Source organism: Chamaea fasciata, unplaced genomic scaffold (assembly GCF_029207755.1).
Source record: "Chamaea fasciata isolate MVZ Bird 193981 ecotype frontalis unplaced genomic scaffold, bChaFas1.0.hap1 SCAF_32, whole genome shotgun sequence".
Classification (NCBI taxonomy): domain Eukaryota; kingdom Metazoa; phylum Chordata; class Aves; order Passeriformes; family Sylviidae; genus Chamaea; species Chamaea fasciata.
In genome coordinates, this window is record NW_027094117.1 from 503,691 (window position 1) to 625,586 (window position 121,896).

A 121,896-nucleotide genomic window follows, 5' to 3' on the forward strand; every position below is an offset into this window, starting at 1 on the left:
CAAGGGTAAGTGCAAGGCAGTTACTTCTACACGAGCAGGGCCCAGGTATTTTGCTGGTGCAGGATCAAGTGAGAAGTCAGGAGAGCTGCAGACACCTTCAGGCACTGGGGGATGATGCTGCTGTCTCTCAGTCCTGATCAGAATTGACAACTGTGGTCAGATGGCACCTCCAAAGGCCCCTGAGGCTGGCAGTGTCCTGCCTGCAGCAAGGAGCAGGACATGGAAGATCTTCTGTCCATGCAATTGGATTGCCTAAGAGAGCAACTCACCATCTGCTGACTGTCAGAGAAGAGTTCTCAACAAGATTGCTTTCAAATCTTTTACTTGCAAAACTATTCACCGCTCAGGATTATCAAGAGAATGGCTTCCAAACAGAAAGCAGAGATGAACTAAGAAGGGCTCTTTTCAGCACAAGTAGTAGACCCCACACATCCAGTAACAGACACAGAGCTGCTGCACTCAAGGGGAAAATGCATGATGCCCTGATGCAGGGCTCTTGTGGATCCTGCAGCTCTTAGGCAGGAAACGCAAAAGGATGAAATACATTCTTTTCTAGTTCTTTAGACAGCCGGCCCCCAGCCCAGGTTTTGAACTACAGGAATTCATCACGGACATTTGGGGTTTGCTCCAGCACTTTTCCTTCATGTTTGGCCTCAGTTTTCCCTTGCACACCTTGCATGGCAGAGGGCTGGTTGCTGCCGCGCCCTTCTTTCAAGGCTTGACGCGCCCAGGTGTTTTCTGAATGCTACAGTTAGAAAAGATCTCCTGTCTGCCTGACTTTCACTCCCAGGGTCTAAAGCACTGCTTCTTTCCTCTCTGCTGTTTTGTCTGCAGGGCTTTCGGAGCCGTTTGTAAAGGACTCGACAGGGCCACTGGACAAGAGGTGAGTGTCTGCTGACAGAGAGAGAGGGAGAGCAATGAGAAGATGGATGTCCAGAGCAAAGCTCTCTCCTAAAGCCTGCAGTTGTCTTTGGCTCTGGTGTGGCTGCCAGCCTGTGACAGGGATCATCTGAGCATGGGATGTGTGTGTTTGCTTTGTTGTGCAAGCCCAAGCAGAGCAGCTGCGTTTGAAATCATGAGCAAATGCCATAGAATTGCTAAAGGGTTCCCAGCTCTTTTGCTCTGTTTGCACAGAACCAGAATTACCTCCTGCTTGCAAAATGTGTTTGAATAATAATGAACATCATCATCATCATTCTAAGAGTGGTGGTAAACTAGGGCCATTTGAGAAGAGTGTAGGTGCAGAGAAGGTTGTTAGAGCTTTGAAGCTGAGGGACCATTTCTGCAGAGCTCACAAGGCCAAATGTCTCTGGCCACGTGTCCTGTAAGCAGCCCCCAGCCAGCAGAGCAATGGGCTGTGGGAATGGCACTTGCTGAGCTCTGGTGTCCCATCCCAAGGCAGTTTGGCACAGCCTGGCTGCGTCGCTCCAAAAAGACTCGCTCCGTGTTTGCTGTGGCCTCCTGCCACAGACTCCTCCAGTTGAAGGTCTGCAATGTCCCTTCAGGTGGCCATAAAGAAAATGAGTCTCCGAGGGCAGAAGAGGGAACGAGCTGTGAATGAGCTCCTGCTCCTGAAGGACAAGAAGAACCCCAACATTATCAACTCTTTGGACAGGTGAGTGCTTCAGCTCTCATCCCGTGCACGAGCCCTGCGTTAATCTTTCCTGGCATCCGCAGTCCGTAGCCTGTTTTGAGAAGCCTGACCCGGCCATATCTTGCCAAAACAGCAGCCTGGCAGTTCACTCCCTCCATGTTCCTTTGTTGCACCACTTTGGTTTTCTCTTCAAGCGGACCCTATTTTCTGTGTCTTACAACAAGTGCTGATAATCCATGGCAGAAATTATTTCCCTCGGCGGCTTCTTCCCAAATCTTTTCCATTGCTTCAGTTACCAGGAAGAGCAGGTTCTTGTTTCCAGAAAGGCCTCATCTGCCCATTTTTCAATGGCCCTGCCTGTTGCTGAAGAGACTTTCTGCAAGGTTTTCCAAAGAGTTGACCACTTTTATCCCAAGTGCTGCACGGCCTCCCTCCCTGGATAGCTCCGGAAGTTGTGTTGCCTTGTTGTGGAGTGAATGGTGGAAGTGATGAGTTCAGATGCTGAAGCAGCTGGGGGCAAGTGTTGTGGTTTCACATTGATCTGGGCTGTCGCTAAAAGTGCATCTTTCACTTGCTTGCCATCTAAGGCCTCTCCTTTTTCACAGGTGTCTCCTGTGAAAATCAGATGGGATTCTGTCCTCATTGACAAGTGACCTGGAAAGAAAACCCCACTGGAGGCTTTGCCATGGGGGAATTGAGCACTGCACATTCATCTCTGTGCCATTGTTTTCCTTTTCCAGCTTCCTTGTTGATGGAGATCTCTGGCTGGTGATGGAATACATGGATGGAGGAACTTTGCAGGATGTGGTCAGACAGACACGCATGGCTGAAGGAGACATGGCAGCTGTCAGTCGGGAGGTGAGGGATCCTGCTTGTGCCTCCCATGGCTTGGACACGATGCTCCTTCCAGAAGGGCTGGAGAAGAGGAGCGGCTCCACGCTCAGGGCTTTGTTTCTGTCTTGTTTTTATGAGCTGGAGAGGAAAGAGCCACTGAAATGAATGGCCTGCCAGCATCACTGCACTTCTGTTCTTGTCCCCTTTCCTGCTGTTGGGTTACTCTGTCTTTTTTGGGTTTGATTTGCTCTTCTCAGCTTTGCCTTGGAACCATTTGCCTGGAGCTTGTGTGCACTGCACTCCTGGCCTGTCACAGCAAAGTTTCTGCTGGCAGAATTCTAAACTCTCCTTTCTTGGCTGATATATTCCAGCCATTGATTTTTACCCCGGTGTTTCTTTTTCTCTCTCAGTGTCTGCAGGGCCTGGATTTCCTCCATTCCAACCAGGTGATCCACAGGGATCTGAAGAGCTCCAACATCCTTCTGGGAATGGACGGCTCTGTCAAGCTGGGTGAGTGTTCCTGGCCAGGCACGGCGCTCCCGGGCTGCGGGTGTGGGGCTGCTTGCCAGTGGCGGCCAGAGCCCCACAAGTGCTGCTGGTGGCACTGCCACAAGCGCTCCTGCTGCCCCTGCAGAGAGCTCAGGGGAGGAGCAGGAGTGTCAGGAGTGGCTTTGCTCTGGCTATGGCCCTTGCAGAGGGGCAGGAGTTGGAATGGAAATCTTCAAGGGAATCAGTAAAAGCCACTGCATGAAAGCTGAGGGTTTCTTGAAGGGTCCAGTTCCATCTTTCCTTGCCTCCAGCCGTGAGGACTTTTGCAGCTGTATTCACGACTGCATTCTCACACTGAGAGTGGGGAATCTTTGGGGTTGGTTTCCTCATTCCAGCTGCCTTTGACAGGGTTTGTTTCTGTCCTCAGCTGATTTTGGCCTCTGCGCTCAGCTCAGCCCTGAGCAGGACCAGCCCAGCTCCATGGTGGGCACTGCTCACTGGATGGCCCCAGAAGTTGTCACCAGTTCTCCTTACGGCCCCAAGGTGGACATCTGGTCCTTGGGCATTGTGACCATCGAGATGGTGGAAGGAGAACCTCCTTACTTCAAGGAAACGGCGGCCATGGTAAGAGGCAGATTCTCCAGTGTTTGCAGAGGCCTGTGAGCACAGCGTGACCCTGCCCTGGCAGGAGCAGCTGAAGGTTTCTGGACATGGGGAAGGGAATTCCCAGAGGACTCGAGCCTGAACACAGACCAATATTCTGCAGTCTCTGGCAACAATGTGCTTTGGGCTTTAAGGTGTTCAGCTCTTCTATCTGTGAGGATGACCTGAAAACGTCAAGCCAGTATCAGCTCCAATGTTATCTTGCAAAAAAACCCCAAACGCACCCCAAAAGCCACCCCCAAACACAAGAAATCTATGAAGGAGTTTGTAAAACAGGTTTGGCGAGATTAAGTCCCTCCCGGCTCTTCTCACTGGGAAAGTTGTCTAACACCTCAAGATGATTATTTAACATGCCCAAAGTCTAACACGTTTCTTTCCTAGCCCAAGCTCCTTTCTCCATGTCACCAAGCCTGAGCTTTCAGCAACACAAACCTGTTTCTTGTCTGGCAGTTTCTGGGATGGGGCATCACAAATGAATTTCCTTGAGTGTCAGTGTCCCTGCAGAGATGCGTTTGATGTAAGAATCCTTTGAAATAACAGTCAGACCACAGTGACTCTTGCAAATGGCCTGGAACGCTGGTGTCGGTATTTGGAGAAGCAAAATCTGCTCTTTCTGATGGAAGTGCCTACTAAGAAAGCCAATGAGATTGGCTCTCCAGGCCAGATCATTTGGATGTTGCAATGGCTGTGGCTGCATCAGGCTTTGGGTTTTTTGGTTGGTAAAGAAAAATGAGCTGTGAGCAGCATCTCTGCCAGGGAGGAAAGTGCCCCTGGAGCTGGGGCTGAGAAGCTGGGGTCGACGTGAGCACTGTGGGTGTGACGGAAGCTGGCAGAGCGCTGTGTTTGCTTTTCCTGCAGGCTCGCACTCTGATCCGGCAGAACGGGACCCCGCGGCTGCAGGAGCCCCGGTGCCTGTCGGCTCTGCTGCGGGACTTCCTCGAGTGCAGCCTGGAGTGGGACGAGGAGCGGCGCTGGTCTGCCCAGGAGCTGCTGCAGGTGAATGCCAAGCGGCTGCAGGGGAAAGAGCAGCGGCAGGGAGGGGTTTTCTTCTGGGGCCCTCTCCCGTAATCTCCAGGCTGGCTGCTTTGCACGCGCAAAGCAAGCAGAATCCTCGCCCGGTTTGGGTTGGCAGGCTCCTTTCCAGGTCCTCTGCACCTGGTGCCCTCAATGGGCGCAGACATCTTCAAGCAGATCAGGTGCCCCAGAGCCCTGCCTGAGCTGAGCTTGGCTCTTTCCAGGGAGGAGGCACCTCCCACATCTCTGGGCACCTTCTGTCAGTGTGTTCCCCACTCTCCTGGTAAAAAACCAAAATTCTCCCTTACAGCTAATCTGAGCCTGCTTCCCTCCCTGCAGTTCAAATCCATTCCCCTTTGTCCTGTTGCAACAGAGACTGGGAGGAACTTGACTTTGGAAAGTAACGCTTCACTTCTTTCTTTTTTATCCTTTGGCCAGCACCCATTTTTAGCATCAGCCAAGCCTCTCTCCAGCCTGACCCCTCTGATCACTGCAGCAAAGCAACTGAAAGAGCAGCGGAGGACATGAAGCGCTTTCTCTTCTACTTGGGACAACTACTTAGTTCTGTTAGTTAGCACTGCCAGTTAGTTCTGGTAGTTAGGACAGCCTGTTTGTTCTGGTTGTTGTGACACCCTGTTTGTTACGGCAGCTTTTGGAATAAAAACTCCCTTCAACCTCAACTCCCTTGACATGTGCCATCCTTCTCCCCCTGTGACTCAGCTGCGCGGAGCAATGCGAGGCCACAGTGGGCCCAGCCTTGCCCAGAGCTGAGCCCCAGCAGAGGCCTGGCAGAGGCCAGAGCAGCCTCGGCATCTGCAGAGTCAGCCTGGAAGGACTTGCTTGGAGCCTTCTGGGCTGCACTCGACTCTGGGTTACAAACTGTGTGTGGCGGAAAATGCCACTGGTTCTGCAAGAGGGCAGAAGGGGCCTGGGGAAGGCCAGAAGGGCCATGGGGAAGGCTCCATGCTAGGGAAAAACCTGCCCTGTGTTGGAGAAAGACCATGCCTTTATCCTCTCGGACAGAGGCAAGAAAATTGAATCCTAAACCAAGGCAAAGAGAGGCAGGGGAGCAGCCCCGGCCCTTCCGTTCCTGCCAACCAAAGCGTCCCTCGGCTGCTTCTGAGCCCCTGGGCGCTGGTGGCCCGTGGCTGTTGGTTTTTGTCAGGCTGGCTGCCACCAGCCCAGGACAGGGTGGGCACTGGAGGCTTCAGGTGGGGAGATGGGATCCTGGGATGCATTTGATGGCACCTGCCAGCGCAAGCAGGGGAATGGGCTCAGCCGAGGCAGCGGCAGGAAGGAGACCGCGGGCAGCCGCTCCCGCAGCGTGTCACGATCCGCTCCCAGAGGCGGGGTTCAGGATGGTTCGTTTTAGGGATCTCAGACTACAAAAGACACAGCGGGGGACAAACTCAGTTTACTCAATCACAAATGCACTTTGATTTCGTGCCAACAAATGCCATAGTGGGGAGAGAAAAGAGAATAGCAAGAAAGACAGAAAAGAGGGCAAGGGGATTATAGCTACCAGCATGGAGGGTGGAGTCTTCGAGGCTTTTGAAGATACCTATAGACGTGAGTTTCTCCAGTGGGGAGATCTCAAAAGTGAGCGGGGGTCTCTAGGGTTTTTATAGTCCTCTCCGAAGCGACAGGCAGTTGGCCAAACAGGTGGGGGAAATCATTGCAGTGTGTTCATTTAGAGAACTCAGAACAAGTCGGTCGTCAGCAGGTACGGTGTCGACCAGTACGAGTCAGCAGGCGCGGTCACTTCACCATGACTTGCCCATTGTTTCTGCTCAGGTTCTGATGTTCCCATGTGGGTGCTGGGTTTTTCCATCAAACACACCTGCAGGCAGCACTTGGCCAACATCCCAGCTCAGCCAGGCCACAACTCCCGTCTTGAGATTTTCAAGTCCCTTCGAGGGGTTTCAGTCTCTGTCCTTGACCATGGTGGTGAGGCAGATGAAGGATCTTCAGACCGTCTCTTACAGTCTGGAAGCTCCAATCTGGTAAGACACTGCAGGGGGGTCAGGAAGGGGCATCCACCCAGCACCGCTCCGGGAATCCTGTGCCACTGACACTGATCCCACTTTGTTTCCCAAGGGAAGAGGGACAGGAATGGATACAACATGGCAGCCAGTGAGTGCCAGTGGCAGATCCAGCTCTGGATCCCCTCTGTGTGGATCCCAGGATGGATGCTGGGATTAATCCTGGTGTGTGATCTGTGCTGGAATCTGATGGATCTTCTCTTTCTGCAGGAAAAGATGTGGGAACCAAGGGCCTGACCTTAGGTACGGAAGGGGATCAGCGTGGGATTCCAGAGGGAGATTGGGGCAGGATGGACGGACTTGGATCAGGGGGGGATTCCAATCAGAGCAAGGGTCCAGAGCAGGATCAGATGAAATTGTGGAGTGGGATCGGGGCTGGATGCTGGAGGGGGATCAGTTGGGATGGATGAGGCAGGATTGGTGCAGGTTGGATGGAGCAGGATCAGTGGGCATGGATAGATGAGGCAGGTTTGGTGCAGGATGAATGGGGCAGGATTGGTGTGGAATGGATGGAGCAGGATCAGGCTTGGATTCTGGAGTGGGAACAGGTGGCATGGGTGGAGCAGGACTGGGACAGGGTGGATGAAGCAGGATCAGGTGGGATTTGGGAGCAGCTCCCGCTCTCCATGGGCTCCACAGCCCAGGTCCATTGTTGAAGAATGGTTAGCAGAGCAAGGCCACGGATCATTAGAGGCCTTATGGCCCGATACCAAGTGCTGGCAGCCTACGTGCTGCTAAGACAAGCTGTCCTTGGGACAGCAGTAAGCACGGTTACAGGCCAAAGATAAAAGAACTTGTGGTTAATAGAGCGTAGCAGTAAGCACGTATCCAAAGTTTTCAGCATGCCAAGGGGAAGAACCTTCTCACGCTTGATATAGCCAATCAAGTATAGATGAGTAGTGGATGCTAACCAATTATAATTTGACAAGTATGCTGAACGCTTCGGGCAAAAGTATAATAACGGATGTTATGAGCAATAAAGTTGAACAATGCTTTACCAATCATAATGATTGATTGCATTCTTCCCTCGCCGAAATCCTCCACAGTCCATCTTGTGCACCTGGGACAAGATAACACCACGACCCACTCTCATCCCTGCAGGAATCACCGCCTGTGCAGTCCTGCGCAAGGAGCTGCATCCAGCCCCTTTCCTCTTCCCAGGGAAAGCCAAGAGCTCCCGCAAGATCTCATCCCGCTGCTCCCACCCACCCGACCCCGCCACCTCTCTTCCCCATGGATCAACTTCCCATTTTCCCCTGTTTCAAGCCAAGAATTAGTTTTTAGAACTAGAACAAAGATGCCAGATGGAAGGAGCCTTGCTGGTTTCACTCAGAAGCATCAGTGACCAAAGGACACGTTTCCTTTGGTTTTCTCCCATCCTTGTTCCTCCTCAGTGTTCAGGCTGGGCTATCAGGCGTCCTTAGGGCTGCATTTTCACAGTTCCTCTTGCATCCTTTGGGCAATAGCCTGTGCCCTGGGAGGGTTCTTTCTGCTCCTTGGTGACACAGGAGAACCTTCCAGGCGGTTTTTGCATGAGCTGCTGCTGTGATGTCACAGGAGCATTGCCACGTCCCCGTGGTGTTGCTCTTGCTGTGGGACACAGAGGCCGCAGTGTCCAGAGCGACTCTGGGCGCCTGCTCCTTGCAGGAGGATTCTCCTGTCCGAGGCATTCCCAGTGGTCAGCCCACACCCTGACGGCTGTCCTTCTGTGCTTGCAGGGCTACAGTCTGCAGACGTGTGCAGCGCAGCCAAAATGTTCCAGAATTTGGTTGCTGCAGTTTGCAGCCTGTACTCTGTGGCTTATTCGGTGTATTTCTTGACCCACTTGGCACGTAAGTCAAGCTTTTCCCTCGGTGCAGCATCTGTGGCTTTGAGCTTGCTGTGTGCTTTCTGTTCTTCCTCTGGAGCTGGGTTGACTTTGTAACCAAATTGCCATGAAGACACCATTGGTTTGGGAGAGCGGCTGCCAGCAGCTGCAGCTGAAAAAAGGGGGTGTCTGCAGCCAGCAGGGTGGGCACAGCATTTGCAGGGGAGAGTTGCTGGGGGAGTTCCATACTCTCAAGGGGAGAGTGTGTGGCAGCCGAGCCTGGAACTCCCTCCGTTTGCTGGTCGGGCCCAGAACTGACACAGCCCAGTATTTCGTGCTGTTCTCTTGCTTGCTGTGTGAAGGGACTGTGGCTCCTGGAGGGATGCTGTGAAAGCAAAATGCTCTCTTGGGGTTGCTTTGCTCTGTGGCATTTCCCACCACAGGCATTTCTTTTCCTGACAGCATCTGGTTCATGTTCCTTCTCCCATTGCAGGGCACCTGACAGGTGGATCTCGAGCAGCTCCTCCTTTGGTGAGTTCAAAGGGAACCTTTGGTGTTTGGAATTGTGCAGCAAGTTGTGAGCTGAGCGTGTGGCAGCCGAGTGCAAGCCTGGGAGGCTGAAGGAAAGTTCCTGTCAGTGTCTTTGCAGCAGCAGCAGCAGCAGCAGCAAAGGCATCCCCGGCAGTTTTCTCCTTTTCTGTTGAAATGCTTTTGAAGAGCTGCAGGTGTGGTTTTGCAGGCAGAAGATTGCTTGCTGGCTTTAGCCATGGTGGAGTATCAAATTCCCAACAATAAGTGGCAATGTCGACTTTAGCCCATTGTTTGTTTGTTTGAACAGCTGGGAACCCTATTTCTGCTTAGTGCAGCTGGATGTGTAGCTGAGGATAAATAAGGTGATAACTGAGATGGAACTTCCCATCCCTCACACTACCGTCTGTCCACAGGGCACAAAAGCAGCATCAGCACCTCCTCCAGCTCCCTCTGCCTCCAAAGAGGAGGCCAAAGAGGAGGAAGGCAGCGGTGAACTTCCCACTCTTCAGGGAGATAATGGTGAACTTCCCTCTGTGCCGGGAGACGACAGTGAACTTCCCGCTCTTCTGGGAGATGAGGGTGAACATCCCGCCGATTGGGAATACAACGGCGAGGCTCCCGTCGTGTGGGACAAGGACAGTGGACATCTCCCAGTGTGGGACGAGGATGGTGGACGTCACTCGGCACAGGGCGAGAATGGCCAAGCTGCCATGGCGTGGGACGAGGATGACGGACATCTCCCGGTGTGGGATGAGGACGGAGGACATCCTGTGGCTTGGGAAGAGGAGGGTGAATGTCTCCCAGCATGGGAAGTGGAGGGTGAACGTCCCATGGCTTGGAAAGACGATGGCCAACCTGCAGCGTTTTGGGAAGAGGACGGAGAACCTGCAGCGTTTTGGGAAGAGGACGGAGAACCTCCCTCTGCTGCGGGATCCTGGGCTGAAGGTTCTGGCAGCAGCACAGCCCTGCAGGCAGAGGAAAGAGGGGAGCAGTGCCTGATGCAGCTGAGTACGTCTGCTCTGTTCCTGTGTGCCAGAGCAGGTGCTGTGTGTGTGTCTCAGCATCAGCTGCAGCCGGTGTTGCTCTGCAGCTGAATGTCCCAGAGTGACTGATTGTCCTTCCCCAGCTGAGAACAAGGGCCCCCAGGGAGTGGGGCTGCATTCTGGCTCTGCTGCAAGGTGGGGTCTCTGTCTGGGAGAGAGTGTCTTCCATGTGGTTTCTTTCAGGAAACAGCGTGAGCGTGGGGGAGCCTGCGGAGAAATACCTGGAACTGGAGCAGATTGGCCAAGGGTAAGTGCAAGGCAGTTACTTCTACACGAGCAGGGCCCAGGTATTTTGCTGGTGCAGGATCAAGTGAGAAGTCAGGAGAGCTGCAGACACCTTCAGGCACTGGGGGATGATGCTGCTGTCTCTCAGTCCTGATCAGAATTGACAACTGTGGTCAGATGGCACCTCCAAAGGCCCCTGAGGCTGGCAGTGTCCTGCCTGCAGCAAGGAGCAGGACATGGAAGATCTTCTGTCCATGCAATTGGATTGCCTAAGAGAGCAACTCACCATCTGCTGACTGTCAGACAAGAGTTCTCAACAAGATTGCTTTCAAATCTTTTACTTGCAAAACTATTCACCGCTCAGGATTATCAAGAGAATGGCTTCCAAACAGAAAGCAGAGATGAACTAAGAAGGGCTCTTTTCAGCACAAGTAGTAGACCCCACACATCCAGTAACAGACACAGAGCTGCTGCACTCAAGGGGAAAATGCATGATGCCCTGATGCAGGGCTCTTGTGGATCCTGCAGCTCTTAGGCAGGAAACGCAAAAGGATGAAATACATTCTTTTCTAGTTCTTTAGACAGCCGGCCCCCAGCCCAGGTTTTGAACTAAAGGAATTCATCACGGACATTTGGGGTTTGCTCCAGCACTTTTCCTTCATGTTTGGCCTCAGTTTTCCCTTGCACACCTTGCATGGCAGAGGGCTGGTTGCTGCCGCGCCCTTCTTTCAAGGCTTGACGCGCCCAGGTGTTTTCTGAATGCTACAGTTAGAAAAGATCTCCTGTCTGCCTGACTTTCACTCCCAGGGTCTAAAGCACTGCTTCTTTCCTCTCTGCTGTTTTGTCTGCAGGGCTTTCGGAGCCGTTTGTAAAGGACTCGACAGGGCCACTGGACGAGAGGTGAGTGTCTGCTGACAGAGAGAGAGGGAGAGCAATGAGAAGATGGATGTCCAGAGCAAAGCTCTCTCCTAAAGCCTGCAGTTGTCTTTGGCTCTGCTGTGGGTGCCAGCCTGTGACAGGGATCATCTGAGCATGGGATGTGTGTGTTTGCTTTGTTGTGCAAGCCCAAGCAGAGCAGCTGCGTTTGAAATCATGAGCAAATGCCATAGAATTGCTAAAGGGTTCCCAGCTCTTTTGCTCTGTTTGCACAGAACCAGAATTACCTCCTGCTTGCAAAATGTGTTTGAATAATAATGAACATCATCATCATCATTCTAAGAGTGGTGGTAAACTAGGGCCATTTGAGAAGAGTGTAGGTGCAGAGAAGGTTGTTAGAGCTTTGAAGCTGAGGGACCATTTCTGCAGAGCTCACAAGGCCAAATGTCTCTGGCCACGTGTCCTGTAAGCAGCCCCCAGCCAGCAGAGCAATGGGCTGTGGGAATGGCACTTGCTGAGCTCTGGTGTCCCATCCCAAGGCAGTTTGGCACAGCCTGGCTGCGGCGCTCCAAAAAGACTCGCTCCGTGTTTGCTGTGGCCTCCTGCCACAGACTCCTCCAGTTGAAGGTCTGCAATGTCCCTTCAGGTGGCCATAAAGAAAATGAGTCTCCAAGGGCAGAAGAGGGAACGAGCTGTGAATGAGCTCCTGCTCCTGAAGGACAAGAAGAACCCCAACATTATCAACTCTTTGGACAGGTGAGTGCTTCAGCTCTCATCCCGTGCACGAGCCCTGAGTTAATCTTTCCTGGCATCTGCAGTCCGTAGCCTGTTTTAAGAAGCCTGACCCGGCCATATCTTGCCAAAACAGCAGCCTGGCAGTTCACTCCCTCCATGTTCCTTTGTTGCACCACTTTGGTTTTCTCTTCAAGCGGACCCTATTTTCTGTGTCTTACAACAAGTGCTGATAATCCATGGCAGAAATTATTTCCCTTGGTGTCTTCTTCCCAAATCTTTTCCATTGCTTCAGTTACCAGGAAGAGCAGGTTCTTGTTTCCAGAAAGGCCTCATCTGCCCATTTTTCAATGGCCCTGCCTGTTGCTGAAGAGACTTTCTGCAAGGTTTTCCAAAGAGTTGACCACTTTTATCCCAAGTGCTGCACGACCTCCCTCCCTGGACAGCTCTAGAAATTGTGTTGCCTTGTTGTGGAGTGAATGGTGGAAGTGATGAGTTCAGATGCTGAAGCAGCTGGGGGCAAGTGGTGTGGTTTCACATTGATCTGGGCTGTTGCTAAAAGTGCATCTTTCACTTGCTTGCCATCTAAGGCCTCTCCTTTTTCACAGGTGTCTCCTGTGAAAATCAGATGGGATTCTGTCCTCATTGACAAGTGACCTGGAAAGGAAACCCCACTGGAGGCTTTGCCATGGGGGAATTGAGCACTGCACATTCATCTCTGTGCCATTGTTTTCCTTTTCCAGCTTCCTTGTTGATGGAGATCTCTGGCTGGTGATGGAATACATGGATGGAGGAACTTTGCAGGATGTGGTCAGACAGACACGCATGGCTGAAGGAGACATGGCAGCTGTCAGTCGGGAGGTGAGGGATCCTGCTTGTGCCTCCCATGGCTTGGACACGATGCTCCTTCCAGAAGGGCAGGAGAAGAGGAGCGGCTCCACGCTCAGGGCTTTGTTTCTGTCTTGTTTTTATGAGCTGGAGAGGAAAGAGCCACTGAAATGAATGGCCTGCCAGCATCACTGCACTTCTGTTCTTGTCCCCTTTCCTGCTGTTGGGGTACTCTGTTTTTTTGGGTTTGATTTGCTCTTCTCAGCTTTGCCTTGGAACCATTTGCCTGGAGCTTGTGTGCACTGCACTCCTGGCCTGTCACAGCAAAGTTTCTGCTGGCAGAATTCTAAACTCTCCTTTCTTGGCTGATATATTCCAGCCATTGATTTTTACCCTGGTGTTTCTTTTTCTCTCTCAGTGTCTTCAGGGCCTGGATTTCCTCCATTCCAACCAGGTGATCCACAGGGATCTGAAGAGCTCCAACATCCTTCTGGGAATGGACGGCTCTGTCAAGCTGGGTGAGTGTTCCTGGCCAGGCACGGCGCTCCCGGGCTGCGGGTGTGGGGCTGCTTGCCAGTGGCGGCCAGAGCCCCACAAGTGCTGCTGGTGGCACTGCCACAAGCGCTCCTGCTGCCCCTGCAGAGAGCTCAGGGGAGGAGCAGGAGTGTCAGGAGTGGCTTTGCTCTGGCTATGGCCCTTGCAGAGGGGCAGGAGTTGGAATGGAAATCTTCAAGGGAATCAGTAAAAGCCACTGCATGAAAGCTGAGGGTTTCTTGAAGGGTCCAGTTCCATCTTTCCTTGCCTCCAGCATGAGGACTTTTGCAGCTGTATTCACGACTGCATTCTCACACTGAGAGTGGGGAATCTTTGGGGTTGGTTTCCTCATTCCAGCTGCCTTTGACAGGGTTTGTTTCTGTCCTCAGCTGATTTTGGCCTCTGCGCTCAGCTCAGCCCTGAGCAGGACCAGCCCAGCTCCATGGTGGGCACTGCTCACTGGATGGCCCCAGAAGTTGTCACCAGTTCTCCTTACAGCCCCAAGGTGGACATCTGGTCCTTGGGCATTGTGACCATCGAGATGGTGGAAGGAGAACCTCCTTACTTCAAGGAAACGGCGGCCATGGTAAGAGGCAGATTCTCCAGTGTTTGCAGAGGCCTGTGAGCACAGCGTGGCCCTGCCCTGGCAGGAGCAGCTGAAGGTTTCTGGACATGGGGAAGGGAATTCCCAGAGGACTCGAGCCTGAACACAGACCAATATTCTGCAGTCTCTGGCAACAATGTGCTTTGGGCTTTAAGGTGTTCAGCTCTTCTATCTGTGAGGATGACCTGAAAACGTGAAGCCAGTATCAGCTCCAATGTTATCTTGCAAAAAAACCCCAAACGCACCCCAAAAGCCACCCCCAAACACAAGAAATCTATGAAGGAGTTTGTAAAACAGGTTTGGCGAGATTAAGTCCCTCCCGGCTCTTCTCACTGGGAAAGTTGTCTAACACGTCAAGATGATTATTTAACATGCCCAAAGTCTAACACGTTTCTTTCCTAGCCCAAGCTCCTTTCTCCATGTCATCAAGCCTGAGCTTTCAGCAACACAAACCTGTTTCTTGTCTGGCAGTTTCTGGGATGGGGCATCACAAATGAATTTCCTTGAGTGTCAGTGGCCCTGCAGAGATGCGTTTGATGTAAGAATCCTTTGAAATAACAGTCAGACCACAGTGACTCTTGCAAATGGCCTGGAACGCTGGTGTCGGTATTTGGAGAAGCAAAATCTGCTCTTTCTGATGGAAGTGCCTACTAAGAAAGCCAATGAGATTGGCTCTCCAGGCCAGATCATTTGGATGTTGCAATGGCTGTGGCTGCATCAGGCTTTGGGTTTTTTGGTTGGTAAAGAAAAATGAGCAGCATCTCTGCCAGGGAGGAAAGTGCCTCTGGAGCTGGGGCTGGGAAGCTGGGGTCGACGTGAGCACTGTGGGTGTGACGGAAGCTGGTAGAGCGCTGTGTTTGCTTTTCCTGCAGGCTCGCACTCTGATCCGGCAGAACGGGACCCCGCGGCTGCAGGAGCCCCGGCGCCTGTCGGCTCTGCTGCGGGACTTCCTCGAGTGCAGCCTGGAGTGGGACGAGGAGCGGCGCTGGTCTGCCCAGGAGCTGCTGCAGGTGAATGCCAAGCGGCTGCAGGGGAAACAGCAGCGGCAGGGAGGGGTTTTCTTCTGGGGCCCTCTCCCGTAATCTCTAGGCTGGCTGCTTTGCACGCACAAAGCAAGCAGAATCCTCGCCCGGTTTGGGTTGGCAGGCTCCTTTCCAGGTCCTCTGCACCTGGTGCCCTCAATGGGCGCAGACATCTTCAAGCAGATCAGGTGCCCCAGAGCCCTGCCTGAGCTGAGCTTGGCTCTTTCCAGGGAGGAGGCACCTCCCACATCTCTGGGCACCTTCTGTCAGTGTGTTCCCCACTCTCCTGGTAAAAAAACAAAATTCTCCCTTACATCTAATCTGAGCCTGCTTCCCTCCCTGCAGTTCAAATCCATTCCCCTTTGTCCTGTTGCAACAGAGCCTGGGAGGAACTTGACTTTGGAAAGTAACGCTTCACTTCTTTCTTTTTTATCCTTTGGCCAGCACCCATTTTTAGCATCAGCCAAGCCTCTCTCCAGCCTGACCCCTCTGATCACTGCAGCAAAGCAACTGAAAGAGCAGCGGAGGACATGAAGCGCTTTCTCTTCTACTTGGGACAACTACTCAGTTCTGGTAGTTAGCACTGCCAGTTAGTTCTGGTAGTTAGGACAGCCTGTTTGTTCTGGTTGTTGTGAGACCCTGTTTGTTACGGCAGCTTTTGGAATAAAAACTCCCTTCAACCTCAACTCCCTTGACATGTGCCATCCTTCTCCCCCTGTGACTCAGCTGCGCGGAGCAATGCGAGGCCACAGTGGGCCCAGCCTTGCCCAGAGCTGAGCCCCAGCAGAGGCCCGGCAGAGGCCAGAGCAGCCTCGGCATCTGCAGAGTCAGCCTGGAAGGACTTGCTTGGAGCCTTCTCGGATGCACTCGACTCTGGGTTACAAACTGCGTGTGGCGGAAAATGCCACTGGTTCTGCAAGAGGGCAGAAGGGGCCTGGGGAAGGCCAGAAGGGCCATGGGGAAGGCTCCATGCTAGAGAAAAAACCTGCCCTGTCTTGGAGAAAAACCATGCCTTTATCCCCTCGGACAGAGGCAAGAAAATTGAATCCTAAACCAAGGCAAAGAGAGGCAGGGGAGCAGCCCCGGCCCTTCCGCTCCTGCCAACCAAAGCGTCCCTCGCCTGCTTCTGAGCCCCTGGACGCTGGTGGCCCGTGGCTGTTGGTTTTTGTCAGGCTGGCTGCCACCAGCCCAGGACAGGCTGGGCACTGGAGGCTTCAGGTGGGGAGATGGGATCCTGAGATGCATTTGATGGCACCTGCCAGCGCAAGCAGGGGAATGGGCTCAGCCGAGGCAGCGGCGGGAAGGAGACCGCGGGCAGCCGCTCCTGCAGCGCCCTCCGGCCACGGGGAACACGGCGCCGACACGGCACAAGGAACCCGCCAGAGCCCCCTGCCGCCCCCTCCGCCCGCAGCCAGCCCCGAGCCCCGGCAGAACCGAGCGCGGCTCCCACCTGCGCTGGGGCCGCCTCCGAGCTCCGCCATCGCCTCAGCGGTGGTTCCTGGTCACCCCCAGGATGATCCTGGTCACCCACAGGATGTTCCAAATCGCCCCCGCTAGGATCCCAGTTGTCCACAACATGGTCCCAGTGGTTCCCACTCATGCCCTGTACGGTTCCTTTCAGTCTCTCTCAGGAATAGCTCAGTGTGGCCCCAGTCAATTCCTCTACGAACCCAGTGACACATTCTATGATGCCATTTACCCTTGCTGTGGTCCCACTTGCTCACAGTGTAAGTCCAGTTACCCCAGTATGATCCCGGTAACCTCCAGACACTCCCAGTATCAGTCCAGTTTGATCCCTGTCACACCCAGTATGATCCCAGACACCCCCAGGACTTTGCCAGTCACTCCAAGTGATATTGTATGACCCCAGCATGACCCCGGCATGGGCCCAGCTCCTCCCAGCATGATCCCAGTTATTCCCTGCATTGTTCCAGTTTCTCCTGTTCACCCCTACGATAGATCTGATCACTCCCAGTATGATTCCAGTCAGTGCCAGGATGATCCAAACCATTCCCAGTCTCTCGCAGTACAACTCAGTTGTCCCCAGCATGCTCCCAGTCATGCTCATCTGCTCCCAGTTGTCTCCAGTATGCTCCCAGTAGCCCTCAGTGTGGTCCCAGTAGATCCCAGTACGATCCCTGTTGCCCCAATTCTGCTGCCAATGGGTTCTTGTCCCAGTCCTGGTGCGTCCCAGTCTGTCCCAGCCCATCCCTCTCTGTCCCGGTCCCTTCCTGGCAACCACCACTGTTTCCCAGATCCTGCCCCCCTGCCGCGTTCCTGGGCACTGGGACCCCCCTGCATCTCCATCCTCAGCTCCGGGATGCCCTGCAGCCCCTTATCTCCCACCAACATCCCCCTGCACCCTCTTTCCCGCCTATCCTCCTCTCTCAGACCCTTGATCCCCTGTTTCCGTGGACTTGGGGGCCCCCAGACCCACACTCCTGGCCATCCTGGGGCACCTCACACCCAGGCCTCCCTTTCCTGGGAAACCTGAACTTGCAATGGGGCTCTTAAGCTGCTCTGGGATTTATGATCACCCAAAGGGAGAGGAGAGGAGAGGAGAGGAGAGGAGAGGAGAGGAGAGGAGAGGAGAGGAGAGGAGAGGAGAGGAGAGGAGAGGAGAGGAGAGGAGAGGAGAGGAGAGGAGAGGAGAGGAGAGGAGAGGAGAGGAGAGGAGAGGAGAGGAGAGGAGAGGAGAGGAGAGGAGAGGAGAGGAGAGGAGAGGAGAGGAGAGGAGAGGAGAGGAGAGGAGAAGAGATTTGGAATCAGGGATTGGAGTCCCAGTGCCCAGTCCTACTCCCCTGGGGATGGGAACCTCTGGTGGTGGGTTTTGTTAAGCTGTTTTGGAGTTGGATCCCAATGGTTCATCCCTGCTTCTCCCCCCAATAAATCAGGTACCATCCAAAGGTATCTCCCCCCCTGTCCCTCTGTCCATCTCTCCTGACCCTGCCCTTGCTCTGGAAGCTTTGGTCAGCTGTCCATTTTCCCCCTGACCCTGCCCTATGTTATAGAGAAATACCTGTCAGTCCAGCCTGGGGTCAATCACCTTTCTGCTTCGCGCTCTCTATCCCCCAGTTGAAAGGTGAGCACACAGGCTTTGTTCGATCTCTTTTTCGTCCCCCCTCTCTTCGGGAATAAAGATCTCTGAGAAACCATATGGAAAAGAGCCTTCTCTGGTCCTTGCTCTGAAACCTGGACACTCCAACACCTGTTGCCGTAGAACAACAGCCTTGTTCTGCACCATTACCTGAGACTGCAAGCAGATTCAGGAACGGCCCCTGGTGCTGCCAGCAATCAGAGCTAACTGGGGATCTACCGGCCCAGGGTTAGGAACCCCTCCCCACAAGAAAAATTGGATCCACTGCTCCCGCTGCTTCCCCTGCTTTGGGACAAACCCAGCAAGTTCCAGGCAGAGTTTGAGTGCAGGGCCCCAGAGCTCAGCACAGCCCGGCCCGGGGGTCCCACAGTGCGTGGCCATGGAGGGTGTCAGGGCAGTCCAGGGAGATCCAGGGGGGTCTGAGGAGGGGACCCAGGTGAATTCCCTAATATTCCCCCTTTCCCCCTTTCCCCCTGTCCCCTCACACTCCCTCTGTCACTTTCACTTCCACATCTCCCAAACTGCACCACCGGGATCTGCCCGCCTCTCTCAGCCCCAGCCCTGGCTTTCAAGTGACCTGGGGACCCCCCGCAGAATGGGGGGTCCCTCCTGTGTCCCCCGGGTGTTGGGTGGGGGGATGTGAGGGCTGGGCGCGCTCAGGACAGCCCCGTCCTCACAGCCAGAGGCTCTTTACTGCTCCAGGGGAGAGGTTCATATCCCATCCCAAGGTCACTCTGGTCCTGGCTCTGCTCGTGATCCTGGTCCTGGCTTTGGTGCCGGCCTTGGCTGTGCTGTCAGGTAAGGGAGGGGCAGCTGCCTCAGCCCAGCCCCTGGGGGCACAGCAGGGTCCCTATTGCCTGTGGAGGGGAATCCTGGACCTTCTCCTCTTCCCTCTGCAGGGGGAAGACAAGGATATATTCCAGTTGTTCCTGACACTCCGCGGCTGCTGGCCTGTCCTGCTGGGTGGGTTGGGTACAATGGGATGTGCCACTTCCTCTCGAAGGATGAGCGCACCTGGGATCAGGGTCAGGCTCAGTGCTCTGAGCTCGGGGCCTCCCTGGCCGTGCTCAGGGATGAGGAAATGGTGAGTGAGGGGCTGGGAGGGTGTGGGGTGGCCGAGGGGAGCCTGGGGACTCCTGGGCTGGGGGTGCAGCTCCCACTGCTGGCTCCTCTCCACTTCCCAGCGGTTCCTGTTCTGCCTCAGTGGGAACGTCACTTGCTGGCTTGGGCTTCACAGACGGGGACAGCAGCTTCAGTGGGAGGACGGCAGCAGCTTCAACTCCTGGTGAGTCCCAGGGAGCCGAGCAGGACCTGGGGGGCATGTCGGGGCATGTGCGGATGGACAGGGGATGGGACAGGAAGTGTCCTTTTGTGTGCCAGCATTGTCTCTGCTCCTCCTTGCAGGGTTCCTGTCCTGGGCAATGCAGAGTGTGTATACCTGGCTGAGAATCATTTTGGGAGTGTGACCTGCTCAAATCCAATGCCTTACCTGTGCAACAGACCCCAAACTCGCCTGTGACAGGGGATGGACAAAGCACCTTCTCTGTGCTGGGCAGTCACAGCTTTGCCCCTTTTCCAAACCCTGGGATGTCCTTCCTCAGGCGCAGTGTCTGCCTTGCACTGACCCTCAGGGTCACCTCAGTACCTGATCTCATCAACATCTCACCCTGTTTGGTCTCAGGGTCACCTCAGTGCCTGGTCTCCAGGAGATGAACCTGCAGGAATAGGACGTGATGTGGAAGCTGACGTGTGGCTGCCTGTGCTGGGGCTGGGGGTTCCTTTCTCCTTCTGCAGCCACTCCAGGACTCATCCTGTTTCTCTTGCACTACACATTTATACACTAAGCCTGTATATATATGTATATACACAGGTATAACACTGTGGAAATAGATTTCAAATGCATTCTTCTAACACTGTATTTATACACTAAGCTTTTATATCTATATTGGTATAACACTGAATACAGACCACAAACAAGTGCTTCCATGTGGATGTGACCTTGGTTGGGGCAAGGTGCCAATAATGCCAATGTGTGATTTAACCCCACAGGTACCATTACCTTAAGGGTTGGACTCGATCCTTGTGGGTCCCTTCCAATTCAGAGCCTTTTGTGGAATGACCCTGCATGTCCTCCATCAGTATTTAGGGTGCCACTGTTGCTGCTGTTTTTGTATTCTTTATAATTTTGGGGTTTTTACTGAATCCTTGCGAAGTGCCCCCGGTGTCCCTCGTGTTCCCCCGGCGCCGGCAGCCCCGTCCCTTCCCTGCTCCCCCTCCCACGTCCCGTCCGGGCTGGCGGAGCCTTGGAGCTGCCGTGGGGGCCGTGGGGCTGCCCCGGGGGCTGCGCCCTGAGCCGGGGCCCCTTCCCAGCGCTCCCAGTCTGCCCATCCAGCCCGGAGCAGCCGGCGAGGGCTTCAGCTGGGACGGCAGGGGGGCGATGCTGAGGGATGGGACCCACCTCGCTTGGGTTTGGTTTGTTCTTCCCAGCCTCAGGAAAAAAGATTTTTGGAAGTTTCTGCCAGAAATCTCTCCCCTCCTCCACTCAGCCCAAGGGCCTGGGGGGTTTTCCCTTTTATTTGGCGAAATCAAAGCCATGCACTTCATGCTCATAATTAGGGCCAGGAGAACTCACGGCTTTCCTCGGAGCCGGTGCCGGGGAACACGCGGGGCTGGGAAAGGCGGGCCGGGAGGTGCGGAGAAGTTTGTTTGTGTTTCCAGCTCAATCCCGACTCGGGCCCGGGCCCGTCCCAGCGCTGCTCCTCATCTGCGGCTTTCCCCTCACACAGCCCGGGGGCGGGGCCTGAGAGCGCGGGGCGGGCATGGGGCGTGTGCAGAGCCCGCCCCTGGCTCGCTGCCATTATTGGAGTGTGCCGTCACTCTAGAATCTCGCGCGCTGATTGGGCCGAGCGGGGCCAAGCCCGGCCCCGGGGCCGCCCCCCGGGCGGGCGTGGCTCGGCAGAGGCGCCATTGGCGGAGCGTGTGTGCGGGCCCGGGAGCGGCGGCATTGGCCGGAGCCCGGTGAGGCGGCGGCGGAGCTCGGAGGCGGCCCCAGCGCGGGTGGGAGCCGCGCTCGGTTCTGCCGGGGCTCGGGGCCGGCTGCGGGCGGAGGGGGCGGCAGGGGGCTCTGGCGGGTTCCTTGTGCCGTGTCGGCGCCGTGTTCCCCGTGGCCTGAGGGCGCTGCGGGAGCGGCTGCCCGCGGTCTCCTTCCCGCCGCTGCCTCGGCAGGAGCCGGTGCCGGAGCAGCGCTGCCTCGTCCCGCTTCCTGCGGGTAGGACGGAGGTGGCCGCCCTGTCCCCGGGGCTGTGCGGGAAAATTCCCGTGGCCAGAGGTTTCTGTCCCCGGAGGAGACCGAGGAGTCCTGTAAAAGTGACTTTATTCCTGAACAAAGGGAGAGGCCGTGCGGCGTTTGCCGCGGGGTCTCTCCAGTTGTTGTATTACGCTGGCTCCTTTTTATCCTGATTTTCCCTTGTGCATCTCCCTGTCCCTTTGCCCAGTGGCGAAGATCCTTGGAAAGTTCCGACTTCCCGATCCGCCGCCTGCATGTCCTCGTTAATATGCCCCCCCTTTTGTATAACATCCGATATTCATGGCTCTGTTCAGTCTTTTTTCTTCTTTTTGATGTTAAGGAATTTCGCAGGACCTTGGCTGAGCAGCAGTCCATGTCAATGAGTAACATTTTCTCAATCTGATGGTTTCTCCCGTTCCTTCCTTATCTCCAAGTCCCTGTCCCTATGACCAAGCAGATTCACTGATTCACTCTGTTTTTTCTTGCTGGGTCCTCTTTGACTTTGGGATTATTGTCAGTGGCCTCATTCCCTGTCCTTTTGTAGCCGTGTGTGGATCAGGAGGCCTGGCTGCCACCTGCATCCCCTTGCTCAGCTGCTGAATGAGCTGCCCTCAGCGAGGTTTGTGCACGGTCCAAAGATGAGAGTTGCTGGAGCACAACAGAGGAGAAAGAGCCTTCGTTTAACCCATGGTGTGCCAGGGAACCATGAAACCGTGTCCCATTCCCATCCTTTCCACGTTTGGACCGGAACATGAGCTGCTTTCTTATTTCCTTTGTTAAGTGTTTCACCACTTTTCTGTTGTCATCTATTTGTCAACAGCATCTTGAGTCATTTAATTTTCCACACTGTCCTCCTCCTTCTGCTAATATATAATCTGATCCCATCCCCCGGTGAAATGTTGCATTCTTCGTTTGAGTGGATTGGTGAGCCAGACTGAGGAGCTGGATCTGTCTTGTGGACGTCTTGTAATCTAATTCTGCCATTGAAATGATCAGTGGGTTCTCTGGCCCCTGATCTGAATTGGTTCGGGTTCCCTGGGGCTGGTCCATGGTGTTGCAGGATTTGTTCTGATGGCCGTTCATCTTTTCCCATTTTTGGGTGCTCCCTCCAGCCAGGGCTGCATCAATTGATCTCTTTTCTCTGATTAAATCATCACACACTTGGATTCCCAAGTGATTTCTCTGAACCTGTGGTAGCACAAACACCCCAGTGGTCTAATGCTCCCTGTGTGACACAGACAGTGAGAGCACATGTTGGAGTGGGGAGAGGGATGATTCCCCTCCACTACTTTTAGTGAAGTTTTCACAACATTCTCCATTTGCTATTTCCCTTTGCAGCTGAAGCAATTTGTGTTGCAGAGTCAGATCTCCTCACTGTGGGCTCTGCCTTTGGCTGTGCCAATTCCATCTGTGCCAGCAGGCAGAGCTTGGGGTGAGGGACAGAGGGAATCAGCCCAATTCCACCCCCGGGCAAGAAGAGCCTGGTGCATTGTCCACACTTTTCCCCAGCAGTGTTAATTTGCATTTCTAAAGCTCCTCTCCTGGCTGCCTGGAAGGAAGCTTCTCTTCCAGAGCAGCCATGGAATGACTCTCATGTGGTTCCCTACAATCTACTTTTGTTTTAACTGTGAATTTAGCTGTTTAATTCTTTTCACTGTTTACTGTTAAAGGGTCGCTTTTAAAGCTCTTCTGGTTTTGTAAAATGCAACCTAACGGTGAACATCGAAAAACCCATACCAAAATTTTGCCATCACTAAGTGCCTTCCACAAACATACACAAAAACATTCCGAAGCCATCAAGTTTTTTCTGCTTCTTCTCCTAGGACTAAAAATTGTTTCTCACACCCCTGGTCCAAACATAACTGACAATTTAAAAGTAGGATTATTATGAGAGATTATTCTGATGGTGTAATCATTTCACTGAAACTGCGAGATAAACAGTAATTCTCCAATAATACATTTAGTGTTAGAGAGTCAAGGCATTACTTGATTTTGGCCAGGATGTGCAACAGAAACCATTTCATCTACACGTAGCCTGGGTGTGCAGCGAAAATCATTCCATGACACGTGAGTTTTACTGGATTTTCCCTAAACTTTCTACAGTCTGACCCACAGATCCAGCAGAGGATCTGTGGGCAGGCACAGGGGCTTCCCCCGCTGTGGAGCCCTGGCTGCTGCTCCGGTGCCTTCAGTGCGGGGTCAGTCGTGGCCTGTTTAACATGCACAGACAATTCCAATTCCTTTTGGGAGTCTGGGAGAGCCATGGCTGGGGCATCAATCATTTTCGTTTTTTCATTTTCTCATGTTTTGTTCTCTTTCTCATGTCCATACCATAACATTGAGGCTGTCTGGGGTTAAAATGCCACACAATGTTCTGGGTAGAACAGAGAATCCTCAATCCAGTCCTCCAATTCCCTATTAATCCTCAGAATTGTTGCAGCTCCTTTTTATCCTGGGTAAAGTTACTTCTGAGATTCCCTTGACCTTCTGTTGGTCAATTCACTACAAACCTTCAGTCAAATAATGCCCCAAATATTTAACTTCTTTCTCCACCTTTTGCGCTTTTTCTTTCAAATACTCCAAAATGCTTTTTAGCCTGAAAATGGAGCCATTCCACAGAGGCTTCTTCTACCACTTCGTGTCCTCCTGACTGGAGCAAGTCATCCTCATCCTGCATTACCCCTGTCCCTGGGGGTGAGGTAAATTCTTTTGATATTTTCTGTAAAGCTTGCCCCAATAAGGCTGGTGCTTCTGTGCATCCCTGCAGAAGGACCGTCCATGTCTTTCCCATTTCCTTTCTCTTTCTTGTTCCCGCTCAAAGGCCAACTCCTGTTCAGCATCCTGTGTCAGTGGGCATCCCCCAAAGCATCTTTGACATCAAGTCCTGAATGGCAGCAGTGTGAGGAGGGAACCTGGTTCCAGATGGTGTAAGGATCTGAGACTGTGGGGTGCCTGGGTTTGATCATCTCATTTCTTCTTCTTAGGTCCTGCACCATTCTGTGGATTCCATCTGATTTCTTGATTGGCAGCATAGGAGGAGCATTATAGGGAGAGATGCCTGGCTCCCAAAACCCTGCCTTGAACAGGGGCTGGATAACAGGCTGTACGCCCTTCCTTCCCTCCCTGGAATAGGGGATTGCTTTTAGACACCACTTGTCCTAGTTGCTGCAGAGTCATTTGGAGAGGCTGGGTATCTGATTTTCCCTCTTTCCCTGGCGCTGCCCACACTTGTGGGTTCACTTCAGCACAGGCCTTGCCAGACATTTGACACAAAGGTACCACAGAACTGGCCTCTGTATCATCTTTTACAGTATTAATTTTAATTCCCAATTTACCCATCAAATCCCTTCCCAGTAAATTACAATCACAATTAGGAACAAGTAAAAATTCCTGCATTTCAAACTCATCCCCCACATCTGCTGATAATTGTTGGATAAAACACTGCTGCTCATCTTTCCCACTTGTCCCCTGAATAATCAAAGACATTTTTGGGATTTTCCCCCCTTAGGTCTAAGATCCAGAGTGGATGGAGAGGCCCCTGTGTGTATGAGGAAAGGCCTCATGTGGATGCAGCCCCAGCCTGAATGTTGTCAAGGGCTGCAGTGTGGTGGGTCCCTGGTGGAATGGGAGCTCTGGCAGCCCCAGGAATCCATGTCCATGCAGGGCTGGACTTGCTCCTGCTGAGGGTGCTGCTGTGTGTGCCTGCAGTGTCCTTGTGGCCTGCAGATGGAACCCTGCTTCCTTGCCAGGGGCTGTTTGGGTGGGCTCTCCCCCGCCGAGGAGGGCAATGCCTGTGCCAGGTGCTTGTGGCCGAGCCCGTCCCCTCGGTGCTGGGGCCCCCTTGGGCGCTGGGGTTCATCCCTCAGGGGCTGTAGAAACTCTGCCATGGCCTTTGCCTCCAGCTTGGCCTTTTCCTCCTCCCTTCTTGCCTTCACCTGCTGTGCCTTTGTGCCCAAGTGCTCCAGGGGCTTCTTGTGCCGCTCCTGCAGCCCCCCTGAGTGCCTGTGGGTGCTCCTCCTCTGACAGCTGCTGAGCTTTCTGCAGAGTCATTCCTTTCTCCAGCGACCCAAACAAAATCCTTAAAGGAGAATCTCGATCCATCCACATTTCCCAGCTGTTCCTTCCTTCCTGCTGAGCCCCGGCTGCCCCACAGCTCCCCACAGGCCCCCAGCCTGTGCTCCCAGTGCCGCACCTCTGTGCCCGCTGCTGCCGCTCCCCAGCACGGAGAACCCCCCTGGGATCCTGACCTCCTTGTTTTCCTCTCCTGGAAACTGGGGGCACAAAGGATCTGCAGCAGCTGGCAAATTTAGAGGATAAGACCCTGCTGAAAAATGTCCCAGTCCTCAGTATTTTTCTCTTCCTCCTCTTTTCCATCATCCTTATTTTTACTGCAGAGATTCCTCCTGCTGCTTCTTGCATTAACCATATTCCTGCAGACTCCCCTTCACCCAGTGCCTTCCCAGCACACCAACGCCATCCATCCCCACTTGTCTAAATCCCTTCTGGACTTCCTTTATTGCCTTGCTGGGTGTTCATGTCCTTAATTACCTCTGGGAGTAATTAATGAGAATGTGCAGACTGCCTCAACATTCTCCAAAGGGACCCTTCAGAGATATTTCGGGATCATCATCCCTTTTGCCAGGACGCCTTCCTGGCTTTCCCTTTTCCACCCTCCATGGATGCCCTGCCATGTTCACTCCCTGAAGATCCCAGTGTCCTCACTGATGAGATTTTCAGTGCTCTCTCCCTGCCGACTCTTCACAGACCCCCCTGATGTGTCACTGCTGATCTGTCTCCTGGACACTCTCGGGTCCCCAGTCAAACCCCCGGTGCCGCCGCCACCCCAGGGAGCCGATCACCCAAACTGGGTGAGGCACCTTCAGCTCCACTCACTGCCCGCCGCCCCGGACGGTGGAAGGAATTCCAGAGGAGCCCCAAGGTGTGTGGAAAAATTGACATCACCAGGGGTTTGTGTCCACAAAGAAGACAGAGGAGTCTTGTAAAAGTAATTTCATTTATAGAAAAAGGGAGAAGCTATGGGACATTTCCCATGGGATCTCTACAGCTGTTGGAGCACACAGTCTCCTTTCCATCCTAATTTTCCTGGCTGCATCTCCCTCTCCTTTTCCCCATTGGCTGAAGTATTGGGAGGTACAGACTTCCCAATCTACCTACTACATACCCTCCGTTAATATGCACCCCACTTCTGTATAGGTAACGATGTTCATATCTCTATTATGTCCTTGTTCTTCTTCTCAATGTTCATGGATTTAGCAGGACCTTGGCTGAGCAGCAGTCTGTGTGGTCAGTTAGTAACATTTTGTGGAAGTGATGGTTTCTTCTGTCCCTTCCTTATGTCCAAGTGCCTGGCCCTATCCCCAAACAGATTCGCAGCATCTGTTTGTAAAGACACTTTCTTCCTTTCATGGGTCTTCATCATTTTCGTGGGAGTGAATCTTGGTTTTTCTGAGTATTATTGGGCCTAAATGTTGGTATCGCGGTTTATTGCAAGGGGCTGCATCTTTATATTTTGGAGAAAGTTTGGTGTAAAGTACAGTATTTGTGGAGTTTTTGATCTGTATCTTGATGTTTGGAGGACTTGTGCGCTGAATCTTGGTGTTTTGGAGGTTCTTACAGACACGAGGTAGCAATGACTTCCTGAGATGAACTTGGGCAAGGAGAAACCCCCAGCCTAAAGCACTCTCCTCTTGTTTTCTCCCCAAACCAGGATTTGTCATACCCAAGGAGTGTCCATATGGAGAAGGAGGAAAAGCCCCGGAGATCCCGCAGGAGGAGGGGCTGCAAACCCAGCCCAGGGAGCTGCGAGGAGGAGAGACCCGCCCTGTTCCAGGAGGGCGGCCGGAGATCCATCCGGAGCTCGGAGCTGGTGGAGAAGCCTCATGGAGGGGAGAAGCCCCACAGGTGCCTGGAATGTGGGAAGGGTTTCAGCTACAGCTGCCACCTGATCCAGCACCAGGTGATCCACACTGGGGAACGGCCCTACGAGTGTGGGGAATGTGGGAAGAGCTTCGCCTGGAGCTCCCACCTGATCCAACACAAGAGAATCCACACCGGGGAACGGACCTTTAAGTGTGGGGAGTGTGGGAAAAGCTTCAGCCGGAAGGGCCACCTGCTGAAACACCAGATGATCCACACCAGAGAATGGCCCTGTGAGTGTGGGTGATGTGGGATGAGCTTCGGCCAGAAGGGCAGTCTTATGCAGCACCAGAGGCTCCACACTGGGGAACGGCCCTATGGATGTGTGGAATGTGGGAAGAGCTTCAGGTACAGCTCCGGCCTGAGGAAACACCAGAGGATCCACACGGGGGAAAAGCCCTACAAGTGTGGGGTATGTGGGAAGAGCTTCATCCAGAGATTCCAGCTGAGGGAACACCAGAGGATCCACACTGGGGAAAAGCCCTACAAGTGTGGGGAATGTGGGAAGAGCTTCAGAGGAAGCTATGACCTGATCCGGCACCAGGTGATCCACACGGGGGAAGGGCCCTACACCTGCTTGGATTGTGGGAAGAGCTTTGGATGGAGCTCAAACCTGATATACCACCAGCACATCCACACTGGGGAGAGGCCCTATGAGTGTCCTGAGTGTGGGAAGAGGTTTGTAAGGAGCTCCGAACTCCTCCAACATCAGCGGATTCACACGGATGAGAGGCTATTCCGCTGCCCCGACTGCGGGAAGGGCTTCAAGTACAACTCCACCCTCATCAGGCACCGGCGCATCCACACCGGGGAGAGGCCCTACGAGTGTCCTGAGTGTGGGAAGGGCTTCTCAGACAGATCTAAAGTGACCAGACACCAACAGAGGCACCACTAAGGGAAGCCCTTAGAGCACACAGAGTGCGGAAAGAGCTTCGTGCGCTGCTCCAGCTCCATCCCCCATGGGAGGATCGGCGTTGGATGATCCCCAGTGACACCCGTTGGGCAGAGCCCTGGTGATCCATGGTCCTGGTGATCTGTGTTGGGAAGACACCTGGCTGTGGGGGATCCACATCTTCCTGTCTCCCCGTGGGCACCTGGATGAACACAGGGGCAGAAACATCCCTTGTGACGCAGACTGACATTGGGAATTCCTTGGGGAGAGTGGATTTGTTGACTTTCAACCCCAGAATTTTTTATTTCGTTCAGTCCTATCTTTTGGTGGCATCAAGGAATACTGGATGGTCTTGGAGATCTTTTCCAACCTCAGGGATTCCACACGATTTTGATTTCCTATTGCCCGGGGGCATCTTGTGCAGCCACATGGTGATGATCTGGGGCCAAGACCAAGATTTTGGAGGCAGTGGGGTGGGAATCCCTCCAAAAATGGTTCTTCCCTCCGACCCAAGCACGTGGATCCTCAGCCGGCATGGACAGGGAAATCCTTTTCTTTTGGCCTTGATTTGCTTTTCATTTCTCTTCATGCATTTAAAATATCCAACAGTGGGGTAAAAATAAAGACATTGAGCTAAGATGTGGTTGGGATGATGGGGGAGACATAGACATGGTGGGACAGAGACATGGAGAGTGGCATGGGCGCACATGGACATTTGAGTGGGACGTGGCCATGCATGGGGACACGAGGGGAACACGGGCACAGATAAGGACGTGGGGGACAATGACAGGGATGGAAACATGGTGGGGAGACAGTCGTGGGTGAGGACATGGTGGGACATGGCCAGTGACATGTGGGGACATGGCCATGGCCGGTGCCATGGGGGGAACTTGCAGGGGCTGTGGGGGATGCTGGGTTTGAGGGAGTTGAGGGTTCCTGGGAGGGCCTTGGGGCTTGCTGATGGCTTTGGGGACCCCAGGCCCAGTGGCTCCGGCTGCGCTGGGAGACCCTGGCGGAGGTTCTGGAGCAGCTGCTCCAGCTGCTCCCTGGGACTGCGGTGAACTGGGAAGCTTTATTGGGTACACTGAGATCGTCTTGGGTTGGGACCAGAGTGACAGCAGGGCTTGGAGGGACACATGATCCCCCCAAATCATCGCGGGGATGGAGCTACCAGCATGGAGGGTGGAGTCCTCGAGGCTTTTGAAGATGCCTATAGACGTGAGTTTCTCCAGTGGGGAGATCTCAAAAGTGAGCAGGAGTCTCTAGGGTTTTTATAGTCCTCTCCGAAGCGACAGGCAGTTGGCCAAACAGGCGGGGGAAATCATTGCAGTGTGTTCATTTAGAGAACTCAGAACAAGTCGGTCGTCAGCAGGTACGGTGTCGACCAGTACGAGTCAGCAGGCGCGGTCACTTCACCCTGACTTGCCCTTTGTTTCTGCTCAGGTTCTGATGTTCCCATGTGGGTGCTGGGTTTTTCCATCAAACACACCTGCAGGCAGCACTTGGCCAACATCCCAGCTCAGCCAGGCCACAACTCCCGTCTTGAGATTTTCAAGTCCCTTTGAGGGGTTTCAGTCTCTGTCCTTGACCATGGTGGTGAGGCAGATGAGGGATCTTCGGACCGTCTCTTACACCAGCCCGGGACTCACGATTGTTGTCAAGAGAGCTCCTTCAGCAGGCTTCCGTAGTCTTGTGAAGTCTTCAGGACTCGTCCATGTTAGTAGCATATCCCGGAAAAAACAGAGACAGTAGAGAGTGTGTGTGAAAGAAAGAGAGAGAAAGAGGAAAAAATAGAAAAACAAAATAGAAACAAAACAAAATCAATCAATATTGATTAAAACAATTTCTTCAAAATATTCAAAACAAATCATCAAATTTCTTCAAGTTATAACAAGTTTCAAACAAAAGCTTAATTTTGATGACAACCTAACATCATTAAAAGAAACAACAATAATCAAAACAAGCAACCAACAATTTCAAATGAATCCGCTGTTGCAGGTCTAATTTCCGCTGTTTGGGTAGTACGTCTGGTGTCAATAACTTTGGGAGTGTGTCTTGCAAAAGGGGTCTTGACTAAACTGTGTGCTTCCATGATAGATGCCAAGTGTGTCAACAAGCACTGTTTCAGGAGTTTCCTTAGGGTGTACTTCAAAACGACAAATCTTTTGCTCTGTGTACAAACAAATGTCTTGAGCTATGATTGCATGAACAATATCAAGTGCACTAAGGCATTACATACGGTTCTTACAAAAGCTGTAACTGTGTTGGTATTGGGGTTAGAGGTAAAGTTGACCAATTTCCACCAGGATTGGAATTCCTTTTCAAAATCATTTGCATTGTCCCAAATTATGTTCTGAATTTCAGGCGGAAAAGTGCCTTCTTCTCCTTCCCTTATGATTGAGGCTACAACTGTCTGCATCCAAAGCTGTGTCTGGATGCAGCTAAGAGCCAAAGAAACATTGTTTTGTGTAGCACCAAGTGCATCAATTATCATTTTGTGATCCTTCACATCTACTTTTCCCAATTTGCTAATATGTTTGATAGCAACCACTGATGTGTCCCCAAAGCCAATAAGGATAACTGCAATGCTTGTCCTAATTTGGTCAAATCCCTAGTTGTAACAGCCAATTTGTTCATTAATACTACTGAATCAATCCTGTTTAGAATTCCCAATTTAAGATATTTATCATGGTTTCCATGGCCTTCATGTCCCTTGGAGTTCTCCTGTAAAAAGTAAGCACAACAGAATCTGCCACCAGAAGGCAGAAAGTTAGAATGATGGACATTCTTCCCTGTGCATTTATTCCATACTCTTTCCCTAGAGCATCAAAGGTTAGCCGTGGGTATTTCTTCAGAGGGGGTCTTAGCACTAGTGGTACCTCTCCCACCGTGGGGAGGTCCAGCAAAACAGGTTGTCCAGGGTAACGTGCTGGATCCTTGGAATCCCTTGGTCCCCGTAGTGAGGGAACTATGCTTGGAGCTGTTGGGCCAAAAGGAAAAACATCAGTAAAGCGAGGATTTGCTGACTGACTGGGGGAAAAGGGAGGGGTAAGAACTGAGGCAGGTTTGTCTTGGATGCTAGCCAAGTATTCTGCTTCTTGTACTGCCAGTTTTTACATAGCTCCTTCGTTCTTGAGAAGATGTTACAATAATGATACAAGGATGTTCTAATAATGTTACAATCTGAGCACAGCACTTTCTTCCTGAGGCTGTCTGGGCCACCCCGTCAGCTGGGGGAGTCCCAGTAGTGACTGACTTAAAAACTTGGAAAGGCCCTCTCCAAACAACTGCTTGTTGTTGTACAATCTTCTCTACTTCTAGGAGAGCTGGGCTAACCACAAACAAGCCTTTTACCCAGGTAATAGATCTCTTTTCAGCATCTCTGAAACCATGGGAATAAAAACCAGCAGGCCATGTCGGACCCTCAGGACCCCACTGCCATATGTGTACTGACAACCGTGAGGAAGCAAACCCCCATTCTACCTGAAAAGGATCTGTCGGCTGGAAAGGGCTTAGGGCCTGATGAGCTGTGGCTCCAAAAATCAACAATTGTACCGCTTCTTCCTGAGATGGGCTCCAGTCCCATTTTACTCCCTTTCTCAACAAATCATAAAGAGGCCTGGCAAAAATGGAAAAATCTGGAATGTCTTTTCCCCAAAACACTACTAATCCCAAGGCATGCTGTAGATCTTGCCTGGACTCAGGCACTTGAATTTGATCTGAGGAGGTTAGGGTGTCAGCTGGGATACATGTCATACCTCCTTTCCACCAGATACCCCAAAATTTTACTTCTTGAGAAGGTTTTTGTATTTTCTCTCAGGGGATCTGCAAAGCAAGGCTTTCTAAGTGGGAAATTCTTTTTCGTTGGTGAACACCCCCCACTTGCTGTGTCTCATTGTTTACAACTTGTGTAAGGGAATGTTGTGGCTTGTTGCCCAAGGCTTGTGGAAGAGGAGGTGCACTGGGTTGTTGGTTGGACGATTCCAACACAATAGGTTTGGGACAGGGCCAATTAGAAATTATTTTAGCTGATTTATCATCAGGCAATTGATCCGTTATTTCTGGCGGCACTCCCCTTTTCAGTCCTAGCGACCACAGTTGCTGCCGCTTGGAAATTTGTTTTCCCTTTGCCGATTTTTCATTAGGAGAGGCAATGTGCCTGACTCCTCTGGGTTTTTCTGGTTTGTCCTCGGTGTGCTTCACTGGTCCATATTTTCTACTGTAACTTATTAACTCCTCTGCTACCTGACTCCATGTCCAAAGTTTATGACTGCTGTTAGATTGTGTGCTAGGAGTTGTAAAAGGTGAGGAGTCAGTGGAGTCAGGGGAAGCAGTTTGATCTCTTGTCTGTCCAAGAAATCTTCCAAGTCTATCTAGCGGAGAGATAGATGCTATTGTTTTTTGAAGAAGAATTGCTGTTGGTTTAAAAGACTCTGGCAAACCTCGAATTAGAGGGGTCATAATCTCAGGTTTGACAGGCATTGAGCATTGGTGACTCACAGCCAGAGATTCATTTTCTTTCATGTATCATTTGCAAGCATGCAGCTTTGTCTATGTTTTCTAGGAGTTGGTCTGAGGTGCCGACTATTGCCAGGGGGTCGCCCCTCTCAAGGGGGTTTAACCCCCCTGCCCAGTAAGCTGCACGCTGTCTCAGGGACCATGGAGCACGCCTATTTCCTGCTGTTAAGAAAACTCCATGTCCCCAATAGCCACTTGCTTCGTGTTCACTTCATTTAATTTGGTCGCCTCCTGTGAGGGAGACTCGAAAAATATACTCCGTCTCTAATTCACTAGGGAGGCGGGAGTATTCTTTCTTTAATTGAGCTAATTCAGTGGCTGTGTATGGTATTTCTTTGGGAGTTCTGTGGGGATCACCATCCTCTTCATTTATAGAATTCTATTCTGTTTGAATGAGAGGTCTCAAGTTGGAGCAACAGTGTTCCCCACAATTTTGCATGTGTACTAATTCCTTCTGAGGGTATATTTGTTTAATGCTGGATGTCTCCTTTCCTTCTATTTCTGTGGGTGAATCTGCAGGTTTAAAGGTTTTACTTTGCCCTTCTGCAAGGGAAATCTCCAGCAAATAATTCTGATTTCTTTCCTGGTCTAATTGTTTTTGCAAAGCTTCTACCAAATTTGGCAGGGATTCTAGGACTGCTTGTTCTTCACTTACCCCTTCAAAATGGGTTTCTATGGCTGCCGAAAGACAGGTCCCCAAAACTGAGCAAAGGAGGCTTTTATTTCTGCCCAGTTTCGATCTAGCATCATCTTGCAAAGAATATATTCTATCTACAATGTTTTCAAAGTGAAACCAATTATTCTGTGCCCACCTTGCTCCGTCTGGAGAAGGTCTAGCACCATGTTTTGCACGCAAAGCATAAAATGCATTCTCATCTTTTTCATTCATTTTCGGAAGGGACCAAAACCACTCTCAGGGAGGTACTCTTCAAGTTACACCAAAGGCACAGCTAAAACTCTGTTTCCCTTTGCTTTCCTGGAATGGGCCAGGAGACCAAAACTGCCTGGGAGGTTCACCTTAGTTACAAATAGTTGTCTCCTCAACTACGCCAAGCGGCCCAAAACACACACACACACAAAAAACTCACCACGGTCCCATCTTTTGCACAATGAGATCTTGTTGTGAAATCCTGACGACAGGAAGTGCTATTCGCCTGGGTGCGTACGGTCTGCGGGAATTTTCCCTCGCCCCCCTTGCGTTCTAACAGCGCTCACCCAAGTGGCGTGCTAGGTGCGGCTGAGACGAGGCTCCTTCTCCTGTTACAAACTATGTAAAACCCGCAACTCCTCTGTCCATCCAGATCCTGTCCGTGATGCCAATTTAATGTCACGATCCGCTCCCACAAGCGGGCTTGGTGATGGTTCATTTTAGGGATCTCAGAGCACAAAAGACACGGCGGGGGACAAACTCAGTTTACTCAATCACAAATGCACCTTGATTTCGTGCCAACAAATGCCATAGTGGGGAGAGAAAAGAGAATAGTAAGAAAGACAGAAAAGAGGGCAAGGGGATTATAGCTACCAACATAGAGGCTCGCGTCCTCGAGGCTTTTGAAGATGCCTATAGACGCGAGTTTCTCCAGTGGGGTGATCACAAAGTCTGTGCTTAACTCAGGGGTTCTTAGAGTCCTCTCCGAAGCGACAGGCAGTTGGCCAAACAGGTGGGGGAAATCATTGCAGTGTGTTCATTTAGAGAACTCAGAACAAGTCCGTCGTCAGCAGGTACGGTGTCGACCAGTACGAGTCAGCAGGCGCGGTCACTTCACCGTGACTTGCCCATTGTTTCTGCTCAGGTTCTGATGTTCCCATGTGGGTGCTGGGTTTTTCCATCAAACACACCTGCAGGCAGCACTTGGCCAACATCCCAGCTCAGCCAGGCCACAACTCCCGTCTTGAGATTTTCAAGTCCCTTTGAGGGGTTTCAGTCTCTGTCCTTGACCATGGTGGTGAGGCAGATGAGGGATCTTCGGACCGTCTCTTACAGTCTGGAAGCTCCAATCTGGTAAGACACTGCAGGGGGGTCAGGAAGGGGCATCCACCCAGCACCGCTCCGGGAATCCTGTGCCACTGACACTGATCCCACTTTGTTTCCCAAGGGAAGAGGGACAGGAATGGATACAACATGGCAGCCAGTGAGTGCCAGTGGCGGATCCAGCTCTGGATCCCCTCTGTGTGGATCCCAGGATGGATGCTGGGATTAATCCTGGTGTGTGATCTGTGCTGGAATCTGATGGATCTTGTCTTTCTGCAGGAAAAGATGTGGGAACCAAGGGTCCGACCTTAGGTACGGAAGGGGATCAGCATGGGATTCCAGAGGGAGATTGGGGCAGGATGGATGGACTTGGATCAAGGGGGGATTCCAATCAGAGCAGGGGTCCAGAGCAGGATCAGATGAAATTGTGGAGTGGGATCGGGGCTGGATGCTGGAGGGGGATCAGTTGGGATGGATGGAGCAGGATTGGTGCAGGTTGGATGGAGTAGGATCAGTGGGCATGGATAGATGAGGCAGGTTTGGTGCAGGATGAATGGGGCAGGATTGGTGTGGAATGGATGGAGCAGGATCAGGCTTGGATTCTGGAGTGGGAACAGGTGGCATGGGTGGAGCAGGACTGGGACAGGGTGGATGGAGCAGGATCAGGTGGGATTCGGGAGCAGCTCCCGCTCTCCATGGGCTCCACAGCCCAGGTCCATTGTTGAAGAATGGTTAGCAGAGCAAGGCCACGGATCATTAGAGGCCTTATGGCCCGATACCAAGTGCTAGCAGCCTACGTGCTGCTAAGACAAGCTGTCCTTGGGACAGCAGTAAGCACGGTTACAGGCCAAAGATAAAAGAACTTGTGGTTAATAGAGCGTAGCAGTAAGCACGTCTCCAAAGTTTTCAGCATGCCAAGAGGAGGAACCTTCTCACGCTTGATATAGCCAATCAAGTATAGATGAGTAGTGGATGCTAACCAATTATAATTTGACAAGTATGCTGAACGCTTCGGGCAAAAGTATAATAACGGATGTCATGAGCAATAAAGTTGAACAATGCTTTACCAATCATAATGATTGATTGCATTCTTCCATCGCCGAAATCCTCCGCAGTTGGTGACCCCCGACGTGATAGCGACTGGGACTGCTCTCGTGATGCCCACCCGGAGGTAAGCGAGCGGCGAAGCTCCGAGAAGCAGCGCTCGGAAGGCAGAAGGGTTCCATACGCGGGCGTACACCCCGCTCCGTGCCTAGGCTGACCTTACAGAAGGAAGCTTGCTAAACCGACGCAGTGCCACCTCGCACAGGCTGCATGCGCGCGCACTGGTAAAAGGTACAGCTTTCCCTGACTGCTCCCCTTGAGATAGTTTGTTAGGGGTAGGCAATGGAGAAACAGGTGGCCTATGATTTGTTTAAATGCTTTTTACAAAAGCGGGGAGTGCAGGAGGTAGATTTGAAAAAGGAACTTCCTGGCCTCCTAGAGTATGCTGAGAAAAAAGGTTTTTTCCGGGACCCTGAAAGCGTGTATCAGTTCAAGGAATGGCAAAAGGTGGGGGATTGCCTGTGGCAGGCTGTAATAGATGATGATAAGGCGGCAATAAAGTTAGCTCGACCGTGGCGTGCTGTGGTTAATTGCCTGGAAAAATTTAAAGCAGAACAACGCGTTGCCGTGGCAGCGGCCTTGCACTTGGAAGGGAAATCAGCTCCTGCAAAGGAGGGAATGATTACGTTTGGTGGGGAAAACCTGCCACAGCCGATCACTGTGAATGGGCTGACATTACCACCTAGGACCCCAGATGAGCCCTTGCCGTCCGCCCCGCCGCATCCGAGCAATTCGGGGGGAGGACTGTCACCCTCTGAGGAAGCTACCTTAGAGGATGAGGCAGCCCGTTATCATGAGAATGAAAACAGTGCTCGACAGGGTCGGGGCAAAATTAGGGGCAGGGTTGATTGGCAGGGCATTATGAGGGAAGCTTTGGAGAGCGGAGATTCAAGTGCTGTAGCAACATTACCAGAAATACAGGAAGATAAACAAGCGTTTCCAGTGGCATACATGCCTAACGCTGCAGGAGGGATGGATGTAACAGTATCCCCTTTAGACTGGAAGCTATTAATGCAACTGCGGAACACGGTCAATGAATCTGGACTGCACAGTGAGCCTACCAAACAAGTGCTAAATTATATTTGGGGAGCTGGACTGTTGCTCCAGGAAGACATGAAAAATCTTTTGAAAATGTTTATCTCAATCACAAATAATGCTTTGGCAGGCTCATTGGCAGGCCTTGTGTCAAGAAGCAATTGACGTGCAGAGGGGGCCAGGTGTTTCTTTTGCCGGGGGCCACACGAGAGCATTATATGGGAACAGGAAATTTTTCAACACCACAGGCTCAGGCAATGTTAGGTCCTGATCTCATAAGGGAGACTATGCATTTAGCAAGGCTGGCGTATGGAAAGGTTAGAACTGATAGTACTGCACCGTCTTCTATGAATGTGAAGCAGGGGAACCAAGAGTCATTTTCTGCATTTGTCGATCGTGTCTCAGCCGCAATCGAAAGGGCTGGCATTCCTTTACACATGCAAGGAGCACTTCTTCGGGAATGCATCATGCAAAATTGTAATCCCCGAACAAAAGCAATTCTTGTTACTCTCCCGGGTGACTGGGGTGTAGTGCAGTATTTAGATCATATGAGTAGGATCCCTCAGGGAACGCAGGCTATGCTAGTTGAGGCTGTTAAGGACCTGACAGAAACTATCAAGGGAGGGCAGTCACAAGCTCAGGCTTTTGCTGCTGCCGCGCTGCAACCATTCCGTGCAGGAAGGAGCCAAGGGTCCACTAAGCCCAAGGCGCATTTAAAATGCTTCCGATGCGGAAAGCCTGGACATATGAGGAAGGAGTGCCGAGCGGGACAAGTCTGGTGCCAGGATTGTCAAGCGGACAACCACTCAACAGACGCCTGCCGAAAGAAGTCGGGAAACGGACGGCGGAGCGCGAGGAGCCGCGGCGCAACGACACCAACAGCAGCTCAAGTCTACCCAGCCTCCCCCTCCTCCCTGCCGGCAGCCTACGCCCCGCCACAAGGGGAAGCATCGGCTTGGACTTGGCAGCCGCAGTAGGTGTTGTGCTAAAGGACAATAAACCTATTAAAATCCCTACCGAAATTAAAGGACCTGTTAAAGTTAATGGACAGTCATTTGGGGCTTTGTTACTGGGACGGTCATCTGCAGCCCTGAAAGGACTAGTGATAATACCTGGAGTAATCGACTGGTAGTAGCTCCTGAAAAAATCCAGCGTACTGCTCCTTGGAGGTATTTAGGGTGGACGATAGCTGACGCTACCATCTCACCACAGAAGCTAGAGCTGCGGACTCAAATTGCCACTCTACATGATGCACAGAGCCTTCTTGTTGATCTCCAGTGGCTCCAGCCCGTGGTCGGCTTCTCCAATGACGATTTGGAAGCCCTTCGTCCACTGCTGAAAGGCACTGATCCTGCATCGCCAGTTGTGCTGTCTCAGCAACAGCACGAACTGCTGCAACAGTTAGCAGATACCAGAGCTAACCCAACTGTGTCACGGATGCTGCCCGATACTGCAGTGGATCTCAGGATTCTTGCTGGGCCAAACCATTTTATGGCAGCTCTCACCCAGCTGGATGCCAAGGACACGCCACTGGTGCTGGAGTGGCTTTTCACAACGGTACAGCCCCGTACCACGATTCAGAGCCGTGTTGCTAACCTTGCTGCCTTCATTAAAAAAGGCCGAATTCGGTGCCGACAGGTTACAGGGGCAGAACCGAACACAATCTATCTGCCACTTTGGAATGAGGACCTGATGTGGTATCTTTATCATTCCCCTGAATTACAGGACAGTCTTTTGGGAACAGCACAGGATGTGCAGTTAAGATTGCTCAAAAACCCTCTACTACAGTGGGTGCGCTCCAATGAATGGATAGAAAAACCACGTGTATCCCATAGACCTTTGGAAAATGCGCTGACTGTATACACAGATGCAGGCAGAAAATCCAGACGAGCGGCGACTGTCTGGATGGAGGAGGGCACGTGGATGAAGAAATTATTGGAGGCGACTACTGAAGACTCATTGCAGACGCTAGAATTAAGGGCTGTCCTTTGGGTCATTATGAATTGGCCTGGTCGGGGTGTAAATATTGTCACAGACTCACTATACGTAGTAGGGGTGGTGCTGCGGATTGAGGATGCATTGATAAAGGATATAAAGAATGACAGGTTATGGGAACTTCTGAGGCAGCCGAGGCAAGCTGTTCGGCTGCGCTCAGCTCCTTTTGAAATTTTGCATATTCGAAGCCACAAATGGTCAGAACGTTTGGGTCAGGGTAATGCCATAGCTGACCAGTTGATTTCTGTTGCAGTACCACAAGACGAATTTCAGCAGGGCCCCAATGGATACCTAGCAAATGGATCCGTCCCGCTAATGACCCTGCAAGAGCGACATCGCTACTGGACAGCCAGGGTTAGAGGGGGTACACTTAATTGAAGATTTAGGGGCAAGAGAAAACCTGCAACTGCTCTGGCAGTTTCACAAGACAGTACAGAGAGTGGTTGCTTTGCACAGCAGTCATGTTTTGGCAGCGATATGTAAGCAGGGAGTGCGGATTCCCCAGCAATGGCAGGTGGCACCGGAGAATCGGGATCATATGTGTCATCGCTATCGTCCTAGGACCAGGCACAGGGAGAGGCGGAGCTGAGGTAGAGTCGGTTTGGGTGCCTCCACAACCGAAGGAAAACATTTAGGTTACTTTAGCCAACAAAATGGGGCAGGAAGCAATATGCCTGTCCCTGTCCTCTCCTGGTAATCCCTTCTCCACCTGTTTGGTAGGGATACCCCGGGAAGAGCTGCCCTGCCCGGTCTCAGTACACAGCTGCCGCCGTAATGATTCTCAGTCATATGCTGATCAATGGGATCAGACGGTCCCACACTTTCCAGGGGCCCACCTGGAACCACAGGAGTTGGAGTTGCTAAGATCGGTTAAAGCAGATTGGTGTGCAAACTTGAACTGGTCAAGCATACGCAGGCAGAATCCACAGTCCAATTCCACAGTGAACGCGAATTCCTCTCTGCCTGTGTATAGAAATGCCTCTCTGTGGTGTAACTATACCAGTGGGAAAATTTCCCACTCCTCCAATACTCCTATTCAACTCCCCCCAGGAGTGTTTCTTATTTGTGGAGACAGAGCATGGGCAGGTATTCCATCACGGCTGGTAGGTGGACCTTGCACATTGGGTCGCCTCTCATTACTTACCCCCAATACTTCTATGATTTTGCAAAAGTATAAACAGCACCATAAGGCTACTGCTTGAACTTTTTGTACCTTGCTTTTTTCGCTGCTTGCAACAGATGATGTATCGTGTAGCAGAAACAGTAACTACTCGACAGGCTGCCTTTGTTGCACAAAATAAAAAAGGGGGAATTGTTGAAGAATGGTTAGCAGAGCAAGGCCACGGATCATTAGAGGCCTTATGGCCCGATACCAAGTGCTGGCAGCCTACGTGCTGCTAAGACAAGCTGTCCTTGGGACAGCAGGAAGCACGGTTACAGGCCAAAGATAAAAGAACTTGTGGTTAATAGAGCGTAGCAGTAAGCACGTCTCCAAAGTTTTCAGCATGCCAAGAGGAAGAACCTTCTCACGCTTGATATAGCCAATCAAGTAAAGATGAGTATTAGATGCTAACCAATTATAATTTGACAAGTACGCTGAACGCTTCGGGCAAAAGTATAATAACGGATGTTATGAGCAATAAAGTGGAACAATGCTTTACCAATCATAATGATTGATTGCATTCTTCCATCGCCGAAATCCTCCGCAGTCCATCTTGTGCACCTGGGACAAGATAACACCACGACCCACTCTCATCCCTGCAGGAATCACCGCCTGTGCAGTCCTGCGCAAGGAGCTGCATCCAGCCCCTTTCCTCTTCCCAGGGAAAGCCAAGAGCTCCCGCAAGAGCTCATCCCGCTGCTCCCACCCACCCGGCCCTGCCACCTCTCTTCCCCATGGATCAACTTCCCATTTTCCCCTGTTTCAAGCCAAGAATTAGTTTTTAGAACTAGAACAAAGATGCCAGATGGAAGGAGCCTTGCTGGTTTCAGTCAGAAGCATCAGTGACCAAAGGTCACGTTTCCTTTGGTTTTCTCCCATCCTTGTTCCTCCTCAGTGTTCAGGCTGGGCTATCAGGCGTCCTTAGGGCTGCATTTTCACAGTTCCTCTTGCATCCTTTGGGCAATAGCCTGTGCCCTGGGAGGATTCTTTCTGCTCCTTGGTGACACAGGAGAACCTTCCAGGCGGTTTTTGCATGAGCTGCTGCTGTGATGTCACAGGAGCATTGCCACGTCCCCGTGGTGTTGCTCTTGCTGTGGGACACAGAGGCCGCAGTGTCCAGAGCGACTCTGGGTGCCTGCTCCTTGCAGGAGGATTCTCCTGTCCGAGGCATTCCCAGCGGTCAGCCCACACCCTGACGGCTGTCCTTCTGTGCTTGCAGGGCTACAGTCTGCAGACGTGTGCAGCGCAGCCAAAATGTTCCAGAATTTGGTTGCTGCAGTTTGCAGCCTGTACTCTGTGGCTTATTCGGTGTATTTCTTGACCCACTTGGCACGTAAGTCAAGCTTTTCCCTCGGTGCAGCATCTGTGGCTTTGAACTTGCTGTGTGCTTTCTGTTCTTCCTCGGGAACTGGGTTGACTTTGTAACCAAATTGCCATGAAGACACCATTGGTTTGGGAGAGCTGCTGCCAGCAGCTGCAGCTGAAAAAAGGGGGTGTCTGCAGCCAGCAGGGTGTGCACAGCATTTGCAGGGGAGAGTTGCTGGGGGAGTTCCGTACTCTCAAGGGGAGAGTGTGTGGCAGCCGAGCCTGGAACTCCCTCCGTTTGCTGGTCGGGCCCAGAACTGACACAGCCCAGTATTTGGTGCTGTTCTCTTGCTTGCTGTGTGAAGGGACTGTGGCTCCTGGAGGGATGCTGTGAAAGCAAAATGCTCTCTTGGGCTTGCTTTGCTCTGTGGCATTTCCCACCACAGGCATTTCTTTTCCTGACAGCATCTGCTTCATGTTCCTTCTCCCATTGCAGGGCACCTGACAGGTGGATCTCGAGCAGCTCCTCCTTTGGTGAGTTCAAAGGGAACCTTTGGTGTTTGGAATTGTGCAGCAAGTTCTGAGCTGAGCGTGTGGCAGCCGAGTGCAAGCCTGGGAGGCTGAAGGAAAGTTCCTGTCAGTGTCTTTGCAGCAGCAGCAGCAGCAGCAGCAGCAAAGGCATCCCTGGCAGTTTTCTCCTTTTCTGTTGAAATGCTTTTGAAGAGCTGCAGGTGTGGTTTTGCAGGCAGAAGATTGCTTGCTGGCTTTAGCCATGGTGGAGTATCAAATTCCCAACAATAAGTGGCAATGTCGACTTTAGCCCATTGATTGTTTGTTTGAACAGCTGGGAACCCTATTTCTGCTTAGTGCAGCTGGATGTGTAGCTGAGGATAAATAAGGTGATAACTGAGATGGAACTTCCCATCCCTCACACTACCGTCTGTCCACAGGGCACAAAAGCAGCATCAGCACCTCCTCCAGCTCCCTCTGCCTCCAAAGAGGAGGCCAAAGAGGAGGAAGGCAGCGGTGAACTTCCCACTCTTCAGGGAGATAATGGTGAACTTCCCTCTGTGCCGGGAGACGACAGTGAACTTCCCGCTCTTCTGGGAGATGAGAGTGAACATCCCGCCGATTGGGAATACAACGGCGAGGCTCCCGCCGTGTGGGACAAGGACAGTGGACATCTCCCAGCGTGGGACGAGGATGGTGGACGTCACTCGGCACAGGGCGAGAATGGCCAAGCTGCCATGGCGTGGGACGAGGATGACGGACATCTCCCGGTGTGGGATGAGGACAGAGGACATCCTGTGGCTTGGGAAGAGGAGGGTGAATGTCTCCCAGCATGGGAAGTGGAGGGTGAACGTCCCATGGCTTGGAAAGACGATGGCCAACCTGCAGCGTTTTGGGAAGAGGACGGAGAAGCTGCAGCGTTTTGGGAAGAGGACGGAGAACCTCCCTCTGCTGCGGGATCCTGGGCTGAAGGTTCTGGCAGCAGCACAGCCCTGCAGGCAGAGGAAAGAGGGGAGCAGTGCCTGATGCAGCTGAGTACGTCTGCTCTGTTCCTGTGTGCCAGAGCAGGTGCTGTGTGTGTGTGTCAGCATCAGCTGCAGCCGGTGTTGCTCTGCAGCTGAATGTCCCAGAGTGACTGATTGTCCTTCCCCAGCTGAGAACAAGGGCCCCCAGGGAGTGGGGCTGCATTCTGGCTCTGCTGCAAGGTGGGGTCTCTGTCTGGGAGAGAGTGTCTTCCATGTGGTTTCTTTCAGGAAACAGCGTGAGCGTGGGGGAGCCTGCGGAGAAATACCTGGAACTGGAGCAGATTGGCCAAGGGTGAGTGAAAGGCAGTTACTTCTACACGAGCAGGGCCCAGGTATTTTGCTGGTGCAGGATCAAGTGAGAAGTCAGGAGAGCTGCAGACACCTTCAGGCACTGGGGGATGATGCTGCTGTCTCTCAGTCCTGATCAGAATTGACAACTGTGGTCAGATGGCACCTCCAAAAGCCCCGGAGGCTGGCAGTGTCTTGCCTGCAGCAAGGAGCAGGACATGGAAGATCTTCTGTCCATGCAATTGGATTGCCTAAGAGAGCAACTCACCATCTGCTGACTGTTGGAGAAGAGTTCTCAACAAGATTGCTTTCAAATCTTTTACTTGCAAAACTATTCACCGCTCAGGATTATCAAGAGAATGGCTTCCAAACAGAAAGCAGAGATGAACTAAGAAGGGCTCTTTTCAGCACAAGTAGTAGACCCCACACATCCAGTAACAGACACAGAGCTGCTGCACTCAAGGGGAAAATGCATGATGCCCTGATGCAGGGCTCTTGTGGATCCTGCAGCTCTTAGGCAGGAAACGCAAAAGGATGAAATACATTCTTTTCTAGTTCTTTAGACAGCCGGCCCCCAGCCCAGGTTTTGAACTAAAGGAATTCATCACGGACATTTGGGGTTTGCTCCAGCACTTTTCCTTCATCTTTGGCCTCAGTTTTCCCTTGCACACCTTGCATGGCAGAGGGCTGGTGGCTGCCGCGCCCTTCTTTCAAGGCTTGACGCGCCCAGGTGTTTTCTGAATGCTACAGGTAGAAAAGATCTCCTGTCTGCCTGACTTTCACTCCCAGGGTCTAAAGCACTGCTTCTTTCCTCTCTGCTGTTTTGTCTGCAGGGCTTTCGGAGCCGTTTGTAAAGGACTCGACAGGGCCACTGGACGAGAGGTGAGTGTCTGCGGACAGAGAGAGAGGGAGAGCAATGAGAAGATGGATGTCCAGAGCAAAGCTCTCTCCTAAAGCCTGCAGTTGTCTTTGGCTCTGGTGTGGGTGCCAGCCTGTGACAGGGATCATCTGAGCATGGGATGTGTGTGTTTGCTTTGTTGTGCAAGCCCAAGCAGAGCAGCTGCGTTTGAAATCATGAGCAAATGCCATAGAATTGCTAAAGGGTTCCCAGCTCTTTTGCTCTGTTTGCACAGAACCAGAATTACCTCCTGCTTGCAAAATGTGTTTGAATAATAATGAACATCATCATCATCATTCTAAGAGTGGTGGTAAACTAGAGCCATTTGAGAAGAGTGTAGGTGCAGGGAAGGTTGTTAGAGCTTTGAAGCTGAGGGACCATTTCTGCAGAGCTCACAAGGCCAAATGTCTCTGGCCACGTGTCCTGTAAGCAGCCCCCAGCCAGCAGAGCAATGGGCTGTGGGAATGGCACTTGCTGAGCTCTGGTGTCCCATCCCAAGGCAGTTTGGCACAGCCTGGCTGCGGCGCTCCAAAAAGACTCGCTCCGTGTTTGCTGTGGCCTCCTGCCACAGACTCCTCCAGTTGAAGGTCTGCAATGTCCCTTCAGGTGGCCATAAAGAAAATGAGTCTCCGAGGGCAGAAGAGGGAACGAGCTGTGAATGAGCTCCTGCTCCTGAAGGACAAGAAGAACCCCAACATTATCAACTCTTTGGACAGGTGAGTGCTTCAGCTCTCATCCCGTGCACGAGCCCTGCGTTAATCTTTCCTGGCATCCGCAGTCCGTAGCCTGTTTTGAGAAGCCTGACCCGGCCATATCTTGCCAAAACAACAGCCTGGCAGTTCACTCCCTCCATGCTCCTTTGTTGCACCACTTTGGTTTTCTCTTCAAGCGGACCCTATTTTCTGTGTCTTACAACAAGTGCTGATAATCCATGGCAGAAATTATTTCCCTTGGTGTCTTCTTCCCAAATCTTTTCCATTGCTTCAGTTACCAGGAAGAGCAGGTTCTTGTTTCCAGAAAGGCCTCATCTGCCCATTTTTCAATGGCCCTGCCTGTTGCTGAAGAGACTTTCTGCAAGGTTTTCCAAAGAGTTGACCACTTTTATCCCAAGTGCTGCACGGCCTCCCTCCCTGGATAGCTCTGAAAGTTGTGTTGCCTTGTTGTGGAGTGAATGGTGGAAGTGATGAGTTCAGATGCTGAAGCAGCTGGGGGCAAGTGTTGTGGTTTCACATTGATCTGGGCTGTTGCTAAAAGTGCATCTTTCACTTGCTTGCCATCTAAGGCCTCTCCTTTTTCACAGGTGTCTCCTGTGAAAATCAGATGGGATTCTGTCCTCATTGACAAGTGACCTGGAAAGAAAACCCCACTGGAGGCTTTGCCATGGGGGAATTGAGCACTGCACATTCATCTCTGTGCCATTGTTTTCCTTTTCCAGCTTCCTTGTTGATGGAGATCTCTGGCTGGTGATGGAATACATGGATGGAGGAACTTTGCAGGATGTGGTCAGACAGACACGCATGGCTGAAGGAGACATGGCAGCTGTCAGTCGGGAGGTGAGGGATCCTGCTTGTGCCTCCCATGGCTTGGACACGATGCTCCTTCCAGAAGGGCAGGAGAAGAGGAGCGGCTCCACGCTCAGGGCTTTGTTTCTGTCTTGTTTTTATGAGCTGGAGAGGAAAGAGCCACTGAAATGAATGGCCTGCCAACATCACTGCACTTCTGTTCTTGTCCCCTTTCCTGCTGTTGGGGTCCTCTGTCTTTTTTGGGTTTGATTTGCTCTTCTCAGCTTTGCCTTGGAACCATTTGCCTGGAGCTTGTGTGCACTGCACTCCTGGCCTGTCACAGCAAAGTTTCTGCTGGCAGAATTCTAAACTCTCCTTTCTTGGCTGATATATTCCTGCCATTGATTTTTACCCTGGTGTTTCTTTTTCTCTCTCAGTGTCTGCAGGGCCTGGATTTCCTCCATTCCAACCAGGTGATCCACAGAGATCTGAAGAGCTCCAACATCCTTCTGGGAATGGACGGCTCTGTCAAGCTGGGTGAGTGTTCCTGGCCAGGCACGGCGCTCCCGGGCTGCGGGTGTGGGGCTGCTTGCCAGTGGCGGCCAGAGCCCCACAAGTGCTGCTGGTGGCACTGCCACAAACGCTCCTGCTGCCCCTGCAGAGAGCTCAGGGGAGGAGCAGGAGTGTCAGGAGTGGCTTTGCTCTGGCTATGGCCCTTGCAGAGGGGCAGGACTTGGAATGGAAATCTTCAAGGGAATCAGTAAAAGCCACTGCATGAAAGCTGAGGGTTTCTTGAAGGGTCCAGTTCCATCTTTCCTTGCCTCCAGCCGTGAGGACTTTTGCAGCTGTATTCACGACTGCATTCTCACACTGAGAGTGGGGAATCTTTGGGGTTGGTTTCCTCATTCCAGCTGCCTTTGACAGGGTTTGTTTCTGTCCTCAGCTGATTTTGGCCTCTGCGCTCAGCTCAGCCCTGAGCAGGACCAGCCCAGCTCCATGGTGGGCACTGCTCACTGGATGGCCCCAGAAGTTGTCACCAGTTCTCCTTACGGCCCCAAGGTGGACATCTGGTCCTTGGGCATTGTGACCATCGAGATGGTGGAAGGAGAACCTCCTTACTTCAAGGAAACGGCGGCCATGGTAAGAGGCAGATTCTCCAGTGTTTGCAGAGGCCTGTGAGCACAGCGTGGCCCTGCCCTGGCAGGAGCAGCTGAAGGTTTCTGGACATGGGGAAGGGAATTCCCAGAGGACTCGAGCCTGAACACAGAACAATATTCTGCAGTCTCTGGCAACAATGTGCTTTGGGCTTTAAGGTGTTCAGCTCTTCTATCTGTGAAAATGACCTGAAAACGTCAAGCCAGTATCAGCTCCAATGTTATCTTGCAAAAAAACCCCAAACGCACCCCAAAAGCCACCCCCAAACACAAGAAATCTATGAAGGAGTTTGTAAAACAGGTTTGGCGAGATTAAGTCCCTCCCGGCTCTTCTCACTGGGAAAGTTGTCTAACACCTCAAGATGATTATTTAACATGCCCAAAGTCTAACACGTTTCTTTCCTAGCCCAAGCTCCTTTCTCCATGTCACCAAGCCTGAGCTTTCAGCAACACAAACCTGTTTCTTGTCTGGCAGTTTCTGGCATGGGGCATCACAAATGAATTTCCTTGAGTGTCAGTGTCCCTGCAGAGATGCGTTGGATGTAAGAATCCTTTGAAATAACAGTCAGACCACAGTGACTCTTGCAAATGGCCTGGAACGCTGGTGTCGGTATTTGGAGAAGCGAAATCTGCTCTTTCTGATGGAAGTGCCTACTAAGAAAGCCAATGAGATTGGCTCTCCAGGCCAGATCATTTGGATGTTGCAATGGCTGTGGCTGCATCAGGCTTTGGGTTTTTTGGTTGGTAAAGAAAAATGAGCTGTGAGCAGCATCTCTGCCAGGGAGGAAAGTGCCCCTGGAGCTGGGGCTGAGAAGCAGGGCTCAATGTGAGCACTGTGAGTGTGACGGAAGCTGGCAGAGCGCTGTGTTTGCTTTTCCTGCAGGCTCGCACTCTGATCCGGCAGAACGGGACCCCGCGGCTGCAGGAGCCCCGGCGCCTATCGGCTCTGCTGCGGGACTTCCTCGAGTGCAGCCTGGAGTGGGACGAGGAGCGGCGCTGGTCTGCCCAGGAGCTGCTGCAGGTGAATGCCAAGCGGCTGCAGGGGAAAGAGCAGCGGCAGGGAGGGGTTTTCTTCTGGGGCCCTCTCCCGTAATCTCCAGGCTGGCTGCTTTGCACGCGCAAAGCAAGCAGAATCCTCGCCCGGTTTGGCTTGGCAGGCTCCTTTCCAGGTCCTCTGCACCTGGTGCCCTCAATGGGCGCAGACATCTTCAAGCAGATCAGGTGCCCCAGAGCCGTGCCTGAGCTGAGCTTGGCTCTTTCCAGGGAGGAGGCACCTCCCACATCTCTGGGCACCTTCTGTCAGTGTGTTCCCCACTCTCCTGGTAAAAAACCAAAATTCTCCCTTACATCTAATCTGAGCCTGCTTCCCTCCCTGCAGTTCAAATCCATTCCCCTTTGTCCTGTTGCAGCAGAGCCTGGGAGGAACTTGACTTTGGAAAGTAACGCTTCACTTCTTTCTTTTTTATCCTTTGGCCAGCACCCATTTTTAGCATCAGCCAAGCCTCTCTCCAGCCTGACCCCTCTGATCACTGCAGCAAAGCAACTGAAAGAGCAGCGGAGGACATGAAGCGCTTTCTCTTCTACTTGGGACAACTACTCAGTTCTGGTAGTTAGCACTGCCAGTTAGTTCTGGTAGTTAGGACAGCCTGTTTGTTCTGGTTGTTGTGACACCCTGTTTGTTACGGCAGCTTTTGGAATAAAAACTCCCTTCAACCTCAACTCCCTTGACATGTGCCATCCTTCTCCCCCTGTGACTCAGCTGCGCGGAGCAATGCGAGGCCACAGTGGGCCCAGCCTTGCCCAGAGCTGAGCCCCAGCAGAGGCCTGGCAGAGGCCAGAGCAGCCTCGGCATCTGCAGAGTCAGCCTGGAAGGACTTGCTTGGAGCCTTCTGGGCTGCACTCGACTCTGGGTTACAAACTGCGTGTGGCGGAAAATGCCACTGGTTCTGCAAGAGGGCAGAAGGGGCCTGGGGAAGGCCAGAAGGGCCATGGGGAAGGCTCCATGCTAGAGAAAAAACCTGCCCTGTGTTGGAGAAAAACCATGCCTTTATCCCCTCGGACAGAGGCAAGAAAATTGAATCCTAACCCAAGGCAAAGAGAGGCAGGGGAGCAGCCCCGGCCCTTCCGCTCCTGCCAACCAAAGCGTCCCTCACCTGCTTCTGAGCCCTCGGGCGCTGGTGGCCCGTGGCTGTTGGTTTTTGTCAGGCTGGCTGCCACCAGCCCAGGACAGGCTGGGCACTGGAGGCTTCAGGTGGGGAGATGGGATCCTGAGATGCATTTGATGGCACCTGCCAGCGCAAGCAGGGGAATGGGCTCAGCCGAGGCAGCGGCGGGAAGGAGACCGCGGGCAGCCGCTCCCGCAGCGTGTCACGATCCGCTCCCAGAGGCGGGGCTCAGGATGGTTCGTTTTAGGGATCTCAGACTACAAAAGACACAGCGGGGGACAAACTCAGTTTACTCAATCACAAATGCACTTTGATTTCGTGCCAACAAATGCCATAGTGGGGAGAGAAAAGAGAATAGCAAGAAAGACAGAAAAGAGGGCAAGGGGATTCTAGCTACCAGCATGGAGGGTGGAGTCTTCGAGGCTTTTGAAGATGCCTATAGACGTGAGTTTCTCCATTGGGGTGATCACAAAGTCTGTGTTAACTCAGGGGTTTTTATAGTCCTCTCCGAAGCGACAGGCAGTTGGCCAAACAGGTGGGGGAAATCATTGCAGTGCGTTCATTTAGAGAACTCAGAACAAGTCGGTCGTCAGCAGGTACGGTGTCGACCAGTACGAGTCAGCAGGCGCGGTCACTTCACCGTGACTTGCCCATTGTTTCTGCTCAGGTCCTGATGTTCCCATGTGGGTGCTGGGTTTTTCCATCAAACACACCTGCAGGCAGCACTTGGCCAACATCCCAGCTCAGCCAGGCCACAACTCCCGTCTTGAGATTTTCAAGTCCCTTCGAGGGGTTTCAGTCTCTGTCCTTGACCATGGTGGTGAGGCAGATGAAGGATCTTCAGACCGTCTCTTACAGTCTGGAAGCTCCAATCTGGTAAGACACTGCAGGGGGGTCAGGAAGGGGCATCCACCCAGCACCGCTCCGGGAATCCTGTGCCACTGACACTGATCCCACTTTGTTTCCCAAGGGAAGAGGGACAGGAATGGATACAACATGGCAGCCAGTGAGTGCCAGTGGCAGATCCAGCTCTGGATCCCCTCTGTGTGGATCCCAGGATGGATGCTGGGATTAATCCTGGTGTGTGATCTGTGCTGGAATCTGATGGATCTTCTCTTTCTGCAGGAAAAGATGTGGGAAGCAAGGGCCTGACCTTAGGTACGGAAGGGGATCAGCGTGGGATTCCAGAGGGAGATTGGGGCAGGATGGACGGACTTGGATCGGGGGGGATTCCAATCAGAGCAGGGGTCCAGAGCAGGATCAGATGAAATTGTGGAGTGGGATCGGGGCTGGATGCTGGAGGGGGATCAGTTGGGATGGATGAGGCAGGATTGGTGCAGGTTGGATGGAGCAGGATCAGTGGGCATGGATAGATGAGGCAGGTTTGGTGCAGGATGAATGGGGCAGGATTGGTGTGGAATGGATGGAGCAGGATCAGGCTTGGATTCTGGAGTGGGAACAGGTGGCATGGGTGGAGCAGGACTGGGACAGGGTGGATGAAGCAGGATCAGGTGGGATTTGGGAGCAGCTCCCGCTCTCCATGGGCTCCACAGCCCAGGTCCATTGTTGAAGAATGGTTAGCAGAGCAAGGCCACGGATCATTAGAGGCCTTATGGCCCGATACCAAGTGCTAGCAGCCTACATGCTGCTAAGACAAGCTGTCCTTGGGACAGCAGTAAGCACGGTTACTGGCCAAAGATAAAAGAACTTGTGGTTAATAGAGCGTAGCAGTAAGCACGTATCCAAAGTTTTCAGCATGCCAAGGGGAAGAACCTTCTCACGCTTGATATAGCCAATCAAGTATAGATGAGTAGTGGATGCTAACCAATTATAATTTGACAAGTACGCTGAACGCTTCGGGGAAAAGTATAATAACGGATGTTATGAGCAATAAAGTTGAACAATGCTTTACCAATCATAATGATTGATTGCATTCTTCCATCGCCGAAATCCTCCGCAGTCCATCTTGTGCACCTGGGACAAGATAACACCACGACCCACTCTCATCCCTGCAGGAATCACCGCCTGTGCAGTCCTGCGCAAGGAGCTGCATCCAGCCCCTTTCCTCTTCCCAGGGAAAGCCAAGAGCTCCCGCAAGAGCTCATCCCGCTGCTCCCACCCACCCGGCCCTGCCACCTCTCTTCCCCATGGATCAACTTCCCATTTTCCCCTGTTTCAAGCCAAGAATTAGTTTTTAGAACTAGAACAAAGATGCCAGATGGAAGGAGCCTTGCTGGTTTCAGTCAGAAGCATCAGTGACCAAAGGTCACGTTTCCTTTGGTTTTCTCCCATCCTTGTTCCTCCTCAGTGTTCAGGCTGGGCTATCAGGCGTCCTTAGGGCTGCATTTTCACAGTTCCTCTTGCATCCTTTGGGCAATAGCCTGTGCCCTGGGAGGATTCTTTCTGCTCCTTGGTGACACAGGAGAACCTTCCAGGCGGTTTTTGCATGAGCTGCTGCTGTGATGTCACAGGAGCATTGCCACGTCCCCGTGGTGTTGCTCTTGCTGTGGGACACAGAGGCCGCAGTGTCCAGAGCGACTCTGGGTGCCTGCTCCTTGCAGGAGGATTCTCCTGTCCGAGGCATTCCCAGCGGTCAGCCCACACCCTGACGGCTGTCCTTCTGTGCTTGCAGGGCTACAGTCTGCAGACGTGTGCAGCGCAGCCAAAATGTTCCAGAATTTGGTTGCTGCAGTTTGCAGCCTGTACTCTGTGGCTTATTCGGTGTATTTCTTGACCCACTTGGCACGTAAGTCAAGCTTTTCCCTCGGTGCAGCATCTGTGGCTTTGAACTTGCTGTGTGCTTTCTGTTCTTCCTCGGGAACTGGGTTGACTTTGTAACCAAATTGCCATGAAGACACCATTGGTTTGGGAGAGCTGCTGCCAGCAGCTGCAGCTGAAAAAAGGGGGTGTCTGCAGCCAGCAGGGTGTGCACAGCATTTGCAGGGGAGAGTTGCTGGGGGAGTTCCGTACTCTCAAGGGGAGAGTGTGTGGCAGCCGAGCCTGGAACTCCCTCCGTTTGCTGGTCGGGCCCAGAACTGACACAGCCCAGTATTTGGTGCTGTTCTCTTGCTTGCTGTGTGAAGGGACTGTGGCTCCTGGAGGGATGCTGTGAAAGCAAAATGCTCTCTTGGGCTTGCTTTGCTCTGTGGCATTTCCCACCACAGGCATTTCTTTTCCTGACAGCATCTGCTTCATGTTCCTTCTCCCATTGCAGGGCACCTGACAGGTGGATCTCGAGCAGCTCCTCCTTTGGTGAGTTCAAAGGGAACCTTTGGTGTTTGGAATTGTGCAGCAAGTTCTGAGCTGAGCGTGTGGCAGCCGAGTGCAAGCCTGGGAGGCTGAAGGAAAGTTCCTGTCAGTGTCTTTGCAGCAGCAGCAGCAGCAGCAGCAGCAAAGGCATCCCTGGCAGTTTTCTCCTTTTCTGTTGAAATGCTTTTGAAGAGCTGCAGGTGTGGTTTTGCAGGCAGAAGATTGCTTGCTGGCTTTAGCCATGGTGGAGTATCAAATTCCCAACAATAAGTGGCAATGTCGACTTTAGCCCATTGATTGTTTGTTTGAACAGCTGGGAACCCTATTTCTGCTTAGTGCAGCTGGATGTGTAGCTGAGGATAAATAAGGTGATAACTGAGATGGAACTTCCCGTCCCTCACACTACCGTCTGTCCACAGGGCACAAAAGCAGCATCAGCACCTCCTCCAGCTCCCTCTGCCTCCAAAGAGGAGGCCAAAGAGGAGGAAGGCAGCGGTGAACTTCCCACTCTTCAGGGAGATAATGGTGAACTTCCCTCTGTGCCGGGAGACGACAGTGAACTTCCCGCTCTTCTGGGAGATGAGAGTGAACATCCCGCCGATTGGGAATACAACGGCGAGGCTCCCGCCGTGTGGGACAACGACAGTGGACATCTCCCAGCATGGGACGAGGATGGTGGACGTCACTCGGCACAGGGCGAGAATGGCCAAGCTGCCATGGCGTGGGACGAGGATGACGGACATCTCCCGGTGTGGGATGAGGACAGAGGACATCCTGTGGCTTGGGAAGAGGAGGGTGAATGTCTCCCAGCATGGGAAGTGGAGGGTGAACGTCCCATGGCTTGGAAAGACGATGGCCAACCTGCAGCGTTTTGGGAAGAGGACGGAGAAGCTGCAGCGTTTTGGGAAGAGGACGGAGAACCTCCCTCTGCTGCGGGATCCTGGGCTGAAGGTTCTGGCAGCAGCACAGCCCTGCAGGCAGAGGAAAGAGGGGAGCAGTGCCTGGTGCAGCTGAGTACGTCTGCTCTGTTCCTGTGTGCCAGAGCAGGTGCTGTGTGTGTGTCTCAGCATCAGCTGCAGCCGGTGTTGCTCTGCAGCTGAATGTCCCAGAGTGACTGATTGTCCTTCCCCAGCTGAGAACAAGGGCCCCCAGGGAGTGGGGCTGCATTCTGGCTCTGCTGCAAGGTGGGGTCTCTGTCTGGGAGAGAGTGTCTTCCATGTGGTTTCTTTCAGGAAACAGCGTGAGCGTGGGGGAGCCTGCGGAGAAATACCTGGAACTGGAGCAGATTGGCCAAGGGTGAGTGAAAGGCAGTTACTTCTACACGAGCAGGGCCCAGGTATTTTGCTGGTGCAGGATCAAGTGAGAAGTCAGGAGAGCTGCAGACACCTTCAGGCACTGGGGGATGATGCTGCTGTCTCTCAGTCCTGATCAGAATTGACAACTGTGGTCAGATGGCACCTCCAAAAGCCCCGGAGGCTGGCAGTGTCTTGCCTGCAGCAAGGAGCAGGACATGGAAGATCTTCTGTCCATGCAATTGGATTGCCTAAGAGAGCAACTCACCATCTGCTGACTGTTGGAGAAGAGTTCTCAACAAGATTGCTTTCAAATCTTTTACTTGCAAAACTATTCACCGCTCAGGATTATCAAGAGAATGGCTTCCAAACAGAAAGCAGAGATGAACTAAGAAGGGCTCTTTTCAGCACAAGTAGTAGACCCCACACATCCAGTAACAGACACAGAGCTGCTGCACTCAAGGGGAAAATGCATGATGCCCTGATGCAGGGCTCTTGTGGATCCTGCAGCTCTTAGGCAGGAAACGCAAAAGGATGAAATACATTCTTTTCTAGTTCTTTAGACAGCCGGCCCCCAGCCCAGGTTTTGAACTAAAGGAATTCATCACGGACATTTGGGGTTTGCTCCAGCACTTTTCCTTCATGTTTGGCCTCAGTTTTCCCTTGCACACCTTGCATGGCAGAGGGCTGGTGGCTGCCGCGCCCTTCTTTCAAGGCTTGACACGCCCAGGTGTTTTCTGAATGCTACAGGTAGAAAAGATCTCCTGTCTGCCTGACTTTCACTCCCAGGGTCTAAAGCACTGCTTCTTTCCTCTCTGCTGTTTTGTCTGCAGGGCTTTCGGAGCCGTTTGTAAAGGACTCGACAGGGCCACTGGACGAGAGGTGAGTGTCTGCTGACAGAGAGAGAGGGAGAGCAATGAGAAGATGGATGTCCAGAGCAAAGCTCTCTCCTAAAGCCTGCAGTTGTCTTTGGCTCTGGTGTGGGTGCCAGCCTGTGACAGGGATCATCTGAGCATGGGATGTGTGTGTTTGCTTTGTTGTGCAAGCCCAAGCAGAGCAGCTGCGTTTGAAATCATGAGCAAATGCCATAGAATTGCTAAAGGGTTCCCAGCTCTTTTGCTCTGTTTGCACAGAACCAGAATTACCTCCTGCTTGCAAAATGTGTTTGAATAATAATGAACATCATCATCATCATTCTAAGAGTGGTGGTAAACTAGAGCCATTTGAGAAGAGTGTAGGTGCAGGGAAGGTTGTTAGAGCTTTGAAGCTGAGGGACCATTTCTGCAGAGCTCACAAGGCCAAATGTCTCTGGCCACGTGTCCTGTAAGCAGCCCCCAGCCAGCAGAGCAATGGGCTGTGGGAATGGCACTTGCTGAGCTCTGGTGTCCCATCCCAAGGCAGTTTGGCACAGCCTGGCTGCGGCGCTCCAAAAAGCCTCGCTCCGTGTTTGCTGTGGCCTCCTGCCACAGACTCCTCCAGTTGAAGGTCTGCAATGTCCCTTCAGGTGGCCATAAAGAAAATGAGTCTCCGAGGGCAGAAGAGGGAACGAGCTGTGAATGAGCTCCTGCTCCTGAAGGACAAGAAGAACCCCAACATTATCAACTCTTTGGACAGGTGAGTGCTTCAGCTCTCATCCCGTGCACGAGCCCTGCGTTAATCTTTCCTGGCATCCGCAGTCCGTAGCCTGTTTTGAGAAGCCTGACCCGGCCATATCTTGCCAAAACAACAGCCTGGCAGTTCACTCCCTCCATGTTCCTTTGTTGCACCACTTTGGTTTTCTCTTCAAGCGGACCCTATTTTCTGTGTCTTACAACAAGTGCTGATAATCCATGGCAGAAATTATTTCCCTTGGTGTCTTCTTCCCAAATCTTTTCCATTGCTTCAGTTACCAGGAAGAGCAGGTTCTTGTTTCCAGAAAGGCCTCATCTGCCCATTTTTCAATGGCCCTGCCTGTTGCTGAAGAGACTTTCTGCAAGGTTTTCCAAAGAGTTGACCACTTTTATCCCAAGTGCTGCACGGCCTCCCTCCCTGGATAGCTCTGAAAGTTGTGTTGCCTTGTTGTGGAGTGAATGGTGGAAGTGATGAGTTCAGATGCTGAAGCAGCTGGGGGCAAGTGTTGTGGTTTCACATTGATCTGGGCTGTTGCTAAAAGTGCATCTTTCACTTGCTTGCCATCTAAGGCCTCTCCTTTTTCACAGGTGTCTCCTGTGAAAATCAGATGGGATTCTGTCCTCATTGACAAGTGACCTGGAAAGAAAACCCCACTGGAGGCTTTGCCATGGGGGAATTGAGCACTGCACATTCATCTCTGTGCCATTGTTTTCCTTTTCCAGCTTCCTTGTTGATGGAGATCTCTGGCTGGTGATGGAATACATGGATGGAGGAACTTTGCAGGATGTGGTCAGACAGACACGCATGGCTGAAGGAGACATGGCAGCTGTCAGTCGGGAGGTGAGGGATCCTGCTTGTGCCTCCCATGGCTTGGACACGATGCTCCTTCCAGAAGGGCAGGAGAAGAGGAGCGGCTCCACGCTCAGGGCTTTGTTTCTGTCTTGTTTTTATGAGCTGGAGAGGAAAGAGCCACTGAAATGAATGGCCTGCCAACATCACTGCACTTCTGTTCTTGTCCCCTTTCCTGCTGTTGGGGTCCTCTGTCTTTTTTGGGTTTGATTTGCTCTTCTCAGCTTTGCCTTGGAACCATTTGCCTGGAGCTTGTGTGCACTGCACTCCTGGCCTGTCACAGCAAAGTTTCTGCTGGCAGAATTCTAAACTCTCCTTTCTTGGCTGATATATTCCCGCCATTGATTTTTACCCTGGTGTTTCTTTTTCTCTCTCAGTGTCTGCAGGGCCTGGATTTCCTCCATTCCAACCAGGTGATCCACAGAGATCTGAAGAGCTCCAACATCCTTCTGGGAATGGACGGCTCTGTCAAGCTGGGTGAGTGTTCCTGGCCAGGCACGGCGCTCCCGGGCTGCGGGTGTGGGGCTGCTTGCCAGTGGCGGCCAGAGCCCCACAAGTGCTGCTGGTGGCACTGCCACAAGCGCTCCTGCTGCCCCTGCAGAGAGCTCAGGGGAGGAGCAGGAGTGTCAGGAGTGGCTTTGCTCTGGCTATGGGCCTTGCAGAGGGGCAGGACTTGGAATGGAAATCTTCAAGGGAATCAGTAAAAGCCACTGCATGAAAGCTGAGGGTTTCTTGAAGGGTCCAGTTCCATCTTTCCTTGCCTCCAGCCGTGAGGACTTTTGCAGCTGTATTCACGACTGCATTCTCACACTGAGAGTGGGGAATCTTTGGGGTTGGTTTCCTCATTCCAGCTGCCTTTGACAGGGTTTGTTTCTGTCCTCAGCTGATTTTGGCCTCTGCGCTCAGCTCAGCCCTGAGCAGGACCAGCCCAGCTCCATGGTGGGCACTGCTCACTGGATGGCCCCAGAAGTTGTCACCAGTTCTCCTTACGGCCCCAAGGTGGACATCTGGTCCTTGGGCATTGTGACCATCGAGATGGTGGAAGGAGAACCTCCTTACTTCAAGGAAACGGCGGCCATGGTAAGAGGCAGATTCTCCAGTGTTTGCAGAGGCCTGTGAGCACAGCGTGACCCTGCACTGGCAGGAGCAGCTGAAAGTTTCTGGACATGGGGAAGGGAATTCCCAGAGGACTCGAGCCTGAACACAGACCAATATTCTGCAGTCTCTGGCAACAATGTGCTTTGGGCTTAAAGGTGTTCAGCTCTTCTATCTGTGAGGATGACCTGAAAGCGTGAAGCCAGTATCAGCTCCAATGTTATCTTGCAAAAAAACCCCAAACGCACCCCAAAAGCCAGCCCCAAACACAAGAAATCTATGAAGGAGTTTGTAAAACAGGTTTGGCGAGATTAAGTCCCTCCCGGCTCTTCTCACTGGGAAAGTTGTCTAACACGTCAAGATGATTATTTAACATGCCCAAAGTCTAACACGTTTCTTTCCTAGCCCAAGCTCCTTTCTCCATGTCACCAAGCCTGAGCTTTCAGCAACACAAACCTGTTTCTTGTCTGGCAGTTTCTGGCATGGGGCATCACAAATGAATTTCCTTGAGTGTCAGTGTCCCTGCAGAGATGCGTTTGATGTAAGAATCCTTTGAAATAACAGTCAGACCACAGTGACTCTTGCAAATGGCCTGTAATGCTGGTGTCGGTATTTGGAGAAGCAAAATCTGCTCTTTCTGATGGAAGTGCCTACTAAGAAAGCCAATGAGATTGGCTCTCCAGGCCAGATCATTTGGATGTTGCAATGGCTGTGGCTGCATCAGGCTTTGGGTTTTTTGGTTGGTAAAGAAAAATGAGCAGCATCTCTGCCAGGGAGGAAAGTGCCCCTGGAGCTGGGGCTGAGAAGCAGGGCTCGATGTGAGCACTGTGGGTGTGACGGAAGCTGGCAGAGCGCTGTGTTTGCTTTTCCTGCAGGCTCGCACTCTGATCCGGCAGAACGGGACCCCGCGGCTGCAGGAGCCCCGGCGCCTGTCGGCTCTGCTGCGGGACTTCCTCGAGTGCAGCCTGGAGTGGGACGAGGAGCGGCGCTGGTCTGCCCAGGAGCTGCTGCAGGTGAATGCCAAGCGGCTGCAGGGGAAACAGCAGCGGCAGGGAGGGGTTTTCTTCTGGGGCCCTCTCCCGTAATCTCCAGGCTGGCTGCTTTGCACGCGCAAAGCAAGCAGAATCCTCGCCCGGTTTGGCTTGGCAGGCTCCTTTCCAGGTCCTCTGCACCTGGTGCCCTCAATGGGCGCAGACATCTTCAAGCAGATCAGGTGCCCCAGAGCCCTGCCTGAGCTGAGCTTGGCTCTTTCCAGGGAGGAGGCACCTCCCACATCTCTGGGCACCTTCTGTCAGTGTGTTCCCCACTCTCCTGGTAAAAAACCAAAATTCTTCCTTACATCTAATCTGAGCCTGCTTCCCTCCCTGCACTTCAAATCCATTCCCCTTTGTCCTGTTGCAACAGAGCCTGGGAGGAACTTGACTTTGGAAAGTAACGCTTCACTTCTTTCTTTTTTATCCTTTGGCCAGCACCCATTTTTAGCATCAGCCAAGCCTCTCTCCAGCCTGACCCCTCTGATCACTGCAGCAAAGCAACTGAAAGAGCAGCGGAGGACATGAAGCGCTTTCTTCTCTACTTGGGACAACTACTTAGTTATGGTAGTTAGCACTGCCAGTTAGTTCTGGTAGTTAGGACAGCCTGTTTGTTCTGGTTGTTGTGACACCCTGTTTGTTACGGCAGCTTTTGGAATAAAAACTCCCTTCAACCTCAACTCCCTTGACATGTGCCATCCTTCTCCCCCTGTGACTCAGCTGCGCGGAGCAATGCGAGGCCACAGTGGGCCCAGCCTTGCCCAGAGCTGAGCCCCAGCAGAGGCCTGGCAGAGGCCAGAGCAGCCTCGGCATCTGCAGAGTCAGCCTGGAAGGACTTGCTTGGAGCCTTCTGGGCTGCACTCGACTCTGGGTTACAAACTGTGTGTGGCAAAAAATGCCACTGGTTCTGCAAGAGGGCAGAAGGGGCCTGGGGAAGGCCAGAAGGGCCATGGGGAAGGCTCCATGCTAGGGAAAAACCTGCCCTGTGTTGGAGAAAAACCATGCCTTTATCCCCTCGGACAGAGGCAAGAAAATTGAATCCTAAACCAAGGCAAAGAGAGGCAGGGGAGCAGCCCCGGCCCTTCCGCTCCTGCCAACCAAAGCGTCCCTCACCTGCTTCTGAGCCCCTGGGCGCTGGTGGCCCGTGGCTGTTGGTTTTTTGTCAGGCTGGCTGCCACCAGCCCAGGACAGGCTGGGCACTGGAGGCTTCAGATGGGGAGATGGGATCCTGAGATGCATTTGATGGCACCTGCCAGCGCAAGCAGGGGAATGGGCTCAGCCGAGGCAGCGGCGGGAAGGAGACCGCGGGCAGCCGCTCCCGCAGCGCCCTCAGGCCACGGGGAACACGGCGCCGACACGGCACAAGGAACCCGCCAGAGCCCCCTGCCGCCCCCTCTGCCCGCAGCCAGCCCCGAGCCCCGGCAGAACCGAGCGCGACTCACACCTGCGCTGGGGCCGCCTCCGAGCTCCGCCACCGCCTCAGTGGTGGTTCCTGGTCACCCCCAGGATGTTCCAAATCGCCCCCGCTAGGATCCCAGTTGTCCACAACATGGTCCCAGTGGCTCCCACTCATGCCCTGTACGGTTCCTTTCAGTCCCTCTCAGGAACACCTCAGTGTGGCCCCAGTCAATTCCACTATGAACCCAGTGACACCTTCTATGATGCCATTTGCCCCTGCTGTGGTCCCACTTGCTCACAGTGTAAGTCCAGTTACCCAGTATGATCCCGGTAACCTCCCGACACTCCCAGTATCAGTCCAGTTTGATCCCTGTCTCACCCAGTATGATCCCAGACACCCCCAGGACTTTGCCAGTCACTCCAAGTGATCTTGTATGACCCCAGCATGACCCCAGCATGGGCCCACCTCCTCCCAGCATGATCCCAGTTATTCCCTGCATTGTTCCAGTTTCTCTTGTTCACTCCTACGATAGATCTGATCACTCCCAGTATGATTTCAGTCAGTGTCAGGATGATCCAAACCACTCCCAGTCTCTCGCAGTACATCTCAGTTGTCCCCAGCATGCTCCCAGTCATGCTCATCTGCTCCCAGTTGTCTCCAGTATGCTCCCAGTAGCCCTCAGTGTGGTCCCAGTAGATCCCAGTACGATCCCTGTTGCCCCAATTCTGCTGCCAATGGGTTCTTGTCCCAGTCCTGGCGTGTCTCAGCGTCCCAGTCTGTCCCAGTCCATCCCTCTCTGTCCCGGTCCCTTCCTGGCAACCACCACTGTTTCCCAGATCCTACCCCCCTGCCGCGTTCCTGGGCACTGGGACCCCCCTGCATCTCCATCCTCAGCTCCGGGATGCCCTGCAGCCCCTTATCTCCCACCAACACCCCCCTGCACCCTCTTTCCTGCCTATCCTCCTCTCCCAGACCCTTGATCCCCTGTTTCCGTGGCCTCGGGGGCCCCCAGACCCACACTCCTGGCCATCCTGGGGCACCTCACACCCAGGCCTCCCTTTCCTGGGAAACCTGAACTTGCAATGGGGCTCTTAAGCTGCTCTGGGATTTATGATCACCCAAAGGGAGAGAGAGGAGAGGAGAGGAGAGGAGAGGAGAGGAGAGGAGAGGAGAGGAGAGGAGAGGAGAGGAGAGGAGAGGAGAGGAGAGGAGAGGAGAGGAGAGGAGAGGAGAGGAGAGGAGAGGAGAGGAGAGGAGAGGAGAGGAGAGGAGAGGAGAGGAGAGGAGAGGAGAGGAGAGGAGAGGAGAGGAGAGGAGAGGAGAGGAGAGGAGAGGAGAGGAGAGGAGAGGAGAGGAGAGGAGAGGAGAGGAGAGGAGAGGAGAGGAGAGGAGAGGAGAGGAGAGGAGAGGAGAGGAGAGGAGAGGAGAGGAGAGGAGAGGAGAGGAGAGGAGAGGAGATTTGGAATCAGGGATTGGAGTCCCAGTGCCCAGTCCTACTCCCCTGGGGATGGGAACCTCTGGTGGTGGGTTTTGTTAAGCTGTTTTGGAGTTGGATCCCAATGGTTCATCCCTGCTTCTCCCCCCAATAAATCAGGTACCGTCCAAAGGTATCTCCTCCCCTGTCCCTCTGTCCATCTCTCCTGACCCTGCCCTTGCTCTGGAAGCTTTGGTCAGTGTCCTGGGTTGAAGTATATTCTATCACCATCTTCAAGAACTGTTGAAACCAGGTGAGGCAGTGCTCCCTGCCTCCTCCACTCTGGCTTATCTTCTGTTAATGGGCCATCAGCACCTTTGCTACACAGCTCACAGATAACCCCCTCCTGGACTACCTCCTGTTAATGGGCCCATCAGGCCTTATCACATGACTCACCATCCCATTGTGGGATGCTCCGCCCAGAGGGAGAAACCAAGCATTCCAGCCTGGATGTAAGCTGAGACTCTGAACACCAGAGGGGCGCTTACCCACTGGATTCCCAGAGGACCCGAGCTACCAGACTTTTCTACAGGATCACTGCTTCAGGAAGACCACCTCATCTGGACTGCTTCCATCACTACGCTCAGGTTGTATTCTGACTCTGTCAGTGGTCTTTTGTATTATTGCATTGATTTTATTTTACTTTCTTTCCTTTTTTTCTTTTTTTCCTATTAAATTGTATCTCTGACTTGGAGCCTCTCATTTGTTTTGCCTTCAAACTACTACATTTTTGGCGCCCAACGTGCGGCACAAGGCACTGAGAAAAGTCAGAATTACAATTTTGTATTGAAGAAGACACCTGTTCGCTATGATGCTCAACATGCTTACATGTGTCTTATATCTATCTCTCTATATTTTTCCACAACTGGGGTACTATCTGCCAGTCTTAATGCTCCTGCGTAGACCAGGGTATGGTACTAAAATTGCTTTAGTAGTCTATTATGTCCATTGCTTGATAAACTCTGAGGCAATGAACATTATTCAGAATATACACCCAGTTTTGTTTTCTTGTTCTGGTCTAGGATGCTACATCTGGGGCCTCAACAATCTCACCCAGCCCCTGTGGGGAGGGGTGAAGAATGATTTTTTCCAGCTTTTTAGGCATGACACAGCAGTTTTTGAAAATATGGAATACCCTCTGGATGCCAAGGACAGCATGATGTTGTTGTTAGTCCTGCTTTGTCTTCTCTGCACGGCCCGCACCATGCTTAGAATCAAAACACTACATGGTGTGATACAGCGTGTTCTGAAGGAAGAGGAAGAGGGAAAAAGAAGCAGAGCAACGATATCAGTGTCTACACAGAGTGTCACAGAGGTGAAAGGAACCAAAGGCAAGGCAACAGTGTCCTCATCTACACAGACCGTCACAGAGGAGAAAGAAGCCAAAAGTGAGGCAACAGTGTCCACATCTACGCAGACTGTCACAGAGGAGAAAGGGACTAAGGGTGCCATCAGCATCTCCACACAAACCATCACCGAACCTGAACAGCCTAAACCAGTAGCAGTTGCCCCCGTTCAGAAGAAGAAATCAAGGACCAAATCAGTCCGCATAGTGACTGATGAGGGTGCAGCAGGACCTTCACAATCAGCAGAAGAGACAGAGCCAGAAATCGTCACTCGCTCTCTATCCCTGGGTGAGCTGCGTGACCTGCGAAGGGAATTCACCCGCCAGACCAACGAGTCCATCCTGACCTGGCTGCTCCGCATCTGGGACGCTGCAGCCAATGACACCATTCTGGATGGAAGTGAGGCCAGGCAACTGGGATCGTTGTCCCGGGATGTGGTCATTGACCAGGGGATTGGGAAAAGCCAAGAACCTCTCAGCCTCTGGCAGCGACTGCTAACAAGTGTGAAGGATAGATACCTTTGTAAAGAAGACCTCCAAGTGCACCAAGGAAAATGGAACACAATAGAACAAGGTATCCGATGCCTGAGGGAATTGGCTGTGTTGGAAATCATTTTTTCAGAAGATGAGAGATTTCCTAAAAACCCAGATGGTGTCCAGTGCACATCACGGATGTGGTTGAGATTTGCACGGCTTGGACCCGAGATGTACTCACGTTACCTGGCAACACTGCAATGGAGGGAAGGTGAGGACAGGGTAGGTGTCTTGGCTAATAAACTAAGAATTTACGAGGACACTGTCACTGCCCCAGTTCGTACCCATGTCTCATCTGTGGAAACAAGACTGGCTGAGCAAGTCCGGAACTTGATTGAAGAAGGCCATCAGAAACTGAAAAAAGAACTTAAGGAAGAAATTTACCATATCCAGCCAGAGCCAATGAGAGTCTCTGCCATTAGGAGCAGGCGCTCCCCAGCCAGGGAGAGAGGATACACACCCCGAGGTAACCTCTGGTCTTTTCTTCGGGAGCATGGAGAAGACATGAGGAAGTGGGATGGAAAACCCACCTCCTCCTTAGCAGCCCGGGTACGTGAACTGAAAAGAGAAACACCTACCACAAAGAGCCCATCTAGAATCAATGTTGCTCCGGTCTCTCGTGCACAGAACTCCAGACGGTACAGGAATGACGATATGACTGATCCTCTTGAAGGGACCTCAGAAACATATTTACAAGAAGAGAGCAATGTATGCCATGACCAGGAATAGGGGGGCCCTGCCTCTAGCCAGGTAGAGGAAAGGGACAATCGGATCTACTGGACTGTGTGGATCCGATGGCCTGGAACATCTGACCCACAAAGATATACGGCTCTGGTTGATACCGGTGCTCAGTGTACTCTGATGCCATCAAGGTACGTGGGAGCAGAACCCATTTCCATTTCTGGGGTGACAGGAGGATCCCAGGAGCTGACTGTACTGGAAGCTGAAGTAAGTCTAACTGGGAAAGAATGGCAGAAACACCCCATTGTGACTGGTCCAGAGGCCCCATGCATTTTGGGCATAGACTGTCTCAGAAATGGGTATTTCAAAGACCCAAGAGGATACCGCTGGGTTTTTGGCATAGCTGCTCTAGAGACAGAAGGCATCAGACAACTGAGTACCTTGCCTGGACTCTCAGACGACCCCTCTGCTGTGGGACTACTGAAAGTTGAAGAACAACAGGTGCCGATCGCCCGAGCAACAGTGCACCGTCGGCAATATCGCACCGACAGAGACTCTGTGGTCCCCATCCATAAGATGATTCGTGAGCTAGAGAGCCAAGGGGTGGTAAGCAAGGCTCGTTCACCCTTTAATAGCCCTATATGGCCCGTGTGTAAGTCCAGTGGAGAATGGAGACTGACAGTGGATTACCGTGGCCTGAATGAAGTCACACCACCACTGAGCGCTGCCGTACCAGACATGTTGGAGCTTCAGTATGAGCTGGAATCCAAGGCAGCAAAATAGTATGCGACCATTGATATTGCAAATGCCTTTTTCTCCATTCCTCTGGCAGCAGAATGCAGGCCTCAGTTTGCCTTCACCTGGAGGGGCGTGCAGTACACCTGGAACCGACTGCCCCAGGGGTGGAAGCACAGTCCCACCATTTGCCATGGACTGATCCAGGCTGCACTGGAAAAGGGTGAGGCTCCAGAACACCTGCAATACATTGACGACATTATCGTGTGGGGAAACACCGCAACAGAAGTCTTTGAGAAAGGAGAGAAGATCATTCAGATTCTCCTGAAGGCCGGCTTCGCCATCAAGAGGAGCAAAGTCAAGGGACCTGCTCGAGAGATCCAGTTCCTGGGAGTGAAGTGGCAAGATGGACGGCGTCAGATTCCCACTGAAGTCATCAATAAGATCACTGCAATGTCTCCACCGACCAACAAGAAGGAAACACAAGCTTTCCTAGGTGCCATAGGTTTCTGGAGGATGCACATTCCCGAGTATAGCCAAATTGTGAGCCCTCTCTACCTGGTCACCCGCAAGAAGAACGATTTCCACTGGGGCCCAGAACAGCAGCAAGCTTTCGCCCAGATCAAGCAGGAAATCGCTCATGCGGTAGCCCTTGGCCCAGTCAGGACGGGATCAGAGGTGAAGAATGTGCTTTACTCTGCAGCCGGGAGCCATGGTCTGTCATGGAGCCTTTGGCAGAAGGTGCCGGGTGAGACTCGGGGACGACCACTGGGATTCTGGAGCCGAAGCTACAGAGGATCCGAAGCCAACTACACTCCCACAGAGAAGGAAATCTTAGCCGCCTATGAAGGAGTCCAAGCTGCCTCAGAGGTGATTGGTACTGAAGCACAGCTGCTTCTGGCACCTCGACAACTGTGCTGGGGTGGATGTTCAAGGGAAAGGTTCCTACCACACATCACGCCACCGACACCACGTGGAGCAAATGGATCGCCCTGATCACGCAGCGCGCCCGTATTGGAAACCTGAATCGCCCTGGGATTCTGGAAATTATAACAAACTGGCCTGAAGGTGAGACCTTTGGATTATCCTCTGAAGAAGAGGAGGAGCAAGTGACACGGGCCGAGGAAGCCCCACCATATAACGAGCTACCAGAGAGTGAGAGACGATATGCCCTTTTCACCGACGGTTCCTGCCGAATTGTAGGTGCTAACCGGAAATGGAAAGCTGCTGTATGGAGCCCCACACGACGAGTTGCACAGGCTACCGAGGGAGAAGGTGGATCGAGTCAGGTCGCAGAGCTTAAAGCTGTCCAGCTGGCTTTGGATATTGCTGAACGAGAGAAGTGGCCAAGGCTCTATCTCTACACTGACTCATGGATGGTAGCTAATGCTCTGTGGGGATGGCTGGACCGCTGGAGAAAGGCCAACTGGCAGCGCAGAGGGAAACCCATCTGGGCTGCTGAGATTTGGCAGGACATCGCCACCCGAGTAGAAAGGCTGACCGTGAAGGTTCGACACGTGGATGCGCATGTACCCAAGAGTCGGGCTAATGAAGAACATCATAACAACGAGCAGGTGGATCGAGCTGCCAAGGTGAAAGTATCTCAGGTTGATCTAGACTGGCAGCACAAAGGAGAATTGTTCCTAGCTCGTTGGGCTCATGATGCCTCTGGTCATCAAGGGAGAGATGCAACATATCGATGGGCTCGTGACCGAGGGGTGGACATTACTATGGACAGCATCTCCCAGGCTATCCATGACTGCGAGACCTGTGCTGCGATCAAACAGGCCAAGCGAGTGAAGCCTCTGTGGTATGGCGGACGATGGTCAAAGTATAGGTATGGGGAAGCCTGGCAAATTGACTACATCACCCTTCCCCAAACCCGCCAAGGCAAGCGCTACGTGCTCACCATGGTGGAAGCAACCACTGGATGGCTGGAGACCTACCCTGTGCCTCATGCTACTGCCCGGAACACCATCTTGGGCCTGGAAAAGCAGGTCCTGTGGAGACATGGCACCCCTGAGAGAATTGAGTCAGACAACGGGACTCATTTCAAGAATGGCCTCATAAGCACTTGGGCCAGAGAACACGGAATCGAATGGATATACCATATCCCATACCATGCACCAGCTGCCGGGAAGGTGGAACGCTGCAATGGACTGCTTAAAACTACCCTTAAGGCACTTGGTGGAGGGACCTTCAAAAATTGGGAACAGAACTTAGCGAAGGCCACCTGGATGGTCAATACCCGAGGGTCCATCAATCGAGCTGGTCCTGCCCAGTCTGAATCCTTGCATACAGTGGATGGAGATAGGGTCCCTGTGGTACACATGAGAGGTATGTTAGGAAAGACTGTTTGGATTAATCCCACCTCGGGCAAGGGCAAACCCATCCGTGGGGTTGTCTTTGCACAAGGACCTGGTTACACTTGGTGGGTGATGCAAAAGGATAGGGACACCCACTGTGTACCACAAGGAGACCTTATTTTAAGTGAGAACTGTGTGTAGGATTTCATTATATATATATATGTGTGTGTGTGTGTAGTTTAAGGAAGGTATTGATTTGGGATGATGTAGATGGTAATAGAATAAGGGGTGGATAATGTCCTGGGTTGAAGTATATTCTATCACCATCTTCAAGAACTGTTGAAACCAGGTGAGGCAGTGCTCCCTGCCTCCTCCACTCTGGCTTATCTTCTGTTAATGGGCCATCAGCACCTTTGCTACACAGCTCACAGATAACCCCCTCCTGGACTACCTCCTGTTAATGGGCCCATCAGGCCTTATCACATGACTCACCATCCCATTGTGGGATGCTCCGCCCAGAGGGAGAAACCAAGCATTCCAGCCTGGATGTAAGCTGAGACTCTGAACACCAGAGGGGCGCTTACCCACTGGATTCCCAGAGGACCCGAGCTACCAGACTTTTCTACAGGATCACTGCTTCAGGAAGACCACCTCATCTGGACTGCTTCCATCACTACGCTCAGGTTGTATTCTGACTCTGTCAGTGGTCTTTTGTATTATTGCATTGATTTTATTTTACTTTCTTTCCTTTTTTTCTTTTTTTCCTATTAAATTGTATCTCTGACTTGGAGCCTCTCATTTGTTTTGCCTTCAAACTACTACAGTCAGCTGTCCATTTTCCCCCTGACCCTGCCCTATGTTATAGAGAAATACCTGTCAGTCCAGCCTGGGGTCAATCACCTTTCTGCTTCGCGCTCTCTATCCCCCAGTTGAAAGGTGGGCACACAGGCTTTGTTCGATCTCTTTTTCGTCCCCCCTCTCTTCGGGAATAAAGATCTCTGAGAAACCATATGGAAAAGAGCCTTCTCTGATCCTTGCTCTGAAACCTGGACACTCCAACACCTGTTGCCGTAGAACAACAGCCTTGTTCTGCACCATTACCTGAGACTGCAAGCAGATTCAGGAACGGCCCCTGGCGCTGCCAGCAATCAGAGCTAACTGGGGATCTACCAGCCCAGGGTCAGGAACCCCTCCCCACAAGAAAAACTGGATCCACTGCTCCCGCTGCTTCCCCTGCTTTGGGACAAACCCAGCAAGTTGCAGGCAGAGTTTGAGTGCAGGGCCCCAGAGCTCAGCACAGCCCGGCCCGGGGGTCCCAGAGTGCGTGGCCATGGAGGGTGTCAGGGCAGTCCGGGGAGATCCAGGGAGGTCTGAGGAGGGGACCCAGGTGAATTCCCTAATATTCCCCCTTTCCCCCTGTCCCCTCACACTCCCTCTGTCACTTTCACTTCCCCCTCTCCCAAACTGCACCACCGGGATCTGCCCGCCTCTCTCAGCCCCAGCCCTGGCTTTCAAGTGACCTGGGGACCCCCCGCAGAATGGGGGGTCCCTCCTGTGTCCCCCGGGTGTTGGGTGGGGGGATGTGAGGGCTGGGCGCGCTCAGGACAGCCCCGTCCTCACAGCCAGAGGCTCTTTACTGCTCCAGGGGAGAGGTTCATATCCCATCCCAAGGTCACTCTGGTCCTGGCTCTGCTCGTGATCCTGGTCCTGGCTTTGGTGCCGGCCTTGGCTGTGCTGTCAGGTAAGGGAGGGGCAGCTGCCTCAGCCCAGCCCCTGGGGGCACAGCAGGGTCCCTATTGCCTGTGGAGGGGAATCCTGGACCTTCTCCTCTCCCCTCTGCAGGGGGAAGACAAGGAAATATTCCAGTTGTTCCTGACACTCCGCAGCTGCTGGCCTGTCCTGCTGGGTGGGTTGGGTACAATGGGATGTGCCACTTCCTCTCGAAGGATGAGCGCACCTGGGATCAGGGTCAGGCTCAGTGCTCTGAGCTCGGGGCCTCCCTGGCCGTGCTCAGGGATGAGGAAATGGTGAGTGAGGGGCTGGGAGGGTGTGGGGTGGCCGAGGGGAGCCTGGGGGGCTCCTGGGCTGGGGGTGCAGCTCCCACTGCCGGCTCCTCTCCACTTCCCAGGAGTTCCTATTCCGCCTCAGCTGGAAAGTCGGTTACTGGCTTAGGCTTCGCAGACGGGGACAGCAGCTTCAGTGGGAGGACGGCAGCAGCTTCAACTCCTGGTGAGTCCCAGGGAGCCGAGCAGGACCTGGGGGGCATGTCGGGGCATGTGGGAATGAACAGGGGATGGGGCAGGAAGTGTCCTTTTGTGTGCCAGCATTGTCTCTGCTCCTCCTTGCAGGGTTCCTGTCCTGGGCAATGCAGAGTGTGTATACCTGGCTGAGAATCATTTTGGGAGTGTGACCTGCTCAAATCCAATGCCCTATCTGTGCAGCAGACCCCAAACTCGCCTGTGACAGGGGATGGACAAAGCACCTTCTCTGTGCTGGGCAATCACAGCTTTGCCCCTTTTTCAAACCCTGGGATGTCCATCCTCAGGCGCAGTGTCTGCCTTGCACTGACCCTCAGGGTCACCTCAGTACCTGATCTCATCAACATCTCACCCTGTTTGGTCTCAGGGTCACCTCAGTGCCTGGTCTCCAGGAGATGAACCTGCAGGAATAGGACGTGATGTGGAAGCTGACGTGTGGCTGCCTGTGCAGGGCCTGGGGGTTCCTTTCTCCTTCTGCAGCCACTCCAGGACTCATCCTGTTTCTCTTGCACTACACATTTATACACTAAGCCTGTATATATATGTAGGTACAACACTCTGGAAACAGATTTCAAATGCATTCTTCTAACACTGTATTTACACACTAAGCTTTTATATCTATATTGGTATAACACTGTGAATACAGACCACAAACAAGTGCTTCCATGTGGATGTGACCTTGGTTGGGGCAAGGTGCCAATAATGCCAATGTGTGATTTAACCTCACAGGTACCATTACCTTAAGGGTTGGACTCGATCCTTGTGGGTCCCTTCCAATTCAGAGCCTTCTGAGGAATGACCCTGCATGTCCTCCATCAGTATTTAGGGTGCCACTGTTGCTGCTGTTTTTGTATTCTTTATAATTTTGGGGTTTTTACTGAATGCTTGCAAAGTGCCCCCGGTGTCCCTCGTGTTCCCCCGGCGCCGGCAGCCCCGTCCCTGCCCTGCTCCCCCTCCCACGTCCCGTCCCGGCTGGCGGAGCCTTGGAGCTGCCGTGGGGGCCGTGGGGCTGCCCCGGGGGCTGCGCCCTGAGCCGGGGCCCCTTCCCAGCGCTCCCAGTCTGCCCATCCAGCCCGGAGCAGCCGGCGAGGGCTTCAGCTGGGACGGCAGGGGGGCGACGCCGAGGGGTGGGACCCACCTCGCTTGGGTTTGGTTTGCTCTTCCCAGCCTCAGGAAAAAAGATTTTTGGAAGTTTCTGCCAGAAATCTCTCCCCTCCTCCACTCAGCCCAAGGGCCTGGGGGGTTTTCCCTTTTATTTGGCGAAATCAAAGCCGTGCACTTCATGCTCATAATTAGGGCCAGGAGAAGTGACGGCTTTCCTCGGAGCCGGTGCCGGGGAACACGCCGGGCTGGGAAAGGCGGGCCGGGAGGTGCGGAGAAGTTTGTTTGTGTTTCCAGCTCAATCCCGACTCGGGCCCGGGCCCGTCCCAGCGCTGTTCCTCATCTGCGGCTTTCCCCTCACACAGCCCGGGGGCGGGGCCTGAGAGCGCGGGGCGGGTGTGGGCCGTGCACAGAGCCCGCCCTTGGCTCGCTGCCATTGGCGAATTGTGGCCTCACTCCAGAATCTCGCGCGCCGATTGGGCCGAGCGGGGCCAAGCCCGGCCCCGGGGCCGCCCCCCGGGCTGCCGTTGACCGGCAGAGGCGCCATTGGCGGAGCGTGTGTGCGGGCCCGGGAGCGGCGGCAGCGGCCGGAGCCCGGTGAGGCGGCGGCGGAGCTCGGAGGCGGCCCCAGCGCGGGTGGGAGCCGCGCTCGGTTCTGCCGGGGCTCGGGGCCGGCTGCGGGCGGAGGGGGCGGCAGGGGGCTCTGGCGGGTTCCTTGTGCCGTGTCGGCGCCGTGTTCCCCGTGGCCTGAGGGCGCTGCGGGAGCGGCTGCCCGCGGTCTCCTTCCCGCCGCTGCCTCGGCAGGAGCCGGTGCCGGAGCAGCGCTGCCTCGTCCCGCTTCCTGCGGGTAGGACGGAGGTGGCCGCCCTGTCCCCGGGGCTGTGCGGGAAAATTCCCGTGGCCAGAGGTTTGTGTCCCCGGAGGAGACCGAGGAGTCCTGTAAAAGTGACTTTATTCCTGAACAAAGGGAGAGGCCGTGCGGCGTTTGCCGTGGGGTCTCTCCAGTTGTTGTCGTACTCGACCTCCTTTTTATCCTGATTTTCCCTTCTGCATCTCCCTGTCCCTTTGCCCAGTGGCGAAGGTCCTTGGAAAGTTCCGACTTCCCGATCCGCCGCCTGCATGTCCTCGTTAATATGCACCCCCCTTTTGTATAACATCCGATATTCATGGCTCTGTTCAGTCTTTTTTCTTCTTTTTGATGTTAAGGAATTTCGCAGGACCTTGGCTGAGCAGCAGTCCATGTCAATGAGTAACGTTTTCTGAAACTGATGGTTTTTCGCATTCCTTCCGTTCTCCAAGTCCCTGTCCCTATGTCCAAGCAGATTCACTGATTCACTCTGTTTTTTCTTGCTGGGTCCTCTTTGACTTTGGGATTATTGTCAGTGCCCTCATTCCCTGTCCTTTTGTAGCCGTGTGTGGATCAGGAGGCCTGGCTGCCACCTGCATCCCCTTGCTCAGCTGCTGAATGAGCTGCCCTCAGCGAGGTGTCCTGCACGGTCCAAAGATGAGAGTTGCTGGAGCACAACAGAGGAGAAAGAGCCTTCGTTTAACCCATGGTGTGCCAGGGAACCACGAAACCGTGTCCCATTCCCATCCTTTCCACGTTTGGACCGGCACATGAGCTGCTTTCTTATTTCCTTTGTTATCTGTTTCACCAGTTTTCTGTTGTCATCTATTTGTCAACGACATCTTGAGTCATTTAATTTTCCACCCTGTCCTCCTCCTTCTGCTAATATATAATCTGATCCCATCCCCCGGTGAAATGTTGCATTCTTCGTTTGAGTGGATTGGTGAGCCAGACTGAGGAGCTGGATCTGTCTTGTGGACGTCTTGTAATCTAATTCTGCCATTGAAATGATCAGTGGGTTCTCTGGCCCCTGATCTGAATTGGTTCGGGTTCCCTGGGGCTGGTCCATGGTGTTGCAGGATTTGTTCTGATGGCCGTTCATCTTTTCCCCATTTTTGGGTGCTCCCTCCAGCCAGGGCTGCAACAATTGATCTCTTTTTTCTAATTAAATCCTCACACACTTGGATTCCCAAGTGATTTCTCTGAACTTGTGGTAGCACAAACACCCCAGTGGTCTAATGCTCCCTGTGTGACACAGACAGTGAGAGCACATGTTGGAGTGGGGAGAGGGATGATTCCCCCCCTCTTATTTTAGTGAAGTTTTCACAACATTCTCCATTTGCTGTTTCCCTTTGCAGCTGAAGCAATTTGTGTTGCAGAGTCAGATCTCCTCACTGTGGGCTCTGCCTTTGGCTGTGCCAATTCCATCTGTGCCAGCAGGCAGAGCTTGGGGTGAGGGACAGAGGGAATCAGCCCAATTCCTCCCCCGGGCAAGTAGAGCCTGGTGCATTGTCCACACTTTTCCCCAGCAGTGTTAATTTGCATTTCTAAAGCTCCTCTCCTGGCTGCCTGGAAGGAAGCTTCTCTTCCAGACCAGCGATTGAATGACTCTCATGTGGTTCCCTACAATCTACTTTTGTTTTAACTGTGAATTTAACTGTTTAATTCTTTTCACTGTTTACTGTTAAAGGCTCGCTTTTAAAGCTCTTCTGGTTTTGTAAAATGCAACCTAACGGTGAACATCGAAAAACCCATACCAAAATTTTGCCATCACTAAATGCCTTCCACAAACATACACAAAAACATTCCGAAGCCATCAAGTTTTTTCTGCTTCTTCTCCTAGGACTAAAAATTGTTTCTCACACCCCTGGTCCAAACATTACTGACAATTTAAAAGTAGGATTATTATGAGAGATTATTCTGATGGTGCAATCGTTTCTCTGAAACTGCGAGAAAAACAGTAATTCTCCAATAATACATTTAGTGTTAGAGAGTCAAGGCATTACTTGATTTTGGCCAGGATGTGCAACAGAAACCATTTCATCTACACGTAGCCTGGGTGTGCAGCAAAAATCATTCCATGACACGTGAGTTTTACTGGATTTTCCCTAAACTTTCTACAGTCTGACCCACAGATCCAGCAGAGGATCTGTGGGCAGGCACAGGGGCTTCCCCCGCTGCGGAGCCCTGGCTGCTGCTCCGGTGCCTTCAGTGCGGGGTCAGTCGTGGCCTGTTTAACATGCACAGACAATTCCAATTCCTTTTGGGAGTCTGGGAGAGCCATGGCTGGGGCATCGATCATGTTCGTTTTTTCATTTTCTCATGTTTTGTTCTCTTTCTCATGTCCATACCATAACATTGAGGCTGTCTGGGGTTAAAATGTCACACAATGTTCTGGGTAGAACAGAGAGTCCTCAATCCAGTCCTCCAATTCCCTATTAATCCTCAGAATTGTTGCAGCTCCTTTTTATCCTGGGTAAAGTTACTTCTGAGATTCCCTTGACCTTCTGTTGGTCAATTCACTACAAACTTTCAGTCAAATAATGCCCCAAATATTTAACTTCTTTCTCCACCTTTTGCGCTTTTTCTTTCAAATACTCCAAAATGCTTTTTAGCCTGAAAATGGAGCCATTCCACAGAGGCTTCTTCTACCACTTCGTGTCCTCCTGACTGGAGCAAGTCATCCTCATCCTGCATTATCCCTGTCCCTGGGGGTGAGGTAAATTCTTTTGATATTTTCTGCAAAGCTTGCCCGAATAAGGCTGGTGCTTCTGTGCATCCCTGCAGAAGGACCGTCCATGTCTTTCCCATTTTCCCTTCTCCCTCTTGTTCACACTCAAAGGCCAAATCCTGTTCAGCATCCTGTGTCAGTGGGCATCCCCCAAAGCATCTTTGACATCAAATCCTGAATGGCAGCAGTGTGAGGAGGGAACCTGGTTCCAGGTGGTGTAAGGATCTGAGACTGTGGGGTGCCTGGGTTTGATAATCTCATTTCTTCTTAGGTCCTGCACCATTCTGTGGATTCCATCTGATTTCTTGGTTGGCAGCATAGGAGGAGCATTATAGGGAGAGATGCCTGGCTCCCAAAGCCCTGCCTTGAACAGGGGCTCAGTAACAGGCTGTAAGCCCTTCCTTCCCTCCCTTGGAATAGGGGATTGCTTTTAGACACCACTTGTCCTGGTTGCTGCAGAGTCATTTGGAGAGGCTGGGTATCTGATTTTCCCTCTTTCCCTGCCGCTGCCCACACTTGTGGGTTCACTTCAGCACAGGCCTTGCCAGACATTTGACACAAAGGTACCACAGAACTGGCCTCTGTATCATCTTTTACAGTATTAATTTGCATTCCCAGTTTAGCCATCAAATGCCTTCCCAGTAAATTACAATCACAATTAGGAACAAGTAAAAATTCCTGCATTTCAAACCCATCCCCCACATCTGCCGATAGTGGTTGACTAAAACACATCTGCTCATCTTTCCCACTTGTCCCTGAATAATCAAAGACATTTTAGGGATTTATCAGTTCCTTAAATCCAGCTTCTGCTTATCAAAAGGGAAGTCTATCTGTCTTACTTCAGCAATATCTGGTTTAACTAAAATCTTTAATTCTTCAAAATTAATGTTACAAGAGCAGCAGGCTGCGTGGTCAGTTAATATTTTCTGGAAGTGATGCCTTCTTCTGTCCCTTCCTTATGTCCGAGTGCCTGGCCCTATCCCCAAGCAGATTCGCAGCATCTGTTTGTAAAGACACTTTCCTCTTCTCCCTTTCATGGGGGTTCCCCGTTTGCGGGACATCCCCCCTGGAGCAGGGTGTCCCCCGTTGCTGCAGCCCCACCCCTCGGGCAGGCTCAGCCAATGGGAGCGCGCGGCGCTGATGACTCACCAGTTGCCAGGCAGACCCGCAGGTCCCAGCGGTGCCCCCCGGACCCCACGTGCGCCCCGCCCTCGGCCCCAGCGCCCCCGCGAAGGGAATTTGGGGAGGTGGGAGGGGGGAGGTTTTGCGAGGGGCTGAATCTTTATATTGTGGAAAAGTTTTTGTCTGAGTCTCGATGTGTGGGGAGTTTTTGATCTGTGTCGATGTTTGGAGGACTTCTAGGCTGAATCTTGGTGTTTTGGAAATTTTCACAGACACAAGGTGCCCGCTGACTTTTTGAGAATAACTTGGGCAAGGAGGAACCCCCAGCCTAAGGTGCTCTCCTCTTGTTTTCTCCCTAAACCAGGATCTGTCATTCCCAAGGAGTGCCCAGATGGAGAAGGAGGAAAAGCCCAGGACATCCCGCAGGAGGAGGGGCTGCAAACCCAGCCCAGGGAGCTGCAAGGAGGAAAGACCTGCCCTGTGCCAGGAGGGCGGCCGGAGATCCAGCCGGAGCTCAGAGCTGGTGGAGAAGCCTCATGGAGGGGAGAAGCCCCACAAGTGCCTGGAATGTGGGAAGGGTTTCAGCTACAGCTGCCACCTGATCCGGCACCAGAGGATCCACAGTGGGGAACGGCCCTATGAGTGTGGGGAATGTGGGAAGAGCTTCAGCCACAGCAGTAACCTGAGGAGACATGAGAGGATCCACACTGGGGAAAAACCCTACAAGTGTGGGGAGTGTGGGAACAGCTTCAGGAACAGCTCCGCCCTGTGGAAACACCAGATGATCCACACTGGGGAAAAACCCTACGAGTGTGGGGAATGTGGGAACAGCTTCAGAGACAGCTCTACCCTGTGGAAACACCAGATGATCCACAGTGGGGAAAAACCATACGTGTGTGGGGAATGTGGGAGGAGCTTCAGAGACAGCTCCAGTCTCGCCCAGCACCCAGTGATCCACACGGGGGAAGGGCCCTACACCTGCTTGGAATGTGGGAAGAGCTTTGGATTGTGCTCCGACCTGAGAAAACACCAGCGCATCCACAGCTGGGAGAGGCCCTACGAGCGTCTCCAGTGTGGGAAGAGGTTTGCAAGGAGCTCCACTCTCCTCTTACATCAGCGGATTCACACGGATGAGAGGCCCTTCCGCTGCCCCGACTGCGGGAAGGGCTTCAACCGCAACTCACACCTCACTGTCCACCGGCGCATCCACACCGGGGAGAGGCCCTGCAAGTGTCCTGAGTGTGGGGAGAGCTTCTCAGACAGATCTAAAGTGACCAGACACCAACGGAGGCAGCACTAAGGGAAGCCCTGCGAGTGCCCGAGTGCGGGAAGAGCTTCGTGCGCTGCTCCAGCTCCATCCCCCATGGGAGGATCGGCGTTGGATGATCCCCAGTGACCCCCGTTGGGCAGAGCCCTGGTGATCCGTGGTCCTGGTGATCTGTGTTGGGAAGAGATGTGGCTGAGGGGGCTCCACATCTTCCTGTCTCCCTGTGGGCACCTGGATGAACACAGGGGCAGGAACATCCATCGGGACACAGACCGACATTGGGAATTCCTTGGGGAGAGCGGATTTGTTGACTTTCAACCCCAGAAAATCTTTTGTGCTCAGTCCTATCTTCTGGGGGCATCAAGGAATGCTGGATGGTCTTGGAGGTAATTTCCAGTGTCAGGATTCCACGATTTTGCTTTCCTGTTGCCCATGGGTGTTTTCCACAGACAAATGGTGATGAACTGGGGCAAAGACCATGACTGTGGAGGCAGTGGGGTGGAAACTGCTCCAAAAAAGGTTCTTCCCTCCCACCCAAGCATGTGGATCCTCAGCTGGCACAGACAGGAATATCCTTTTCTTTTGGCCTTGATTTGCTTTTCATTTCTCTTCATGCCTTTTAAATGTCCAACAGTGGGGTAAAAATAAAGACGTTGAACTAAGACATGGCTGGGGACATAAGACATGGGGAGTGACTTTGGGACACATGGACATGGAGGGTGACGTGGCCATTCATGGGGACATGAGGGGACACGGGCACAGATGGAGACGTGGGGGACAATGACAAGGATGGAGACACGGTGGGGAGGCAGCCATGGGTGAGGACATGGTGGGACGTGGCCAGTGGCAAGTGGGGACATGGCCATGGCCGGTGCCATGGGGGGAACTTGCAGGGGCTGTGGGGGATGCTGGGTTTGAGGGAGTTGAGGGTTCCTGGGAGGGCCTTGGGGCTTGCTGAGGGCTTTGGGGACCCCAGGCCCAGCGGCTCCGGCTGCGTTGGGAGACCCTGGTGGAGGTTCTGGGGCAGCTGCTCAAGGACCTCCTGACCTGGACCCCCAGCCGGGCATTGGGCTCCTGGAAAGGAATGAACGTCCTTGTCCCCAGGAGGGAAATCCCAGCACTCCCAGGGTGTCGTGGGCAGCTGAGAGGCCACAAAAGGGAGGGGAAAGCCAGTCAGAGCTGTCCCCCCTAACAACTGCACCCCAAAAATCCCAAACTCAGGGATTCCTCCCAGAAAAAAAGCTGCCAGGAGCTGCCTGAATTCAGGGAAAGGGGGGATGGGACCCCCAGACTGAGCAGGAAGGGCCTGGAACCCCTAGAACCAAGCATGGGGAGATGGTGGTGGGGGATTGGGGGGCAGTGGGGAAGAGGTGGAAGAGTGGGGGAAATGGGGGGCCTGGGACCCCAAAAGAGTGGGGGAGGGGTTGGGACCACCAGATTGCTTTGGGAGGGGTCCTACTCTGTCAAGCTGTTCGTGGGTATAGGGTCTTAAATGGCCAAGAACATTTTCTGGTTATTACGAGTTGTTTATTATATAAATGCATCGATCCAAAAAGCAGGAGTCCTAAGTATGTAGTCTTACTAAAAGTTGCAATACTTAAAGTCCCAGTGGGGCGTAGAAGCAGGTTAACAGACAGTTCCAACCTCGGGGGCAATAACTTACTAACAAGGAATCCCAGCCACGGGGGGAAGGCAGATTGACAGGGGCTCCCAGCCAGAAGGAAAAGGCAGATTCCTGGCCCAGAGTCCCGTTGCGAGCAGCGTTCTCTGCAGCAGTGGCCGCAGCAGCAAAGGCTTCAGCTGTAACAGCGGCAGCAGCAGCTGCACCCCCCAAGTGGTGATACCTGACAAAGTCCTGGCCACGGCCCCCTGGCCACGGCTCCCTGGCAGAGCCCCGTTGTCTCTTGTTGTAGATGGCAGGAGGATGGATCCGTCATTGAAGAATCGATGAGTCGATGCCATTGCCCCCGAAACAGGATTTTTATCCATGAACCATAAATGCATATTCATATCCTTATCTATAGGTTTTCCAGTTAAATAAGAACACAATTCTAAAACATTCTTTCTACACCAATCTAAACTTAATTTTGAAAGTATTTAAAACTGGGAAGGATGGTATCAATCCTTACACAAAGGCATATAGCATATCTATTAACATAAAAGGTTCTATCATATAACGTATCTATTAACGTAAAAGGTTCTATCTCACTCATGTAAAAATTGTACCTTTTCTGTCTAGTTCTGTGAGCGATGTTTTTGTTATGTCTAAAGCCAAATCACCAGGCCTTAGGGCTCTGGGCTCTGTGCTAGTGACGCACGCCCTCAGTCACCGGTGTCCCACTGGCTCCAGGGGGCACAGCCGTGCTGCGCCGGGAGTGGGGAACTGCCCTGGCATTAGCCTTGCCACGGGCAGAACCTTAGAGCCACCAGCTCTAGGACCCTGTGCCAGACGGCATTGAGGACCAGGTAAAGGAGGAGACGAAGGCTCTCGGTCTGAGGTTCCAGCAGGGTAGGTTTATTGCTGAAGGGTTCAGGAGCTGAGGAGAGCTGCCAGCAGGAGTGAACACGGTTTTTAAACAGGGGTGGAACAGTGGGTGGACACAACAGCATGACCAATCAGAATTCAACAGGGCAGGAGTGCAGGGAGGGACTTTCAAAGCCCACAACCAATGGGGTGGTAGAGGGGGTGGATACAATTTGAACTGACTAATAGGGCTTCGAGGATTAGGGGAATTGCAGGGAGGGGGCACGGCAAGGGGTTGGGACAACCAGGGCTTGACAGAGAGGGTTCTGGAGGAAGGGGTAGGATTAACTTGCTAGATAGAAAAAGGGAGGGAACGACCTTAGGGCTGAACCAGCTCCGGGAAGAACGGTGGGGAACTCAGGTACAAACCACTGGGAGAAACATGCACCACAACATGCTAGCCAGCAAATTCTTAAGGCACTTAGAGTCTGTTTACTTAAAACTAAAGTCTAAACTACATATTTATGTGGTTTAATATATTTTAATTTCTCTAAAGGCTTTAATTCAATCCCTGTATCTTTCTCCCTCCCTGGAGAACCCGGGGGGGGGGGGGGTGCACTTCGACATCTCCTTGTTGATTCATGTAGATTCCCTTAATAGCTTTGTTAATTTTTTGTTGAGTGCATTGGAGCAAACAAGGCATCATGATTCGCTTAAATGTGCAATCCCATTTTTAGAAATCTTTTCATCCATGATGTCAAATTCCCTCCATCAAACAGGCTATCTAACCAAGTCCCATTGATAAAAACAGGGCAGGAGACCTTTCCTCTTTTTTAACACCCTTATTGGAATCAGCTCAGGGTGGGGGCCCGACGGGTCGCGCGCACACCGCCGCTGCTCCCAGAAGCGACTCGGGGGAGGAGGTGTGCAGCTCTTCCCACTGGAGTGCAATGCAGGCAGAGCCGGGACTTCTGTCCTCGCGGGAACACCCGGAGTCGCTGTTGGCTCGAAAGTCCAGGGGTGTCTCTCTGGGTCAGTCTCATGCTGGTCATGGCGGGGAGGGCAAAGCTGGGGGATGATGCCCCTCTTTCCCGACTGCAACATGTGCTCTTTGGTTTTCTATTCCAAGCATTGACTCATTGTCTGTCAGAATTTTTCTGTCAGGATGGTGTTGTGCCGGTGGCTGATTTGCATTCACGTCCTGTCACCATCCTGGGGAGCAGCAGGGCCTGACCGTGACTGGACGGAAAGGGAAACACTTACAGGGGGTTACCGGGGACACTGAACTGCCAACACAGAACACTGAACTGACAACCTGGAACACAGCAACATGGAATACTGAACCACAACTTCAGTCATTTCTGGGGTAGGGCTTATTTATCTCACCATCATTAACTCCAATTTTTGATACACCTTCCTTAAGTTGTTGTATGCTTTTGCGGATAGATTCTGAGTGATCAGACAAATTCATACAACACATTCCCTCAAAATCTTCACATTCATGTCCCTGTGCTAATAAAAGAAAAATTGCAGCCCTTTTTTACAAAATTGCGTGCCTGTTACTTAATGCAAGAGAAGTAAAATTGAACTCCTTACTCAGCCAACGCCCCAATTTACATTGGGTGTTAGCAGAGTAAGTTTTCCAATGCTACGTGGTCCACCTACAATATGTGCTGGGATAGCAGGCTAAGTTCTGTCATCACAAATAAAAATATTTGTCATGGCAATTGATAGGAAATGTTACTGATTGCAGACTGCACTAAAGCAGTATGATTACATCAAAAGCTCTGATTTTTATATATATCATGATAGGGAGAAATATCTTTAACCAAAGCTTGATTTTTTTCCTGTGTAATTAAATTTGGCACAAAAGGTCATTTTCACGGAACCAAAGATTTCTAATTTTTAAGGTTCGAGAGATGCCTTGGGAAGGTGAGGAACCCACCAATCCCACTCATCTACTGGGGTCCAAGATCCTATATAGCTGTTTCTATATATATATACCTTGCATGGCTTCATCAATTTCTTTTGGAATTGGCCAGTTGTCCACTGGTATACCAACTAAACTGGTGGAAAATGGTTTTTCTGGGGTTGTGTAAGACAAACATAGTATCTAAACCTTAAGCATTAGCTAAAGCTACCCAAATATTTGTTCTAGGTTGACCAATGGGTAAATCTGTGCTACTAAAAGCAAGCAAAGCAAAAGAGCAAAAGCATACAATTGATCCCCATGCTGACCAACAGAAGGTTCTACATTACTACTGATTCCCACACTAAATCCCAAAGTTCACAGCCTCCAATGGCTGAAACACACGACAGCAGGTGCCAGCTGGAGTCTCTGCACAGTTCACGTCTGTGTGCTCTCTTCTTTGCCTGCAGAGTGGTCAGTGTTTTTCTGTGCTTGATATGTCCTTCACATTCTTTGTTGGAATAATTCACCTGGGTTCTAAATCTGCAGAAATGGAAGCAAGCCCCTTTGCCCCAAGTTAATAGAGGAAGTGGACCTTCAATTTGTCCTGTCTCTGGATTTCTGAGCTAAATGATTTTCTTTTAATTTTCCCTGTGTACCAATGTACAATTGGACTTAAAGATATATCCACTGACAGATGGATATTTTGTATTTCTCAAAAAATGAGTATTTGATAAGATTTGTTTACTATAATCACAAGCTCTTCAATTGTCATGAGTTGACTGCTCCTGTAGATACAGGGGGTTGCACCAGCTGATAGACTGCACATGTATTTATGTTTGCTTTAATTTGGTACCTGGAAATACAAACATTGCATAAGTGCATAGGTACTCTGAAAAAATGTATGACTCTTAAGAACTGATAGCAATCAGGAAAAATTCAGGTATAACAATTAAGAATATTTCAGATGAAAAGCGTAATTAATGGTTGTTAACGATAACACGTGTGAAATCGGATAATTATTAATTACTAAAATATTGCACTATCATCTCAGAGTCTGCAAACAGCTTATAGAATCTTTTTCCAGTGAGGACCAGGACACCCTTTCCCTGGCAAGGTGCTCAAGTGCACTCCAAAAATCGGTCCAGCTGTCTTACTTATAAGGTCAAATTGCCAAGTGAAAGTGACTTGAATTTATTTTTGATGCAAAAAACATCGGAGCTTGTTGGCAGAACATCCATCCAGACAAAGTGAAGGGTCTGGCCAGGACTCAAGCTCTAAACTGGAGTGATGTCCCTTAATACATTTTTTAAAACAAGGCTCTTAACAATCGACATTATAAAATGCTTAAACAGTTAAAAAATAAAAGGAAGGATCTTGAAGTTCACATGTCTTTTGGATAATTAGAAAAAGGATATTCAAGCATATTAAAAAAATCAGCTGTAAGTTAGGAAAATTAACAAATTTACATTATATAATTAATACATAAACACTAATCATCTTAGGAAGTTGAAATAACACCTTTCTAAACTATCATACTTATGACCTACAAAAAACCCCACTAAAACAGCTTACGACGTGGATTTGTGAAATTGTACCAAGCAATAAAACCTTTCATGAAACCAAGGATGTGGTAAACTGCATCTTCTTCCATCCCCAAACAGGTGTTTACCAATATTTCATCACAGCTGTTTCGGTCAAAGTGTCTTCTCTCTAAAAATAATTAAACTTTGCAAATAAGATGAGCATATTTTAACAGAGCTTCAGGTAATTCTAAAATCAAACAGTGCTTAATATGAATAAATTTTGACAGAGTTTTAAATTATATGAAAGAATTTTTAAATTATATGAGCTAATAAAAGTTACATGTAATAAAACCTTAAATTAATAGGATATAGACTTAATATCATCTAAATTCTATAAAAATTAAACTTGTCAAAACTTAAAAATAACCTGAATTTAACAGGGCCCAAACTTAACAGAACTTAAAACAACATAATTCAACTGACCAATACTTAGCCTATACTTAAACCAAACCACACAGAAATTAATCTTGACAGAATATTAAAATATAACTTAACTCAGACATAAATACACTAAGTGACTCCAAGTAAAATTTCACTCTACTTTACTCCCCATTGCGATAAGTTTCTGTACAATGAAGGGGCGAATAGCTGCTTCAGGTCCTTTAACTGTAATCGTGCATCTACTTTGTAGACATCCGGTGACTCCCCCAGTTTCTGTAGGAGGATCTAAAGGTGTCACCAAAGTCCAGCCCCTTGGCCAGCACAGATGAGAAATCACTGTGACCTGCGCTCCTGAATCCAGGAGACCTGTAACTCTGATTGTTTTGTTAATATAGATCAGACTACAAGTTAGGTATTGTTCTGTTTGGTAGTGGCTACTTTCCCTACGACCGGACTGAAGGAGCCTGGAAGGGATGCTAGACAGAGGTTTGGAGTGGCACTGCTTGGCATGGTGTCTTTTCTTTTTACATCTTGGACAGCAGAAAGGTGGGTTTGAGTTTTGTGCTGGCTCTGCAAAACTTTGATATGTGTCCAGGCTTCCCACATCGGAAACACAGTCTCTTGTCATTCTGTGATGTCTTGTTGTTTTGCTGAAGTGCTGAGCTGAGAACTTCAAGGGCTTTTACTGATTTTTCACCCCTTGCTTCTGCTTGAGGTGTTACCTTTAGAGCAGCAATAGTCTTTGTAATATATGGTGAAATTTCTTTTTCTCTACAAACCTAGATCATTTGATGTATAGAAGGCTGTGGATCATGCAAGGCTCTAATTATTTGTTTACTTTCTTCACTAGTATTAACAAAGGCAAAATTTTGAAGCAGATAAAGACATGCCAGGTCATCCTTGCATTGTCTCTCTATTGCATCTATCAGGCAATCTACGAATGTAAGAAATGGCTCTGATGTTCCTTGCTTTATTTCTGTATAAGTCCTTTCAGGGATTCCCACCAGCTGAGTCAACAGCAGAGCTTTGCAAACAGCATTTTCAATGTATTCATGATTCGGTGGTTTCCACCTTGATTGACACCCCCTCTGGCATCGGTAACTGGCAAAGCTAAAAGCGATCCTTCAGCCAAATTAAAGTCCTTGTCTTTGATTGCTTGGCGTCTGACTGCTGCCCAGTCTGTTAGAGACAGATGCTGAGTCCTTCTCGGAGGGTGCCTTGACTCAGGCAGAGCTGGGCGGTGTACCTGGTCAGGGGACAGAAAGTCTCTTTCCCAGTTTGAGTCCGCTATATCTGAGATAGATGAATCCGAATCATTGTCTGAAACAATATCACTGGTGCCTCCCCTCTGATCCATAACAGCCCTCTGGTGTCTTCCATCAATGCCTTGTCCTGGTGTCCCGTCATGTTCCCTCCTCATTCCCCTCCTTGTTGACACGTTATTGTTGTGGCCCATGTCCAGTGCTGGGGTTGGGAGGGTGGGAGCAGCCCAGGGGGTGTGAGGAGACACTTTGGGTGATGTGGAGGGCGATGACAACCGCAGGCACAGTCAGCAGGATGGCGTGGTGTCTGCAGGATGGCGTGGTGTCTGCAGGATGGCGTGGTGTCGGCAGGATGGCGTGGTGTCAGCAGGATGGTGTGGTGTCAGCAGGATGGCGTGGTGTCAGCAGGATGGCGTGGTGTCGGCAGGTGGTGTCAGCAGGATGGCGTGGTGTCGGCAGCATGGCGTGGTGTTGGCAGGATGGCGTGGTGTCAGCAGGATGGCGCGGTGTCGGCAGCATGGCGTGGTGTCGGCAGCATGGCGTGGTGTCGGCAGCATGGCGTGGTGTCGGCAGCATGGCGTGGTTCAGCGCTGGGGTGACGTGAATCGGATGTGCTGGGCCCCTTCCACGTTCAGGGGGATTCACGTGGCGCGACAACGGCGGCACTGACGCTGCTGGAGATGTTTTTGGCTCCGAGGCACGGTACGGGCTGGGTGGTGGGTCGGGGCGCGCAGCAACTTCCGCACGGTCCCTTGTGTGCTGAGCATGGGCGGTGGCTTCCAGGGGTGTCCCCATTAACAGTGGATTTTATCCATAAACCATAAATGCATATTCATATCCTTATCTATAGGTTTTCCAATTAACTAAGAACACAAATCTAAAACATTCTTTCTACACCAGTCTAAAGCTAATTTTGAAAGTACATAAAACTACAAAAAACTGTGAAGGATGGTATCAATCCTTACACAAAAACCTACGCATATAGCATCTCTATTAATGTAAAAGGTTCTATCTCATTCACGTAAAAATTGTACCTGTTCTATCTAGTACTGTGAGCGATGTTTTTGTTATGTGTAAAGCCAAATCACCAGGCCTTAGGGCTCTGGGCTACCTAGCAAATTCTTAAGGCACTTAGAGTCTGTTTACTTACAACTAAAGTCTAAACTTCTACTTCATATTTACATGGCTTAATATATTTTAATTTCTCTAAAGACTTTAATTCAACCCCTGTATCCTTCTGTCCCCCTGGGGAACCCAGTGGGGCATGCACTACATCTCCTCTCTAATCCCCAGGATGGAGCCGGGGTAGGTCGGGCTGGGGCAGCTCTGGGCTCTTGGCCCGGCCTGGGCACCCCCCCCTCAAATTTCCCTGGTGGCTTAGAGGGGTCCCTGCACATTTTGGGGATCGCTGGGTGCCGTGCTGGGGTTCAGGTGTCTCCCAAGGAGTCTGAGAGTGGGGTGACATAGGGGGGACACATGGGGCTCCCCATTCTCGATCCATCCCAGGACGGTTCTGCCTCCATCGCCAATCATGGTCCACCCACAGGGTGCCCCCAGGTCCCTCCCCACTGCCCCCCCATAACTGGGACTGGGTCTAACTGGGAAGCTTTACTGGGAACACTGGGAGCAGCCGGGCAGGGACAGAGTGACAGCGGGGCTGGGGGGACACACGACCCCCCAAAAATCAGCACGGGGACAGAGTGGGGGGTCCCGGCCGGGCCCGAGGCCACGGGGAGGGGCAGCGGCCGCCAGCGGCTCAGGAGCTCTGTGGGCAGAGAAAAGGGGGTGACACCGGGCCGGGGGCCCCGGGGGGAGCACACACGCTCCGGCCATGGGGGACCACCAGCCCCGGGACCCCCCCTCACCTTCTTGCGCAGGTAGAAGCCCAGCCCCAGCGCCAGGAACACTGAGCCCAACATGAAGCCCCCGATCCCCGTCAGCATCTTGCTGCGGGCGGCATCCAGCGGCATCTCTGGAGGGGCCGTGGGGCTCAGAACCCCCCAAAACCTCTCACAGACACCCCAAGCCCCTCCAAGTTCCCTCCTGCTTTCCCCCAGCCCACCCAGGAGCCCCTGAAACCTCCTCCCAACCCCTTCCCGGCCTCCCCACCACCCACCAAAGCCCCTCCTGTCCCTCTCGGCATCCCACAACCCCCTCCCACTTGCCTCCCAGGACCTCCAAACCCTCTCCCAGTCCCTTCCCAGCCCCTCCAGGACTCTCCCACACCCCTCCCAGTCTCTTCCCAGAACAACCAACCTCAGCCCGAGCCCCTCTTTCCCATCGCCCAGCTCCTCCCAGCCCCTCCAGCCTCACTCCGATCCCTCCCAGTTCCACCCAGCACCCCCAAACTCCCTCCCGGCGCCCACCAGCACCCCCACAACCCCATCCCATCCTCCCCAGCATCCTCCAAACTCCTGCCCAGCCCTTCCACAGCCCCCCAGCCCCTCTCCCACTTCCCACCGGCCTCTCCCCAGCTCCCTCCCAGTCACTCCCAGCACATCCCAGTGCCTCTGCCAGCCCGGCCAGTGGCTCCCCCGTACCCCAGTGCCGGCTCAGGGGCTGCTCCAGGCTGACCTGCTCCACTTGGCACGTGTAGGTGAGCCCGTGCCGGGGCCGCGTTTCCAGCAGCACCAGCAGCTGATGGGTCCAGTCCCCGTTGGGGACCACGTCGGTGGCCACCACGTGTCCCGACAGCTCCTGCTGGCCCTGGAACCACCTCACCTGGATGTGGGCGGGGTAGAAATCCATCACGGAGCACAGCAGGCCTCTGGGGCCGGCCTGGGAGCTGAAGGGCAGCAGCGAGATGGAAACGCTGGGGGGCACTGGGAGAGAGCGGGGACACACTGGGATCAGCTGGGGGAAACTGGGAGAGAGAGGGGAGGGGCGGTGTGGGCTTGGGATGGACTGGGAAGGACGGGGAGGGACTGGGAATGAAGTGCGCGGCGCTGGGAGGCCGAGTCCAGCGCGGGGAACTCGGCGCTGAGAGTCTGCCTGGCAACTGGTGAGTCATCAGAGAGACGCGCTCTCATTGGCTGAGAGGCGTCATCTCCACGCGGGGCCGGGATGAACGCGCGGGGGAACACTGGGATGGACTGGGATGGACTGGGAGACCACGGGTTTCACTGGGATGGACAGGAGTCCCCGGGGACGGTCCCAAGGAGGGCTGACGCCTCTGGGGTGATTCGCAGGGAGGTTTTGAGGAACTCCAGGGTCATTGCCAGGGCAGGGCCCCGGGGGACACGCTCTGCCCTACGCTCACCTTTGCGCTCCACGCTGAACGGGGCACAAATCATGTAGTTCTGCCGGCAGCAACTGTCCCCAAAACCCCGTATGTATTCCATCCATTTCGGGTCGCTGTTCCATGCCGGGCCCACTTCTCCCCCCAGGGCGTGTAGCCCACGAAGCGCCCCACGTCGCTGTCGAATATCGTGTTCTGCTCCCGGTTGTAGATGTGACGAACCTCACTTTCTCCGTGCCGTTAATGAAGTGACACTCGGCCTTATGCACCTCCTGGAACACCGCTGAGTGTGCAGGACACAGGTCAGGGGGTGCCCCCCCAGCACCCCCAGAGCTCCGGGGCCAGCCCGGATCCCCACTCCGCACCCCTGTGCCCCACGGCCGCCATGGGACCCTCCTGCCCGCGCTGCGGCTTCCCCTTTCCCACCCTTCCCCCCACTTCCCCTTTCACACCCTCTCCCTTCCCCTCCCACCTCCAGCCACGCCGCAAATCTATTTTGGGGTCCCGTTCCGCTTATTTGCGCTTTTCCCGCCTTTCCCCACATTTTAAACACAATCCCCCCAATTTCCAGCCCTCTCCCGCTCACTTTTCGTGTCCCACCCTCCCCTTTTCCCCTTTTTCCCACCCTCTCCCAGCCCTCCCTCACCTTCCCCCGACCCTCAGCCCATGACGCTCTTCCTTTCGGGGGTCCCCTACTCCCCCTCCCCCGGCTCCATTCCGGGCTCCCCCCTTTGCCCCCTTCTCCCCCCCTGCCCCACCGCCTCCCGCCCCCCGCTCACCCGACAGCCCCGCGCCCGCAGCCGGGGGCGCTCCCAGCACCACCAGTGCCACCAGTCGGGCCCCAGCTGCCGCCACTCGCCCCATGGCCAGCGCCGGCCAGGGGCCGCCAGCCCCAAAGCAGCCGCGCTGCCCGGGGAGCACCAGCCCGGACACAGCGCGGGCTCAGCAGCAGCAAAGCCGCGCGCTCTGATTGGCCGAGAGCACTTTTGGGAGCCGATTTTCCCCAGGCTCTACCCGGCCAGTGATGAGGCCCAAAAACACCAACTCGCGCTCTCATTGGCTGCAGCGCGCCCCGCCCGTGTTGGGATTGGCTGAGCGGGTTCCGGGCCGCCGCAGCCCCGCCCCGGGGTTTTTTGGGTGGTTTTGGGGGTTTTTGGGCACGGCGGAACCCCGGGCTGCGGGGCAGGTGGGAGCTCAGGTGTGGCCAGAAATGTGTCGGCAGGTGCGGCGCGGGATGTGGGCGGTGCCCGTGGCCAGGGCTGAGGCCGGCCCGGTGCCGGGCACCCACCACAGCCGCTCTGTCCCTGCCCCCGCAGCCGCGCGGGGCACAGCAAATGGCACCCCGCATCACCGAGGGCCCTGACACCGCCCGTGTCACAAAGGGCCACACCCGGCCCCCAACAGCAGAGGGACAGACTGGAAGCGCCCGGAGCAGCCCCGGCCTTGTGGCCTTGTAGCCCGTGCCGTGCCCAGAGCCCCGGGAGGCTTTGGCCACGGTGCCCCCGACAGCCCCAGCCCCGCCCCGCAGAGCCCTGGGGCTGCAGCCCGGGCTGACCCTGCGGGCCCCCAGAGATGCCGCCGGACGCTGCCCACAGCAAGGTGCTGACGGGGATCGGGGGCTTCGGGTTGGGCTTGGTCTTCCCGGCACTGGGGCTGGGCTTCTACCTGCGCAAGAAGGTGAGGGGGGCTCCTTGGGGTCGTGTCCACCCTCCCCCGCAGCGTGTGTGCTCCCCCCGGGGCCCCCGGCCCGGTGTCACCCCCTTTTCTCTGCCCACAGAGCTCCTGAGCCGCCGGCGGCCGCTGCCCCTCCCCGTGGCCTCCGGCCCGGCCGGGCCCCCCTGCTCCGTCCCCGCGCTGATTTGGGGGGATCATGTGTCCCTCCAAGCCCTGCTGTCACTCTGGTTGCCACCCAGACGATCTCAGTGCTCCCAATAAAGCTTCCCAGTTCGCCCCAGTCCCAGGGAGCAGCTGGAGCAGCTGCCCCAGAACCTCCACCAGGGTCTCCCAGTGCAGCTGGAGCTGCTCGGTCTGGGGTCCCCAAAGCCCTCAGCAAGCCCCAAGGCCCTCCCAGGAACCCTCAACTCCCTCAAACCCAGCATCCCCCACAGCCCCTGCAAGTTCCCCCCATGGCACCAGCCCTGGCCACGTCCCCACATGTCACTGGCCATGTCCCACCATGTCCTCACCCACGACTGTCTCCCCACCATGTTTCCATCCCTGTCATTGTCCCCCACATCCTTATCTGTGCCCGTGTTCCCCCCGTGTCCCCATGAATGGCCACGTCCCACTCAAATGTCCATGTGCGCCCATGCCACTCTCCATGTCTCTGTCCCACCATGTCTATGTCCTCCCATCATCCCAACCACGTCTCAGTTCAATGACTCTATTTTTACCCCAGCGTTGGATATTTTAAATGGATGAAGAGAAATGAAAAGCAAATCAAGGCCAAAAGAAAAGGATTTCCCTGTCCATGCCGGCTGAGGATCCACATTCTTGGGTGGGAGGGAAGAACCTTTTATGGAGGGGTTCCCACCCCACTGCCTCCAAAATCTTGGTCTTGGCCCCAGATCATCACCATGTGGCTGCACAAGATGCCCTCGGGCAATAGGAAATCAAAATCGTGTGGAATCCCTGAGGTTGGAAAAGATCTCGAAGACCATCCAGTATTCCTTGATGCCACCAAAAGATAGGACTGAACAAAAAAAAATTTTCTGGGGTTGAAAGTCAACAAATCCACTCTCCCCAAGGAATTGCCAATGTCAGTCTGCGTCACAAGGGATGTTTCTGCCCCTGTGTTCATCCAGGTGCCCACGGGGAGACAGGAAGATGTGGATCCCCCACAGCCAGGTGTCTTCCCAACATGGATCACCAGGACCACGGATCACCAGGGCTCTGCCCAATGGGGGTCACTGGGGATCATCCAATGCCGATCCTCCCATGGGGGATGGAGCTGGAGCAGCGCACGAAGCTCTTCCCGCACTCGGGGCACTCGCAGGGCTTCCCTTAGTGCTGCCTCCGTTGGTGTCTGGTCAAGATAGAGCTACTGGAGAAGCTCTTCCCACACTCAGGACACTCGTAGGGCCTCTCCCCAGTGTGGATGCGCCGGTGGACAGTGAGGGTGGAGTTTTGCTTGAAACCCTTCCCGCAGTCAGGGCAGCGGAAGGGCCTCTCCTCCGTGTGAATGTGCTGATGTTTGAGGAGATTGGAGCTCCTTGCAAACCTCTTCCCACACTCAGGACACTCGTAGGGCCTCTCCCCGGTGTGGATGCGCTGGTGTTTTCTCAGGTCAGAGCACAATCCAAAGCACTTCCCACATTCCAAGCAGGTGTAGGGCCCTTCCCCCGTGTGGATCACTCGGTGCCGGACGAGACTGGAGCTGTCTCTGAAGCTCCTCCCACATTCCCCACACACGTATGGTTTTTCCCCACTGTGGATCATCTGGTGTTTCCACAGGGTAGAGCTGTCTCTGAAGCTGTTCCCACATTCCCCACACTCGTAGGGTTTCCCCAGTGTGGATCATCTGGTGTTTCCACAGGGCGGAGCTGTTACTGAAGCTGTTCCCACACTCCCCACACTTGTAGGGTTTTTCCCCAGTGTGGATCCTCTCATGTCTCCTCAGGTTACTGCTGTGGCTGAAGCTCTTCCCACATTCCCCACACTCATAGGGCCGTTCCCCACTGTGGATCCTCTGGTGTCGGATCAGGCGGGAGCTGTTGCTGAAACCCTTCCCACATTCCAGGCACCTGTGGGGCTTCTCCCCTCCATGAGGCTTCTGCACCAGTTCTGAGCTCCGGCTGGATCTCTGGCCGCCCTCCTGGCACAGGGCGGGTCTTTCCTCCTCGCAGCTCCCTGGGCTGGGTTTGCAGCCCCTCCTCTGGAGGGATCTCCGGGGCTTTTCCTCCTTCTCCATCTGGGCACTCCTTGGGAATGACAAATCCTGGTTTAGGGAGAAAACAAGAGGAGAGCACCTTAGGCTGGGGGTTCCTCCTTGCCCAAGTTATTCTCAAAAAGTCAGCGGCCACCTTGTGTCTGTGAAAACCTCCAAAACACCAAGATTCAGCCTAGAACTCCTCCAAACATCGACACAGATCAAAAACTCCCCACACATCGAGACTCAGACAAAAACTTTTCTATAACATAAAGATTCAGCCCCTCGCAAAACCTCCCCCCTCCCACCTCCCCAAATTCCCCTCGCGGGGGCGCTGCGGCCGAGGGCGGGGCGCACGTGGGGTCCAGGGGGGCACCGCTGGGACCTGCGGGTCTGCCTGGCAACTGGTGAGTCATCAGCGCCGCGCGCTCCCATTGGCTGAGCCTGCCCGAGGGGTGGGGCTGCAGCAACGGGGGAGACCCTGCTCCAGGGGGGATGTCCCGCAAACGGGGAACCCCCATGAAAGGGAGAAGAGGAAAGTGTCTTTACAAACAGATGCTGCGAATCTGCTTGGGGATAGGGCCAGGCACTCGGACATATGGAAGGGACAGAAGAAGGCATCAGTTCCAGAAAATATTAACTGACCACGCAGCCTGCTGCTCTTGTAACATTAATTTTGAAGAATTAAAGATTTTAGTTAAACCAGATATTGCTGAAGTAAGACAGATAGACTTCCCTTTTGATAAGCAGAAGCCGGATTTAAGGAACTGATAAATCATGAGGCCTGTCAACTTATGTTTGTGTATTCTGACTAATCAATAGGCTTCAAGAAGGACAATGAATTCAGAAATCAAATACTCCTGGGAAAACAGGATTCAGATGTCACACAACACTAAAAGGTTAAAAAGTCAAAGCGAAGAAGACTCACTTACTTCATCATTTTGAGACCCTGCCCCATAAAAAAGACCACTGACCCATTTCAAAGAACAAACCATGCATGCTTAATAGCTTTTGGCTAATTACCATACGAAGCGGGGAATGGGATGTACTAAAGTCATGAATATACATTTGTGTTTTGGGTATTCAATCCTTCTGTACATAGAAGGACCCTGTGATCTTCTGTAGGTGCGCGTGTGTTTGGGAGCTATCCCGCACGCTGCCCGGCGTCGTCATTAAACGTACACTTCCTAACTTTAAACTGTTAGAGAGCCTTTTGTCCGTCATAGTTGGATATCGGCATTAGGGCGATATTCATATTTTTTTAATAATTCACTCTGCCAAGGTCCTGCTAAATTCATCAACTGCGACAAGAAGAACAAAGACTGAACAGAGCTGTGACTATCGTTATCTATACAGAAGTGGGGTGCATATTAAGGGAGGTATGTCGTAGGTGGATTGGGAAGTCTGTACCTCTCAAGTTCTTCAGCCAATGGGGAAAAGAAGTAAAGGAAAATTAGGATGAAAAGGAGGCTGCGTTCTCCAACAATTGGAGAGATCCCATGGGAAATGTCCCACGGCCTCTCCATGTTTTTATGAATGAGATTACTCTTACAGGACTCCTCTGCCTACTTTGTGGACACAAACCCCTGGTGATGTCAATTTTTCCACACACCTTGGGGCTCCTCTGGAATTCCTTCCACCGTCCGGGGCGGCGGGCAGTGAGTGGAGCTGAAGGTGCCTCACCCAGTTTGGGTGATCGGCTCCCTGGGGTGGCGGCGGCACCGGAGGTTTGACTGGGGACCCCAGAGTGTCCAGGAGACAGATCAGCAGTGACACATCAGGGGGGTCTGTGAAGAGTCGGCAGGGAGAGAGCACTGAAAATCTCATCAGTGAGGACACTGGGATCTTCAGGGAGTGAACATGGCAGGGCACCCATGGAGGGTGGAAAAGGGAAAGCCAGGAAGGCGTCCTGGCAAAAGGGATGACTATCGCAAAATAACTCTGAAGGGTCCCTTGGGAGAATGCTGAGGTAGTTTGCCCAGAGTTTTACCTTTCATGTTTTTCAGATTCTGCGCTGCATAGGGGTGTAGTTCTGAGCCTCAGATTAAGTGCTGCTAAGCTCTCATCACAGAGTAGGTACACAAAACAAATCCTTTTCCTGCTGAAGACCAAGGAAAACAAGCACAACTTTCAAGCCCAAATACATAAAAAACGGTGGACTAAAGAGACAAACAAGGAGCACGACACCTCACAACCTGAGGCTGTGGTTGGACAACTGGGCTCCAATATGCAAATGGCCCAAACTTAACAAAATTTAGGACCTTGTGACCAGTCGTCCATTTTGTGACCATTCTATGTCCCCCTGGAGTGTAGCCCTGGTCAGGCTCCTGCCCTGCCCAAGGTGTACCCTAAAGAGCTTTCAATAAATATCGACTTTATTCTCTAGCTCTGTGCAGTCCCTGTTACAGTTCAGCCTTCTCAAGGCATCGTTCTCCCAGAGGTAATTAAGGACATGGACACCCAGAGGGGCAATAAGGGAGGTCGAGAAAGGATTTAGACAACAGGGGATGGATGGTGTTGGTGTGCTGGGTGAGGGTGAAGGGGAGGGTGCAAGAGTTTGATCAAGGCAAGAAGCAGCAGGAGGAATCTCTGCGGTAAGAAAAAATACGATGGAAAAGAGGAGGAAGAGAGAAATACTGAGGACTGGGACATTTTTCAGCAGGGTCTTATCCTCTAAATTTGCCAGCTGCTGCAGATCCTTTGTGCCCCCAGTTTCCAGGAGAGGAAAACAAGGAGGTCAGGATCCCAGGGAGTTTCTCCGTGCTGGGGGGTGGCAGCAGCGGGCGCAGAGGTGCGGCACCGGGAGCACGGGCTGGGGGCCTGTGGGGAGCTGTGGGGCAGCCGGGGCTCAGCAGGAAGGAAGGAACAGCTGGGAAATGTGGATTACTCCGGGAAGGATCGAGATTCTCCTTTAAGGATTTTGTTTGGGTCGCTGGAGAAAGGAATGACTCTGCAGAAAGCTCAGCAGCTGTCAGAGGAGGAGCACCCACAGGCACTCAGGGGGGATGCAGGAGCGGCACAAGAAGCCCCTGGAGCACTTGGGCACAAAGGCACAGCAGGTGAAGGCAAGAAGGGAGGAGGAAAAGGCCAAGCTGAAGGCAAAGGCCATGGCAGAGTTTCTACAGCCCCGGAGGGATAAACCCCAGCGCCCAAGGGGGCCCCAGCACCGAGGGAACGGGCTCGGCCACAAGCACCTGGCACAGGCATTGCCCTCCTCGGCGGGGGAGAGCCCACCCAAACAGCCCCTGGCAAGGAAGCAGGGTTCCATCTGCAGGCCACAAGGACACTGCAGGCACACACGGCAGCACCCTCAGCAGGAGCAAGTCCAGCCCTGCATGGACATGGATTCCTGGGGCTGCCAGAGCTCCCATTCCACCAGGGACCCACCACACTGCAGCCCTTGACAACATTCAGGCTGGGGCTGCATCCACACGAGGCCTTTCCTCATACACACAGGGGCCTCTCCATCCACTCTGCATCTTAGACCTAAGGGGGGAAAATCCCAAAAATGTCTTTGATTATTCAGGGACAAGTGGGAAAGATGTGTTTTATTCAACTACTATCAGCAGATGTGGGGGATGGGTTTGAAATGCAGGAATTTTTATTTGCTCCTAATTGTGATTGTAATTTAATGGGGAGGTATTTGATGGCTATATTGGAAATGCAAATCAATATTGTAAAAGGTGAAACACAGGCCAGTTCTCTTGTACCTTTGTGTCAAATGTCTGGCAAGGCCTGTGCTGAAGTGAACCCACAAGTGTGGGCAGCCCCAGGGAAAGAGGGAAAATCAGACACCCAGCCTCTCCAAATTACTCTGCAGCAACCAGGACAAGTGGTGTCTAAAAGCAATCCCGTGTTCCAAGGGAGGGAAGGAAGGGCTTACAGCCTGATATTGAATCCCTGTAATGCAGGATGTGGATGACGTGCTTCAGTCAGGACGTCAAGAAGTGGTAGAAGAAGCCTCTGTGAATTGGCTCAATTTTCAGGCTAAAAAGCATCATGGAGTATTTGAAAAAAAACCAAAACAACCCCCAAAAAACCAAAAAAAAAAGCGCAAAAGCTGGAGAAAAAAGTTAAATATTTGGGGCATATTTTGACTGAAGGTTTGTGGTGTATGGACCCACATAGGGTCCAGGGAATCTCAGAAGTAATGTTACCCAGGACTAAAATGGAGCTGGGACAACTCTGAGGATTAATGGGGAATTGAAGGACCTGGATTGAGGATTCTCTGTTCTACTCAGAACATTGTATGACTTTTTAACCCCAGACAGCCTCAATTTTGCGGTATGGACATGAGAAAGAGAACTTGAGAAAATGAAAAAACAAAATGATTGATGCCCCAGCCATGGCTCTCCCAGACTCCCAAAAGGAATTGGAATTGTCTGTGGATGTTAAACAGGCCACGACTGACCCCGCACTGAAGGCACCGGAGCAGCAGCCAGGGCTCCACAGCGGGGGAAGCCCCTGTGCCTGCCCACAGATCCTCTGCTGGAATCGTCTGCCTGGGCACCTCCTGGGGCATCTCCACACACTGGGGGCCAAGCCTTGCTGCCACTGCTGGAGCTTCAGTGGTTTCTGTGCCTGCACTCGCCACAGGGCTGGGGAAGACAACGGGAGAATTCCACTCTGGCTCTCAATCACACTCACACACTGGGCTGGATGCGATTACATTGTTGGAAAATATACCGGCTTTAAATTTAGGGGGTTTTGAATTTCTCTACTCAGGCTTGGTTTGCCTTTGCCCTGGGGAAAGGAATTTTAGAAGATTTTTTTTAAAAGGGATGTTACACCACCCAACAGAGATGAGTTTACCATCTCAACAGACTGGGAATAGCCCAAAAGACACCCACAAAGATAACGACCAGCAACAAAACATCAACGACCATCAGCAAACAGCAACCAACATCTACCGCAGACACTGCCCCTGGAATAGCTGGAGACACCTGGTCTGGAAAAGGCTGGTAAGGAAATCCAGGAGTGCCGACCTAATTAACATCAGAGGCAAAGAAATCCAGCTCCAATAGGAAACCAAATACTGAGAACTTCACAACTTGGAAGCAATGAAAATCAAACCTATGGATTTCTATGGGTTCAGACTGTTTAACGTTTAGGGAAAATCCAGTAAAACTCACGTGAAACATTAATTTTGAAGAATTAAAGATTTTAGTTAAACCAGATATTGCTGAAGTAAGACAGATAGACTTCTCTTTTGCTAAGCAGAAGCCGGATTTAAGGAACTGATAAATCATGAGGCCTGTCAACTTATGTTTGTGTATTCTGACTAATCAATAGGCTTCAAGAAGGACAATGAATTCATAAATCAAATACTCCTGGGAAAACAGGATTCAGATGTCACACAACACTAAAAGGTTAAAAAGTCAAAGCGAAGAAGACTCACTTACTTCATCATTTTGAGACCCTGCCCCATAAAAAAGACCACTGACCCATTTCAAAGAACAAACCACGCATGCTTAATAGCTTTTGGCTAATTACCATACGAAGCGGGGAATGGGATGTACTGAAGTCATGAATATACATTTGTGTTTTGGGTATTCAATACTTCTGTACATAAAAAGACCCTGTGATCTTCTGAAGGGGCGCGTGTGTTTGGGAGCTATCCCGCACGCTGCCCGGCGTCGTCATTAAACATACACTTTCTAACTTTAAACTGTTAGAGAGTCTTTTGTCCGTCAGAGTTGGATATCGGCATTAGGGCGATATTCATATTTTTTTAATAATTCACAGGTGTCATGGAATGATTTTCTCTGCAAACCCGGGCTGTGTGTGGATGAAATTATTTGTGTTGCACATCCTGGCCAAAATGAAGTAATGCCTTGACTCTCTAACAGTAAAAATATTGTTGGAGAGTTTTCGTTTCTCTCACAGTTTAAGTGAAAGGATTACACCATTGGAACATTTTCGGTAATATTCCTACTTTTATGTGGTCAGTTAGATTTGACCAGGGGTGTGAGAAACAATTTTTAGTCTCAGGAGAAGAAGAAACTTGATTGTTTTGGAATGTTTTTTGTGTATGTTTGTGGGAGGCTCTAAGTGATGGCAAAACTTTGGTATGGGTTTTTCGATGGGCAAAGGGACAGGGAGATGCAGAAGGGAAAATCAGGATAAAAAGGAGGCCGAGTACGACAACAACTGGAGAGACCCCACGGCAAATGCCGCACGGCCTCTCCCTTTGTTCAGGAATAAAGTCACTTTTACAGGACTCCTCGGTCTCCTCCGGGGACACAAACCTCTGGCCACGGGAATTTTCCCGCACAGCCCCGGGGACAGGGCGGCCACCTCCGTCCTCCCCGCAGGAAGCGCGACGAGGCAGCGCTGCTCCGGCACCGGCTCCTGCCGAGGCAGCGGCGGGAAGGAGACCGCGGGCAGCCGCTCCCGCAGCGCCCTCAGGCCACGGGGAACACGGCGCCGACACGGCACAAGGAACCCGCCAGAGCCCCCTGCCGCCCCCTCCGCCCGCAGCCGGCCCCGAGCCCCGGCAGAACCGAGCGCGGCTCCCACCCGCGCTGGGGCCGCCTCCGAGCTCCGCCGCCGCCTCACCGGGCTCCGGCCGCTGCCGCCGCTCCCGGGCCCGCACACACGCTCCGCCAATGGCGCCTCTGCCGAGCCACGCCCGCCCGGGGGGCGGCCCCGGGGCCGGGCTTGGCCCCGCTCGGCCCAATCGGCGCGTGAGAATTTTGTGTGACGGCAAAATCCACCAATGGAAGTGCGTCAAGGGCGGGCTCTGCACACGGCCGACACCCGCCCCGCGCTCTCAGGCCCCGCCCCCGGGCTGTGTGAGGGGAAAGCCGCAGATGAGGAGCAGCGCTGGGACGGGCCCGGGCCCGAGTCGGGATTGAGCTGGAAACACAAACAAACTTCTCCGCACCTCCCGGCCCGCCTTTCCCAGCCCGGCGTGTTCCCCGGCACCGGCTCCGAGGAAAGCCGTCACTTCTCCTGGCCCTAATTATGAGCATGAAGTGCATGGCTTTGATTTCGCCAAATAAAAGGGAAAACCCCCCAGGCCCTTGGGCTGAGTGGACGAGGGGAGAGATTTCTGGCAGAAACTTCCAAAAATCTTTTTTCCTGAGGCTGGGAAGAACAAAGCAAACCCAAGCGAGGTGGGTCCCACCCCTCAGCATCGCCCCCCTGCCGTCCCAGCTGAAGCCCTCGCCGGCTGCTCCGGGCTGGATGGGCAGACTGGGAGCGCTGGGAAGGGGCCCCGGCTCAGGGCGCAGCCCCCGGGGCAGCCCCACGGCCCCCACGGCAGCTCCAAGGCTCCGCCAGCCGGGACGGGACGTGGGAGGGGGAGCAGGGCAGGGACGGGGCTGCCGGCGCCGGGGGAACACGAGGGACACTGGGGGCACTTCGCAAGCATTTAATGCAAAAGATAAAATTGATGAGGGAGACAAAAGCAACAGCAACAGTGGCACCATAGCACGGGGGCACACAAGGACGTGTCCCATTGTAGTGGGGTGGTGCTGTCCGATGCCAGGCACCCACCAAAGCTGCTCTGTCAGTGCCCTCCACAGCAGGACAGGGGAGAGAAAATTTAACCAAGGGTTCATGAGTTAAGGAGCAAGAGAGTTTCCTCATCAAACATCGTCATGGGCAGAACAGGCTCCAAACTGGAGATATGAATTGAATTTATTGCTAACAAACTCAGAGTAGGATAATGAGAGGAAAAAACCCTTCAAAACACCATCCCCAGCTCTCCCTCCTTCCACCTCTACCTCCTACCCCGGTAGTGCAGGGACACAGGGAAGGGGGGGCCACGCTCAGTTCATGCCCCTCAGTTCAGGCTTCTTCCTCTGCTAAGGGACAGGAGCCATTCTCCTGCTGCACCCTGGGGAACTCCCACTGGACAGTTCTCCGGAACTTCTCCAACCCCAGTCCATCCCATAGGCAACAGCCCCCCTCAAACTGCTGCAGCATGGGTCCCCTGCCACGGGGTCAGTCCTTCAGAGACAGGCTGCTCCAGCGGGGGCCCCTCTGTCCACAGGGTCACAGCCTCCTGTCAGGCATCCCCCTGCTCCAGCGTTGCTCCTCCAGGGGCTGCGGGGAGATCTCTGCATCCCCATGGATCTCTAGGGGCTGCAGGGGGGTCTCTGCATCTGGCACCACTGTCTTTGGAGGCACCAGGAATAGGCTGAGCTCCGCCTGAAGCTCATCTCACATTCCCCGTTCTTGTAGGGCCCAATCCCCAGTGTGGATGTTCTGATGTCTCCTCAGCTCAAAGCTCCACCTGGAGCCCTTTCCACATTCCAAGCACCCGTGGGGCTTCTCACTGGCCTGAGCCTTCTCCACCAGCTCCAAGATCTGGCTGTATCTCCGGCCAACTCCCCAGCACAGGGGTGGGGGTCTTTCCTCCTCACAGCTCTTTGGGCTTGGTCTGCAGCCCCTCCTTGCGTGGGTGCTCGTGGGCTTTTCCTCCCCATTGGATTCCTGTGCCAGGGAGCCACTCAAAACAGCCTCTTCCACAAGATTCCGTGGCAGGGATTTCTTCTCCCTGGTCTCTGTCTGCAGCTCAGTGCCTGGAGTAAGGAAAGACAAGGAGAGGAAGGAATGAGGAAGGAAGCAGGACAGAATGACGAGAGGAAGGAAGGAGAGGATAGGATTTGCCTCTGTCAGAGGGAAGGGGAAGGAGATCCCCCCAGCCTACCCCTGGCAGGACAGCGTCGGCAGTGGGGTTATCCTGCAGCCGGGGGTGAGGCTGGGCTGGGAGATGCAGCAGAGGAGAGGGGGAAAGGGGCAATGACTTCCTCCTCACCTTCCTCAGTATCCCAGGCATCTTCTTTTTTCCTTGCAGTCTCCTTTACCTCCATCAAGACACAGTCTGAGATTGACAAATCCTGGCTTGGGGGAAAAGGCAGGGGTGAGCACCTTGGGTTAGCTGGTCCCGCTGCCCAAGTCCCGCTCAGGAAGTCACCACCTGTTGACCACTGGGTGGGCCGAGACCCTGCTCATCTCTATCCTCCCCCACCCTGCCAGGCTGCTGAGGAACCCTAGCTTCGGGATCTCCCCATGCTGCTCTCCCCACTCCTCGCGAGCCCCAAAACCGATGTCACCCCCCACGTCCTCCGGTACTGGGCAATCACCGTGTGGATCCTCCATGATTCTCCCAGGGGACATTTGTGGCTCAACTTTCAGGTCCTGTGAGATCCAAACATCCCAGCCGTTGCAAAAGGCCCTCCAGGACACCCTCTGAGAGATGTGGGGCGAGCTTCCCCTCCCTGTTCACCTGCTGGGGCCGGGGAATCTGCGGACTCAGCAGGAGGGTGGGGGAACCACGTGGTTCTACTGCTGCTCCTTCTCTTTCTGCTCCTGTTCCTGCTCCTCCTTTTCCCCCTCCTTGTCCTCCCTCCCTCCTCTTCCTCCTGCTCCTCCTAACCACCAAACCCAGACCCCCCCTTTCCCACCCCCTTGCCCCATGGCCGCTGAAGCACTGGATGCTGTGTGGGAAACCCCCTATGAGCCCCCCAGGGATGAGCAGGGGGCTTGGGGACCCCTCCAGTGCAGATCCATCCTGCCTCCCCACCCCGAGACCCAGGGAATCACTCCAGGGATGGAATGACGGGGACAAGAAAGGACCCACATGAAACCCCTTTTCATGTCCCAGCCTCACTTTTCCCTCCCCTCCCCCATTGTTTCTCCAACCCAAAGACCCCTCCCAACTCAGTTTGGGGGTCCCACACCTCTCTCACTCTCTTTGGGGATCCCAGACCTCTCTTTCTCCCCCTCTTCTCTGCCTTCCTCATCATCCCCCCAGTCCCCACCACCCTTCTCCCCTGTGCTTGGTTTGGGGGATTCCAGGCCCCTACTGCTCAGACTGCAGGTACCATCCCCCTTGCCCTCAATTCAGGCAGCTCCTGGCAGCTTTTTTCTGGAAGGATCCCTGAGTTTTGGGATTTTTGGGATGCAGTTTTGGAGGGGGACAGCTCTGTCTGGCTTTCCCCTTCCCTGTTGTGGCCTCTCAGCTGCCCCTGACACCCCGAGGCTGCTGGGATTTCCCTCCTGGGGACAAGGATGTTCATTCCCTCCCAGGAGCCCAATGCCCGGCTGGGGGTCCAGGTCAGGGGCTCCTTGAGCAGCTGCCCCAGAACCTCCACCAGGGTCTCCCAGTGCAGCTGGAGCTGCTCGGTCTGGGGTCCCCAAAGCCCTCAGCAAGCCCCAAGGCCCTCCCAGGAACCCTCAACTCCCTCAAACCCAGCATCCCCCACAGCCCCTGCAAGTTCCCCCCATGGCACCGGCCATGGCCATGTCCCCACATGCCACTGGCCATGTCCCACCATGTCCTCACCCATTGGCTGTTTCCCCACCACATTCCCATCCCTGTCATTGTCCCCCATACCTCTGTCCATGCTCGTGTCCTCTCACATCCCCACGAATGGCCACGTCCCCATCCATGTCCACATGTCCCCATGTCAGTGTTCCACCATGTCTATATCCTTCCATGTCCCCACCCATGTCTCAGTTCAATGTCTTTATTTTTACTCCAATTTCAGATGTTTTGAAAGAATGAAAAGAAATGAAAAGCAAATCAAGGCCAAAAGAAAAGGATTTCCATGTCTGTGCTGGGTGAGGATCCACGTGCTTCAGTGGAAGGGAAGAAGCTTTTTCAGAAGGGTTTCCACCCCGCTGTCTCCAAAATCTTGGTCTTTGCCCAATCCATCACCATTTGGCTGCAGAAGAAGCCTTTGGGCCATAGAAAATCAGAATGGAATCATTGAGGTTGGAAAAGACCTCAAGACCTCAAGTGTTGCTTGATGCCACCAGAAGATATGATTGAACTCAAAAGATTTTTTGGGGGTTGAAAGACAACAAATCCACTCTCCCCAGTGAATTCCTGATGTCGGTTTGCATCCCTATGGATCTTGCTGCCCCTGCATTCACCCAGGTTACCACAGGGAGCCAGGAAGCGGTGGAGCCCCCCAGCCAGGTGTCTTCCCAACACGGATCACCAGGACCATAAATCACCCGGGCTCTGCCCAACGCGGGTCACTGGGGATCATCCAACGCTGATCCTCCCATGGGGGATGGAGCTGGAGCAGCGCACGAAGCTCTTCCCGCACTCAGGGCACTCGCAGGGCTTCCCTTAGTGCTGCCTCCATTGGAGTTTGGTCTAGTGAGAGCTCTGTGAGAAGCTCTTCCCACACTTGGGACACTGGTACGGCCTCTCCACAGTGTGAAAGTGCTGGTGTCTTCTCAGGTCAACCCTCCAGCTAAAGCTGTTCCCACATTCCCCACGCTTGTGGGGCCATTCCCCAGTGTGGATCCTCTGGTGCCGGCTCAGGTCAGAGCTGTAGCTGAAGCTCTTCTCACATTCCAAGCACTTCTGGGGCTTCTCCACAGCCTGGGGCTCTGAGCTCCAGCTGGGTCTCTGGCCGCCTTCCCAGCACAGGGAGGGTCTTTCCTCCTTGCAACTCCCTGGGGTGGGTTTGCAGCCCCTCCTTGTGTGGAGGGCTTTTCTCTAGGGCGCTTCCTCCTCCTCCATCTGACCACAGCTTGAGAATGACAAATCCTGGTTTGGGAGGAAAAATAAGGGCTGAGTGCCATGGGGGGGGGGGGGGTTCCTACTGCCCAGGTCTAGCTCTGGAAGTCTCTGGGTGTTTTGTATCCATAAAAGTCCCAAGCAGCCACAATTCAGCCCAAAACACCCTTTGCGGAGTTCCTCCTCTCTGATGTCTCCACTTTGGGGTTCTGGGCGTCTCCCTTCCCTGGGCTAATGGGGGTCCCGTGGCTCCTGAGATTTCCCCCTCTCTGGGGGATGTCCCGCTGAGGGATGATCCGGGCGGGTTTTGGGAGTCCCAGGGGCCCTTTCTGCTCACTCTCTGCTCTGGCATTCCTGGGATCCCAGGGATTCCCCCTTATCCAGGCTCCCCCCGTCTCCAAGCTGCTGGGGGTTCCCCAGCTCCGGGATCGCCCCTTCCCCCAGCCCCGGGCTCCCGGCGTTCCCCTCCACCTCTCTCCCGGGGGGACCCCAAGACCGATGTCCGCCTCCCACGCTGGCACCGGGCGATCACCACGTGGAGACCCCAAACATCTCCCAAAGGGGTATTTGCGGCTCAGCTTTGGGGTCCCGCAGGATCCAAACATCCCCCCCACCCCAAAATGAAACCCTCCCAGGGACCCTTACCGATATTTGGGGCTCAAACCCGGAACCTGCGAGTTCCAAACACGCCCCAAGAAAAATGGCCGCTCGGGGACCCCCTGAGAGATTTGGGGCGAGCTCCCCATCTCAGCCCACCTGCGAGATGTGGGGAAGCCGAGCCCCAGCGCCAGGAAGATGAAGCCCCCAATCCCCATCAGCAGCTTGCTGCAGGTGGTGTCCAGCGGCATCTCTGGGGGGTCTGCAGGGCCCAGGACCCCCAAAACCTCTCAGACACCCCAAGCCCCTCCAAGCACCCTTCCAGTTGCCCCCAACCCACCCAGGAGGCCCTGAAACCTCCTCCCAATCCCTTCCCAGCCTCCCCAGGACCCACCAAAGCCCCTCCCAGCCATCCCCCTGCTCCTGCAGGGGCTGCTCCAGGGGCCGCGGGTGGATCTCTGCATCCCCATGGATCTCTGCATGCGGCACCTCCATCTTCAGAGCCACCACGGATTGGCTCTGCCAGACACAGAGGACGCTTCCAGCAGCTTCTCTCAGAACCCACCCCGCTACCAAAACAAGGCTGTGTGCAAACCCAATAGATCCCAAAAAGTGGGGTCCCAGATATCCAGCAGCTCAGGTGCACCCCAAAATGGGGATGGAGATTTCCAGGGGCTCAGGTGTGCCCAAAACTTAGACCCCAGCTAAAGTTGTTCACTGCTTGGCTGAGTGCTGCTTGAGGGCTGGGGCTGCAGCAAAGGGGGGACACCCTCCTCCAGCAGGGATGTCCCACAAACAGGGGATCCCCAGAAGCCCCTCGGAACCCTGAGGCTGAGCTGGCCCTGCCTGGATGCCTGGGAGCCACCAAAACCACCCTGTCCCTGCCCTCTGGAGCTGCACAGGGAGAGGAAATAAAAGGAAAGGCTCAGGTGGTAATAAAATAACCAGAAGAGATCTTGCCCTTAGGACCCGCATGGGCACAACAGACCCAGCCTGGCCACAGGGAGGGAATTTGTTACCAAGCAAATCAGAGCAGGAAAAAGACAAGGGGAAGAAATCTCTCCAACACCTTCCCTCCACTCAATGGGGATGACCCAGAGCAGGAGTCACCACGGCTCTGCCCAAAGGGGGTCACTGGGGATCTTTCAGTGTTGATTCTCCCCTGGGGGACGGAGCTGGAGCAGCGCACAAAGCTCTTCCCACACTCGAGGCACTCGCAGGGCTTCCCTTATGGTGTCTCCGTTGGTGTTGGGTCAAGTGGGAGGTCTGGGTGAAGCTCATCCCACACTCAGGAATTCGTAGGACCTCTCAACAATGTGGATGTTCTGGTGTTCCCTCGAGTGGGAGCTGTAGATAAAGCTCTTCTCACATTCCAAGCATTTGTGGGACATTTCTTCCTCCTCCATCTAGCTTTGGCTTGGGAATGACAAATCCTTGTTTGGGGGAAAAAGCGGGGGGCCTCCTTGGGCTGAGGCCTCCTTGGGCTGCTGCCCAAATCCATCTCTAGAACACAGCAGGCATTTTGCATCCATGAAAGTCTCCAAATTATCAAGATTCAGCCCAAAAAACCCTCCCCTGTGTTCCTGATCTCTGATCTCTATGCTTTGGGGTTCCAGAGGTTTCTCTTCCCTGGGGGTCCCATGGCTCCAGGCATTCCCCTCTCTCCGAGGTCCTGCTAAGGGATGATCCAGGGGCTTTTGGTGGGGGCCCATGGGGTCCCGTCTCCCCTGATGCTCTAGTTTGAGATCCCAGGGATCCCTCCTCGACAGGCTCATCCCTTTCCAGCCTGCCAGGGGTCCCCCAGCTCTGGGATCATCCCTCTCTGCTCTCCCCACCCTGAGGGTCCAAGGGTTTTCCCTCCTCTGCTCTCCCAGGGGTCCCCAGGACCAATGTCCTCCCTCCGCAGATATCGAGCGACGGCCACGTGGACCCCCAAAGATCCCCCCAAGGGGCTCAGCTTTGGGGTCCTGCAAGATCCACACCTACACACACCAATGGGTAACTCCCAGGGATGGCAGATGATATCTGGGACTCAATTCTGGAACCTGCGAGCTCCAAACACACCCCAATAAAAAGACTCTCAGGGAAGCCCCGGTAGATTTAGGACAAAGTTCCCCTCCCTGCTCACCTCACCACGGGACGCTGTGGGGGTGATTGTCCCCTGGCCGGGGTGCTGCGGACACAGGGGGCATTGGAACCTCCTGTTTCTCTTTCTTTTCCCGCCCATACTCCTCGCCTTCCTACTCCTCCTTTTCCTGTCTCCCTCCTAGTCCTGCTCCTCCTCGTTCCTAATCCCACCTCCACCCCAGTTCCTGCCTTCTGTATATTTAGAGTGGAGAATCTTGTTTGTTTTTAGAACTAGAACAAAGATGCCAGATGGAAGGAGCCTTGCTGGGTTTAGTCAGAAGCATCAGTGACCAAAGGACACGTTTCCTTTGGTTTTCTCCCATCCTTGTTCCTCCTCAGTGTTCAGGCTGGGCTATCAGGCGTCCTTAGGGCTGCATTTTCACAGTTCCTCTTGCATCCTTTGGGCAATAGCCTGTGCCCTGGGAGGATTCTTTCTGCTCCTTGGTGACACAGGAGAACCTTCCAGGCGGTTTTTGCATGAGCTGCTGCTGTGATGTCACAGGAGCATTGCCACGTCCCCGTGGTGTTGCTCTTGCTGTGGGACACAGAGGCCGCAGTGTCCAGAGCGACTCTGGGCGCCTGCTCCTTGCAGGAGGATTCTCCTGCCCGAGGCATTCCCAGTGGTCAGCCCACACCCTGACGGCTGTCCTTCTGTGCTTGCAGGGCTACAGTCTGCAGACGTGTGCAGCGCAGCCAAAATGTTCCAGAATTTGGTTGCTGCAGTTTGCAGCCTGTACTCTGTGGCTTATTCGGTGTATTTCTTGACCCACTTGGCACGTAAGTCAAGCTTTTCCCTCGGTGCAGCATCTGTGGCTTTGAGCTTGCTGTGTGCTTTCTGTTCTTCCTCTGGAGCTGGGTTGACTTTGTAACCAAATTGCCATGAAGACACCATTGTTTTGGCAGAGCTGCTGCCAGCAGCTGCAGCTGAAAAAAGGGGGTGTCTGCAGCCAGCAGGGTGTGCACAGCATTTGCAGGGGAGAGTTGCTGGGGGAGTTCCGTACTCTCAAGGGGAGAGTGTGTGGCAGCCGAGCCTGGAACTCCCTCCGTTTGCTGGTCGGGCCCAGAACTGACACAGCCCAGTATTTGGTGCTGTTCTCTTGCTTGCTGTGTGAAGGGACTGTGGCTCCTGGAGGGATGCTGTGAAAGCAAAATGCTCTCTTGGGGTTGCTTTGCTCTGTGGCATTTCCCACCACAGGCATTTCTTTTCCTGACAGCATCTGGTTCATGTTCCTTCTCCCATTGCAGGGCACCTGACAGGTGGATCTCGAGCAGCTCCTCCTTTGGTGAGTTCAAAGGGAACCTTTGGTGTTTGGAATTGTGCAGCAAGTTGTGAGCTCAGCGTGTGGCAGCCGAGTGCAAGCCTGGGAGGCTGAAGGAAAGTTCCTGTCAGTGTCTTTGCAGCAGCAGCAGCAGCAGCAGCAAAGGCATCCCCGGCAGTTTTCTCCTTTTCTGTTGAAATGCTTTTGAAGAGCTGCAGGTGTGGTTTTGCAGGCAGAAGATTGCTTGCTGGCTTTAGCCATGGTGGAGTATCAAATTCCCAACAATAAGTGGCAATGTCGACTTTAGCCCATTGTTTGTTTGTTTGAACAGCTGGGAAGCCTATTTCTGCTTAGTGCAGCTGGATGTGTAGCTGAGGATAAATAAGGTGATAACTGAGATGGAACTTCCCGTCCCTCACACTACCGTCTGTCCACAGGGCACAAAAGCAGCATCAGCACCTCCTCCAGCTCCCTCTGCCTCCAAAGAGGAGGCCAAAGAGGAGGAAGGCAGCGGTGAACTTCCCACTCTTCAGGGAGATAATGGTGAACTTCCCTCTGTGCCGGGAGACGACAGTGAACTTCCCGCTCTTCTGGGAGATGAGGGTGAACATCCCGCCGATTGGGAATACAACGGCGAGGCTCCCGCAGTGTGGGACAAGGACAGTGGACATCTCCCAGCGTGGGACGAGGATGGTGGACGTCACTCGGCACAGGGCGAGAATGGCCAAGCTGCCATGGCGTGGGACGAGGATGACGGACATCTCCCGGTGTGGGATGAGGACGGAGGACATCCTGTGGCTTGGGAAGAGGAGGGTGAATGTCTCCCAGCATGGGAAGTGGAGGCTGAACGTCCCATGGCTTGGAAAGACGATGGCCAACCTGCAGCGTTTTGGGAAGAGGACGGAGAACCTGCAGCATTTTGCGAAGAGGACGGAGAACCTCCCTCTGCTGCGGGATCCTGGGCTGAAGGTTCTGGCAGCAGCACAGCCCTGCAGGCAGAGGAAAGAGGGGAGCAGTGCCTGATGCAGCTGAGTACGTCTGCTCTGTTCCTGTGTGCCAGAGCAGGTGCTGTGTGTGTGTCTCAGCATCAGCTGCAGCCGGTGTTGCTCTGCAGCTGAATGTCCCAGAGTGACTGATTGTCCTTCCCCAGCTGAGAACAAGGGCCCCCAGGGAGTGGGGCTGCATTCTGGCTCTGCTGCAAGGTGGGGTCTCTGTCTGGGAGAGAGTGTCTTCCATGTGGTTTCTTTCAGGAAACAGCGTGAGCGTGGGGGAGCCTGCGGAGAAATACCTGGAACTGGAGCAGATTGGCCAAGGGTAAGTGCAAGGCAGTTACTTCTACACGAGTAGGGCCCAGGTATTTTGCTGGTGCAGTATCAAGTGAGAAGTCAGGAGAGCTGCAGACACCTTCAGGCACTGGGGGATGATGCTGCTGTCTCTCAGTCCTGATCAGAATTGACAACTGTGGTCAGATGGCACCTCCAAAGGCCCCTGAGGCTGGCAGTGTCCTGCCTGCAGCAAGGAGCAGGACATGGAAGATCTTCTGTCCATGCAATTGGATTGCCTAAGAGAGCAACTCACCATCTGCTGACTGTCAGAGAAGAGTTCTCAACAAGATTGCTTTCAAATCTTTTACTTGCAAAACTATTCACCGCTCAGGATTATCAAGAGAATGGCTTCCAAACAGAAAGCAGAGATGAACTAAGAAGGGCTCTTTTCAGCACAAGTAGTAGACCCCACACATCCAGTAACAGACACAGAGCTGCTGCACTCAAGGGGAAAATGCATGATGCCCTGATGCAGGGCTCTTGTGGATCCTGCAGCTCTTAGGCAGGAAACGCAAAAGGATGAAATACATTCTTTTCTAGTTCTTTAGACAGCCGGCCCCCAGCCCGGGTTTTGAACTAAAGGAATTCATCACGGACATTTGGGGTTTGCTCCAGCACTTTTCCTTCATCTTTGGCCTCAGTTTTCCCTTGCACACCTTGCATGGCAGAGGGCTGGTGGCTGCCGCGCCCTTCTTTCAAGGCTTGACGCGCCCAGGTGTTTTCTGAATGCTACAGGTAGAAAAGATCTCCTGTCTGCCTGACTTTCACTCCCAGGGTCTAAAGCACTGCTTCTTTCCTCTCTGCTGTTTTGTCTGCAGGGCTTTCGGAGCCGTTTGTAAAGGACTCGACAGGGCCACTGGACGAGAGGTGAGTGTCTGCTGACAGAGAGAGAGGGAGAGCAATGAGAAGATGGATGTCCAGAGCAAAGCTCTCTCCTAAAGCCTGCAGTTGTCTTTGGCTCTGGTGTGGGTGCCAGCCTGTGACAGGGATCATCTGAGCATGGGATGTGTGTGTTTGCTTTGTTGTGCAAGCCCAAGCAGAGCAGCTGCGTTTGAAATCATGAGCAAATGCCATAGAATTGCTAAAGGGTTCCCAGCTCTTTTGCTCTGTTTGCACAGAACCAGAATTACCTCCTGCTTGCAAAATGTGTTTGAATAATAATGAACATCATCATCATCATTCTAAGAGTGGTGGTAAACTAGGGCCATTTGAGAAGAGTGTAGGTGCAGAGAAGGTTGTTAGAGCTTTGAAGCTGAGGGACCATTTCTGCAGAGCTCACAAGGCCAAATGTCTCTGGCCACGTGTCCTGTAAGCAGCCCCCAGCCAGCAGAGCAATGGGCTGTGGGAATGGCACTTGCTGAGCTCTGGTGTCCCATCCCAAGGCAGTTTGGCACAGCCTGGCTGCGGCGCTCCAAAAAGACTCGCTCCGTGTTTGCTGTGGCCTCCTGCCACAGACTCCTCCAGTTGAAGGTCTGCAATGTCCCTTCAGGTGGCCATAAAGAAAATGAGTCTCCGAGGGCAGAAGAGGGAACGAGCTGTGAATGAGCTCCTGCTCCTGAAGGACAAGAAGAACCCCAACATTATCAACTCTTTGGACAGGTGAGTGCTTCAGCTCTCATCCCGTGCACGAGCCCTGCGTTAATCTTTCCTGGCATCCGCAGTCCGTAGCCTGTTTTGAGAAGCCTGACCCGGCCATATCTTGCCAAAACAACAGCCTGGCAGTTCACTCCCTCCATGCTCCTTTGTTGCACCACTTTGGTTTTCTCTTCAAGCGGACCCTATTTTCTGTGTCTTACAACAAGTGCTGATAATCCATGGCAGAAATTATTTCCCTTGGTGTCTTCTTCCCAAATCTTTTCCATTGCTTCAGTTACCAGGAAGAGCAGGTTCTTGTTTCCAGAAAGGCCTCATCTGCCCATTTTTCAATGGCCCTGCCTGTTGCTGAAGAGACTTTCTGCAAGGTTTTCCAAAGAGTTGACCACTTTTATCCCAAGTGCTGCACGGCCTCCCTCCCTGGATAGCTCCGGAAGTTGTGTTGCCTTGTTGTGGAGTGAATGGTGGAAGTGATGAGTTCAGATGCTGAAGCAGCTGGGGGCAAGTGTTGTGGTTTCACATTGATCTGGGCTGTCGCTAAAAGTGCATTTTTCACTTGCTTGCCATCTAAGGCCTCTCCTTTTTCACAGGTGTCTCCTGTGAAAATCAGATGGGATTCTGTCCTCATTGACAAGTGACCTGGAAAGAAAAGCCCACTGGAGGCTTTGCCATGGGGGAATTGAGCACTGCACATTCATCTCTGTGCCATTGTTTTCCTTTTCCAGCTTCCTTGTTGATGGAGATCTCTGGCTGGTGATGGAATACATGGATGGAGGAACTTTGCAGGATGTGGTCAGACAGACACGCATGGCTGAAGGAGACATGGCAGCTGTCAGTCGGGAGGTGAGGGATCCTGCTTGTGCCTCCCATGGCTTGGACACGATGCTCCTTCCAGAAGGGCAGGAGAAGAGGAGCGGCTCCATGCTCAGGGCTTTGTTTCTGCCTTGTTTTTATGAGCTGGAGAGGAAAGAGCCACTGAAATGAATGGCCTGCCAGCATCACTGCACTTCTGTTCTTGTCCCCTTTCCTGCTGTTGGGGTCCTCTGTCTTTTTTGGGTTTGATTTGCTCTTCTCAGCTTTGCCTTGGAACCATTTGCCTGGAGCTTGTGTGCACTGCACTCCTGGCCTGTCACAGCAAAGTTTCTGCTGGCAGAATTCTAAACTCTCCTTTCTTGGCTGATATATTCCCGCCATTGATTTTTACCCTGGTGTTTCTTTTTCTCTCTCAGTGTCTGCAGGGCCTGGATTTCCTCCATTCCAACCAGGTGATCCACAGGGATCTGAAGAGCTCCAACATCCTTCTGGGAATGGACGGCTCTGTCAAGCTGGGTGAGTGTTCCTGGCCAGGCACGGCGCTCCCGGGCTGCGGGTGTGGGGCTGCTTGCCAGTGGCGGCCAGAGCCCCACAAGTGCTGCTGGTGGCACTGCCACAAGCGCTCCTGCTGCCCCTGCAGAGAGCTCAGGGGAGGAGCAGGAGTGTCAGGAGTGGCTTTGCTCTGGCTATGGCCCTTGCAGAGGGGCAGGAGTTGGAATGGAAATCTTCAAGGGAATCAGTAAAAGCCACTGCATGAAAGCTGAGGGTTTCTTGAAGGGTCCAGTTCCATCTTTCCTTGCCTCCAGCCGTGAGGACTTTTGCAGCTGTATTCACGACTGCATTCTCACACTGAGAGTGGGGAATCTTTGGGGTTGGTTTCCTCATTCCAGCTGCCTTTGACAGGGTTTGTTTCTGTCCTCAGCTGATTTTGGCCTCTGCGCTCAGCTCAGCCCTGAGCAGGACCAGCCCAGCTCCATGGTGGGCACTGCTCACTGGATGGCCCCAGAAGTTGTCACCAGTTCTCCTTACGGCCCCAAGGTGGACATCTGGTCCTTGGGCATTGTGACCATCGAGATGGTGGAAGGAGAACCTCCTTACTTCAAGGAAACGGCGGCCATGGTAAGAGGCAGATTCTCCAGTGTTTGCAGAGGCCTGTGAGCACAGCGTGGCCCTGCCCTGGCAGGAGCAGCTGAAGGTTTCTGGACATGGGGAAGGGAATTCCCAGAGGACTCGAGCCTGAACACAGACCAATATTCTGCAGTCTCTGGCAACAATGTGCTTTGGGCTTTAAGGTGTTCAGCTCTTCTATCTGTGAGGATGACCTGAAAACGTCAAGCCAGTATCAGCTCCAATGTTATCTTGCAAAAAAGCCCGAAACGCACCCCAAAAGCCACCCCCAAACACAAGAAATCTATGAAGGAGTTTGTAAAACAGGTTTGGCGAGATTAAGTCCCTCCCGGCTCTTCTCACTGGGAAAGTTGTCTAACACCTCAAGATGATTATTTAACATGCCCAAAGTCTAACACGTTTCTTTCCTAGCCCAAGCTCCTTTCTCCATGTCACCAAGCCTGAGCTTTCAGCAACACAAACCTGTTTCTTGTCTGACAGTTTCTGGGATGGGGCATCACAAATGAATTTCCTTGAGTGTCAGTGTCCCTGCAGAGATGCGTTTGATGTAAGAATCCTTTGAAATAACAGTCAGACCACAGTGACTCTTGCAAATGGCCTGGAACGCTGGTGTCGGTATTTGGAGAAGCAAAATCTGCTCTTTCTGATGGAAGTGCCTACTAAGAAAGCCAATGAGATTGGCTCTCCAGGCCAGATCATTTGGATGTTGCAATGGCTGTGGCTGCATCAGGCTTTGGGTTTTTTGGTTGGTAAAGAAAAATGAGCAGCATCTCTGCCAGGGAGGAAAGTGCCCCTGGAGCTGGGGCTGAGAAGCTGGGGTCGACGTGAGCACTGTGGGTGTGACGGAAGCTGGCAGAGCGCTGTGTTTGCTTTTCCTGCAGGCTCGCACTCTGATCCGGCAGAACGGGACTCCGCGGCTGCAGGAGCCCCGGCGCCTGTCGGCTCTGCTGCGGGACTTCCTCGAGTGCAGCCTGGAGTGGGACGAGGAGCGGCGCTGGTCTGCCCAGGAGCTGCTGCAGGTGAATGCCAAGCGGCTGCAGGGGAAAGAGCAGTGGCAGGGAGGGGTTTTCTTCTGGGGCTCTCTCCCGTAATCTCCAGGCTGGCTGCTTTGCACGCGCAAAGCAAGCAGAATCCTCGCCCGGTTTGGGTTGGCAGGCTCCTTTCCAGGTCCTCTGCACCTGGTGCCCTCAATGAGCGCAGACATCTTCAAGCAGATCAGGTGCCCCAGAGCCCTGCCTGAGCTGAGCTTGGCTCTTTCCAGGGAGGAGGCACCTCCCACATCTCTGGGCACCTTCTGTCAGTGTGTTCCCCACTCTCCTGGTAAAAAACCAAAATTCTCCCTTACAGCTAATCTGAGCCTGCTTCCCTCCCTGCAGTTCAAATCCATTCCCCTTTGTCCTGTTGCAACAGAGCCTGGGAGGAAGTCGACTTTGGAAAGTAACGCTTCACTTCTTTCTTTTTTATCCTTTGGCCAGCACCCATTTTTAGCATCAGCCAAGCCTCTCTCCAGCCTGACCCCTCTGATCACTGCAGCAAAGCAACTGAGGGAGCAGCGGAGGACATGAAGCGCTTTCTCTTCTACTTGGGACAACTACTTAGTTCTGGTAGTTAGCACTGCCAGTTAGTTCTGGTAGTTAGGACAGCCTGTTTGTTCTGGTTGTTGTGACACCCTGTTTGTTACGGCAGCTTTTGGAATAAAAACTCCCTTCAACCTCAACTCCCTTGATATGTGCCATCCTTCTCCCCCTGTGACTCAGCTGCGCGGAGCAATGCGAGGCCACAGTGGGCCCAGCCTTGCCCAGAGCTGAGCCCCAGCAGAGGCCTGGCAGAGGCCAGAGCAGCCTCGGCATCTGCAGAGTCAGCCTGGAAGGACTTGCTTGGAGCCTTCTGGGCTGCACTCGACTTTGGGTTACAAACTGTGTGTGGCGGAAAATGCCACTGGTTCTGCAAGAGAGCAGAAGGTGCCTGGGGAAGGCCAGAAGGGCCATGGGGAAGGCTCCATGCTAGGGAAAAACCTGCCCTGTGTTGGAGAAAAACCGTGCCTTTATTCCCTCTGTCTTGGTTTGGGAAGACAAATATCTACCATGTAATAAAAAAAAACAACTGCAGTTTCCTTATGAATGGAGAGTGTAAACCTCCTCCCCCCTCCATCCCTTTTTTTCTTTTTCAATTATAAATTACAATCAGAGGCTCTTATAGGGAAAGATTTGGGAAATAGGAATAGCAGTTCTTTACTTGTATGTATTACAAAGCAAACAAACAGAAAAAAACCCATCAAACAACTACAGCATTAATAACAAACGACAACAGTACCAAGAACCTTGAGGGCTTTGTTTCACAAAACCCAGGGCAGTTTGGTTTCGGTGTCCCTGCAGGATCCTCAGAGCACCAAGCTGAAACAGTGGAAAAGTCCCGGGCTGGTAGCTGGGATGGCAGGGTGTCCCGGCAGGCAGGGGCAGGATGTCCCGGCAGCGCAGGGGGTGCAGGGTCACGCTGCAGCAAGAGGAGCAGCGCCGAAGAAGCCGAAGGCGAGGCAGGGCCTGGACCAGCTCCCCGCGGGTGGCCGGGAAAACTCCGGATTCAGGCCGAACCGGTGATAGTAGATTTCCCAGGACTGGATCCCTTTGGCCACAGTGAAACCCTTCCAGCCAGCAACAGCTGTTTCCTCTCTCCCTGAACGCCGGAAAAAGAGCCCGCAGCTGCCTCAAGCTCTGTCTTTTACCTGCTTTATCCTCCCCCTTCCACCTTTGTCCACCTCTTTGTTTTGGTTAAGTACTCTCAATTATCTAACACTTGGTCTTTTTGGTAACTTATCGGGAAAAAATTCTTTAGAGAAAGAAGGAACAAACCTAACCCCCAACATTATCCACCCCGAATTTTTTTCCTATACTAACATATTACATTGAGTTTAAACTGTTAAAATATATATATATATATATATATATATATATACATGCAAATATGGATACGGTCACATATTCATGGGTAGTTTATTCTAAAACAAGGTCCCCTTGAGGTATGCATCGGGTCTCTCTATCCTTTTGCATCATCCACCAGGTGCAACCTGGTCTCTGAGCGAAGAGAACTCCACGGATGGGATTGTCTTTCTTGGAGGCAGGATTAATCCAAACAGTTTTTCTTAGCATACCTTTCATGTGTACCACTGGAACCTTATTTTTTTTGTCGTTTGCAAGGGCTCAGATTGGGCAGGACTTGCTCAGTTGGTGGAACCTCGAGTGTTCACCAACCAGGTGGCCATTGCTCAATTAATATCCCAATTCTTGAAGGTTCCCCCACCCAGTGCCTTCAAGGTAGTTTTAAGCAGGTCATTGCACCGTTCAACTTTCCCGGCCGCTGGTGCATGATAAGGAATATGGTACACTCACTCAATGCCATGTTCTCTAGCCCAGGTGCTTATAAGACTATTCTTGAAATGAGTCCCATTGTCCGACTCGATTCTCTCAGGGGTGCCATGTCTCCACAGGACTTGTTTTTCCAGGCCCAGGATGGTGTTCTGGGCAGTAGCATGAGGCACAAGGTAGGTCTCCAACCATCCAATGGTGGCTTCCACTATGGTTAGCACGTAGCGCTTGCCCTGGCGGGTTTGGGGAAGGGTGATGTAGTCAATCTGCCAGGCTTCCCCATATTTATATTTGGACCACCGCCCACCATACCATAAGGGCTTCACCCGCTTGGCTTGCTTGATTGCAGCACATGTCTCACAGTCATGGATAACCTGAGAAATACTGTCCATGGTTAAATCCACCCCTCGGTCTCGGGCCCACTTATAGGTGGCATCTCTGCCCTGATGACCCGAGGCATCATGGGCCCATTGAGCTAGGAACAACTCTCCCTTGTGTTGCCAATCTAAATCTATCTTTGACACTTCTATCTTGGCAGCCTGATCTACCTGCTTGTTGTTTCGGTGTTCCTCATTAGCCCGACTCTTGGGAACATGGGCATCTACATGGCGGACTTTCACAGGCAGCTTCTCTACACGAGTGGCAACGTCCTTCCATTCATCAGCAGCCCAGATTGGTTTTCCCCTACGCTGCCAGTTGGCCTTTTTCCACCTTTCCAGCCAGCCCCACAGAGCATTGGCTACCATCCATGAATCAGTGTAGAGGTAGAGCTTTGGCCACTTCTCTCTTTCAGCAACGTCAAGGGCTAATTGAACAGCTTTGAGTTCAGCAAGCTGACTTGATCCTCTTTCTCCTTCAGTGGCTTCTGCAACTTGTCGTGTGGGGCTCCATACGGCTGCTTTCCACTTACGGTTCATTCCCACGATGCGACAGGAACCATCAGTGAAAAGAGCGTAGTGTGTTTCTTCTGCTGGCAGTTGGTTGTACGGAGGAGCTTCTTCAGCCCGTGTCACTTGTTCCTGCTCCTCTTCATCCGTGAGACTGAAGTTTTCTCCTTCCGGCCAGTTTATAATTATCTCCAAAATCCCAGGGCAATTTGGGTTTCCAATACGGGCACGCTGTGTGATGAGGGCAGTCCATTTGCTCCATGTGGCATCGGTGGCATGGTGGGTGGAGGGAGACTTTCCTTTAAACATCCACCCCAGCACTGGTAGTCGGGGCGCCAAGAGGAGTTGTGCTTCTGTGCCAATCACTTCTGAGGCGGCTTGAACTCCTTCATAGGCGGCCAAGATCTCCTTCTCTGTGGGAGTGTAGTTGGCTTCAGATCCTCTGTAACTTCGACTCCAGAATCCCAGTGGTCGGCCTCGGGTCTCCCCTGGCACCTTCTGCCAAAGGCTCCAGGACAAACTGTTGTTCCCGGCTGCAGAATAAAGCACATTCTTCACATCTGGTCCCGTCCTGACTGGGCCAAGGGCTACTGCATGAGCAATCTCCTGCTTGATCTGGGCAAAGGCGTGTTGCTGTTCAGGGCCCCAGTGGAAATTGTTCTTCTTGCGGGTAACCAGGTAGAGAGGGCTCACGATCTGACTGTACTCAGGAATGTGCATCCTCCAAAAACCTATGGCTCCTGGGAAAGTTTGTGTTTCCTTTTTGCTGGTCGGTGGAGACATTGCTGTGATCTTATCAATGACCTCAGTGGGGATCTGCTGCCGTCCATCTTGCCACTTTACTCCCAGGAACTGGATCTCTCCGGCAGGTCCCTTGACTTTGCTCTTCTTGATGGCAAACCCGGCTTTCAGCAAAATCTGGATGATCCTCTCTCCTTTCTCGAACACTTCAGCTGCAGTCTTTCCCCACACAATGATGTCATCGATGTACTGTAGATGTTCTGGTGCCTCACCCTTCTCCAGTGCAGCCTGGATCAGCCCATGGCAGATGGTGGGGCTGTGTTTCCACTCCTGGGGCAGCCGGTTCCAGGTGTACTGCACGCCCCTCCAGGTGAAAGCAAACTGAGGCCTGCATTCTGCAGCCAGAGGAATGGAGAAAAATGCATTGGCAATGTCAATAGTGGCATACCACCTCGCTGCCTTGGACTCCAGCTCGTACTGGAGCTCCAGCATGTCCGGCACAGCAGCGCTCAGCGGTGGAGTCACTTCATTCAATGCACGATAGTCCACAGTCAGTCTCCATTCTCCATCAGACTTGCGCACAGGCCAGATGGGGCTGTTGAAGGGTGAGTGGGTTTTGCTGACCACCCCTTGGCTCTCCAGCTCACGGATCATCTTGTGGATGGGGATCACGGCGTCCCGATTTGTCCAACACTGCCGACGGTGCACTGTCGAGGTGGCAACAGGTACTTGTTGTTCTTCTACCTTCAGGAGTCCCACTGCAGATGGGTTCTCTGATAGTCCCGGCAAGGTGTTCAACTGCTTAATGTTCTCTGTCTCCACAGCAGCTATTCCAAAAGCCCATCTGAGTCCTTTAGGGTCTTTATAATATCCATTCCTGAGGAAGTCTATGCCCAGAATACACGGAGCCTCTGGGCCGGTCACAATCGGAAGTTTCTGCCACTCCTTCCCAGTCAGGCTCACCTCGGCTTCAACCAGAGTCAATTCCTGTGATCCCCCCGTCACCCCAGCAATGGAAATCGGTTCTGCCCCCACATGTCCCGATGGCATTAGAGTACACTGCGACCCAGTATCTACTAAAGCTTCATATTTTTGTGGCTCTGATGTGCCAGGCCATCGAATCCACACAGTTCAAAAAACTCGATTTTCCCGTGCCTCTTCCTGGCTAGAGGCAGGGCCCCTCTAGCACTGGTTATTATTCCCTTCTTGGACATACAGGGTAGAGGTTCCTTCGAGGAAATCTGACACAGCATTCCCACCTCCGTAATACCTGGCAGCTTGCTCATGGGAGGCTGAGGCTACCTTCATTCTAGTGGAACTCCCTCTGTTAGCGTTTCTCTCCTTGAGCTCACGTACCCGTGCTGCCAGGACAGAAGTAGGTTTCCCATGCCACGCTCCCATGTCCTCCCCATGGTCCCGCAGATAAAACCACAGGTCAGCTCGAGGGGTGTACCCTCTCTCTCTCGCTGGGGGATGTTGGGCTCTGATTCTGGGGCCTGTGACTCGCACCGGTGCTACATGGGAACTGTTCCTTCTCATCTCCTCTCTCATTTCCCTCATCTCCTCTTTGAGTTCCTTCACCACTGCAGAGACATGAGCCTGCATTGGGCCACTGATCATACTTTCATAATTTCTGAGCTTGTTGGCAACAGAACCCACTGTCTCTCGGTTATCCTCGGCATTAATTGTTGCGATGAATGTGGCGTATTGAGATGGTGCATGAGTTGCCAGATTCCACAACATGTGCCCTGTGCATTTAACCTTGTCGGGGTCATTATCATGCTGTCCGGTCCTCCCAAAAAGTACTTCCAATACTGCCACTTCTCTCAACTGTTGGATTCCTTCCTCAAGGGTCTTCCATTGCATTCTATTGTTGTGCTCTTGCATTCTGTCTCTGTGGACAAATCTCTCTCTCACACTCATTAGAAGTCGTTCCCAAAGGGGAAGGGGCCTTTGCTCTCTTACAAATACCTGATTTATACCTGAGTCTTGGGTCAAGGGTCCCAAATTCCTTGCTTCAGCACTATCCAGTAGTACGCCTGTACCCATAAGGTCCCAGACTCGAAGTAGCCAGGCTGTATAAGCCTCACGTCCTCGTCGTGCAATATCTTTTTGCAGATTACGTAGACTTTCATACGTCAGGGACTCAGTGATGATCTCAACCTGTGGCTCTTCTGTGGGCTGTGAGGACCCTCCTTTCTTATCCTTAATACCAGGATCTGACGATTTCACTTTACGCTTCCTTATTTCCACAGGGGCGACTGCTGCTGGCTGTGGCTGCCCTTGTGGTTCAGCTGGAACCTGGACAGTTGTAACGTTTGAGGGTTCTACTGCTGCACCATCAGTCTCTGCCTTCTTGGGGCAGGAGGAGGGTTTTTCATGAGCTGGGGAAATGTACTCCTTCAGCATCTGGCCCATCTCATGCATCTCTTTTACCAGAACCTCAACCCAATCCGGGTGGGTCCTTTCTGAGGCAGGCTGTGGGGCCGAGTCAGGCTCTGGGGTATCATCCCTATTCTGTGGGGTAGGTATCAGGGTGGTTATCCAGGTCAATCTTCCCTTATCTCTGAATGCTAAATAGAATATGCATATTAGCAGCACCAGCCATTGTATGATATCATTAGCATTCAGAGAGGATTTAAACCCTTCAAAAACTGGTGGGGCAGACCCAAAGAGATGGGTAAAGGGTTGGGAAAAAGAAACTTCCCCCGGTGTCATTTCCTCACAGTAGGTACCATTGTTAAAGTAACTCCAAAAACACACAGTGTACGATAGCCCTGAATCCATGTGCCTGCCTTCCAGAGGAAATTAAAAATCCATGAGTTCTTCACCTTATTAAGCCATAAAATAAACCGGATGACAGTCACAGTAGCCTTAGTTATAGGGCCCATGTTTAGATAAGGGCCTGCAAATGGAAGGAATACAGCCACAACCACATGCCACCCAAACCAGGCTAAGTTAGACCACATGATGCAGCCTAATGAGGTTTTTATATCCAACGCACACAAAAGAAAGTACTAGGTTAGTTAAGAACTGCTATTTCTCTTCCCTTTTCTTTTCTCAGTGCCCTCAAGCCCCACACTTGGGCGCCAAAATCTGTCTTGGTTTAGGAAGACAGGTATCTGCTAGGTAAAATTACAATCAGAGGCTCTTTGGCAAAGATTTGGGAAATAGGAATAGCAGTTCTTTACTAGTATGTAATACAAAGCAAACAAACACAAAAACAAAAAAAAACAAACAAACAAAAAAAACTCCCCCCCCACCAAACAACTACGGCATTAATGACAAACGACAACAGTACCAAGAACCTTGAGGGCTTTGTTTCACAAAACCCAGGGCAGTTTGGTTTCGGTGTCCCTGCAGGATCCTCAGAGCACCAAGCTGAAACAGTGGAAAAGTCCCGGGCTGGTAGCTGGGATGGCAGGGTGTCCTGGCAGGCAGGGGCAGGATGTCCCGGCAGCGCAGGGGGTGCAGGGTCACGCTGTAGCAAGCGGAGCAGCGCCGAAGGAGCCGAAGGCGAGGCAGAGCCGGCCCAGCTCCCGCGGGTGACAGAGAAAACTCAGGATTCAGGCCGAACCGGTGATAGTAGATTTCCCAGGACGGGATCCCTTTGGCCACAGTGAAACTCCTCCAGCCAGCAACAGCCGTTCTCCCCTCGGCGTGCTTTGCAGCGGCTGAGCTCCTCGAGGAGCGGCAGACACGCGTCTCCCCGAACGCCCTGCGTTATCTCCCCCTTCCACCTTTGTCAACCTCTTTGTTTCAGTTAAGTACTCTCAAGTATCCAACACTTGGTCTCCTTGGTAACTTGTGGGGAAAAAATTCTTTAGAAAAAGAAGGAACAAACCTAACCCCCAACAGCCTTTTTTTTTTTTTTTCAAATACTCCACGGTGGTTTTTAGCCTGAAAATTGAGCCAATTCACAGAGGCTTCTTCTACCACTTCTTGTCCTCCTGACTGGAGCAAGTCATCCACATCCTGCATTACACGATTCAATACCAGCCTGTAAGCCCTTCCTTCCCTCCCTTGGAATAGGGGATTGCTTTTAGACACCACTTGTCCTGGTGACTTCTGAGTAATTTGGAGAGTCTGGGTATGTAATTTTCCCTCTTTCCCTGGGGCTGCCCACACTTGTGGGTTCACTTCAGCACAGGCCTTGCCAGACATTTGACACAAAGGTACAAGAGAACAAACCTGTGTTTCACCTTTTACAATATTGATTTGCATTTCAAATTTAGCCATCAAATCCCTTCCCAGTAAATTACAATACGAATTATGAGCAAATAAAAATTCCTGCATTTCAAACCCATCTCCCACATCTGCTGATAGTGGTTGAATAAAACACATCTGCTCATCTTTCCCACTTAGCCCCTGAATAATCAAAGACATTTTTGGCATTTTCCCCCCTTAGGTCTAAGATCCAGAGTGGATGGAGAGGCCCCTGTGTGTATGAGGAAAGGCCTCGTGTGGATGCAGCCCCAGCCTGAATGTTGTCAAGGGCTGCAGTGTGTTGGTTCCCTGGTGGAATGGGAGCTCTGGCAGCCCCAGGAATCCATGTCCATGCAGGGCTGGACTTGCTCCTGCTGAGGGTGCTGCCGTGTGTGCCTGCAGTGTCCTTGTGGCCTGCAGATGGAACCCTGCTTCCTTGCCAGGGGAATCTGGGGAGGTGGGAGGGGGGAGCGCCAAGGCCGGGCCCCCCGCGCTGTCGTGGCGGGAGCGACTGCAGTGGGCAGCGAGTGCGGGCAGGAGCGGCCGAGAGCCCAGCGCTGCCCCAGCCCGACCTGCCCCAGCTGCATCCGTGCCCCTGCGGTGGGACGCTGTGGGTTTGGGGGGAAGAGGGAGCTGGCAGTGGGTGCTGGGCCTGGGGGCAGGAGGAGAAGGGAAGGAGCAGCAGGGCTGAAGGACTGAATGTTCAAAGGATGGACGTGGGAGGAGGGGGTGGGATTGTGCAGGAGAAGGAGAAAAAGGAGGAGGAAGAGGAGTGTGAGGAAGACTAGGGACACAGGAGGAGGAGTAGGAAAAGGAGGCTGCACAAGGTTCCACCTCTCCCTGTATCTGCAGCCTCCCCCCAGCCCCGGCAGCGTTGCCCCCTCCACATGCAGCAGCTGATCCATGATTTTCATGGAGGTGAATTTTAGTGTTTCTGAGCTTTATTGGGTTGAATGTTGGTGCTTTGTTTTTTTGTAAGGGGCTGAATCTCTATATTTTAGAAGAGGTTTTGGCTGAGTCTGGGTGACTGGGGTGTTTTTGATCTATGTTGTGATGTTTGGAGGATTTTTGGGCTGAATCTTGATGTTTTGGAGGTTCTTACAGACATAAGGTGTCCACTGACTTCCTGAGATGAACATGGGCAAGGAGGAAACCTGAGCCTAAGGCACTCTCCTGTTGTTTTCTCCCCAAACCAGGATTTTCATTCCCATGGAGTGTCCAGATAGAGGAGGAGGAAAAACCCTGGAGATCTCGCAGGAGGAGGGGCTGCAAACCCAGCCCAGGGAGCTGCGAGGAGGAGAGACCAGCCCTGTGCCAGGAGGGCGGCCGGAGATCCAGCCGGAGCTCAGAGCTGGTGGAGAAGCCTCATGGAGGGGAGAAGCCCCACAGGTGCCTGGAATGTGGGAAGGGTTTCAGCTACAGCTGCCACCTGATCCAGCACCAGGTTACCCACACTGGGGAACGGCCCTACGAGTGTGGGGAATGTGGGAAGAGCTTCAGGCACAGCTCCAGCCTGATCCAGCACAAGAGAATCCACACCGGGGAACGGACCTTTAAGTGTGGGGAGTGTGGGAACAGCTTCAGCTACAGATCCAGCCTGGTGGTACACTAGAGGATTCACAGTGGGGAAAAGCCCTACGAGTGTGGGGAATGTGGGAAGAGCTTCATCCGGAAGTACAGTCTGATTGAACACCAGGTGATCCACAGTGGGGAACGGCCCTGTGAGTGTGGGGAATGTGGGATGGGCTTCAGCCAGAAGGGCAATCTTATGCAACACCAGAGGATCCACACTGGGGAACGGCCCTATGAATGTGTGGAATGTGGGAAGAGCTTCAGGTACAGCTCCGGCCTGAGGAAACACCAGAGGATTCACACGGGGGAAAAGCCCTACAAGTGTGGGGAATGTGGGAAGAGCTTCAGAGACTGCTCCGGTCTCGTTCAGCACAGGGTGGTGCACACTGGGGAAAGGCCCTACACCTGCTCAAAATGTGGGAAGAGCTTTGCATGGAGCTCCCACCTGAGAATGCACCAGCGCATCCACAGCTGGGAGAG

General features: G+C 52.9%; 2 protein-coding genes and 3 pseudogenes across 2 annotated transcripts; 2 read left to right on the forward strand and 3 right to left on the reverse strand.

Annotated features, from left to right (window-relative positions):
• The first annotated feature begins 26,962 nt into the window (after nucleotides 1–26,962).
• On the forward strand, nucleotides 26,963–28,903 carry LOC136303354 (zinc finger protein 3-like). The gene has a single exon (XM_066207046.1). The coding sequence runs from the start codon at nucleotides 27,412–27,414 to the stop codon at nucleotides 28,051–28,053; it is 642 nt and encodes a 213-aa protein (XP_066063143.1). The 5' UTR covers nucleotides 26,963–27,411; the 3' UTR covers nucleotides 28,054–28,903.
• A 2,963-nt stretch (nucleotides 28,904–31,866) lies between these two features.
• On the reverse strand, nucleotides 31,867–33,007 carry LOC136303295 (uncharacterized; annotated as a pseudogene).
• Nucleotides 33,008–70,202: 37,195 nt separating this feature from the next.
• On the forward strand, nucleotides 70,203–76,272 carry LOC136303337 (zinc finger protein 436-like; annotated as a pseudogene).
• Nucleotides 76,273–78,104: 1,832 nt separating this feature from the next.
• LOC136303366 (class II histocompatibility antigen, B-L beta chain-like) lies at nucleotides 78,105–87,391 on the reverse strand. Its single transcript, XM_066207057.1, is given in 7 exon segments — nucleotides 78,105–84,977; nucleotides 85,078–85,184; nucleotides 85,753–86,034; nucleotides 86,472–86,576; nucleotides 86,579–86,665; nucleotides 86,668–86,733; nucleotides 87,230–87,391. Coding segments are annotated over 7 exon segments (741 nt in total). The 5' UTR covers nucleotides 87,315–87,391; the 3' UTR covers nucleotides 78,105–84,968.
• A 1,213-nt stretch (nucleotides 87,392–88,604) lies between these two features.
• Nucleotides 88,605–96,933, reverse strand: LOC136303336 (zinc finger protein 345-like; annotated as a pseudogene).
• Nucleotides 96,934–121,896: the final 24,963 nt, after the last annotated feature.

Coding starts and splice junctions, on each gene's coding strand:
- LOC136303354 (XM_066207046.1), top strand. CDS start 27,412: ATGAGCTTCGGCCAGAAGGGCAGTCTTATGCAGCACCAGAGGCTCCAC.